We start from the raw sequence: 144,179 nt of genomic DNA on the forward strand, positions 1-144,179 counted from the left end.
GTCCATGCTGATCATTGCTGAGAAAAGTACCATGTATCACGTGACAACCCCACAGATTACTGCAGAAGCGGTCTCATAATTTACACTTGGAAAAGTGGAACCCTAACCATACATTACAACATAATTCACATAGTTAAACACACGAGCTCTAAGCCACGCATGTTTTATCTAAATCCAGTTTTAATGCTAATTATCTCCTTTATCTTCCGCTCGCCTAGTAATCGTTTATTCTTCAGTCGACGTGGCCGGTGTTTGTACCCACCGGTGAGCCGCTCGAACCGCACTGCTTCCATGACCAATCCTACTACGGCGGGGGATACAGCTCATGAATATTAATCAGGCAGCGCGCGTTCAGGAAGCGGACGTCATGGATATTCATGAGCGCGCTCTTGGCCGTAGTAGGATTCGTAATCTCGCCGAGTGAAGATGGCGGCGTGTGGACGTGTGCAGCGCCTGCTGCTGTTGATCCTCTTCTCCTGCTGGATCTCTTCCTCTCGCGGACTCAAATCGGTGATCGTGGGCACCGAGAATGCGGCGGAGAACGGGGAGCGGGCCAAGAATGCGGTGGCGCTGGACGGGGCGTCGGTGCGGCGCAGCGGCGGCTGGAAGCTCGCGGAGGAGGCGGCCTGTCGGGAGGACGTGAGCCGGATCTGCCCCAAACACTCCTGGAACAACAACCTGGCCGTGCTCGAGTGCCTGCAGGACCGCAAAGACGTGAGAAAACCCGGCCGAGTGTGTGTCTGAGGAGAGCTCTCTCTCTCTCTCTCTCTCTCTCTCTCTCTCTCTCTCTCTCTCTCTCTCTCTCTCTCTGTGTGAGTGAGAAACACAGAAGCGTCACACTGATGATGATGATGATGATGATTACAGTAATACAGTAACACACAGCTGTAGCTGCAGCCTCTTGTGTTAACACTAATAACACCGATAGCGAGAGCAGAAGACGTTGAGTGTGCCGTTAGCAGGCCTCTGAATGACGCATTCGTGACGTTTCTCTGGTTCGAGGTGCTAAAATGGAGTTATCACGACTAATGGAGGGGCTGGAAGTGTGTTTGCTGTTTCTGGCCGTGTTTCAAATTCTAAAGCTGCCTACTTAGAACGCACTGATACGCCCAAGTGCGCGGAGTGAGTCAGCTGAGTTCCTCGTGACGTCACGCGCGGCCCCGTTCGTTTAAAGTCCGTCTGAAATCACAATGTAGTGTTTGATTGGCCAGAGCACATTGGTTATTCCGATTAATCAGTGCGAGGTAACCCACGGGGGACACTATTGCTTCAGTCTGAGCTTCTGCGTTTGAGTGGCTCCTTCTCTGTTTACCCTTCAGAAGTGATATTATTAGCCACGCCCCCTCTTACCGGTAGTTTGCTATGAGGGAATGATGCGCTAAAAGAAAACCCCGCCCCCTGCTCAATATCCTGCTTTATTTGTGAGTACGTCAACATACTGAAGTAAAAGCTTCAGCAACTTGACTTTTAAGTCCCCCTGAAATCCAAATGAAGGGATTTTGAAGTTAGCATCAGTATGAGCTACCCTGCTCCTCCAAGAGTTTGTTGTTGCACTACAGGGTTGTGGACTCAGATTATTTCTCATCACATCATTTGTTGTTTCTCTTTTGGTTGCCTCTAGATATTGGAAATCTGACATTGGGATATTTACTTTTCAGAAATGTATATTGAGATATAATAAGAATTTTTGGTCTCACTGTATTTTAAGGTTCAATTCTCCCTCTTAGCACACCCTTTTGACTTTTGCTTAAACTCCTAATTCGCTGCTTATTAATAGTCATAACTGTAGTTTAGCTATTGGGTAGGATTAGGGTAAGCATGTAGAATAAGATCATCCAGAACATGTGCTTTATAAGTACTAATATATTTTAATAACATGCATGCTAATAAGCAAGTAGTTAATAGTGAGAATTGGTCTCTAAAGTGTTTCCTAATGTGTTGATTTTGATTGATTAGGATGATTCTTTAGAGGAGGAAATCACACATAACATGTAATAAACAAATACAAGCATAGATCAGTGCAGCAAAGATAAAAGTGAAACAAACAGTGAGTGCATTATGCTTTTGTGTATGTAAATGTAGAAATGACACTGCGTAGTCAACTCAACACTGCAGATCTTTGCGATCTCGATGCTGAAGCTAATATTGTGCCGCCTTGATCTAGTCGGGGTTGTTTTTACCATGATATATTGGAGTGATGCTGAGGACTGACCGTGCTTTCTCCATCATTTATTTACACTGTAAGGCTGCTTATTTCCTCATTCAGTGTCCCCCGCTGTTGCGTATGAATAAAATGAGGAGTGAATGGAGAGCGTTTGTTTACCTCCATTATTCATAATCTGCCAGTGGCTAAAGTCTGAATTAAAGAGCGCAGTGTTGAGATGATGTGGAGCAGCTGATGTTCTCATATCTCAGGCTTCTCAGTGTCCTCACCGTGTTCTTTTCCCTCAGATATAAGAGATCGGATGGAGAATCAGTAGTTTAATCCTGTTAAAGAGTCCATAAACCCAGAGTTAGATTTCTCAGCTCAGACTGGACGGGGTCAGGACGGTTTACTGCGTCTTTGATTGGATTTGGCTGCTGTTTTTAGCAACGTTGTGTTACTCATCAAGGCTTTTAGTTCCTGGGACCTGTTCCATAAAGCTGGATTAGCTGGTTAGCCAGTTAAATTTGAGTTTATTTTGCACCAATCCTGGGTTTTAAGTACCATGAAGGCAGATTGGCTTTAATTGTTTTTTGTCTTTGTGGTAATTTATGGTGCACAGCTAACCTGCTGTATAGTAGACTATGTTCAGGATTATGTTGTGGTTAAGTTCTGGTTAAGGTTTGATATGTTTAGGTTTAATTCTGCATATGTTTGTGTTTAGTTCTAGTTATGTTCAAGTTTAAATCTGGTTATGTCCACATTTAGTTCTAGTTATGTTCGGGTTTACTTCTAGTTATGTTCTGGATATGTTTCGGTTTTGTTCTAGTTATGTTGGGGTTACGTTTCGATATGTTTATGTTTAATTCTGCATATGTTTGTGTTTAGTTTTAGTTTTGTTTGGGTTAAGTTCCGGATATGTTTCTGTTTTGTTCTAGTTATGTTTGAGTTTAGATCTGTTATGTCCACATTTAGTTCTAGTTATGTTAGAGTTTTAATCTGGTTATGTCCACATTTAGTTCTAGTTATGTTCGGGTTTAGTTCTAGTTATGTTCTGGATATGTTTCGGTTTTGTTCTAGTTATGTTGGGGTTACGTTTCGATATGTTTGTTTAATTCTGCATATGTTTGTGTTTAGTTTTAGTTTTGTTTGGGTTAAGTTCCGGATATGTTTCTGTTTTGTTCTAGTTATGTTTGTGTTTAGATCTGGTTATGTCCACATTTAGTTCTAGTTATGTTCTGGATATGTTCGGGTTTAGTTCTAGTTATGTTCTGGATATGTTTGGGTTTAGTTCTAGTTATGTTCTGGATATGTTCACATTTACTTCTGGTTATGTTTTGAATATGTTTCCATTTAGTTCTAGTTATGTTCGGGTTTAGATCTAAATGTGAACATATCCAGAACATAACCAGTTTTAGTTCTGTTCTAGATATGCTCAGGTTTATTTCTGGTTATGTTCTGGATATGTTTGCATTTAGGTCTAGTTATGTTCTGGATATATTCTGGTTTAGATCTGGTTATGTTTTGGATGTGTTTGGGTTTAGTCCTAGTTATGTTCTGGATATGTTTGGGTTTAGTTCTAGTTATGTTTTGGACAGGTTTGAGTTTTGTTCTGGATATGTTTGGGTTTATTTCTGGTTATGTTTTGGATATGTTTGGGTTTAGTCCTAGTTATGTTCTGGATATGTTTGCATTTAAGTCTAGGGATGTTCTAAATATATTCTGGTTTAGATCTGGTTATGTTCTGGATATGTTTGGGTTTAGTTCTGGATATGTTTGGGTTTAGTTTTGGTTGTGTTCGGTACATGTTTGGGTTATGTTTGGGTTTAGACATCATAAACCGAGATCCAACCAATCAACTGTAGGCATGTATATCTACTCAAATGTATGCGAGTGTGTATTAATGTACATAATAAATAAACACTGCACATGTATTATGTATATACAAACTTTAATTTATTTATATATATGTGTTTTAATCAGGAAATAAAAGGCTACATATGATCTTAGATTTGAGTCTGTGTATACCAGTGCACATTTTCCCTCTCCTACACTACCAGGAAGTAGATGTAAAGCTGCAGTCTGACAGGTTTTCAGTCTCTACACGTATATATGTCAGATGTTTGAGATGTTTTTCTCTAGTGTTTGTCATTATATGATCTCACTCAGAGTCACGGGACCACTGCCGAACACTGCTCTGTCTGTCTCGTCCTGAAAGCTCCACGTTTCCTTCAGTATGGTCAGATTGGGCTGTTTATTTGAGCTCAGGATCAGCGCTGTTTGCTTCTGCTTCGGCTTGTTGCTCTTTAAGGTGTGCTTTTGTTATATGAGCCTCTGTGTTTAGATCGGCGTCTCCAGCAGAATGAGAACAGACATGCAGTAATGACACTGTGTGACTAGATTCTGTTGATTAAACATCTGCATATGATGAGAACTGAGGCGCTCTTTACACCACACTGCTTCGCCATCATCACTGCAGGCGGATGGGCTTCTCATTTTACATTTTGGGGGACTTTTGTAAGCAATATCTGTTCTGCTTCTGTGTAGATTACTCACAGCGCCACCTGCGGTCCTGGCATGAGAAGTACAACACTGCTAGACACGTTCACTAATATTCTGTGCATGAAACATTTATAAAACAAGGAGGAAAATCTGTTCTATTTCTACATGCATCACCATCACAAACAAATGCCCTGAGATGTGAAAATACAGACATTATTAGCATATTAACTACTCAATGACTAAATGCTGCTGCTTAGATAACTTTCGAAATAGTCATTTACAGTCCCGTGGTGTTTCTGTGTGGAGTTTGCATGTTCTCCCCGTGTTGGTGTGGGTTTCCTCCGGGTGCTCCGGTTTCCCCCACAGTCCAAACACATGCGCTATAGGGGAATTGATCAACTAAACTGGCTGTAGTGTATGAGTGTGTGTGTGTGTGTGAATGGGTGTTTCCCAGTACTGGGTTGCAGCTGGAAGGGCATGCACTGCTTGAAACATATGCTGGATTAGTTGGCGGTTCATTCATTAACACACACAGGCAGATTTTGTAGACGTGTTCTCTCACACACACACACACACACACACACACACTATAATAACAGCTGCTATGGTGTATATTACAGTAATGTTTATGATAAGCGCTGTCTCTTTAAATGCTCGCACTCTTCTGATTGCCTGTACATCTATTACCTGTTGATCAGGAATAAGTGCGTGTGTTATTACAGTAGTCGTGCTGCTCTTGAACATCTCAGAGTCCGTTATATATAAAGTTAATGAATGTGATGGTCAGAGCGGATGTGGAGCAGGATCAGAGTCCTCATGAGCTTCTTTTATTATCTTACACACACACAAACACACACTCTCTAAGCCTAAATGTCAACAACACACACCTCAGACACACAGTGCTAGGCTAATGCGCACAGTTTGCCTACTAACTAACTACTCTTAAAGGCACAGTACACCCCAAAAAATGCATTCATTTTCCTTCAGCTTAGTCTCTTTATTCATCAGGGGTCGCCACAGCGGAATGAACCGCTAACTATTCAAGTATATGTTATACACAGTGCATGTCCTTCCAGCTGCAACTCAGTACTGGGAAACACCCATAAACACGTTCACACACACACACACACACACACACACACACACACACACACTCATACACTACAGCAAGTTTAGTGGATCAATTCCCCTATAGCGCATGTGTTTGGACTGTGGGGGAAACCGGAGCACCCGGAGGAAACCCACACCAACACGAGGAGAACATGCAAAAACAGAAACGCCTACTGAGTTGGGACTCGAACCAGCAGCCTTCTTGCTGTGAGGCCACAGTTTCGCCAATGTCATCATTATTTACAACTTTTATGAGTTTCTTTCTTCTGTTAAACACAAAGGAGATATTTTGAAGAATGATAAAAACGGTAACCATTGACTTCCATAATATTTGTTTTCCTACTATTAAAGTCAGTGGTAACCGGTATTCAGCATTCTTCAAAATATCTTCTTTTGTGTTTAACAGAAGAAAGAAACTCATAAATGTTTGTAACCATTTGAGAGAGTAATTATTATGTTTATTTCATTTGTGGGTGAACTGACCCCTCGAGACAAGTGTAAGATTAAATAAATGAGGACATGATCTATATTTATGAGTGAGCTGTGCCTTTAAGAATGCTGAAATAACCTCAACTCTTGTCTGCTTTTCTCTTCAGGAGACTGAAATCGCTGCCGACTGCAATCATGTAAGTGTTCAGACAACACTTCTGCTTTATTTCTTCATCAATGCTGATCTGATGTTAAAGTTTGCTCCAGTTTCTTTTACTGCAGACGTCACAAACTGAGTTCCATTCTAACTGAACTATAAATAATATACAAAAATCACTTATTGGCATCTGCTGTTCATTATTGATCACGTTTATTCCCAGTTTAAGTGTTGTAGAGAGCTTCTTTTTTTGCGTACATTATTAAAAAGTGTCGCGTTTTCAGATGTTTGCATTAATATTGTATTACGCTTGTATTAAATAATATTAATTATTGAATTAATGATATATTTATGCCATTGCTTTTCATTTTGGTTGATGTTTGTATTCATTTTTAGATGTGAAATTACAGATGTTTAACTTATGAACTCTTCTGGAGTCACCCTGATCTTAATTCACACTCAATCATTTGCTAGTTCTGGCCTGTAATTCTTCTATTATAGTAATTTTCTAAAGACAAAAGAGAAATGTCAGTACTTTTATTGTGGAATAAATCTTATCAGACCTTTTATAGTAATTAAATTGCTAATATTAACATTTTGCTTCAAGTGCATGCCAAATAATTCCACATGCATTTATGTTTCCTTTTTGTTTTTCAATGCTTTTTGAGTCTTTATTTGGTGTGTTTTAATAACTAGTAATCAATGATCAATAATAAACTATGAAATAATTCAGTTTAAATAATCATTTTTCTGATAATTCAATGTAAAACTACTTAAGCAATGTAAAATATTCACTCTTTAACATGATTTCGGTTATATAATTTAGATTTTTTCACTAGTGATTGAGTTATTGAAGTGTAGGTGGCAGGGTTCGACTCAAAAGTAAGACCCCTGCTCTCCATTATTGTCAGCTGCTCTGGAACTACAAGCTGAACCTGACGAAGGACCCCAAGTTTGAGTCTGTGGCTGTGGAGGTCTGCAAGTCCACCATCAGTGGGGTCAGTAAACACACACCTATATTTACTCACCGGCCACTTTATTAGGTACACCTCACTAGTACCGGGTCGGACCCCCTTATAGCCTTCAGAACTGCCTTAATCCTTGGTGTCAGAGATTCAACAAGCTACTGGAAATATTCCTCAGAGATTTTGCTCCATATTGACATGATAGCATCACACAGTTGCTGCAGATTTGTCGGCTGCACATCCATTTACGCTCACAGAACTGCCGCTCACTTTGTTGGACCATTCTCTGTAAACCCTAGAGATGGTTGTGCGTGAAAATCCCAGTAGATCAGCAGTTTCTGAAATACTCAGAGCAGCCCGTCTGGCACCAACAACCATGCCACGTTCAAAGTCACTTAAATCCCCTTTCTTCCCCATTCTGATGCTCGCTTTGACCTGCAGCAGATCGTCTTGACCATGTCTACATGCCTACATGCAGTGAGCTGCTGCCGTGTGATTGGCTGATTAGAAATGAGTGTTGACAAGCAGTTGGACAGGTGTACCTAATAAAGTGGCCGGTCAGTGTAAATCTAAACGCACACGTCTGTCATCAGCTGTGTGCATCATAGCTCCTCTGTAATGTGTCCTCAGTTGTGAAACCTGTTTGTAACTCGTGTAATAATATTTCGACTATGAAACATACTTTAATACACTTTTTTAATATGTATTGTATTAAAGAACATTTTTATTCAGGAAGGGGTCTTCTGGAGGAACTTTAAAATGTTTATCTCGATTTATTTATGCAATATTTATAATAAACTATATTTAGAATAAGTCTATATATATATATATATATTACAGTATTATATAACTATTTATAATAAGTCTTTACAAAAAACCTGAACAGTATTAAGTGTTTGACTTGTATCAGTGTTGTTATTTGTGTTGTTTTTGTATAATGCCGATTATTAACAAACCGCTATGATTGTAAATTATATATTGAAATCTTTGTACAAGTGTTGCCATGAATATAGACAATGCTGCTGATATGGCATTAAAACAAGCTAATTACAATTAAATTGAAATTAAATGGCAATTAAGTTGCAATTTAAAATACAATTAAATTATATGATAATTAAAATGCAATTAAAATACAATTAAATTAAATGACAATCATAATTAATTACAATTAAATTAAATAACTATTCAAATTAATTCAATAAAATTAAATGTGAATTAAAATAAAATGAAAAATTGCAATACATATGAAATAGCACTTAAAGTACTATTAAATTAAATGACAATTAAACTAAATACATGTGTAACGTGTGCTCAGATTAATGAGTGTGCTGCTGAAGAGCATGCGAAGGGTTATCTGGTGTCCTGTCTATAAATAACTATTAAAATTAAATAGCAATAAAGTTGCAATATAAAATACAATTAAATTATGACAATTAAAATTACATTTCCATTAAACACAATTAGTTGACATTAAATTGCAATTAAAATACAGTTAATTGTCAATATAAATTTGCTGCAATTAAAATGAAATGAGAATTCAAATAATTTCAATACAAATAAATAGCAATTAAACCTAATGCATGTGTGATGTGTGCTCAGATTAAGGAGTGCGCCGCTGAGGAGCGTGGGAAGGGTTATCTAGTGTCCTGTCTGGTGGACCACCGCAACAACATCTCGGAGTACCAGTGTAACCAGTACATCACCAAGATGACCAGCATCATCTACAGCGACTACCGGCTGATCTGCGGCTTCATCGACAAATGCAAAGACGACATCAACAAGCTGCACTGCGGGAGCGTCAACACTGGGGAGAAGGTCAGCACACACACACACACACACACACACACACACACACACACAGCTCAGGAGGAAGCACAGGGGTTATTTAAACACCAGCACTTCCTGCTGCCGCCGCTCTCTGGAAACCACAGCTGGGTTTAAGTGGGTGCACATTTGCATGAGGTTACAGTCGTATAGCTTTGGTGTGCTGTTGGGTTGTTTTCACCCACACTAGGGTCGGTTTGACTCTTAATTTGGCCTCCGCTTTCTCAGTTTCAGCAAATGGAATCATTCTTTTGCTGGCAAATCTTATTTTGACACACATTTTAGGAAAATTCATTGACATGAAAAACCCCTCATCAATACTCAGACTGACTCCTCTGCTGATAATGCTGCTGTCTTTACCTCACTGACCTCCATTATAATCACATTTATTGATTAAGCCATGACAGCAGATAATCACGCAATACTGAGTGTTGCTGCTTTAGACTGTCTGGGTCATTGTTTGTTTGTGCGTGTGTTTGTGTGTGTGTGTGTGTGTTTGTTTGTTTGTGCATACATGTTTGGCGTTTGTTTGTGCATTAGTTTGTTTGTGCATGCGTGTGTGTGTTTGTTTGTGCATTAATGTGTTTGTGCGTGTGTTTGTTTGTGTGTGTGTTTGCGTTTTTGTTTGTTTGTGTGTTTGTTTATTTGTGCATGTTTGTTTGTTTGTGTGTGAGTTTGTTGGTGTATTAATGTGCGCATGTGTTTGTTTGTGTGTTTGTTTGTTTGTTGGCATGTACTTGTTTCCTTGTGTATTTGTGTCTGTTTGTTTTTGTTTGTGTGTGTGTGTGTTTGTTTGGGCGTACGTGTGTGTGTTTTTGTTTGTTTGCACGTGTGTTTGTTTGTGCTTCTGTCTGTTTGGGCGTATGTTTGTGTGTGTGTGTGTTTGTTTGTTTGTTTGTTTGCACATGTGTTTGTGCGTCTGTCTATTTGGGCGTTTGTTTGTTTGTTTGTGTGTGTGTGTGTTTGTTTGCACGTGTGTTTGTTTGGGCGTACGTGTGTGTGTGTGTGTGTGTTTGTTTGCACGTGTGTTTTTGTTTGTTTGCACATGTGTTTGTGCTTCTGTCTGTTTGGGCGTATGTTTGTTTGTGTGTTTGTTTGTTTGCACATGTGTTTGGGCGTATGTTTGTTTGTGTGTTTGTTTGTTTGCACATGTGTTTGGGCGTATGTTTGTTTGTGTGTTTGTTTGTTTGCACATGTGTTTGGGCGTATGTTTGTTTGTGTGTTTGTTTGTTTGCACATGTGTTTGGGCGTATGTTTGTTTGTGTGTTTGTTTGTTTGCACATGTGTTTGGGCGTATGTTTGTTTGTGTGTTTGTTTGTTTGCACATGTGTTTGGGCGTATGTTTGTTTGTGTGTTTGTTTGTTTGCACATGTGTTTGGGCGTATGTTTGTTTGTGTGTTTGTTTGTTTGCACATGTGTTTGGGCGTATGTTTGTTTGTGTGTGTGTGTGTTTGTTTGTTTGCTTGCATGTGTGTTTGTTTGTGCTTCTGTCTGTTTTGGGCATATGTTTGTTTGTTTGTTTGTGTGTGTTTGTCTGCGCACCACTAGAAGGAATCCCCCGTGTCCCCCTTTGAGACCCGCTGGGCTGAATATCCTGCAGATTTCTCCACATTTGATGTTTTCAGAACATTAGAGGAATGTTGACCTGTCGCTGTAACTCTGTGTGTGTGTGTGTGTGTGTGTGTGTGTGTGTGTGCAGGACGTGCACTCTCAGGGTGAGGTGATCGCGTGTCTGGAGAAGGGTCTGGTGGCGGAGCAGGATCAGGATCCGGATCAGGGGCCGGTGGGCCGCTTCTCCATCCAGGACGCCTGCAGGAAGGCCATCATGCGTGTGGCGGAGCTCTCCTCTGATGACTTCCACCTGGACCGACATCTGTTCTTCTCCTGCAGAGACGACCGAGAGCGCTTCTGTGAACACGTCAGAGACGCACACACACACACACTCAGATACACACAACCACACTGACTCACACAGACAGACAGAAACGCAGTCACACACTGATACACACACTCAGAAACACACTGACAGATACCGATGCTCACTCACTCGGCCACACACAAACACACTCGCACAGACACACACTTAGACAGACAGAAAACTTGGACACACTCGTAGACACTCTCACATACCCACATGCAGACCCCCAGTCAGACACACACAGACGAACAGACATGCAAATACAAACAGATAATAACAGTAAACATTGAAATCATCATGGTGGATGATAACCGCTAGAATAAAGATATATACACACACACACACACACACACACACACACACACACACACACACACACACACACTCTCTCTCTCCACATTGCTGAAGGCCATTGAACTTCTCTGGTGTTTCTGAGCAGCTCTTTGTTGAACTGATGTGTATGCTGTGATTGTTGGAATAAACGTGTGTGTGTGTGTGTGTGTGTGTGTGTGTGTGTGTGTGTGTGTGTGTGTGTGTGTGTTTCTCCGCTCGTTCAGACTCCAGCTGGAGAAGGGAAAGTCTACAAGTGTCTCTTCAACCACAAGTTTGAGGAGAGCATGTCTGATAAGGTGCGTGTTTCACAGCAGCTGAAGATCAGTGTGCTTTAATTCACACTCGCAGAAATGTGCAACACACACTCTCACTGCTTTTCCTTCCTGCTGATCTTAACGGTGACCTAAACTGTGAGATGAAGCTGAAATATTAGCGTTAGATGTAAAAACCTAATGTTAAACGCGCTAATAAGTGGAGGAACATCCTTCTACTGTTAGAAAACTGAGGAAAATGACCAGATAGACAAAGCAGGCTGATTCTGACAGATGAGCGAATAATAAGTGTCAGATCAGAAAACTATGATTAAAGTGGACACGCATATAAGAAGTGTTGGCTCCTGACCTGAGTTAGGAGAAATAAGAAGTGTCAGACAAACTTAAATAATTTTAATTCTAAAAACGTGAAATATGAAAGTGTGTTTGGAAATGTATTTGTGTATGTAAGTGTTTATTATCTATTTATTAAATGTATATTATTTACTTTTATTATTTAATTGTTTATTTGTAATTATTTTATATATATATAATAATTAATTATTATTAATAATAATAATAATATTATTTTATTATTGTTATTGTTAATATTTTTATTATTATTTTTGTAATTTTTTATATACTTAAATTTTTTTCATTTATTTTGTGAAATTATTTTATTATTATTATTTCACATATATATATATATATATATATATATATATATATATATATATATATATATATATATATATATATATATATATATATATATATATAAATAAATATAATTCTTGTTTTAGTTATTAAATGTATTTATCATTTGCATTTAATTTATGCATTTAATTTAATTATTTATTTGTTGATTTAATTTTAAATAATAATAATAATAATAATAATAGTTATGAATGTTGTTGTTGTTATTTTGTATTTATATACTTTTATTTAATAAATGTATTTATCATTTACATTTATTTTATTATTTATTTGTTGATTTAATTGTAATTTAAATAATAATAATAATAATAGTTATGAATAATATTATTGTTGTTGTTGTTATTTTGTATTTGTATACTTTTATTTATATAAATGTATTTATTATTTACATTCATTTTATTATTATTTATTTTAATATTTTTTGTTAATGTTTTTATCATTTATGTTACTTAATTGTTTGTTTTATTATTATTTTATATATATATATATATATTGTGTGTGTGTGTGTGTGTGTGTGTGTGTGTGTGTGTGTGTGTGTGTGAGTAAATCAATTAAAAGTAATAATAATAAAATAATATTTATTTACATTTATTAAATGTGATTGATTTTTCTTTAAAGTATTGTTGTTTTTATTTTATCTGTATTTATTTATTTTATTTGTTTTTGTTTGTTTAATAATTACTGATATCATGTAATAGTTGGCATACATCAGTATTATGACGTGACTCCAGCAATAGTAGATGGTGCTGCTGAATCCTAACTGTCCCACATGGATTTAGATTTGATTTATATTCTGATAATGTTGCTTTTTAACTATAATAATCATGGAGCATAATGTTAATGAGACAGAATGACTGTGTGTGTGTGTGTGTGTGTGTGTGTGTGTTGGCAGTGTAAGGACGCTCTCTCCACCAGACAGAAGCTGATCGTGCAGGACTATAAGGTCAGCTACTCTCTGGCTAAAGCCTGTAAGCCGGACCTGCGTAAATACCGCTGCAACATGGACACGGCGATGCCCCGCGCTCGAGAAGCCAAACTCTCCTACCTGCTGCTGTGTCTGGAGGCGGCCGTCCACCGCGGTGGGTCATCAGAAACAGATATACACACTCCAGTGTTCACGGACAATTACATTCTGACTCAGTCACGATACATATTAACTCCGCAGCTTCACGCATGGTTGTTGCAGGTGCTGGGTAAACGTTTAATTTGCATGCTGCTATGCACTTTTAAACAACTGTTATTATTCTTCTTATTATTATTATTATTAATATCGCTGGGATTTGGATCTGATTTTAACGTCAGGAGATAAACAATAATAGACTTGTGTTTCTGTCACTCCCAGATGACAGTGGGCACACTATACTACACACACTCCTGTCCAAACAGCTCACAAAAGGAGATTCTGCATCATGGGTGCTCTTTAAGTAAAGTATAGTTGCTTAAAGGAATACTTGTGTAGTGTTTTACCCTGCTGTGTGTGTGTGTGTGTCTCAGGCCAGACGGTGAGCGGCGAGTGTCAGGGAGAGATGCTGGACTACAGGCGGATGCTGATGGAGGATTATTCTCTGAGTCCTGAGATCGTCCTGCACTGCAGAGGAGAGATCGACACACACTGCTCCGGCCTGCACCACAAGGGCCGGACACTGCACTGCCTGATGAGGGTGTCCCGCGAGAAGGGCATCCTGGAGGGACACTGCCAGAAGGCGGTCAGTTACTGGCATTTTACCACACTGATTATATCTCATTTATTAGTGATAATGGTTCATTCTTTATATAATAAGCATATCTGTAGAGCAACCCATGTTCTGTAGTCAATAATACTTTAATAATCTTTAATAGATGGAACTGTCTGACATATCAACAAAAGCAAGTGATGCAATCAAAGATTGATTAAAAAACAACTCTTGAATGGTTATAAAAATGTTTATAATCATTAAATAATTAGTTAATCTTGAATAATGTTAGTGATATGACATAGTTCCGGAAACTTCCTACTTCTCTGTTTACTCGCTCGACTTTACTGTGGGTTTCTTTTGACTGCCCCCTGTCGTATTAAAGGATATCACATCGGTGAACACGAGTATAAACGCCTCATCTGTGTTTTGAGGTGTGCGTGTAGTCAGCGGAGGTCCGCGGTGCCAGTTTAAAGTGTAAATCGGGCTTTATATTATTCACCTTATTCTCCGCGTACGTGCGGCTGCAGTCATTTGAATCTTTATGGCTGGAGATTTCCGGTCTCATTCACTTCCATTAATGTTTAGACGTTAATACAGCTGGTTTTGCTGCTTGATATTGCAAACTAATATCATCTTATTATATTAGTCTACTTTGTCTGTATAGTCATGAACACACTCGTTTGTAGAGCGAGTCGTTTGACCGTTTTCTGCCATTCAGTGTTCTGATTCAGTCGCTAATGGGAGAAATGACTAGGAAGTTCTAAAACAATCATAAAATCCAGCGCACTTCCACATTGAAGAATACGCTCAATACAGCTGAAGACAGAATTATTAGCCCCCTCTTTGATTTCTTTATTAAATATTTCCCAAATGATGTTTCTCACATTCAGGAAATGTTGACAGTATGTCTGATAATATCTTTTCTTCTAGAGAAAGTCTTATTTGTTTTATTTCGGCTAGAATAAAAGCAGTTTTTAATAGTTTAAACACCATTTTAAGGTCAATATTATTAGACCCTTTAAGCTATATTTGTTTCCGATAGTCTACGGAACAAACCATCATTATACAATAACCTGCCTAATTACCCTAACCTGCCTAGTTAACCTAATTACCCTAGTTAAGCCTTTAAATGTCACTTTAAGCTGTATAGAAGTGTCTTGAAGAATATCTAGTCTAATATTATTTACTGTCATCATGACAAGGAGAAAATAAATCAGTTATTAGAGATGAGTTATTAACACTATTATGTGCAGAAATATGATGAGAAATCTGCTCTCCGTTAAACAGAAATTGGTGAAAAAATAAACAGGGGGGTTAATAATTCGAGAGTGGTCTGCAGATCTGGTGAAGTGCAATCTGTGCTGCATCCAATGATTTTTAATGGGCTCACCTAACCCTACCCCTCACAATGACGTCACTCGCTCCACTGAGTGCATTGTTTCTGGCATCTCTGAGTGATGCAGTCTCAGCTTGCATCATAAAGGCTGCATTCAGATACTATTGAATAATTCTGACTTCAGCTGTGTGTGTGCAGTATTAATAAAGCAACAGAATCCTTCAGCATTCAAAAATAATAAATGATCCATGTATTTTAATGGAAAAACATCACGTTTACTCTGGGGGTTCATTTGAAGTATTTTATCCACACTAATGTAATGTTTTCTATATGAATTCAGAATGTTGAACTCCTGGTGCTGTTTGAGTAGTCAGAATATTGATTATTGTGATTTTAAAGACCTGTTTAATAGTGGAGATGAGGAGTGTGACGGCAGGATTAATGCTGTGTGTGTGTGTGTGATCACTGCGCTCTCTCTCTCTCTCTCTCTCTCTCTCTTTGACTGATGAACTGCATTTGTTCATCAGAGTCTTCAATAAAGTTGTGTGTGTGTGTGTGTGTACAGCTCCAGACACTGATCCAGGAGACGGACCCTGGGGCCGATTACCGCATCGATCGTGCTCTGAACGAGGCCTGCGAGTCTGTCATCCAGACTGCGTGCAAACACATCCGCAATGGAGACCCAATGTGAGTCTCACACACACACACATCCCTCATCAATCCTCACCTTTGCCCTTGATTGAGTTTAATGAGTTATTAACCTGTGTGTGTGTGTGTGTGTGTGTGTGCAGGATCCTGTCGTGTCTGATGGAGCACCTGTACACTGATAAGATGGTGGAGGACTGTGAGCAGCGGCTGCTGGAACTGCAGTATTTCATCTCCAGAGACTGGAAGTGAGTCTCAAATACACACACACACACACACACACACACACACACACACACACACACACACACACACATTAAAGCTTCATCTTTACTCGTGTTCTACCAGCCTTCAGAAAGTGTGCGTCACTAGTAAAGTAGCCGCATCTCTTTCTGTGTGTCCCCAAATGAAAGCGTGTCAGGCTCTTCAGATATATTGACGGGTTGTTTATTTTCCTCTGTTGTGTTGGGTTGTGTTTGGTCTGTGTGTGTTTGAGTTTTGTTTTTCTTGACATTTTAGTTTCTGTTTGCGTTTGGTGTGTGTTTTTCTCAAGGGTTTGGGTTTTGTTTGCTCTGGCGTTTGTGTTGGAGTTTTTAGGATTGTTAACAGTTCTGCAGGCGAGAGATCATGTTTTGACTGTGCTAGTTGCTTGTTGCATGCATGTTCATTTCTCTGTGCACAGTAAATCATGCTTTGAGCATGCAACAAGCCTCAAAACATCATCTCTCGTGCACAATTTGTTGATGTCCATGCAAGTCTAACCCCATAAACCCCAAAGCAAAACTCCAGTGTTCAGAAAACACTGCACACTGAACTGTCAAATCTGACCTCATGTCTTTTGCTTCTTTCATGGTTTGGTCCACGTTGCCATCTTTGCAGGTTTGAGTCTACATGGTTTAATTCTGCCGGCTAATAATCTGTGTTTGTTCCCTCAGACTGGACCCCATCATGTACAAGAAGTGCCAGAACGACGCGGCCCGCATCTGCCACACTCACGGCTGGAACGAGACCAGCGAGTTCCTGCCGCCCGGAGCAGTGTTCTCCTGTCTGTACCGGCACGCGTACCGCACCGAGATGCAGGGCCGGCGGGTACGCTCACACACACACACGCACATCAGTGAACATCAATACTGTCAAACACACACAGCTCACCTCAGGCTTCCCGAATGTAGGCTTCATCAGAGTCTTCTGAAAAGGGTTCTGGAGCGAGTGTAAGTATGGTCTGCTGGAGCTCTGCAGAACACAGAGCACATTTCACAGCTAAAACACTGGCAGAGGCGCTTCTTCAGCATTTAAACTGCCTTTATATTGATTAACTCTTTAATATATTTCATAATAATATCCTGTAAATTCAAAACTCTGGTCTTTTGACTGGAATGAACAATTTATCATTTAGATTAAAGTCCTGTTGTTTTTTATTATTTATTTAAATTAATTTAATTTTTATTAATTGTATATTTATTTTGATTAATTTTTATTATTATTTATTTATTAATATTTATTTTATTCATTGATGGTCTCAGTGTTGAAGCCACATTAAAATAAGCGTGTGTGTATTTGCTGTGAAATGTGATCTGTTGGTGTTCTCGTCAGGCCTCCTGATTTTCTCCTCCGGCTTTCAGTAAATGATCAGCAGCCAATCACTTTCCTCCATCACTGAGACTGAGATCATGTGTGTGTGTGTGTGTGTGTGTGTGTGTGTGTGTGTGTGTGTCCGGGGCTTTAATTGAGGAGTGATTCACTTTGATATTAATGATGGATATGATGATGATGATGATGATGATGATGATGATGATGATGATGATGATGATGTGGTTCCTGGGAGAATTTTTCCGACTGATCTAAAAGCAGGCGTTCTGGGTGTGGGTCAGTGTGTTTGCAGTGGGGGTGTGTTTGTGTTCTCTGTCTGCCATAGTGTGTTTATTTGGTACTAAGAAAGGTGTGTGTGGATGTGTGTTCAGTTGTTCTGGGATTGTGTGTTGTGTTAATTTTTGTGTGTGTGTGTGTGGTCACTGGAATGTAAGGTGGTGTGTGTTTAATATGTGTTTGTGTGTGTAGTTGTCGCGGGACTGTAAGACAGAGGTGCAGCGGATCCTTCATCAGAGAGCTCTGGATGTGAAGCTGGACCCGGAGCTCCAGCAGCGCTGCATGACTGATCTGGGGAAATGGTGCAGTGAGAAGACTGAGGCTGGACAGGTCAGCTCAGCGGAGAATAAACACCACTGTCACTGTGTTTATTAGCATTCACTAACACTGTGTGTGCGTTTCAGGAGCTGGAGTGTCTGCAGGATCATCTGGAGGATCTGGCGCCCGGCTGCAGGGATGTGGTGGGGAACCTGACGGAGCTCGAGTCTGAGGTACACAAATTGTCTTGTGTGGTGTTGTGGCCTGTACCATGAAGCTGGATTAGCTGGCTAGCTCATTAAGTTTCAGTTTAGTTTGCACCGATCTTGGGTTTTGGGTAACTTTAAGGCATGGACATTTATTTAGCAGCTGAGCTACCTTCATGTTATCTAAAACCAAGAATTGATGCAAACTAAACTGAAACTTACCTGGCTAGACAGTTAGTCCAGCTTTATGGTTCAGGACCCAGAACATAACATGAACTTAATCAGAACATATCCTGCACACAGTTTAAACATAACCAGAATGTGTCCTGAACATATTATGTGCATAGCCAGAACAGAGCCTGAAAATACCCAAAACATCGCCTGAACATACTCGTAACGTAGCCTGAACATACCCAGACCATAGCCTGAACATAACTGGAATTTAATCAGAACATAAGCTGAACATTTCTTGTGGGTAACCTTAACATAACTGGAACATTCAGGACATAACCAGAGCATATCTAGTACATGTCCTGTACATAGTCTGAACACAACCAGAATGTATCTAGAACATAACCTGAACATAACTGGAACATATTCGGAACCTATTTGGAACATAGCCTGAGCATATCCAGAACATGGCCTGAGCATATCCAGAACATGGCCTGAGCATATCCAGAACATAGCCTGAACATAGCCCGAGCATGTCCGGAACATAGCCCGAGCATGTCCGGAACATAGCCCGAGCATGTCCGGAACATAGCCCGAGCATGTCCGGAACATAGCCCGAGCATATCCAGAACATAACTCTAAAGCAGGTTATCTGTGCAGTGTAAGATACCATGACAACCAGGAGTTAATAAAGTGCTGCTGCCCTTATGGTACCAAAAACCAGGATTGGTACAAAATAAACGGAAAGTTAACCAGCTAACAAGCTTGTCCAGCTTCATGCTACAGGTGCCTAATTTTTGTGTGTTGTGTATTTGTGTGTTTCTGCTAATGAGTGTGTGTGTGTGTGTGTGTGTGTGTGTGTGTGTGCGTGTGTTTCTGTTTCTCAGGACATTCAGATTGAGGCGCTGCTGATTCGGGCCTGTGAGCCGGTGATCCAGTCCTACTGCCACGTACGTTTGTGTGTGTGTGTGTGTGTGTGTGTGTGTGTGTGTGTGTGTGTTCTCCTGCATCTCTGAGCGTCTTCTGCTGTTTGTGTTGTGCAGGAAGTGGCTGATAATCAGATCGACACCGGAGACCTGATGGAGTGCCTCGTGGCCAACAAACACCAGAAGGAGATGAACGAGAAGTGCGCCGTCGGCGTCACACACTTCCAGCTGGTGCGTCTGACGACACACACACACACACACACACACTCCCTGCTCCTCTGTTTACCGTGTTTCTCCTGCGCTTCAGATCCAGATGAAGGACTTCCGCTTCTCCTACAAGTTCAAGATGGCGTGTAAAGAAGACGTGCTGAAGCTCTGCCCCAACATCAAGAAGAAGTGAGACTTCCCCATCCTCACACTGATCTTACTCTAGTGTCTGCTCAACGCATCAATACACTGATTTTACTGCAGAATTATTGATGGACAGTAAATGATGGGAAGGTGTTGTGTGTTCAGGGTGGACGTGGTCATCTGTCTGAGCACTACGGTCAGGAACGACACCCTGCAGGAGGCCAAAGAGCAGCGAGTGTCCATGAAGTGCCGCAAGCAGCTGCGGGTGGAGGAGCTGGAGATGGTCAGTGTTTATACTCTTCATTATAACACGAAGCTTGAACTAAATTAACTTGTACTGAATATGAAGCTTTACTAGAGCGGTGTGTTTAATTCTGGGTTCACATCACATGTAGTCGTCACATGTGGTCTGTTGTGTAGCTGTGACGTGTGTTCTGTTGTGTTTGTGTTCCTGCAGTCAGAGGACATCCGTCTGGAGCCTGAGCTGTATGAGAGCTGCCGGCAGGACATCAAGCAGCACTGCCAGAATGTGGTGTTCGGGAACGCACAGGTGAGCCTCACGCTTCCACACCATATCACTGACCAACCTACTTTCTGACCACATCACTAACTGACAACAGCATTGACCTCATGACTGACTGACTTACCACATCACTGGCAGAACGACTGACTGAATGATTGACCGATCGACTGACTGACTGACTGACTGCACTATTGATTGACTGATTGACGACACCATTGACTGACTAACCATATCACTGACTGATTGATCTCATCATTGACCAACTGTTGAATCACACTACTGACTAACTTATTAAACCACTGACCAGCTGACTGATTGCGTGACTGACCAAACCGCTGCCTATTTTACTGACTGCACTACTGACCAACTGACTGAATCACTGACCAACTTACTGAACCACTTACTGACTCAACTACAGACCAACTTACTGAACTACTGACCAACTGACTGAACCCCTGACTGACTTATTGACTCCACTACAGACCAACTTACTGAACTACTGACCTACTGACTGAACTAGAGAAAACCCGAATGAAACCTTTTGACAAACTTACTGACCAACTGAATAAACCACTGACCAACTTATTGACTCTACTACTGATCAACTTACTAAACTATTAACCAACTGACCGAACCACTGAGCAGCTTACTGACTCTACTACAGACCAACTTACTGAACTACTGACCAACTGACTGACTCCACTACTGACCAACTGAATAAACCACTGATCAACTGACTGAATTACTGACCAACTTATTGACTCTACTACTGACCAACTGACTGAACCACTGACTGAACTACTGACCAACTGAATAAACCACTGACCAACTTATTGACTCCACTACTAATCAACTTATTAAACTATTAAACAACTGACCGAACCACTGAGCAGCTTACTGACTCTACTACAGACCAACTTACTGAACTACTGACCAACTGACTGACTCCACTACTGACCAACTGAATAAACCACTGATCAACTGACTGAATTACTGACCAACTTATTGACTCTACTACTGACCAACTGACTGAACCACTGACCAACTGAATAAACCACTGACCAACTTATTGACTCCACTACTAATCAACTTATTAAACTATTAAACAACTGACCGAACCACTGAGCAGCTTACTGACTCCACTACAGACCAACTTACTGAACTACTGACCAACTGACTGACTCCACTACTGACCAACTGAATAAACCACTGATCAACTGACTGAATTACTGACCAACTTATTGACTCCACTACTGACCAACTGACTGAACTACTGACCAACTGAATAAACCACTGACCAACTTATTGACTCCACTACTGATCAACTTACTAAACTATTAACCAACTGACCGAACCACTGAGCAGCTTACTGACTCCACTACAGACCAACTTACTGAACTACTGACCAACTGACTGAACCACTGACTGAACTACTGACCAACTGAATAAACCACTGACCAACTTATTGACTCCACTACTGATCAACTTACTAAACTATTAACCAACTGACCGAACCACTGAGCAGCTTACTGACTCCACTACAGACCAACTTACTGAACTACTGACCAACTGACTGAACCACTGACTGAACTACTGACCAACTGAATAAACCACTGACCAACTTATTGACTCCACTACTGATCAACTTACTAAACTATTAACCAACTGACCGAACCACTGAGCAGCTTACTGACTCCACTACAGACCAACTTACTGAACTACTGACCAACTGACTGAACCACTGACTGAACTACTGACCAACTGAATAAACCACTGACCAACTTATTGACTCCACTACTGATCAACTTACTAAACTATTAACCAACTGACCGAACCACTGAGCAGCTTACTGACTCCACTACAGACCAACTTACTGAACTACTGACCAACTGACTGAACCACTGACTGAACTACTGACCAACTGAATAAACCACTGACCAACTTATTGACTCCACTACTGATCAACTTACTAAACTATTAACCAACTGACCGAACCACTGAGCAGCTTACTGACTCCACTACAGACCAACTTACTGAACAACTGACTGACTGAACTAGAGAAAAACCGAATGAAACCTTTTGACAAACTTACTGACTCCGCTACTGACCAACTGAATAAAGCACTGACCAACTTACTGAATTACTGACCAACTTATTGACTCCACTACTGACCAACTTACTAAACTATTAACCAACTGGCTGAACCACTGAGCAGCTTACTGACTCTACTACAGACCAACTTACTGAACTACTGACCAACTGTCTGAACTACAGACCAATTTACTGACTCGACCACTGACCAACTTACTGAACCACTTACCAACTTAGACACCACTACAGACCAATTTACTGAACCACTGACTGAACTGCTGACCAACTGACTAAACCACTGACCATCTTACTCACCTACTGATCAACTGACTGAACAATTTACCAACCAACTGACTGCACCACAGAGCGATTTACCGACTGCAATACTGAATCACTGAACTTGCTGACCGCACCACTGACCAGCTGACTGACGTGTGTGTGTTTAGGTGATCGAGTGCCTGAAGGAGAATAAGAAGCACCTGACGCAGCACTGCCATCAGAAGGTGTTCCGGCTGCAGGAGACAGAGATGATGGACCCGGAGCTGGACTTCCAGCTGATGAGGGTCTGCAAGCAGATGATCCGGGTGAGGAGAGCTTTAGTAACTGCAGCATCTTCATCATCATCATCATCATCATCATTATCATTATTATTATTATTGTCCTTCCTCAGCGCTTCTGCAGCGAGACGGACGCCAAGAACCTGCTGCAGTGCCTAAAGCAGAACAAGAACAGCGAGCTCATGGACCCCAAGTGCAAACAGATGATCACCAAGAGGCAGATCACACAGAACACGGGTACTTACTTACTGAGAGCATCTGTCTGTCTGTCTGTCTACATATCTACTTACCTACCCACCCACTCTATCGATCATCCGTCTAATATTGTTTATCCATCTGTCCGTCTATCTATCTTTCTATAGTTGTTTGTAGAATGATTATATAAGAGTACTGGAGCTGATAGCTTAAAGGGTCAGTTCACACTAAATCTAAATAGTCATTTACTCCTCCTGGTGGCACTGGTTGAGTTTGACCATTGAACACGGTGAGTTGTGTGTGTGTGCTTCAGAAAGCAGGTTATGTTTTGTGCTGTTACTGCTGGTGATGAGCTTGTGTGTGTGTGTGTGTGTGTGTGGTAGATTACCGCCTGAACCCTGTGTTGAGGAAGGCCTGTAAAGCTGATATCCCCAAATTCTGCCAGAACATCCTGAACAACGCCAGAGACGACAACGAGCTGGAGGGACAGGTCATCTCCTGCCTCAAACTCAAATATGCTGACCAGGTGACAGAACACACACACTTAAACATCCTCACCCCCACACACACACTCACTCACACACACACACAAATATCTCTCACACATGCAAAAAACGCTCACGCACAGATGTACAAGTGCACACCCTCTGTCACACACACATATGCGCGCGCAGTCACTAAAACACTGTACAATATCAATGCTTGACTGACTGTGTGTATGTTTCGGTCTGTGTGTGTGTCTCCAGCGTCTCTCCTCAGACTGTGAGGCTCAGATCAGTGTGATCCTCCAGGAATCTGCTCTGGACTATCGACTCGACCCACAGCTGCAGCTCCAGTGCAGTGAAGAGGTCAACACACACACACACACACACACACACACACACACTGGACATGTTTCTGTTAACAAACACTAAATACAGATTCAATGCTCAACTTCAGAGAGGACATCATGACAAAATGAGTGTGTGTGTGTGTGTGTGTCTGTGTGTCTCCAGATCCCACGTCTGTGTGCGGAGGAGGTGGCTGCGCAGGAGCAGACAGGGCAGGTGGAGGAGTGTCTGAAGGTCAACCTGCTGAAGATCAACCATGAGGGCTGTAAGAAGGTAAAATCTGCTCCAGCGTCAGCTCTGTGTGTGTCTGCAGTGTCTATTATGATCATCTCTGAGTCTCCATCTGTGTGTGTGTGTGTGTGTGTGTGTGTGTGTGTGTGTGCAGGAGGTGCTGAACATCCTGAAGGAGAGTAAAGCTGACATCTTCGTGGACCCTGTTCTTCACACCGCCTGCGCTCTCGACATCAAACACCAGTGCGCCGCCATCCCACCGGGCAAAGGCAGACGTGAGTGTGTGTGTGTGTGTGTGTGTGTGTGTTTTGGAACCAATAGCCTAGCGGTAAATAGTGCCAACATTATAGCACTGAGGTGCTCACGGCGTCCCGAGTTCGAGTCCTGACTTGAGGTCTTTTACTGGAAGTAGCCAAGAGAAGATGGAGACACTGTGCTCATAAAGGGATGGACATGGTCAGAACAATACTCAGGTAGGCTGTGGCGTTGACACCATGCTCAATTGGTACTAATGGACCCAAAGAAAATCTCCCCCACACCATTACACCACCACCAGCAGCCTGAACCGCTGATACAAGGCAGGATGGATCCATGCTTTCATGTTGTTGAGGCCAAATTGTGAGCCGAGCATCTGAATGTGGCAGCAGAAATGGAGACTCATCAGACCAGGCAACGTTTCTCCAATCTTCTATTGTCCAGTTTTGGTGAGCCTGTGTGAATTGTAGCCTCAGTTTCCTGTTCTTAGCTGACAGGAGTGGCACCCGGTGTGGTCTTCTGCTGCTGTAGCCCATCCGCCTCAAGGTTGGACGTGTTGTGTGTTCAGAGATGCTCTTCTGCAGACCTCGGTTGTAACGAGTGCTTATTTGAGTTACTGTTGCCTTTCTATCAGCTGGAACCAGTCTGGCCATTCTCCTCTGACCTCTGACATCAACAAGGCATTTGCTCCCACAGAACTGCCGCTCACTGGATATTTCCTCTGTGTCGGACCATTCTCTGTAAACCCTAGAGATGGTTGTGTGTGAAAATCCCAGTAGATCAGCAGTTTCTGAAATACTCAGAGCAGCCCGTCTGGCAGCAACAACCATGCCACGTTCAGCGTCTCTTAAATCCCCTTTCTTCTCCATTCTGATGCTCACTTTGACCTGCAGCAGATCGTCTTGACCATGTCTACATGCCTAAATGCACTGAGCTGCTGCCATGTGATTGGCTGATTAGACATTTGCGTTGACAAGCAGTTGGACAGGTGTACCTAATAAAGTGGCCGGTGAGTGTGTATAATGTCGTAGGTGTGACTGAAGGGGAATTATGAAGCTTAACTCAGTTTTACAGTGTGTACTGTATAAAAACAATGGAACCCTGTGGACTCACAATTCACAAAAACAAACGTGTGTGTGTGTGTGTGTGTGTGTGTGTGTGTGTGCGTGTGCATGTGTGTGCGCAGAGATGTCCTGTCTAATGGAGGCTCTTCAGGACAAACGTGTCCGCCTGCAGCCCGAGTGCAAGAAGAGACTACAGGACCGCATCGACATGTGGAGTTACGCCGCCAAGGTAAACACACGTCAACAATAAATCCAATTTACACAAGTCTTGTGGAAGATTCTGCACTTGAATTGATGTGAATTTCAGTACAAATGGTTTTGTAATTTACTCTAACACACACACACACACACACTCAAACGCTGTAGACCAGGGGTCACCAACCCTGCTCCTGGAGATCTGCCTTCCTACAGAGTTCAGTTCAGCCCCATATCAAACACACCTGTCTGTGATCGCCATTCCAGTTCAGGTCCTCATGAACTGGCTGAGGTGTGTTTGATCAGGGTTGGAGCTGAACGCTGCAGGAAGGCAGATCTCCAGGAACAGGGTTGAGCAGCCGTGGTGGAGACGGTCAACTTGACTGACATTTTACATCTGATGTTGAGTTTGCTGTACATGATTAACACACATCTTACAGAAGTCTTGCTTTTTTGTGTGTGTGTGTGTGTGTGTGTGTGTGTGTGTGTGGTCAGGTGGCTCCAGCAGAAGGTTTCTCAGATCTGGCAGGTCAGGTGTTCATGTCTCCTGCTAAGAGCTACATCCTGAGCATGCTGGCGATGTGTGTGGTGCTGCTGTTCCTCATGGGTCTGCTGTGCGGGCGCATCACCAAACGCGTCACGCAGGAGCTGAAGGACAGGTAGAGCGGAGAGTGGCGCGGGGGCAGTGTGTTCGTGTGCGTGCGTGAGTGAGTGAGTGTGTGTGTAAGCGGCGCCCCCTGCAGGCCAGAACGCCACCCTCCGCCTGGAACTCTGGGGCGGCAGGGGGGTGGCAACGATAGACTCAAGCTCTCTATGAGTGTGTGTGTGTGAGAAGAGTGTGTGTGCTTTTTTGGTGGAGTCATGGATGGCCACATTGGGACCCAGTTTTAATGGCTACACACACTCTCTGTTCCCCCGACCGTGCTCGTCCAACATCATCTTCTGCTTCAAGCGGCCTGCTGCGGATCAGCTGATAACACAAAGACTTCGCTCTCCGGCTAAACCTGTTTATTTATTGTGGACGTCCCGCCGTCCGCTTTCCCAGCACAGAGTCCAGAGGAAAACGAGCCAACGAATGTGTGTGTCTGTGCCTTTCTGCCCGTCCCAGAGCCGGTGATTTCCTACGGTGTCAGTCAGTCCTGATCATGGGCTGCTGCTGCTGTCTGTTTTCTCTTGATGGGATCATTGATTCAGTAGGGGTGTACATGTATTGAATCTCTCTCTCTCTCTCTCTCTTATTGGGTTGAATTAATTTCGTTTGGGTTTCTGGATCATGAAGATCTCTCCCAATCATTGGTCCAGACTGAGCCAGAAGATGATTGCAGATGTGAATGATTGTAATATTAATGTGTTTCGTCTCAGTGGCCGCATTCAGACGTCTCGCCGTTTCTGATGATAATCTCTCGTCTGATTGGTCTGTTTTAAAGTGCCATGCTCTAACGGTTCACTTCAAACATCCGCATGAAGAGTTCTTCATCCACCCCGTTCTGAAGGCCTTCTCTGATGGGCTGTCCGGACGCCTCTCGCTCAGTTTTTTGGGAATAGTTGATTTTAAACACTCCAGTTTTTGTACACACCTCTGAGATAAGCTTGTGCACAGATGCACCAATTCTGCTGTGCTTTTACCTTTGACTTTGTGTTTTATCAAGCACCCTGCCGTCCACTTGCAGCCTTTTTTTGCTGATTTTGGGTTTGTTTCTCTTGTGAATCGATCAGAGTTGTTGTTTTTCTAGAAAACTCAACAGAAGTTGGATTGTAGCTGTAAATTCTTCTCCCCACAATGGCTTTAATGCTTATTTGTTTCCAACGTTCACATTAAATCGGACTCTTGGATCAGCGTTCACTGTAAACGGAGCCGCGGCGCTCCAGTCGCTCTGCCTTTTAAACTCATTTGGCGTTTGTATTCCTCTTATGCTTATTTTTTGTACATTAAAGTGGACTTTGGTTCTAGTGTTTGTGCTTTAATAATCGGAGTCACGATGCTGTACCGTCAGTACTGTAAATATCTGTATATGGTTTGACTGGAGGATTGTGGGTAACTCAAACTCTGCCTTAATAATGGCGTGTTTTGTTTTTGTTTCTATTCCTTGCAGAAGACTTGCTCAGCCGCCTTTAAGAAAGGACAGGAAAGGATACATCCCAATTAACTAACAAAAATACACACACGTAATCCAGCCAATGCTAATGGCTAAAATTAGCTTCTGTGTGCATTTTCCACAAGTGATTTGAGGCCAAATGTTTGCTTGTGTCCTCTTCTGTTTGAGCTGGTGTTCACGTCCCTGCTGCTTCCCGCTGGCGTTCATCACTCTAACCTTTACTTTCTGCACAGATATTTCTGTCTTTTTTTGTTTTCATTCACGGAGTCTCTCATCCAGAGGAAAACCGTCCTTCATCCGCACTGACGGAGGTCTTTAATTAATGCGCATTGATGCAAACTACTAAACCTGCTGTTTGTTTAGATGAATATATTCATTCACAGAGACTGACGAGGCTTCAGACATCAGGATTAAGATTGAGCATCTCCATTTCTGGATGCAATGCAACATGTTTCTGATTAAAGATTAAACAACATTGCTTTTTTACTCTTTGAATGCACAAAAGTCGATCAAAATTAAGCAAAAAAGTGTTCAATCTTCAGTCAGATGGTCAGAACATCAGCGGAAAATAGCTGGAGTATGACCAAATCCAGAGTTTCCCAAATTCCTGATTAATTCAAAAGCCTGATCGAGCCAGTCTACTGTTTAATCCTCTGGTGAACACAGCCTGAAGTCATCTGGATCAATAGTGATGATGATGATGATGCTGCTGTGTACTGGTTTTCTGAAGGTCTGTGTGTCCGCGAGTGTTGATGATTGGTGCAGGGTTTTTCTTTCTTTCTGCTTTTGCATTATTTTTGTAAAACATTATTTTAGCACTGGAAAATCTGTGTGTGTGTGAGAGAGTGTGTGTGTGTGTGTGAGAGATTTGCTCTTCGCCATCATCCCACAGCTCTGCTTGCTCTGTCAATCTGAATGCGGCCCAGAGCTGGCGTGTGTGTGTGACTTCTCATGGACTCTGCTGAGCGATGTTCTCCACAGGTGTATTAATAACTCAATAACTTCTGTTCTCATCTCTCCTGTTTGGTTCTGTATGTTGAATTGGGCCGTTGTTAATAAACCTGATCTGCTGGTTTGTATCCGCTGTGTGTGTTTTTGTGTGTGTGATGTTTGTCAGGCGTGTGTGAAGGTCAGCGTGGGTCAGTCTCACAGCGCCGCCACATTCTCTTCTCCACCGCAGATGTTCTCCATCTTTAGCTGAGCCTCTCCTTGTGTTTTTTCAGTGGATTAATTGATAATCTAACCATGTGCGCTAGCAAACTCAACACTCATTTTGATTTCATGCAGACTTTTGGGAAATGTGTGTATTTTAAAAAGATGTAATTATTAATAAAGCAGCAGAGTTGCACAAAAGCTTGCAGTCTGTGAAACCCAAATGTCCAATGTTTATTTTTCCTTGCGCTCATTATCATTCTTTAGCTGAACAATTAATCTGCAAAGGTTAATCCACTGATTAAACTATAGTTAATCTTCAGGCTGAGCTTCTGCGTTTGCATTGGTGCTTCTCCGCTACAATATTTTTAGCCACACCCCTTTTTACCGTTGGTTTGCTATGAGGGAATGTGCAAAAGAAAGCCCCGCCCCCTACTCAATATTCCGTCTCAGAAGTACACTATGGGCTCTATTTTAATGATCTAGGTGCAAAGTCTAAAGCTCATTGCGCAAATGCATTAAGGGCATGTCTGAATCCACTTTTGCCCTTCCAGCTGTAACCCAGTACTGGGAAACACCCATACACACACACTCATACACTACGGCCAATTTAGTTGATCAATTCCCCTATATCGCATGTGTTTGGACTGTGGGGGAAACCGGAGCACTCAGAGGAAACCCACGCCAACACAGGGAGAACATGCAAACTCCACACAGAAACACACACTGACCCAGCCGAGACTCGAACCAGCGACCTTCTTGCTGTGAGGACACAGTGCTATGTGGCATCTCTCTATTTAGAATGCTGGACCCTCCATACATGTTTCGACATCCTTTAGTGGGCTCAAGAATTAATTAGGAGGGTCAATTGACCTTCATGTAGAATTAAGAGCGAGTCAATTTTCAAGTTTAGGTGGACTGTCCCTTTAAATAAATATACATGCGAGTTTTAGATCCTCCAGTTATTGTTACATAAGTCCACATGAAATTAAAACTGACCCTCTTGATTCTGTTAGCTCTCATTGCTAGTTTTGTGGTGAATAATTTGCCCTTGTCATCTATAATTAAAGTCTGAGAAAGCACTTCCTGTTTGTTTTTGGTTAAATTCTCGGATTAGGTCTGTATGAGCTATTGGGCGTGGCTAACATACTTAACCACGCCCCTCCTACAGTCATAAATGGTGAGGAGGAGGAGCCTGTTAGGCTGTAATAACTCCACCCAAACCCTTTTCCCCATCTTTCCCCATGACACGCCTACTTTACAACATCCAATCAGCTCGCAGTAAAAAGACAAGCCACGCCCACTGTTTTCTCATTTAATATTCCGTTTCTCTAGGAACTGCGGCACAACACAAAAACAAAAGGTAGCAGCTTCCAGTTCATGCGGACTTTAATCTAGAGACTTCCTTCATGATCTCTGTACAGTGACCTCGGTGTGTGTGTGTGTGCTGATTCAGAAGTCGTACGGTGAGATGAAGAGCGTGACTCTGGTCAGATATCTCCCGATCAGCTTCCGTCTCTCCGTCTGGTCTATCTGGATGTCCACCGTCAGCTGATCCGGGCCCCGTATGGAGCGCAGCAGCACCAGCCGAGCGGTCCCGGGACCCGAGCGCTGAATGCTGACCTGCTGAACGCTGCTGTTCCCCTGCAGGCTGAAGCGCAGAGAGTCCCCCAGGAGCCGCTCCGCTGACACGCGGAAGAGGACCACGGGGACCCGCATGTTGGAGACCACCGACATGAAGTGGAACGTGACGGAGAGCGGAGCCTGCAGACACACAGAGTCCTCTTCAACACACGGGCTCCGCTCACAGCGCCTGTGGAGACACAACACTGCTCAAACACACAAGCAAACCCGTGTGTGTGTGTGTGTGTGTGTGTGTGTGTGTGGACTCACAGCGCTGATGTCTTGATGTATGTGGCGTTGTGAAACTCAGGACAGTGGATGTGTTCACAGCGATGTCCACCGTAAGTGTTCACACACACCTGCTCAGAGCTGCAGTTATGAGCCGCCTGCACACACTCGTCCACATCTACACACAACACAACACATCAACACTGCCCTCTGCTGGACACACACACACAAGTATACATGCAGACAGAGCATGAGTGCTATCTATACGTGTGTGTGTGTGTTATGCTGTTGTGTTTTCAGAAGTGGGTTTGGTACATATGCACATTGTTTGCGTGTGCATAAGTGTGTTGTGTACTGTATGTGTGTGTGTGTATGTATTCTGAGTGTGTGTATAAAGTGTTATGTGCATTGTGTGTTGCATCTTGTGGGGTTTTTTTTCGTGTTTTTTGCGTGTGTGTGTGTGTGTGTGTTTTGTGGTGTATGGTGTGTTGTTTGTTTTATTCTGTTGTGTATTTTCAGATGGTCCTGTGTGTGTGTGTGTGTGTGTGTGTGTGTGTGTGTGTGTGTGTGTGTGTGTGTACCGTGGCAGCTCCTGCTATCTCGGCTGAGCTTGTATCCGTCCGGACAGCGGCAGTAGAAGCTTCCAGCTGTATTCACACAGGTGTGCGCACACACACGGCCAGGTGGAGTGTGTCGGAACAGCTCACACTCGTCTATGTCTGAAACACACACACACACACAACTGTTCAGAAATGAATCACGTCACATGATACTGAATTCCCCTTCTGATACATGATCACACTCGATCATTCACCACGGTAAAAGTACATGCAAGAACTGTCAATGACCAGCTCTATCACTGGTGCTGTGTGTGTGTGTGTGTGTGTGTGTGTGTGTGCGTGTGTGTGTGCGTGTTTTGAGTCACCCATGCAGAGTGAGGTGTTGGAGCTGGAGATGCTGAATCCTGCATCACAGGAGCAGTGGATGGAGTCCAGAAACTCCACACAGCGAGACGTCCTGGTGTAGACTGATGATGATGATGAAGATGACGGAGGTTCAGCGGTGGGTTCGTCATCATCATTCATCGCGCTTCCCTCAGTGTCTCCAGCTGAGAGGACAGGAGATATTCGCCCTGAGGAGAGCAGTGTTGTTAATGCACATCTCTCAGGTCTGTATTGATGAACTCCTCAGCTCTAGTAAACCTGATCTCTGACGTTCTTATTGTCATGTGTCATCTAATTCAGCCGTAAACTTGCTGATGCGGAAATAAAGAAAGAAAGGCAGCAGAGGACAGGAGCGCTCTCTGGCAGATACAGCTGTGGTGAGTGTGTCGTACTCTGGCAGGACGGCTGCGTGTCGCTCCAGCTCAGAGACTGCAGACACACTCTGCTCTCGGGCCCCATCCGCTGGAACCCTGGGTCACATAGGTAGTGGATCTCATGACCCATCCTGAAGATTCGACCCAGCATACGCCCGTTCATCAGCGGTGGGGGCGGAGGACAGGCTGACCCTGCAGGACAGGGAACACACACACACACACACACACACACAAACTTCACATTGAAGATCCTGATGTTGTGCAGTTTAACACTAGCTTACAGTGTCAGAAGTAAGAATAATCATGTTCCTTAGTGCCTTATTTACCACAGCGGAATGAACCGCCAACTACTCCAGCATATGTTTTACACAGCGGATGCCTTTCCAGCTGCAACCCAGAACTGGGAAACACCCATACACACTCATACTACGGCCAGTTTAGTTGATCAGTTCCCCTATAGCGCATGTGTTTGGACTGTGGGGGAAAACGGAGCACCTGGAGGAAACCCACACCAACACGGGGAGAACATGCAAACTCCACACAGAAACACCAACTGACCCAGCTGGGGCTCGAACCAGCGACCTTCTTGCTGTGAGGCCACAGTGCTGACCACTGAGCCACCGTGCCGCAAGTATGAAGATGTTTTATGATTATAGTTGAGATGTTTGTGTATATAATGCTCTTGGTGTGTGTTTGTTTGTAGTGAGTGACTGTGTATGATCTGTGTGTGTGTGTGTGTGTGTGTGTGACCTGTGCTGTGTGTTCTGGTGCTCTGCATCTGCTTCAGTGTTTTCTGGAGGCTCCTCAGACTCATCTCGTGCGCAGAGAGAGTCTTCATCATCTGCTGGAGAGCAGAATTCACCACCTCACACTCCTGCGCAACACACACACACACACACACACACACACAGCGCATTACAGCACCATCACAATAACAGCATTATTCCACAATACAACAGTTCAGAACAGTGTTTCAGTGTCTGTTTACAGTGGAGTATCTGATGTAAAGCTGTATTTACACTCACATGATCCTGAAAACATTATAACATGATGATTTGATGATCACAGATTATTTATTTATATTAATAACATCTGCATATTATCACTTTTCAAAAGCTAAGGAGAATAAACTCTTATAAATATGTATATATATGTATATATATATATATAGTATTTTAATAACTATACACTACCTGATGAAAGTCTTGTTGATCTCAGCTCTAAGAGCAACACATAATAACTCGACTTCTAGTGTCAGATTATTCTGCTGGATCATCTGTTGATCTGCATCCCAATCATCACCAATACTGCAGAAGACCTACTGGAACCCACATGGAGTCAAGATTCTCACAGAAATCAGTCAAGTTTGGTGAAGGAGAAGTCATGGTTTGGGGTTCCATTCAGTATAGGGGTGTGCGAGAGATCTGCAGAGTGGATGATCAACATCAACAGCCTGAGGTATCAAGACATTTGTGCTGCCCATTACATTACAAACCACAGGAGAGGGCGAATTCTCCAGCAGGATAGCGCTCCTTCTCATACTTCAGCCTCCACATCAAAGCTTCTGAAAGCAGAGAAGGTCGAGATGCTGCAGGATTGGCCAGCCCAGTCTCCAGACATGAACATTATTGAGCTGATGAAGGAGGAGGTGTTGAAGATGAACACAAAGACTCTTGATGAACTCTGGGAGTCCTGCAAGAAGGCTTTCTTCACCATTCCAGATGACTTTATTAATCAGTGATTTGAGTCATGTCAGAGATGTATGGATGCAGTCCTCCAAGCTCATGATGGAGTCAGACACAATATTCATTCTGTTTCCACTGCAGCATGAACTAAATAATCTGCCAACTAGGTAAGCAAAACGGTCTTGCTTTTCCTTTTGACAGAAGCTTTTTTCTCCTTACCCCACTGGCAGATTATTTAGCTTGTTTTTAGGGAAAACTCTCTTAAATTTGGTATATTGTTTATTAAAACAGGACCACGTGTTTTGCTTGTCTAGAAAATGCTTCTTGATTTAAGATTTGTTAGATATTTGGATTAGAAACGAGACAAACTCTGAGTAAGAAAAGCTTTTTTTTGCATTGTTTCAGCCTGCAGTAGTTTTCCTTGCACTGCTGTATAGTGTGTTCTGCAGGATTGTATGGTGTCAGAGTGTGATTATGGGATGGTTTGGCTGTGTTCAGTGTTGGCCGGATCTGCTCTGTGTTTTGGACGAAGGGGCTCCTCAGAGTCTGCTGTTAAAACCAGAGCAAACACTGCAGCGGCTTCACATGTGCACAAAAACCCAGACCAGCTTTCTCAAGTCTGAAGCAGGTTAATCAAGACTGCTTAGCTGCATTTTTAACTCATTAATTAGAAATATTTTTGCTTTTACTCTCTTTTATTCGTCTATGTTAAGCTGCTTTGCACAATCTGCATTATTAAATTATGCCAACCATCGAAGACAACTCATACACTTCACCTATACATCACCTATACACTATATAACTACAGGTTAACTATGTTTATAACAACTTTAACTGTTAAAGCTCTTAGTTACCAGTTATTGAACGTTATAGTAACTAATAAAGTTATGGTATCTAATAACTTGCAATAATGTGCACCTTATTTAAAGCAGCTCTGAAACAATAAATATTGTGAAAAGTGAATAAACGTGAATTGAAATGTTAAAAGGGCTTTAGAAATAAATGCACATGCAAGAGTGTTATATATTCAGCACTATAGACTGGAATAACATGATCAGTTATTTCATTTAAAATACTATTAATCCAATATTAATCATAATGCAATATTCAATTACTTTGAAATAATTATACACCTGATTTTGTCGTGGCCATTGGACAATAAAAATAACTTATGAAAACAAATGCAAACATTTGATCAATCATTTTAGCTAGTTATATTTGGCATTGCTGTAAAGTCTCTTACTTGTGCCTGAGATGTGAAGAGTTGGCTGGAGAAAATGATCAACACACACAGCAGCAGCTTCATCGTTCTAATGTCAGACATTGAGATAAATGTTGATCTTGCAGGAGTTTGATCTGCAGTTTGAGTCTCACTGAACACTAATCTGCAGGTTTTGTCTTGTTTTGAGGAGTTTTTAACCCGCCTTAATCTACAGCGTGAACCAGGCAGAAATCGGGAACGCGCAGCTCCTCCGCACGCGAACGCGCATCAGAACAATATATGCGGGCGATTTAAATATAATAAAATCCTTATCCAAAAATAAAACTAATGAAAACATATACAAACGATTTTAAAATATCATTTGAACTATTTATTAAACAAGACATTGACTGAAAATTAAATGTTCGTGTGCATATATACCACATTCTCTTTTAAAAAAAAGCTGACGTTACATCATTTATATTGGTTATTACATCACTGCCACCGGGTGCCGCTCCTGTCAGCTAAGAACAGGAAACTGAGGCTACAATTCACACAGGCTCACCAAAACTGGACAATAGAAGATTGGAGAAACGTTGCCTGGTCTGATGAGTCTCCATTTCTGCTGCCACATTCCATTAGTACCAATTGAGCATGGTGTCAACGCCACAGCCTACCTGAGTATTGTTCTGACCATGTCCATCCCTTTATGAGCACAGTGTCTCCATCTTCTGATGGCTACTTCCAGCAGGATAACGCACCATGTCATAAAGCGCCAATCATCTCAGACTGGTTTCTTGAACATGACAATGAGTTGACTGTACTCAAATGGCCTCCACAGTCACCAGAGCTCAATCCAATAGAGCACCTTTGGGATGTGGTGGAACGGGAGATTGGCATCATGGATGTGCAGCCGACAAATCTGCAGCAACTGTGTGATGCTATCATGTCAATATGGAGCAAAATCTCTGAGGAATATTTCCAGTAGCTTGTTGAATCTCTGACACCAAGGATTAAGGCAGTTCTGAAGGCAAAAGGGGGTCCGACCCGGTACTAGTGAGGTGTACCTAATAAAGTGGCCGGTGAGTGTATAGTCACAGATATTTAGACAAATGTGAATCATTAAGGACTGATGTTTTTGTCAGAATCACAGCTCATGGCCTTTCAGATTTCAGGTGTGTGTGTGTGTGTGTGCGTGTGTGTTTAGTCTGAAGTGTGTTTTCGTCTGTCATCCTTCTCACATTAGCACATTAAGCTCGAGGGACTGAATTAAAGGCGACACCGAGTCAGTGAGCTGCAGAGTGTTCAGGAAACAGACTCTTTTATTAATGAACTTCTCGTCTCACTGATTTTCTTAATAAGGGCGCCTGGAGGAACAGAACCCACCGGTTTTATTTCTGTATGTCTCAGTGGGCCTTAAACCTGAACGCACACAGACTCATGGGGACCCCTGTGTGACTGTGGGGACTCATAAATGACACAGAATGAAGTCAAATGTAAAAGTGCAGGTTGTTTTTCTGTGAGAGTTGGGTTAAAATAATAATTGTGTGAGAGTAGAAACATCATTACAGCTATGGAGAGACCCGTGTCTGAATAGGGAGAGAATGGCTGGTGGAGAGTATGTATGCCTGTGTGTGTGTGTGTGTGTGTGTGTGTGTGTGTGTGTTTATTGTGTGTAAAGGAGTCTGTGTGTGCTTAAAGGAGTCTCTCTCTCTCTCTCTCTCTCTCTCTCTCTCTCTCTCTCTCTCTCTCTCTCTCTCTCTCTCTCTCTCTCTCTCTCTCTCTCTCTCTCTCCTCTCTCTCTCTCTCTCTCTCTCTCTCTCTCTCTCTCCTCTCTCTCTCTCTCTCCTGTTAATTTTTGGTGTGTGTGTGTGTCACTGGAATGTAAGGTGTGTGTGTTTAATATGTGTTTGTGTGTAGTTTGTCGCGGGACTGTAAGACAGAGGTGCAGCGGATCCTCCATCAGAGAGCTCTGGATGTGAAGCTGGACCCGGAGCTCCAGCAGCGCTGCATGACTGATCTGGGGAAATGGTGCAGTGAGAAGACTGAGGCTGGACAGGTCAGCTCAGCGGAGAATAAACACCACTGTCACTGTGTTTATTAGCATTCACTAACACTGTGTGTGCGTTTCAGGAGCTGGAGTGTCTGCAGGATCATCTGGAGGATCTGGCGCCCGGCTGCAGGGATGTGGTGGGAACCTGACGGAGCTCGAGTCTGAGGTACACAAATTGTCTTGTGTGGTGTTGTGGCCTGTACCATGAAGCTGGATTAGCTGGCTAGCTCATTAAGTTTCAGTTTAGTTTGCACCGATCTTGGGTTTTGGTAACTTTAGGCATGGACCATTTATTTAGCAGCTGAGCTACCTTCATTTTATCTAAAACCAAGAATTGATGCAAACTAAACTGAAACTTACCTGGCTAGACAGTTAGTCCAGCTTTATGGTTCAGGACCCAGAACTACATGAACTTAATCAGAACATATCCTGCACACAGTTTAAACATAACCAGAATGTGTCCTGAACATATTATGTGCATAGCCAGAACAGAGCCTGAAAATACCCAAAACATCACCTGAACATACCCAGACCATAGCCTGAGCATAACTGGAGTTTAATCAGAACATAAGCTGAACATTTCTTGTGTGTAACCTTAACATAACTGGAACATTCAGGACATAACCAGAGCTATCTAGTACATGTCCTGTACATAGTCTGAACACAACCAAATGTATCTAGAACATAACCTGAACATAACTGGAACATATTCGGAACCTATTTGGAACATAGCCTGAGCATATCCAGAACATGGCCTGAGCATATCCGAACATGGCCTGAGCATGTCCAGAACATAGCCTGAACATAGCCCGAGCATGTCCGGAACATAGCCCGAGCATGTCCGGAACATAGCCCGAGCATGTCCGGAACATAGCCCGAGCATGTCCGGAACATAGCCGAGCATATCCAGAACATAACTCTAAGCAGGTTATCTGTGCAGTGTAAGATACCATGACAACCAGGAGTTAATAAAGTGCTGCTGCCCTTATGGTACCAAAAACCCAGGATTGGTGCAAAATAAACGGAAAGTTAACCAGCTAACAAGCTTGTCCAGCTTCATGCTACTGGTGTCTAATATTTGTGTGTTGTGTATTTGTGTGTTTCTAATGAGTGTGTGTGTGTGTGTGTGTGTGTGTGTATGTGCGTGTGTTTCTGTTTCTCAGGACATTCAGATTGAGGCGCTGCTGATTCGGGCCTGTGAGCCGGTGATCCATCCTACTGCCACGTACGTTTGTGTGTGTGTGTGTGTGGTGTGTGTGTGTGTGTGTGTGGTGTTCTCCTGCATCTCTGAGCGTCTTCTGCTGTTTGTGTTGTGCAGGAAGTGGCTGATATCAGATCGACACCGGAGACCTGATGGAGTGCCTCGTGGCCAACAAACACCAGAAGGAGATGAACGAGAAGTGCGCCGTCGGCGTCACACACTTCCACTGGTGCGTCTGACGACACACACACCACACACACACACTCCTGCTCCTCTGTTTTACCGTGTTTCTCCTGCGCTTCAGATCCAGATGAAGGACTTCCGCTTCTCCTACAAGTTCAAGATGGCGTGTAAAGAAGACGTGCTGAAGCTCTGCCCCAACATCAAGAAGAAGTGAGACTTTCCCATCCTCACACTGATCTTACTCTAGTGTCTGCTCAACGCATCAATACACTGATTTTACTGCAGAATTATTGATGGACAGTAAATGATGGGAAGGTGTTGTGTGTTCAGGGTGGACGTGGTCATCTGTCTGAGCACTACGGTCAGGAACGACACCCTGCAGGAGGCCAAAGAGCAGCGAGTGTCCATGAAGTGCCGCAAGCAGCTGCGGGTGGAGGAGCTGGAGATGGTCAGTGTTTATACTCTCATTATAACACGAAGCTTGAACTAAATTAACTTGTACTGAATATGAAGCTTTACTAGAGCGGTGTGTTTAATTCTGGGTTCACATCACATGTAGTCGTCACATGTGGTCTGTTGTGTAGCTGTGACGTGTGTTCTGTTGTGTTTGTGTTCCTGCAGTCAGAGGACATCCGTCTGGAGCCTGAGCTGTATGGAGCTGCCGGCAGGACATCAAGCAGCACTGCCAGAATGTGGTGTTCGGGAACGCACAGGTGAGCCTCACGCTTCCACACCATATCACTGACCAACCTACTTTCTGACCACATCACTAACTGACAACAGCATTGACCTCATGACTGACTGACTTACCACATCACTGGCAGAACGACTGACTGAATGATTGACCGATCGACTGACTGACTGACTGACTGCACTATTGATTGACTGATTGACGACACCATTGACTGACTACTAACCTATCACTGACTGATTGATCTCATCATTGACCAACTGTTGAATCACACTACTGACTAACTTATTAAACCACTGACCAGCTGACTGATTGCGTGACTGACCAAACCGCTGCCTATTTTACTGACTGCACTACTGACCAACTGACTGAATCACTGACCAACTTACTGAACCACTTACTGACTCAACTACTGACCAACTTACTGAACTACTGACCAACTGACTGAACCCTGACTGACTTATTGACTCCACTACAGACCAACTTACTGAACTACTGACCTACTGACTGAACTAGAGAAACCCGAATGAAACCTTTTGACAACTTACTGACCAACTGAATAAACCACTGACCAACTTATTGACTCCACTACTGATCAACTTACTAAACTATTAACCAACTGACCGAACCACTGAGCAGCTTACTGACTCCACTACAGACCAACTTACTGAACTACTGACCAACTGACTGACTCCACTACTGACCAACTGAATAAACCACTGATCAAACTTACTGAATTACTGACCAACTTATTGACTCTACTACTGACCAACTGACTGAACCACTGACTGAACTACTGACCAACTGAATAAACCACTGACCAACTTATTGACTCCACTACTAATCAACTTATTAAACTATTAAACAACTGACCGAACCACTGAGCAGCTTACTGACTCTACTACAGACCAACTTACTGAACTACTGACCAACTGACTGACTCCACTACTGACCAACTGAATAAACCACTGATCAACTGACTGAATTACTGACCAACTTATTGACTCTACTACTGACCAACTGACTGAACCACTGACCAACTGAATAAACCACTGACCAACTTATTGACTCCACTACTAATCAACTTATTAAACTATTAAACAACTGACCGAACCACTGAGCAGCTTACTGACTCCACTACAGACCAACTTACTGAACTACTGACCAACTGACTGACTCCACTACTGACCAACTGAATAAACCACTGATCAACTGACTGAATTACTGACCAACTGATTGACTCCACTACTGACCACTGACTGAACTACTGACCAACTGAATAAACCACTGACCAACTTATTGACTCCACTACTGATCAACTTACTAAACTATTAACCAACTGACCGAACCACTGAGCAGCTTACTGACTCCACTACAGACCAACTTACTGAACTACTGACCAACTGACTGAACCACTGACTGAACTACTGACCAACTGAATAAACCACTGACCAACTTATTGACTCCACTACTGATCAACTTACTAAACTATTAACCAACTGACCGAACCACTGAGCAGCTTACTGACTCCACTACAGACCAACTTACTGAACTACTGACCAACTGACTGAACCACTGACTGAACTACTGACCAACTGAATAAACCACTGACCAACTTATTGACTCCACTACTGATCAACTTACTAAACTATTAACCAACTGACCGAACCACTGAGCAGCTTACTGACTCCACTACAGACCAACTTACTGAACTACTGACCAACTGACTGAACCACTGACTGAACTACTGACCAACTGAATAAACCACTGACCACTTATTGACTCCACTACTGATCAACTTACTAAACTATAACCAACTGACCGAACCACTGAGCAGCTTACTGACTCCACTACAGACCAACTTACTGAACTACTGACCAACTGACTGAACCACTGACTGAACTACTGACCAACTGAATAAACCACTGACCAACTTATTGACTCCACTACTGATCAACTTACTAAACTATTAACCAACTGACCGAACCACTGAGCAGCTTACTGACTCCACTACAGACCAACTTACTGAACAACTGACTGACTGAACTAGAGAAAAACCGAATGAAACCTTTTGACAAACTTACTGACTCCGCTACTGACCACTGAATAAAGCACTGACCAACTTACTGAATTACTGACCAACTTATTGACTCCACTACTGACCAACTTACTAAACTATTAACCAACTGGCTGAACCACTGAGCAGCTTACTGACTCTACTACAGACCAACTTACTGAACTACTGACCAACTGTCTGAACTACACCAATTTACTGACTCGACCACTGACCAACTTACTGAACCACTTACCAACTTAGACACCACTACAGACCAATTTACTGAACCACTGACTGAACTGCTGACCAACTGACTAAACCACTGACCATCTTACTCACCTACTGATCAACTGACTGAACAATTTACCAACCAACTGACTGCACCACAGAGCGATTTACCGACTGCAATACTGAATCACTGAACTTGCTGACCGCACCACTGACCAGCTGACTGACGTGTGTGTGTTTAGGTGATCGAGTGCCTGAAGGAGAATAAGAAGCACCTGACGCAGCACTGCCATCAGAAGGTGTTCCGGCTGCAGGAGACAGAGATGATGGACCCGGAGCTGGACTTCCAGCTGATGAGGGTCTGCAAGCAGATGATCCGGGTGAGGAGAGCTTTAGTAACTGCAGCATCTTCATCATCATCATCATCATCATCATTATCATTATTATTATTATTGTCCTTCCTCAGCGCTTCTGCAGCGAGACGGACGCCAAGAACCTGCTGCAGTGCCTAAAGCAGAACAAGAACAGCGAGCTCATGGACCCCAAGTGCAAACAGATGATCACCAAGAGGCAGATCACACAGAACACGGGTACTTACTTACTGAGAGCATCTGTCTGTCTGTCTGTCTACATATCTACTTACCTACCCACCCACTCTATCGATCATCCGTCTAATATTGTTTATCCATCTGTCCGTCTATCTATCTTTCTATAGTTGTTTGTAGAATGATTATATAAGAGTACTGGAGCTGATAGCTTAAAGGGTCAGTTCACACTAAATCTAAATAGTCATTTACTCCTCCTGGTGGCACTGGTTGAGTTTGACCATTGAACACGGTGAGTTGTGTGTGTGTGCTTCAGAAAGCAGGTTATGTTTTGTGCTGTTACTGCTGGTGATGAGCTTGTGTGTGTGTGTGTGTGTGTGTGTGGTAGATTACCGCCTGAACCCTGTGTTGAGGAAGGCCTGTAAAGCTGATATCCCCAAATTCTGCCAGAACATCCTGAACAACGCCAGAGACGACAACGAGCTGGAGGGACAGGTCATCTCCTGCCTCAAACTCAAATATGCTGACCAGGTGACAGAACACACACACTTAAACATCCTCACCCCCACACACACACTCACTCACACACACACACAAATATCTCTCACACATGCAAAAAAACGCTCACGCACAGATGTACAAGTGCACACCCTCTGTCACACACACATATGCGCGCGCAGTCACTAAAACACTGTACAATATCAATGCTTGACTGACTGTGTGTATGTTTCGGTCTGTGTGTGTGTGTCTCCAGCGTCTCTCCTCAGACTGTGAGGCTCAGATCAGTGTGATCCTCCAGGAATCTGCTCTGGACTATCGACTCGACCCACAGCTGCAGCTCCAGTGCAGTGAAGAGGTCAACACACACACACACACACACACACACACACACACACTGGACATGTTTCTGTTAACAAACACTAAATACAGATTCAATGCTCAACTTCAGAGAGGACATCATGACAAAATGAGTGTGTGTGTGTGTGTGTGTCTGTGTGTCTCCAGATCCCACGTCTGTGTGCGGAGGAGGTGGCTGCGCAGGAGCAGACAGGGCAGGTGGAGGAGTGTCTGAAGGTCAACCTGCTGAAGATCAACCATGAGGGCTGTAAGAAGGTAAAATCTGCTCCAGCGTCAGCTCTGTGTGTGTCTGCAGTGTCTATTATGATCATCTCTGAGTCTCCATCTGTGTGTGGGTGTGTGTGTGTGTGTGTGTGTGTGTGCAGGAGGTGCTGAACATCCTGAAGGAGAGTAAAGCTGACATCTTCGTGGACCCTGTTCTTCACACCCGCCTGCGCTCTCGACATCAAACACCAGTGCGCCGCCATCCCACCGGGCAAAGGCAGACGTGAGTGTGTGTGTGTGTGTGTGTGTGTGTGTTTTGGAACCAATAGCCTAGCGGTAAATAGTGCCAACATTATAGCACTGAGGTGCTCACGGCGTCCCGAGTTCGAGTCCTGACTTGAGGTCTTTTACTGGAAGTAGCCAAGAGAAGATGGAGACACTGTGCTCATAAAGGGATGGACATGGTCAGAACAATACTCAGGTAGGCTGTGGCGTTGACACCATGCTCAATTGGTACTAATGGACCCAAAGAAAATCTCCCCCACACCATTACACCACCACCAGCAGCCTGAACCGCTGATACAAGGCAGGATGGATCCATGCTTTCATGTTGTTGAGGCCAAATTGTGAGCCGAGCATCTGAATGTGGCAGCAGAAATGGAGACTCATCAGACCAGGCAACGTTTCTCCAATCTTCTATTGTCCAGTTTTGGTGAGCCTGTGTGAATTGTAGCCTCAGGTTCCTGTTCTTAGCTGACAGGAGCGGCACCCGGTGTGGTCTTCTGCTGCTGTAGCCCATCCGCCTCAAGGTTGGACGTGTTGTGTGTTCAGAGATGCTCTTCTGCAGACCTCGGTTGTAACGAGTGCTTATTTGAGTTACTGTTGCCTTTCTATCAGCTGGAACCAGTCTGGCCATTCTCCTCTGACCTCTGACATCAACAAGGCATTTGCTCCCACAGAACTGCCGCTCACTGGATATTTCCTCTGTGTCGGACCATTCTCTGTAAACCCTAGAGATGGTTGTGTGTGAAAATCCCAGTAGATCAGCAGTTTCTGAAATACTCAGAGCAGCCCGTCTGGCAGCAACAACCATGCCACGTTCAGCGTCTCTTAAATCCCCTTTCTTCTCCATTCTGATGCTCACTTTGACCTGCAGCAGATCGTCTTGACCATGTCTACATGCCTAAATGCACTGAGCTGCTGCCATGTGATTGGCTGATTAGACATTTGCGTTGACAAGCAGTTGGACAGGTGTACCTAATAAAGTGGCCGGTGAGTGTGTATAATGTCGTAGGTGTGACTGAAGGGGAATTATGAAGCTTAACTCAGTTTTACAGTGTGTACTGTATAAAAACAATGGAACCCTGTGGACTCACAATCCACCAAAACAAACGTGTGTGTGTGTGTGTGTGTGTGTGTGTGTGTGTGCGTGTGCATGTGTGTGCGCAGAGATGTCCTGTCTAATGGAGGCTCTTCAGGACAAACGTGTCCGCCTGCAGCCCGAGTGCAAGAAGAGACTACAGGACCGCATCGACATGTGGAGTTACGCCGCCAAGGTAAACACACGTCAACAATAAATCCAATTTACACAAGTCTTGTGGAAGATTCTGCACTTGAATTGATGTGAATTTCAGTACAAATGGTTTTGTAATTTACTCTAACACACACACACACACACACTCAAACGCTGTAGACCAGGGGTCACCAACCCTGCTCCTGGAGATCTGCCTTCCTACAGAGTTCAGTTCAGCCCCATATCAAACACACCTGTCTGTGATCGCCATTCCAGTTCAGGTCCTCATGAACTGGCTGAGGTGTGTTTGATCAGGGTTGGAGCTGAACGCTGCAGGAAGGCAGATCTCCAGGAACAGGGTTGAGCAGCCGTGGTGGAGACGGTCAACTTGACTGACATTTTACATCTGCTGTTGTGTTTCTGTACATGATTAACACACATCTTACAGAAGTCTTGCTTTTTTGTGTGTGTGTGTGTGTGTGTGTGTGTGTGTGTGTGTGGTCAGGTGGCTCCAGCAGAAGGTTTCTCAGATCTGGCAGGTCAGGTGTTCATGTCTCCTGCTAAGAGCTACATCCTGAGCATGCTGGCGATGTGTGTGGTGCTGCTGTTCCTCATGGGTCTGCTGTGCGGGCGCATCACCAAACGCGTCACGCAGGAGCTGAAGGACAGGTAGAGCGGAGAGTGGCGCGGGGGGCAGTGTGTTCGTGTGCGTGCGTGAGTGAGTGAGTGTGTGTGTAAGCGGCGCCCCCTGCAGGCCAGAACGCCACCCTCCGCCTGGAACTCTGGGGCGGCAGGGGGGTGGCAACGATAGACTCAAGCTCTCTATGAGTGTGTGTGTGTGAGAAGAGTGTGTGTGCTTTTTTGGTGGAGTCATGGATGGCCACATTGGGACCCAGTTTTAATGGCTACACACACTCTCTGTTCCCCCGACCGTGCTCGTCCAACATCATCTTCTGCTTCAAGCGGCCTGCTGCGGATCAGCTGATAACACAAAGACTTCGCTCTCCGGCTAAACCTGTTTATTTATTGTGGACGTCCCGCCGTCCGCTTTCCCAGCACAGAGTCCAGAGGAAAACGAGCCAACGAATGTGTGTGTCTGTGCCTTTCTGCCCGTCCCAGAGCCGGTGATTTCCTACGGTGTCAGTCAGTCCTGATCATGGGCTGCTGCTGCTGTCTGTTTTCTCTTGATGGGATCATTGATTCAGTAGGGGTGTACATGTATTGAATCTCTCTCTCTCTCTCTCTCTTATTGGGTTGAATTAATTTCGTTTGGGTTTCTGGATCATGAAGATCTCTCCCAATCATTGGTCCAGACTGAGCCAGAAGATGATTGCAGATGTGAATGATTGTAATATTAATGTGTTTCGTCTCAGTGGCCGCATTCAGACGTCTCGCCGTTTCTGATGATAATCTCTCGTCTGATTGGTCTGTTTTAAAGTGCCATGCTCTAACGGTTCACTTCAAACATCCGCATGAAGAGTTCTTCATCCACCCCGTTCTGAAGGCCTTCTCTGATGGGCTGTCCGGACGCCTCTCGCTCAGTTTTTGGGAATAGTTGATTTTAAACACTCCAGTTTTTGTACACACCTCTGAGATAAGCTTGTGCACAGATGCACCAATTCTGCTGTGCTTTACCTTTGACTTTGTGTTTTATCAAGCACCCTGCCGTCCACTTGCAGCCTTTTTTTGCTGATTTTGGGTTTGTTTCTCTTGTGAATCGATCAGAGTTGTTGTTTTTTCTAGAAAACTCAACAGAAGTTGGATTGTAGCTGTAAATTCTTCTCCCCACAATGGCTTTAATGCTTATTTGTTTCCAACGTTCACATTAAATCGGACTCTTGGATCAGCGTTCACTGTAAACGGAGCCGCGGCGCTCCAGTCGCTCTGCCTTTTAAACTCATTTGGGCGTTTGTATTCCTCTTATGCTTATTTTTTGTACATTAAAGTGGACTTTGGTTCTAGTGTTTGTGCTTTAATAATCGGAGTCACGATGCTGTACCGTCAGTACTGTAAATATCTGTATATGGTTTGACTGGAGGATTGTGGGTAACTCAAACTCTGCCTTAATAATGGCGTGTTTTGTTTTTGTTTCTATTCCTTGCAGAAGACTTGCTCAGGCCGCCTTTAAGAAAGGACAGGAAAGGATACATCCCAATTAACTAACAAAATACACACACGTAATCCAGCCAATGCTAATGGCTAAAATTAGCTTCTGTGTGCATTTTCCACAAGTGATTTGAGGCCAAATGTTTGCTTGTGTCCTCTTCTGTTTGAGCTGGTGTTCACGTCCCTGCTGCTTCCCGCTGGCGTTCATCACTCTAACCTTTACTTTCTGCACAGATATTTCTGTCTTTTTTTGTTTTCATTCACGGAGTCTCTCATCCAGAGGAAAACCGTCCTTCATCCGCACTGACGGAGGTCTTTAATTAATGCGCATTGATGCAAACTACTAAACCTGCTGTTGTTTAGATGAATATATTCATTCACAGAGACTGACGAGGCTTCAGACATCAGGATTAAGATGAGCATCTCCATTTCTGGATGCCAATGCAACATGTTTCTGATTAAAGATTAAACACAATTGCTTTTTTACTCTTTGAATGCACAAAAGTCGATCAAAATTAAGCAAAAAGTGTTCAATCTTCAGTCAGATGGTCAGAACATCAGCGGAAAATAGCTGGAGTATGACCAAATCCAGAGTTTCCCAAATTCCTGATTAATTCAAAAGCCTGATCGAGCCAGTCTACTGTTTTAATCCTCTGGTGAAAACACAGCCTGAAGTCATCTGGATCAATAGTGATGATGATGATGATGCTGCTGTGTACTGGTTTTCTGAGGTCTGTGTGTCCGCGAGTGTTGATGATTGGTGCAGTGGTTTTTCTTTCTTTCTGCTTTTGCATTATTTTTGTAAAACATTATTTTAGCACTGGAAAATCTGTGTGTGTGTGAGAGAGGTGTGTGTGTGTGTGAGAGATTTGCTCTTCGCCATCATCCCACAGCTCTGCTTGCTCTGTCAATCTGAATGCGGCCCAGAGCTGGCGTTGTGTGTGTGACTTCTCATGGACTCTGCTGAGGCGATGTTCTCCACAGGTGTATTAATAACTCAATAACTTCTGTTCTCATCTCTCCTGTTGGTTCTGTATGTTGAATTGGGCCGTTGTTAATAAACCTGATCTGCTGGTTTGTATCCGCTGTGTGGTGTTTTTGTGTGTGTGATGTTTGTCAGGCGTGTTGTGAAGGTCAGCGTGGGTCAGTCTCACAGCGCCGCCACATTCTCTTCTCCACCGCAGATGTTCTCCATCTTTAGCTGAGCCTCTCCCTTGTGTTTTTTCAGTGGATTAATTGATAATCTAACCATGTGCGCTAGCAAACTCAACACTCATTTTGATTTCATGCAGACTTTTGGGAAATGTGTGTATTTTAAAAAGATGTAATTATTAATAAAGCAGCAGAGTTGCACAAAGCTTGCAGTCTGTGAAACCCAAATGTCCAATGTTTATTTTTCCTTGCGCTCATTATCATTCTTTAGCTGAACAATTAATCTGCAAAGGTTAATCCACTGATTAAACTATAGTTAATCTTCAGGCTGAGCTTTCTGCGTTTTGCATTGGTGCTTCTCCGCTACAATATTTTTAGCCACACCCCTTTTTACCGTTGGTTTGCTATGAGGGAATGTGCAAAAGAAAGCCCCGCCCCCTACTCAATATTCCGTCTCAGAAGTACACTATGGCTCTATTTTAATGATCTAGGTGCAAAGTCTAAAGCTCATTGCGCAAATGCATTAAGGGCATGTCTGAATCCACTTTTGCCCTTCCAAGCTGTAACCCAGTACTGGGAAACAACCCATACACACCACTCATACACTACGGCCAATTTAGTTGATCAATTTCCCCTATATCGCATGTGTTTGGACTGTGGGGTGGAAACCGGAGCACTCAGAGGAAACCCACGCCAACACAGGGAGAACATGCAAACTCCACACAGAACCACACACTGACCCAGCCGAGACTCGAACCAGCGACCTTCTTGCTGTGAGGACACAGTGCTATGTGGCATCTCTCTATTTAGAATGCTGGACCCTCCATACATGTTTCGACATCCTTTAGTGGGCTCAAGAATTAATTAGGAGGGTCAATTGCCTTCATGTAGAATTAAGAGCGAGTCAATTTTCAAGTTTAGGTGGACTGTCCCTTTAAATAAATATACATGCGAGTTTTAGATCCTCCAGTTATTGTTACATAAGTCCACATGAAATTAAAACTGACCCTCTTGATTCTGTTAGCTCTCATTGCTAGTTTTGTGGTGAATAATTTGCCCTTGTCATCTATAATTAAAGTCTGAGAAAGCACTTCCTGTTTGTTTTTGGTTAAATTCTCGGATTAGGTCTGTATGAGCTATTGGGCGTGGCTAACATACTTAACCACGCCCCTCCTACAGTCATAAATGGTGAGGAGGAGGAGCCTGTTAGGCTGTAATAACTCCACCCAAACCCTTTTCCCCATCTTCCCCATGACACGCCTACTTTACAACATCCAATCAGCTCGCAGTAAAAAGACAAGCCACGCCCACTGTTTTCTCATTTAATATTCCGTTTCTCTAGGAACTGCGGCACAACACAAAAACAAAAGGTAGCAGCTTCCAGTTCATGCGGACTTTAATCTAGAGACTTCCTTCATGATCTCTGTACAGTGACCTCGGTGTGTGTGTGTGTGCTGATTCAGAAGTCGTACGGTGAGATGAAAGAGCGTGACTCTGGTCAGATATCTCCCGATCAGCTTCCGTTCTCTCCGTCTGGTCTATCTGGATGTCCACCGTCAGCTTGATCCGGGCCCCGTATGGAGCGCAGCAGCACCAGCCGAGCGGTCCCGGGACCCGAGCGGCTGAATGCTGACCTGCTGAACGCTGCTGTTCCCCTGCAGGCTGAAGCGCAGAGAGTCCCCCAGGAGCCGCTCCGCTGACACGCGGAAGAGGACCACGGGGACCCGCATGTTGGAGACCACCGACATGAAGTGGAACGTGACGGAGAGCGGAGCCTGCAGACACACAGAGTCCTCTTCAACACACGGGCTCCGCTCACAGCGCCTGTGGAGACACAACACTGCTCAAACACACAAGCAAACCCGTGTGTGTGTGTGTGTGTGTGTGTGTGTGTGTGTGTGTGGACTCACAGCGCTGATGTCTTGATGTATGTGGCGTTGTGAAACTCAGGACAGTGGATGTGTTCACAGCGATGTCCACCGTAAGTGTTCACACACACCTGCTCAGAGCTGCAGTTATGAGCCGCCTGCACACACTCGTCCACATCTACACACAACACAACACATCAACACTGCCCTCTGCTGGACACACACACACAAGTATACATGCAGACAGAGCATGAGTGCTATCTATACGTGTGTGTGTGTGTTATGCTGTTGTGTTTTCAGAAGTGGGTTTGGTACATATGCACATTGTTTGCGTGTGCATAAGTGTGTTGTGTACTGTATGTGTGTGTGTGTATGTATTCTGAGTGTGTGTATAAAGTGTTATGTGCATTGTGTGTTGCATCTTGTGGGGTTTTTTTTCGTGTTTTTTGCGTGTGTGTGTGTGTGTGTGTTTTGTGGTGTATGGTGTGTTGTTTGTTTTATTCTGTTGTGTATTTTCAGATGGTCCTGTGTGTGTGTGTGTGTGTGTGTGTGTGTGTGTGTGTGTACCGTGGCAGCTCCTGCTATCTCGGCTGAGCTTGTATCCGTCCGGACAGCGGCAGTAGAAGCTTCCAGCTGTATTCACACAGGTGTGCGCACACACACGGCCAGGTGGAGTGTGTCGGAACAGCTCACACTCGTCTATGTCTGAAACACACACACACACACAACTGTTCAGAAATGAATCACGTCACATGATACTGAATTCCCCTTCTGATACATGATCACACTCGATCATTCACCACGGTAAAAGTACATGCAAGAACTGTCAATGACCAGCTCTATCACTGGTGCTGTGTGTGTGTGTGTGTGTGTGTGTGTGTGTGTGTGCGTGTGTGTGTGCGTGTTTTGAGTCACCCATGCAGTGTGAGGTGTTGGAGCTGGAGATGCTGAATCCTGCATCACAGGAGCAGTGGATGGAGTCCAGAAACTCCACACAGCGAGACGTCCTGGTGTAGACTGATGATGATGAAGATGACGGAGGTTCAGCGGTGGGTTCGTCATCATCATTCATCGCGCTTCCCTCAGTGTCTCCAGCTGAGAGGACAGGAGATATTCGCCCTGAGGAGAGCAGTGTTGTTAATGCACATCTCTCAGGTCTGTATTGATGAACTCCTCAGCTCTAGTAAACCTGATCTCTGACGTTCTTATTGTCATGTGTCATCTAATTCAGCCGTAAACTTGCTGATGCGGAAATAAAGAAAGAAAGGCAGCAGAGGACAGGAGCGCTCTCTGGCAGATACAGCTGTGGTGAGTGTGTCGTACTCTGGCAGGACGGCTGCGTGTCGCTCCAGCTCAGAGACTGCAGACACACTCTGCTCTCGGGCCCCATCCGCTGGAACCCTGGGTCACATAGGTAGTGGATCTCATGACCCATCCTGAAGATTCGACCCAGCATACGCCCGTTCATCAGTGGTGGGGGCGGAGGACAGGCTGACCCTGCAGGACAGGGAACACACACACACACACACACACACACAAACTTCACATTGAAGATCCTGATGTTGTGCAGTTTAACACTAGCTTACAGTGTCAGAAGTAAGAATAATCATGTTCCTTAGTGCCTTATTTACCACAGCGGAATGAACCGCCAACTACTCCAGCATATGTTTTACACAGCGGATGCCTTTCCAGCTGCAACCCAGAACTGGGAAACACCCATACACACTCATACTACGGCCAGTTTAGTTGATCAGTTCCCCTATAGCGCATGTGTTTGGACTGTGGGGGAAAACGGAGCACCTGGAGGAAACCCACACCAACACGGGGAGAACATGCAAACTCCACACAGAAACACCAACTGACCCAGCTGGGGCTCGAACCAGCGACCTTCTTGCTGTGAGGCCACAGTGCTGACCACTGAGCCACCGTGCCGCAAGTATGAAGATGTTTTATGATTATAGTTGAGATGTTTGTGTATATAATGCTCTTGGTGTGTGTTTGTTTGTAGTGAGTGACTGTGTATGATCTGTGTGTGTGTGTGTGTGTGTGTGTGACCTGTGCTGTGTGTTCTGGTGCTCTGCATCTGCTTCAGTGTTTTCTGGAGGCTCCTCAGACTCATCTCGTGCGCAGAGAGAGTCTTCATCATCTGCTGGAGAGCAGAATTCACCACCTCACACTCCTGCGCAACACACACACACACACACACACACACACAGCGCATTACAGCACCATCACAATAACAGCATTATTCCACAATACAACAGTTCAGAACAGTGTTTCAGTGTCTGTTTACAGTGGAGTATCTGATGTAAAGCTGTATTTACACTCACATGATCCTGAAAACATTATAACATGATGATTTGATGATCACAGATTATTTATTTATATTAATAACATCTGCATATTATCACTTTTCAAAAGCTAAGGAGAATAAACTCTTATAAATATGTATATATATGTATATATATATATATAGTATTTTAATAACTATACACTACCTGATGAAAGTCTTGTTGATCTCAGCTCTAAGAGCAACACATAATAACTCGACTTCTAGTGTCAGATTATTCTGCTGGATCATCTGTTGATCTGCATCCCAATCATCACCAATACTGCAGAAGACCTACTGGAACCCACATGGAGTCAAGATTCTCACAGAAATCAGTCAAGTTTGGTGAAGGAGAAGTCATGGTTTGGGGTTCCATTCAGTATAGGGGTGTGCGAGAGATCTGCAGAGTGGATGATCAACATCAACAGCCTGAGGTATCAAGACATTTGTGCTGCCCATTACATTACAAACCACAGGAGAGGGCGAATTCTCCAGCAGGATAGCGCTCCTTCTCATACTTCAGCCTCCACATCAAAGCTTCTGAAAGCAGAGAAGGTCGAGATGCTGCAGGATTGGCCAGCCCAGTCTCCAGACATGAACATTATTGAGCTGATGAAGGAGGAGGTGTTGAAGATGAACACAAAGACTCTTGATGAACTCTGGGAGTCCTGCAAGAAGGCTTTCTTCACCATTCCAGATGACTTTATTAATCAGTGATTTGAGTCATGTCAGAGATGTATGGATGCAGTCCTCCAAGCTCATGATGGAGTCAGACACAATATTCATTCTGTTTCCACTGCAGCATGAACTAAATAATCTGCCAACTAGGTAAGCAAAACGGTCTTGCTTTTCCTTTTGACAGAAGCTTTTTTCTCCTTACCCCACTGGCAGATTATTTAGCTTGTTTTTAGGGAAAACTCTCTTAATTTGGTATATTGTTTATTAAAACAGGACCACGTGTTTTGCTTGTCTAGAAAATGCTTCTTGATTTAAGATTTGTTAGATATTTGGATTAGAAACGAGACAAAACTCTGAGTAAGAAAAGCTTTTTTTTGCATTGTTTCAGCCTGCAGTAGTTTTCCTTGCACTGCTGTATAGTGTGTTCTGCAGGATTGTATGGTGTCAGAGTGTGATTATGGGATGGTTTGGCTGTGTTCAGTGTTGGCCGGATCTGCTCTGTGTTTTGGACGAAGGGGCTCCTCAGAGTCTGCTGTTAAAACCAGAGCAAACACTGCAGCGGCTTCACATGTGCACAAAAACCCAGACCAGCTTTCTCAAGTCTGAAGCAGGTTAATCAAGACTGCTTAGCTGCATTTTTAACTCATTAATTAGAAATATTTTTGCTTTTACTCTCTTTTATTCGTCTATGTTAAGCTGCTTTGCACAATCTGCATTATTAAATTATGCCAACCATCGAAGACAACTCATACACTTCACCTATACATCACCTATACACTATATAACTACAGGTTAACTATGTTTATAACAACTTTAACTGTTAAAAGCTCTTAGTTACCAGTTATTGAACGTTATAGTAACTAATAAAGTTATGGTATCTAATAACTTGCAATAATGTGCACCTTATTTAAAGCAGCTCTGAAACAATAAATATTGTGAAAAGTGAATAAACGTGAATTGAAATGTTAAAAGGGCTTTAGAAATAAATGCACATGCAAGAGTGTTATATATTCAGCACTATAGACTGGAATAACATGATCAGTTATTTCATTTAAAATACTATTAATCCAATATTAATCATAATGCAATATTCAATTACTTTGAAATAATTATACACCTGATTTTGTCGTGGCCATTGGACAATAAAAATAACTTATGAAAACAAATGCAAACATTTGATCAATCATTTTAGCTAGTTATATTTGGCATTGCTGTAAAGTCTCTTACTTGTGCCTGAGATGTGAAGAGTTGGCTGGAGAAAATGATCAACACACACAGCAGCAGCTTCATCGTTCTAATGTCAGACATTGAGATAAATGTTGATCTTGCAGGAGTTTGATCTGCAGTTTGAGTCTCACTGAACACTAATCTGCAGGTTTTGTCTTGTTTTGAGGAGTTTTTAACCCGCCTTAATCTACAGCGTGAACCAGGCAGAAATCGGGAACGCGCAGCTCCTCCGCACGCGAACGCGCATCAGAACAATATATGCGGGCGATTTAAATATAATAAAATCCTTATCCAAAAAATAAAACTAATGAAAACATATACAACGATTTTAAAATATCATTTGAACTATTTATTAAACAAGACATTGACTGAAAATTAAATGTTCGTGTGCATATATACCACATTCTCTTTTAAAAAAAAGCTGACGTTACATCATTTATATTGGTTATTACATCACTGCCACCGGGTGCCGCTCCTGTCAGCTAAGAACAGGAAACTGAGGCTACAATTCACACAGGCTCACCAAAACTGGACAATAGAAGATTGGAGAAACGTTGCCTGGTCTGATGAGTCTCCATTTCTGCTGCCACATTCCATTAGTACCAATTGAGCATGGTGTCAACGCCACAGCCTACCTGAGTATTGTTCTGACCATGTCCATCCCTTTATGAGCACAGTGTCTCCATCTTCTGATGGCTACTTCCAGCAGGATAACGCACCATGTCATAAAGCGCCAATCATCTCAGACTGGTTTCTTGAACATGACAATGAGTTGACTGTACTCAAATGGCCTCCACAGTCACCAGAGCTCAATCCAATAGAGCACCTTTGGGATGTGGTGGAACGGGAGATTGGCATCATGGATGTGCAGCCGACAAATCTGCAGCAACTGTGTGATGCTATCATGTCAATATGGAGCAAAATCTCTGAGGAATATTTCCAGTAGCTTGTTGAATCTCTGACACCAAGGATTAAGGCAGTTCTGAAGGCAAAAGGGGGTCCGACCCGGTACTAGTGAGGTGTACCTAATAAAGTGGCCGGTGAGTGTATAGTCACAGATATTTAGACAAATGTGAATCATTAAGGACTGATGTTTTTGTCAGAATCACAGCTCATGGCCTTTCAGATTTCAGGTGTGTGTGTGTGTGTGTGCGTGTGTGTTTAGTCTGAAGTGTGTTTTCGTCTGTCATCCTTCTCACATTAGCACATTAAGCTCGAGGGACTGAATTAAAGGCGACACCGAGTCAGTGAGCTGCAGAGTGTTCAGGAAACAGACTCTTTTATTAATGAACTTCTCGTCTCACTGATTTTCTTAATAAGGGCGCCTGGAGGAACAGAACCCACCGGTTTTATTTCTGTATGTCTCAGTGGGCCTTAAACCTGAACGCACACAGACTCATGGGGACCCCTGTGTGACTGTGGGGACTCATAAATGACACAGAATTGAAGTCAAATGTAAAAGTGCAGGTTGTTTTTCTGTGAGAGTTGGGTTAAAATAATAATTGTGTGAGAGTAGAAACATCATTACAGCTATGGAGAGACCCGTGTCTGAATAGGGAGAGAATGGCTGGTGGAGAGTATGTATGCCTGTGTGTGTGTGTGTGTGTGTGTGTGTGTGTGTGTTTATTGTGTGTAAAGGAGTCTGTGTGTGCTTAAAGGAGTCTCTCTCTCCTCTCTCTCTCTCTCCTCTTCTCTCATCCTCTCCTTCGTCTCTCTCCTCTCTCTCCTCTCTCCTCTCATCTCTCTCTCTCTCCTCTCTCGCTCTCTCTACTCCTCTCTCTCTCTCTCTCTCTCCTCTCTCATCTCCCTCTCTCTCTCTCTCTCTCTCTCTCTCTCTCTCTCTCTCTCTCTCTCTCTCTCTCTCTCTCTGTGTGTGTGACAGTGATGAACGAGCTGTCGTCTGGTTTCTGCTCTACAGTTGAATCTGCTCCTCCTGTTCTGCAGGAATGGTTCAGTCCATCTCAGCTCTCCCCCTGTGATGGCGATGGTTTGATCCGCTGTAGAAGAGAGCCGTTCAGCCTGTAGTGAAGCTCAGATTCAGATGATGGAGGAGCTGCAGATGAAGATGATGATGAAGCTCTCTCTGTAGACTGTGTCTCTCCGCTGCTTCACTGTAAGTCTGATCTTCATCCTCTTCTGCTCTTTAATGTCAGATGTGTTTATATGCAGGAGGAATCACTTGTACATCAAACACACGCACAGCTGTAGAGAATATCTAAGAGAGGATAGTCAGATTCTCTAGATTCAGGATTTATAGTTGTGTGTTTGAGTAAGACAGAAGTGTTGTATTATACTGTAAAGGGACTTATTTTAGTTTTAGTTTTGCATGAAGTGATCTGGCAGTTTCCATAGCTCCAGATTATCACACATTGACTAAATAATATTAATAATGATAATAATAATAGTATTAAAATCATTCCTTTTCTTATTTTTGTTTCTTTAATAAAATCCACTTGATATACACTCGTTTTAGTCATATCTTAGCTCTAAATTGCATTATAAATGAAACTTTTGGGTGTCACGGTGGCGCAGTGGGTAGCACGATCGCCTCACAGCAAGAAGGTTGCTGGTTCATGCCTCGGCTGAGCCAGTGATCATTTCTGTGTGGAGTTTGCATGTTCTCCCCGTGTTGGTGTGGGTTTCCTCTGGGTGCTCCGGTTTCCCCCACAAGTCCAAACACATACGGTACAGGTAAATTGGGTAAGCTAAATTATCCGTAGTGTACGTCTGTGAATGAGCGTGTATGGGTGTTTCCCAGTACTGGGTTGCAGCTGGAAGGGAATCCGCTGTGTAAAACATATACTGGAATTGTTGGCGGTTCATTCCACTGTGGCGACCCCTGATGAATAAAGGGACTAAACTGAAGGAAAATGAATAAATAATACTAAGGTTGGTGATTATGAATGTGATATTCAGTGAGGACAGCAACAGTGATATCATAAATTATCAAGGTAATCATAATTATAACAATGCAATTATTATAATGATGAACCCAACATGTTTATAAACCCAATGTTGAGTATTTTTAATATTTAAAGCGGTGCCTTTTAGTATAAAACTGTAACAAAAATATGCGTAAATTTGCAGTTTTCCATATATTGTGATTCATGCTTGACATTTTCCCCATTTGTTTATGCTTTTGTATTGCATTATGGGAACGTTTTACAACTTGTAACCTTGAAAAGTGTAAAAACGTGGCTTTTGCTGTCATTTCTAATAGTGTGCAGTGCTATATTGTGTGTGTGTTGGTGTTGTATATTACGCTACAGGAACCTTGTAATAAACTACAGCACATTTACTGTTATTTTACACACTTGTATATTATTTATCATACATTAAATTATCTTAAATGACTAAAATGTCAATAAAAGTCACTTTATTAAACTGTAGAGTTGAATTGTCAACATCAGAAGTGGACAAGAGCAGAGATCAACATCCCATAATGCAATTCACCCCCGTAAATAAACCCAAAATACGGAAACATGTTCATTGATATATGATATTTAGTGTACAGTACATATCTGTTCCCCCTTTTACACTGTAATAATAATAATAACGAGTGTTTCTGCAGTGATCCGCTGATTAATTCTGCTGCTGTCAAAACAAATCCTGCTTATAAAAACTGAGCGTAATAAAGTGGATCTGCGCAGAGACGCACGCTGCAGGTGTTTTATTATCATCATTACTGGGTAAATGGTGTATATCAGCAGGACGACGATGCATCTGTGGTGTAAGTGCACTCAGTAGTGCTCACTGTGTGACAGAGATATTAATCTGCAGCACAGATGATTAACCCGGGCCAGCAGCAGATGTGGAGGAGATCTGCTGGACTCCTGGAGTTGTGCTCTGTCTGATGCGCTGAGTCTGTGTGTGTGTGTGTGTGTGTGTTATCTGAGTGTGATTGTGTTATTGTGTTATTCAGATATTGTTTAGGATCCAGAGGATTATTGTGGAGTTTACAGCAGCAACATGACCGGGGTTCTGAGAGAGTCCAAACAGAGACTGATGAAGAGCCCTCGACACCAGCCCTACAGGTACATCACACACACACACCAAGACTTACTCATGCACACAGATATATTGACAGACTCACACAGACATAGAGACTCACACACACACACACATATTCACAGACTCAGGACACACGCACACACATACACACACATATATACAGACAGAGAGAGACTTGGGCACACACATATGCACAAACACGCACACACAGAGAGACTTATACACACACACTTTGATATACACACACATATAGTATATGTGTGTGTGCGTTTACTTTTTTCCTTCCCTTTTCCTTGCTTTTTTCCTCTGGATTCCTATTTTATATCTTCAGAATTCTTATTTTATGTCCTGCAGTGTGTTTTTTTCTCCAAGTTTTTGGGGGTGTAAATAATTTAAAGAGCACCTATGATGAAAATCATCTTCTGTGAGCTGTTTGGACAGAGCTGTGTGTAGTATAGTGTGTCTACAGTCATATTGGGGTGATAGAAACACATTAAGTCTCTTTTTTTAATTGCCTGACGTTAAAATAGGATCCAAATCCCTCCCATTTTGAGGCCGACCGCAACGTGACGTAGGAGTGCGGTTTCCCCACCCACCGAATTGATTGACAGCCGCATATTAACATGTCACCATAGTAATGTGCATAATCATATCAGCAAGGCAGGATGTACGCAAAGCATTCGGGATTAAAGGATCTGTTCAGCGCTCTGTGATCATCAATCATCATCAGATGTGGTCACGAGTGAGTTTTACAAGTTTAAAACAGTGAATCTGAGCATGTGTGTAATGAATTATAGTGATTTTACCGTCTTTATCAGCACAGCCGTGTGTCAGTATAATTATAAAAGCAGACAGTGGGAACAGTGGGTAGGCTCAGGACACAAAAACAGCAGCAAGATGCTCAGAGCTGAAAATGACAAACTTCTGATGGGTGTTTTGAGCTGAAACTTCACACACACATTCTGGAGACACCAAAGACTCATCTTAAATCTTGAAAAAGGGGGAAAATAGGTGCCCTTTAAGGTAAATTAAAGTACATTTCAAGAAATCGTGTGATGCTAGTATGTTGCTGTGGAGCTGTGCTGTAACGCTGACATCATGACATGTACAAGCGTTTATGATGAGAACTGCAGACGGAACTCAATGTCCTTCCCATAATGCACTTTAAGAAGTACAAGGTCTGTAATGCAGTTTCACACTCCATTTAATCTCATTTACCTTCCTGAGCATCCCAGCAGCAGTTACACACACACACACACACGCACGCACACACACGCACACACACACACATTATGAATTGTCTGTGATCTGCATAATGCTGTATTGTGTTTGCATCGGCGTCTCCTCTGTGTGTGTGTGTGTGTGTGTGTGTGTGTGTGTCTCAGCTGGGTTATTTGCCTCTTGTTAAGTGTTTTCACACATCAGGGGTTTCTCCTGCATGTGGATGATCAGAAGAGCTGACGTCTCATTGGTTCTGGCCTGCGGTCAGATTGAGCTGCTGTAACTGCATTAGTGCTCTGAGATTCAACACATTCCATCTGCATTTTAAACGCCTCCTGTAGAGCTGGAAACACACACACACACACACACACTCTCGCAGCCTGTATTATTATTGTGTGTGTGTGTATCTGCGCTGTTTCTGCTGTTACTAAGTTTTCGGGAGATTTTGAATGGTTGCCAGGCTGTTTCCATGCGGCTTTTAATGCACTTTAAGTGATTTAAGGTGTTGCTGAATGGTTTCCAGGACATTATGAGTGGTTGCCGGGGTGTTATTTAACTACGGTTGTGTTCCAAGTGATTTAGGATGTTGCTGAATGGTTTCCAGGTCATTGAGAATGGTGTTGCTATGCAGCTGCTGTTGTGTTCCAAGTGTTTTAAGTTGTTGCTAAATGATTTCCAGGACAATGTGAATGCTTGTCGGGGTGTTGCCATGCAGCTGCTGTTGCATTCTTAGTGTTTAAGGGTGTTGTTGAAGAATTTACAGAACATTGTGAATGGTTGCCGGGGTGTTGCTATGCAGCTTTTGTTGTGTCACAAGTCTTTTAGGGTGTTGCTAAATGATTTCCAGGACAATGTGAATGGTTGCCGGGGTGTTGCTATGCAGTTGCTGTTGCGTAAAAAAGTGTGTTAGGGTGTTGCTGAATGGTTTCCAGGACAATGTGAATGGTTGCCGGGGTGTTGCTATGCAGTTGCTGTTGCGTAAAAAAGTGTGTTAGGGTGTTGCTGAATGGTTTCCAGGACAATGTGAATGGTTGTCGGGGTGTTGCTATGCAGTTGCTGTTGTGTTCCAAGTGTTTTAGGATGTTTTTGAATAGTTTCTGGAACAATGTAAATGGTTGTCGGGGTGTTGCTATGCAGTTGCTGTTGCGTAACAAGTGTGTTAGGGTGTTGCTGAATGGTTTCCAGGACATTGTGAATGGTTGCTGGAGTGTTGCTATGCAGCTTTTGAGGCGTTACAAGTGTTTTAGGGTGTTGCTGAATGGTTTCCAGGACATTGTGGATGGTCGTCGGGGTGTTGCTATGCAGTTGCTGTTGCGTAACAAGTGTGTTAAGGTGTTGCTGAATGGTTTACAGGACATTGTGAATGGTTGCTAGGGTGTTGCTATGCAGCTTTTGTTGTGTCACAAGTGTTTTGGGGTGTTGCTGAATGGTTTCTGGGACAATGTGAATGGTTGCCGGGGTGTTGCTATGCAGCTGCTGTTGTGTTTTAAGGTCTTGCTGAATGGTTTCTAGGTCTTTGTGAATGGTTGTTGGGGTGTTGCTATGCAGTTGGGTAACAAGTGTGTTAGAGTGTTGCTGAATGGTTTCCAGGACATTGTGAATGGTTGCTGGGGTGTTGCTATGCAGCTTCTGTAGCATTGTAAGTTGTTTTAAAGATGTTTCTGAATAGTTTCCTGGGCATTGGGAATGTTACCAGGGTGTTGCCATGCAGCTGCTGTTGCATTCCAGGTGTTGCTAGGATGTTGCTATGCATCTGAGGTTGTGTATCAATCGTTTTACCATGTTGTAAATGTGAAATTGTTTTATGTTAGGGTTTAGTATTAGTGTTTGAGCCCAACATTATGTCTTTATCATTTTTATTTTCTATAAGGGAAACAGATCAGTCTGACTGTTAATATAGGTAACAGCACACCTGCATCATCCACAAGTATAGTGCAGCACAGACAGTGTGGGTCCAGTTAAACAATGTAGTTTAATGCTTGGGTTTATTTCTGATCTCTCACCTCAAACATGAGCAACAGTAATAGTGACGCTGGCCTTTACAAACAGCACTAATAAAGCTGTTCAGGCACTCTGGAACTGAACAGTGTTCGTGGCTCAGATGTGCAGCTGAGAGCAGGTTATTTTAAGAGCTGGATGTCAGTACGGAAAGACTCTTTTATCCCACAGTTTAGAGCAGCAGTCTGACCCGCTCTGATCCTATTGCAGACTAATGTACATCTCCCTCAATCACAGCTGTGCTCCGAGGCAAAGTCATTTACAGCTCCCTATCTGAGGATCAGAGGCTCTATCGGGACTGTGTGGAATCCAGAGAAAACTGAGAGAGGGAGATAAAGCAGTGGAAACGGCCCAGATATGTTATTTGAGCAGCACATTAAACCTCAGAGTAAAGGAAAAACACACAGGTGATCATCACTCGACAAAATAATCACTGCTGCTAACATATGTAAAGCTGCACAAGTGGACATCAATATGGTCTTCATTTATGCATTCATTCATTTTCTTTTCGGCTTAGCACTTTTATTAATCAGGGGTCGCCACAGCGGAATGAACCGCCAACTTATCCAGCATGTTTTACACAGCAGAGGCCCTTCCAGCTGCAACCCATCACTAGGAAACACCCATACACACTCATTCACACTCATACACTACGGACAATTTAGCTTACCCACCTGTACCGCATATCTTAGGACTTTTGGGGGATAATGAATCCATCAGTCAATTATTCATCGACTATTCAACTAACCAATCCACACAACCAATAAACCAATTGGTCAGTGAGTCTACCAATTAACATTTTAATCTACAATTAATCAACTGACTGCTCTATAAACCAAATAACTAGCCAAATATCTAGTAGTAAATTGGTCATTCTATCAATTGACCAGTCAACTGACAAGTTAACAAACTCCCCTGAGACCAATTAAGCATCTAATTAGTTCATTAGGCTACCATTTAATCTACCAAACCAAATCTACAAGCAACCAGCTAATCAATCAATCAATTAACCAGCCAACCAATATATATACTGCCTGCTCAATAAACCAAAAAACTAGCCATCCAGTCAATCTAATAGTCAATCAGTCAGTCTACCAATTGACCTGTTGACCTGTCAACTGGTAAGCTAGCAAACTAGCCGTAGACCAATTAACCATCCAATTAGTCTTCATTAGTCTACCAATTAATTTACCAGCCAATTCTACTAACCAACCAATCAACCCATCCATCCATCTGCCCATCCATCCACCCATTCATCCATCTGCCAATCAATCAATGCACCAGCCAAGCAATCTGTATACTGGCTGCTCTATAAACCAAATAACTAGTCATCCAGTCAATCTAGTAGTCAATTAGTCAGTCTACCAATTGACCTGTCAGCTGGTAAGCTAACAAACTAGCCGGAGACCAATTAACCATCTAATTAGTCTCAAAATAGTCCTCATTAGTCTACCAATTATTCTACCAAACAAATCTACTCACCAACCAATCTATCCATCCATCCATCCAGCTGCCCGGCCATCCATCTGCCAATTAATCAACCAACCAACCAATCAATCAACCAATCAACCAATTAACCAACCAGCCAGTGAATACACATTTTATTTTTGTAGTCTATAGGAAGGACACTATAACCCTACTGAAAATACCAGCTTAAACCAGCCTAGGCTGGTTGGCTGGTTTTAGCTGGTCGACCAGCCTAGTTTTAGAGGGGTTTTGGCCATTTCCAGGCTGGTTTGCAGTCATTACCAGCCTGGTTTTAGCTGGTCAGGCTGGGAGATGACCAGCTAAAACCAGCTTGACCAGCCTAGGCAGGCTGGGTGCCCAGCCAAAACCAGCTATGTCCAGCTTAAACCAGGCTGGTCAGGCTGGTATTAGCTGGATTTAGCGGGTCATTTTCCAGCCTGACAAGCTAAGACCAGGCTGGAAATAGTTGAAAACCAGCCTGGAAATGGCCAAAACCCCTCTAAAACCAGGCTGGTCAACAAGCTAAAACCAGCCAACCAGCCTAGGCTGGTTTAAGCTGGATTTTTCAGCAGGGAAGTTTGGTTTTATTTTAGCAAGTTGTTTATGACTTGCATTAGCTCTACTGTGAACATATTGTGAAGTTTCTTCCAGTCTTCTTTGTTTAGCTCAGTGTTTTTTCTCCGCACACAGGTGCAGTCACATTAACCAAACTCAGCAGTTTGAGTCTGCCATATTAATATAAACCATTATTGTACTGTGGATTTGCTCATGCATCAAGAACCTCTGCATTTCCTTTCGTGTAGACGCAGCGTTTATTGGCTCCTCGTTATTTCCCTGTTCATCTCAAATGGTCATGTTTTGATTTTTAACTGTGCTGAAATGGCAAAACATTTCCTGCCGCTCCATTAACCTCCAATCCAGCTGCCATGATCCCAGTTCATTTTCACTCAGTCTGAATCAGTCAATCTGAATTACCTCGGGGGGACACTGATCATGTCAAACTGGTGAAGGTTTCTCATTTACAGCAGTGTGTCGTTTACCACCGTCTGTCCTGCAAAACAGATGCGCTAATGATGCAGCAGATGAAGAGCTACAGTCATACATCAGAAAAATCCTGTATTTCTCCATCAAGCTGAGCCCGGTGATGTCTTTATTGCTCCTGCTGTTCCAAACATCCAGCCAATGCATCTTTATGGAGATATGCTGATATTCAATAATTCTGTATATCATGATGACGAGCATGCACAATGTTTATACTGTCATTTAAACTTTTAGAGGATTGCAGTGGTGTTCATAACAGCAAATACATTGGGTAATTATCTTAATAGTGCACACATTACGGGTGAGGGACATACTGAAATATTGAATCAATATGTGGACTATTTATAAGGCTATGGTATGTTAACGGGCGATACAGTGGCTCAGTGGTTAGCACTGTGGCCTCACAGGATGAAGGTCGCTGGTTTGAGCCTTAGCTGGGTCAGTTGGTGTTTCTGTGTGGAGTCTGCATGTTCTCCCCGTGTTGGTGTGGGTTTCCTCCGGGGGCTCCTGTTTCCCCCACAGTCCAGACACATGCGCTATAGGGGAATTGATCAACTAAATTGGGCGTAGTGTATGAGTGTGTGTGTGTGTGTGTGTGAATGAGTGTGTATGGGTGTTTCCCAGTACTGGGTTGTGTAAAACATAAGCTGGATAAGTTGGTGGTTCATTTCGCTGTGGCGACCCCTGATAAATAAAGGGACTAAGCTGAAGTGGAAAGAATGAATGAATGAATTTATTGTAAAGTGTTGCCTAGTGTACTTTACAAAATGCAATATACATATGCAGTGTACAATAAAACAATACACCAAGTATTATTAAAAATATTGGTTATTATATGGTATTATTGCGATAATGCCATGTATCACGATAAAAACTTCAGCAATTGTTCGCAACAAGAACATTCGATACCTTGATGAGGCTATATCTTTGCAATAAAATGAAAGCATGTGTGTGTGTGTGTGTGTGTGTGTCCCGATGTGCATGAATGAGTGTTGATAAAGTGCGTACGGCGTATAGAGCGTTTGATTCAGACGTGTTTCCCCTCTGTGCGCCGTCACACAGAGACTGAACTCTGGATAATGAAGCTTGTCTGAGAGATCAGCCTGTCACTTTGGAAGAAAATCTCATTAGTTTTTGGAGACCTCTCTGTGAGACGCCTGAACCCATTTCCTTTACTGAGAGAGCCTGAACAGAGAACGTGTTAGCGCTGTAGCTGTGCTGTTGTGTGGTTTAGCGCACATGCTACAGACACGTCATACATCATGCAGTTACATGTTATACGTTACAATTTGAAACATGCGGTTTTGGAACATTTTCTTGTAAAACACACATGATCACATTTACACAGACGTGTTCACGTGTAGACTCTGGGGTTTCACTTGAGAATGTTCCAGAGTCACACTTTTCACATTTCACACGTTTCACATTTTAATATGTTTGCATGTTTATTGCGGTCCACAAGTGTTTCACTTATATCACATAATATATGTGTTTCATAAATGTTGTTCGTAATTCACATTTTACATGTTCCACAAGTGTTCCATGTGTGTTTTGTGTTCCACAAGTGTTCCATGTGTGTTTTTGAGTTCCACAAGTGTTCCACAGATTTGACGAATTCCATAATTTTTCCACAAGTGTTCCACATATTTGACATTTTATGTTCCACAAGTGTTCCACGCATTTGATGTGTTCCACAAGTGTTCTAAGCATTCCACATATTTAACGTTCCACAAGTGTTCCACATATTTTACATATTTCATTAGTTTTCCACAAGTGTTCCACATAATTGACATTTTATGTTTCACAAGTGTTCCACATTTGGCATTTTACATGTTCCACAAGTGTTCCACATATTTGATGTATTCCAGAAGTTTTCCAAAAGTGTTCCACATATTTGACGTTTTACGTGTTCCACATTTGGCATTTTATGTGTTCCACATATTTGACATATTCCATAAGTTATCCAAAAGTGTTCCACAATTTTGACGTTTTACGTGTTCCACATTTGGCATTTTACGTGTTCCAAAAGTATTCCACATATTTGACGTTTTACGTGTTCCTCAAGTGTTCCGCATATTTAACGTGTTCCACAAGTGTTCTAAGCATTCCAAAAATGTAACTTTCCACAAGTGTTCCACATATTTGAAATTTACATGTTACAAAAAAGTTTCACAAATTTGACATTTTACATGTTCCACAAGATTTCCGTATATTTGATATTTTACATGTTCCACAAGTGTTCCACATATTTGATGTGTTCCACAAGTGTTCTAAGCTTTCCACATATTTAACGTTCCACAAGTGTTCCACATATTTGAGGTGTTCCGCATATTTTACATGTTCCACAAGTGTTCCACATATTTGAAATTTACATGTTACAAAAAAGTTTCACAAATTTGACATTTTACATGTTCCAAAAGTGTTCCACATATTTGATATTTTACATGTTCCACAAGTGTTCCACATATTTGATGTGTTCCACAAGTGTTCTAAGCTTTCCACATATTTAACGTTCCACAAGTGTTCCACATATTTGAGGTGTTCCGCATATTTTACATGTTCCACAAGTGTTCCGCGTATTTGAAATTTACATGTTACAAAAAAGGTTCACAAATTTGACGTTTTACATGTTCCACAAGTGTTCCACATATTTGACATGTTTAACAAGTTCCGCACATTGGAGAAGACTCTCTCTATAATAACCTTCGCTGTGTGTTTCAGTTCACTGATCTGTTGTTCATTTCCAGGGTTTTCGATTATCAACATGTTCCAAGTGTGGCGTGTGATTTCACATCTTTACGGCGGTGTTCGTCTCCATCTTCATCCTCCAAAACCCTGCGGCCCAGAAGAGAGAGACCGCAGAGCAGACACTCGTCCAGGAGTTCTGGATCACAGCGTAAGAGGAGCTTACACACACACACACACACATTGTGTCGCCCCCTTGAGTCCTGGAGTTTGTCTCAGTAATGTGAGTTATGCATTGTCCATTGTTTATGCTGCTGTTATTTCAGCATGTCTCCTGTATGCAGTGTTTCATACCGCAGGATTGTGTTTGGTTGTGTTTATAATAGTGTTTTTGTGAGCGTGTATAAGTTTGTGCGCCTCTGCTGTGGAACTCCAGATGGTTTCTTCATTAAAATCCTCCCTCCGCTACAGGACAAATCCCTCAGTAATCAAACCTAGCCTATCACCAAAAGCAATTATAGCAAATTAATAGTGCATAACCAATAAGAAGTGTTTATAGTGCTTTATTACAAGCCCTAATAGTTTTTACTGCCGGCAGATCACAGTAGAATGAGTTTGCCTTTGTCGCTGCGAGGTCAAAGCGCTCTTTAATGGCCGCCGCTGAGCTGGAATGGCTTTTTTTAATCCAGCTGGGATTGGAGGGCTGTTTGGGCTGTGTTTTCACGCTGTGGGAAACAAAAAGTAGTCCAATCTAACTTTCCTTCATTAGTGACACCAGACGAGTCGCTGATATCAGGGCATGAAGGCACAATTAATTTAGGGACGTTTTAGTGTGTTGTTGTTATGTTGAACAGTACACTGTGAACAACCACATGATCAAAAAGTCATAACAATATATGCGGCTTTACCATATTTTAATATGTAAATCTGGTCTCAGCTTTATATTTTAAGTTTACCGTGATGTTTGAAGCTATTTATTTGATGTAAGTTGAAGTGACTAAAGTTACTTTGATTCAACTTAATTTAAGGCAGGAACACTGGATTATTACAGTGTGAGCACTCAAATAGAGGCTCAGCCAATGGTGTTATGGGGCGGGGCTATATCTTTGTCTAACCAATGATGTGTGGGGGCGGTGCATAAGAGGAGTGTTGTTTGTTGTGTTGTGATGCTGTGTGTTGTGATGTTGTGTGTGTGTTGTTCTCTCTGCAGTGTGTCTGGAGGAGCTGATGTGCATTAGGAAAGAGCTGACGGTCATTAAGTCTCAGATCGACGAGCTGCTGGAGAGTCTGGAGCGGATGGAGAGTCAGGAGCAGCAGACCTGCGGTAAACACACTCTTCATCATCATCATCATCATCACCTCTGTGTTTGTGTGTGTACATCACTGATACTGTGTGTGTGTGTGTGTGTGTGTGTGTTTGTGAAGATTAAAGACGTATAGACACCACTGCTTGATGATTGGCGTTACTGTCATTTACCACTTGTGTGTGTGTGTGTGTGTGTGTGTGTGTGTGTGTGTGTGTTTCTCTCTGTGTCTCCGGTATGTGTATTGTCTGTGAGTGTGTGTGTTGTTTGTGTGTGCATTTCTCTTTGTGTGTCTATGTGTGTTTGTCTCTCGCTCTCTCTTTTGTGTATGTTTTGTGTGTGTGTGTGTGTGTGTTCCTCAGAGGACGGTGTGGTGTTTTCTCCTGCTGCTCTTCATGGTTCTGTCAGCAGTGTTGACTCGCCTGGGTCTTCTTCTCCCTTGAGGACAGACACAGAATCTCAGAGAACACACACAGAAGAAGAAGACAGACCACATGTAAACACACACACACACACACAAACACACACACAACCGACAGAAACAAAGAGAAAAAACATACACACATTTATAAGAGACAGAAAATCACATACACATAACTCACACACACACACACACACACACACACACACAGACAAACAAATACACAGAGACACATGAAAAGCACACATAACATACATGCTGATAGAGGAAAACACATACACACACACACATACATAACAGACTAAAATAACCCCTCAACACACATATATATAATAGACAGAAAAACATACACATAAAACACACACACACAACACACTAGCAGACAGACACATGCGTACAACAGACCGAGATAGAGGAAAACACTCACACACACATATGAGTCCCAGATAGAGAAAAAAACACACACACAACACACACAGACAGAAATAAAGAGAAAACACACACACACACACACACACACACACACATATATATATATATATGTATATATATATAACAGACAGAGAAACATACACACAAAACACACACACATTACAGTCAGACAGACAGAACCCCCGACACACACACATAACAGATGCAGATAGAGGAAAACACACACACACACACACACACACACACACACACACACACAGAGGAACACAGTGATTTAATCAATGGAATACAAAATCAATCAGTCACAATTTGACCGAAATTGTCATCTAAAAATGCTTCCCGTTTGGGCCATTGCGCCTCGGGTGTGTGTGTGTGTGTGTGTGTGTGTGTGTTATTCTCTTATAATTCAACAGCCCAGAGTGCATTACACTGATTATACATTATACAAAATACACACAGCTTCATCAGCGAATCACAATCAAGCATTCAACAACACTGTAGTGCAAACACAAATGATCATGATTGTGTGTGTGTGTGTGTGTGTGTGTGTGTGTTTACCAGGTTATTGAATATGAATCAGATGTGTTCTACATGTAATGTGTTTTCAGGTACGTCTGAATGAGTAACTTTTAATAATAATTAATGTGTGTGTTTATTCTGAGTATTTAGATTTTCTTTGGTTTCAGGAATGGTGTGTTTTGGGAAAAGCTGACGGTGTTGATCTGCTGGAAGATGAATGATGATGATGATGATTTGAGCTGTTCTGTGATGGACTGATGGCGTCACACTCATTCAGATCATCAGTTTCTGCTTTGACTTCAGTTCTGAAGCGTCTGATGTTGCTGATTGATGTGTTTTTATGGTTAGTGCTCGACTGATATGGGTTATTAAACACCGGCTGCCAATAACGCTATCTAAATATAACTTCATCACCCTGATTTATTAAAAATGACACCTGCATCAGATTTATGACCCTCACAGTGCTTATTTAACCCAAATGTAATTAGAACTGATAGTTTCGACACAACCTCTATAGCCTACCTCTGTTTGTAACTGGATATTGTTTTTTTGTTGTGAAAGCAAGTCGTGTATATAGTGACATATCTGTCATTATTCATCTGTTTTGCCATTTTAGTTTTGTTTTTTAGGTGAAAATGTGGTTCCAAAAGCTTTTCTTTGGAGTTCTGGTTAAACTAGTAGCACGTTAGTTCGATTTAACAGCGATGAGCCCTTGTGTGAATTAGTTTTTTTTTTTTTCATTTATTTATTTCCCAAGTGACGTTTAACAGATTTTTAAAATGCATTTTTAAACATAATAGTTTAATTATCTAAGTTCTTTTATCTTTGCCATGATGACAGTACATAATATTTTACAAGATACTAGTATTCAGCTTAAAGTGACATTTGGCTTAACTTGGTTAATTAGGTTAACAAGGCAAGTCATTGGACAACTGTGCTTTTTCTGTATGGGGACAAATTATATTGATAATAATATCATTTTACTTATACTATATATACCCCAGCCAATCTACTTTCTCCAGATGAAAAAATTTAATGGAAAATACTGTGAAACGTGTCCTTGCTCTTGGGAAATATCTAAAAAAGAACTACAAATTTCACAGGAGAGAGAATAATTTTGTCTTCAACTGTGTGTAAAATACAATTGATTAATTACATTTCTGTATGTGTTCATCAACAGAAATAAACATTAATGTATCGTGTGTTTTCTATCTAAATGCGATGACAGCCTTCATGTTTTGTACAAGGCATTATCTATAATCATTATGGTTTTTGGCGCTCATTTTAACCATTAACTACCTGTTCATTTTTAACTCATGATCTGTTCTGCTTATCCTTCAATTCAGCTGCTAAATCCACCGTTGAGTTGTTTGAGACATTATTTGTCAGGTTTTTGTCCTGAATCTGCTCCTATGTTTTGCACTAGTTTCTTCAACATCTCCTCCAAAACCTTCTGTTGTGTTCTGATGTGATTTTTGATTGTTGTAGCCATTTAATAGAGGTTTACTCTGCGATGATCTAAACAGCCCCAATAAGCAAACAATTCGGGTGACCGGATTAAGATGGCGGCGCCAGTGACGTACCATCCAGTGGATTAGCGGTTAATTTAAAATTGACTTTCAGCCAATCAGAAGTATTCAACGGCTTCGTAGGGTAGGATAATGTTAGCGAATGTTCGTAATGGACGAGTTAATGACTTTTGTAGGAATCTGGAAGTCTGTAAAGCTCATTCTGACCGAGTTTCATGTGTTTTCCAATAAAATGGAGGCTGAAGTCCGTCTGTGCTCGAGCTGGATTTGTTTACTCTCAGTTTTTCCACCTCTGTGTATAATCCTCAGAGCTGATTCTGGTCTCTGACTCTGAATTTCTGTCGTGTTAAAGATTAACTTGTGGTTTGTTTTGTTGATGAACTCATTGAAACTGATCAAACAGTGCTGATCCTCATAAACAGCAGGAGCATACACACATTTCCACACAACACTGACTACTCATGACAGGTAAGAGCGAATATCTTCATTAATTCAGAACTGTGTTACTTTCAATTATGTTTAAAAGCTACATTAACTTTCTGGGCTCTAATATTACACCAAGTTTCTTATTGTAAACATGACTGCATTTTAAACAGACCTAAAACATGGACTAAAATAACTCGTTTTAAAATGTTTTAATCAAGAAGTGCCCTCAATAGATTGTATTTGATTCATTTTACTGCTTGTTTAGTTTAATTAAATACAAATTAACCCAGCAAATTGTTAATCTAGTTTATCTTTCCTACATGAATGATTTTAAATGTTTATAAAGCTCAGAAAAGTGCCTTGAAGTTAAGTAAATGACATGCGTGATTTAAAATATATATTTGATTTACATGTCTAAGTTACAGTGGGTTTACTCACATTATTTGTAAAGTATTTAATAGTTTTTAATGTGTATTTTGTTTTAAGGACAACACGTTCAGTTGCTTTTATTAAAACCAACAACAATTAAACAAAAACTGTATTGGACTGCCCTCTAAGATGATATCGATGCTATTTTTTGCTACTAAAACTGCTGGGTAATGTTTTTAGGATCAGATTTAACCCAACATTTGAGTTTGTCCATATTTTACCTAATTTGTGCTGAAATTAAATCATTTTTAAGAATGTGTCGATATAGAAATACTATATAGTGTGCTACTACCTATATGAAAATTAGCCATGGTTTTACTATAGATAATAATAATAATAATAATAAAACATGCTTATTGCTGTTAAACCACGATAACCACAAATTCATAAAGGTTTTGCTTCACAAACCAAAGTTTAACTGTGGTATAAATGGAAATCAAACTCATCAGGGGGGAAAGGAAACACTGTTACTACACTTTTACTATAGTAAAAGCATTATTAATTTTGATAAGAGATGAGAAGGGTCTGAATCACAGCTGTTGACTTCATTAGACCAAACAGAACAAACCTAATCCAGTCCCAGACATTTTTTTGCTGCCTAAAATATAATGGAGGCTTTTGATATCAAGAACCATTGGAAAATATTCACAAATTACAACAAATATTTTTAAGTGAATGTAAAAAAAAATTCTTCATATGTGTGTGTGTGTGTAGCGATGTCTTCAGCGTCAGACATCAGTCCTCTGAGCACACACGTGTTGAACACCGGTGATGGGCTTCCGGCTCAGAGGATGACCCTCAGTCTGCACCGTCTGGAGCCCCGCATCACCGTCTGGAGCCTCGTCACTGTCGGGTCTGTACACACACACACACACACACTGCCAAAGTCTTTTTTTTTTTATTATCACTAAATATGCTGTATACACTCATCCAGTTTTGATAACTTTTTTTCAGATGAAATGTTTTGAGGATATGTTGGTTGAGCCTGTTTACAGTGTTTAAACTGTTAGAGTATTGAAAGAGTCAGAAATGTGTGTGTGTGTGTGTGCAGGAGCACGAATGAAGATGGCCGGTGTCCAGGTCTGATCAGCAGAGACGCCTTCACTCCAGGAATGTACAAGATGCGCTTCGAGACGCAGCAGTACTGGGAGAGTCTGGGCCAGTCCAGCTTCTACCCTTACGTGGAGGTCTGTAGAGCAGATCGGGGCTTCATTACTGCAGTGGCACATTACTTTACAAATCCAATTTACAAATTTTCCTTTTTCCCGCTTTTGTAATGTACATCTAATTGAAATGGTCCATAAATGAGAGTAAAATGTAGGGCGGTGCATGATTTCATCCTTTAGAAATCAAATGGATCATTGGAAGAACAAACTGAAGAAAGATTGATGAATGGATGAAAGCAGGGCAGAAACAAGACATGCACTTATAGCCCGCCCTACCGGACAGATAGCCCCACCCTAAAGGGCCAATAGTCTCCCGCAAAAACACTGATAGCACTGATAGGGTAATAGACCTATTGTCTTGCCCTAGTGCACCGATAGCCCCACCCTAAAGGAATAATAGCCACACCCTTAAGGTCTGATACCCCTCCCATAACGCCCTGCCCATAAAGGACTAATAGACCAAAGCTAAAGGACTGATAGCTCCGCCGTAAAGGACTGATAGTCACACCCTAATGCACTGATAGCCCAGCCATAAAGGACTGATAGCCACGCCCTAATTGACTGATAGCTCCACCCAAAAGGACTAATAGCTCCAGCCTAAATGACGAATAGCCCTGCCCTAAAGTATTGATAGCCCTGCCCCTAAATGACTAATAGTGTAATGTAATGATATCCCCAGCCCTAAAGCACAGATAGCCCCGCCCTAAAGGACTGATAGCTCCACCCTAAATGACACATAGCCCCTCCCTAATGTATTGATAGCGCCACCTCTAAATGACTAATTGTCCATCCTACAGGAACTATAATCCCGCCATAAAGGACTAATAGCCATGCCCTAATGCACTGATAGCCCCGCCCCAATGGAATAGTCAAACCCGAATGGACTGACCCCACCTTAAATGACGAATAGTCCTGCCCTAAAGTTTTGATAGCCCCGCCCCTAAATGACTAATAGCGCACCCTAGAGGACCGATAGCCCCGACATAAAGGACTGATGATAGCCCCACCCTAATCGACTGTTATCCCTACCCCAAAAGCAGTATCCATAAAGAAGTATATACTAATAAGAAGAGGACATTTTGATTTCATGGCGACTTTAAACAAGTAATGTGCTCTTGTACTGCATTACCCCAAACATCCTCTACAGTCACAGAGGAACATCACTCTTCTTCTTCTTCTGCTTTCAGATCATCTTCACAATATCAGACGTGGATCAGAAGCTCCATGTGCCGCTGCTGATCAGCAGATTCTCCTACAGCACATACAGAGGCAGCTGAGATGACAGACGCAGGGCCCGTATTCACGAAACACTGCATGACACCAGTAAAAGTTCTCCTAAATCTCTGTTCAGTTTTTAACTCGGAGTTCTCTTATTAAACCTGTTCAGAAGCTGCTGAGAGTGAGGATGTGTTGACCACTTTACTGTGAGTGATGTCATAATCCTCATTAACTATGCACACAGTGATTGGCCGAGGGGGAGGAGCCTATGTCAGAGATTTGATTCATTGAAATAACACAGAACTCAAGTTTATGTGTCCATATTTACATAAATGATTCAAAATCCAAATATTGCTGTGTTTAAATAAAGATTTTAAATGCAGATTAAGTGTAAAAGTATGTTTACTGCTTTTAATGTTTTGGACATTAAATCAAGATTTTCTTTCAGTGTTTTCTTAGGAAATAATTCATATTTTTTATCTATAATTTCATTTATTCTGTATCCTCTGTATAATTTAGGAGCTACTTTTATCCTTAAGATGTTTTGTGAGAACGAGCTCAGTCTATTACACACCACAGCATTACTTTCTGAATGTACATTTGAATGTAATATTTGGATTTATTATTATTATTTCATTCTTTGAAAAATAAAACTGTATTAACATAATTTTGTGTTTGTTCTTTAGACTGGTCTTTATTATTGTTTCATATAACAAATGTCAAATCAGTTTCTAAATGACTTATTAAATGAATTACATGCACACATTTTAATATATTTAATGCAGATATTCTCAATGCATGCATAAATTAGCTAAAATGATTATTTGTGAATATTTGTTAATATTCATGTGGACTTTAATCTTACTGTCCGTCCAGATCAATATGTAATTAGCTTTATAAGCAATTGTGTACAATGTTTGGTGATTACATGAATATTTAAACATTGTTAATGATGACTTGATGATACCTGCACTAAATATGTTTAGTTATATATAATGTTCAATTGTGTTTTCAAAGGTGTTCTGTGCTGTTCAAAGAGACTGAGGTGTTTTACATTAATGAATGAAAATGTCGCAGGAATTCTCAGAGGGACGAGGCTGAAATGTTTGTGAAATTTTAATTAGAATCTCAAAGTTCAAGAGTATTTGTTCATTACATGACATTTTTGAGGAGAAAAGTCACACCCAGGCAAAACTGGAGATGCTTTCTGCAAATCTGGTGTGTTCATTTAACATTAATTTAGTCAGAATCAAAGGAAAATCAAGAAGGGCATACATTAAATTATATTTAGTTCTATTTGTTTTAAGGTGTTTTTAGTTAGTTTATTTAAATGTTATTCTTCTGATGCTAAATAAGACCACACTCGACACAGTGATTAATAAAGAACTAGTTTGTAATATGTTTAGGCATGTTAACATGTCTGTTTATAAATGTCTGTACTACATGTAAATGTATGTAAACCTGTAGTCTATGTAAATGTCTGTACGATCAGACTATACGAGTTTTTTTTTTTTTGAATAATAAAATAAATAATATCTGAAAGTTACCAAATGACACTCATTTTTAAAACACTAATCAACTTTTCTGTATATTTGAGTCGAGTTTTAAAGCAGATTTGTGTGTTTTACTAAACATATACATATTTTTTATCTTCTTTGTTTCACAAAATACACAACAATTAAATTAAAACGAGAGAAAGTACGGTAACCAGGTGTAAAAAAACAGATAAAAATTATAATAATGTGTGATTTGTTATATTATCTGCATCAGGTGAATCAATCTGTCACGTGACGTCATCATCGGCGCGAACGAGCAGCTCTTCTCCAACCAGGCGGACGCGCGCGCGGTAAGTCTTTGTCGAATTTAACGCATAAACGAAGATTTTTTTTTTGCACTTTGCACGTTTATTAACACGATGTATCTCCAGTATGACGATTTATATCTCTACCTGTCGTTAAAAGTGGTAAAGTTGACGTCTATCTATCGCGTTAAATATCTACTGCGCATGTGCTGCTTTTGATAAAGCGCGAATCTTCCGTAATTATACATGGAAAACTATATTCATGATTATACTGAAGTCATCAGACTGATTAAGCACTAGTTCTACTTTTCAAGCTGATATTACGTCGTTTTTTTTAGTATCGAAAGACATCGAAAATTAATTCAACCGATTCGTTCAAATAACTGAACGAGTCATTGAATCATTCGTTCAACCGATTTGTTCAAAAAAAGAATCACTCTAGATTGAGGAGCGAAGTTGGTGCGTCGTCGGTCCTGCTGTGGGTTTTTCTGCACGACAGACACACCAACTGGATATAATAGTCATTAAAATGTAAGTAACTAAATCTTAACTTGGTTTATTGGCGGTTAAATGTTGTTTATCATGTCACTCCATGACTTTCTCAGGAACTACCCCGTCTGCTAACGTCAACATTACGATTAACGTTAGATTTTTTTAATAAGAATTTATCATAATTACTCCTCTTTAGATGGTTTTATTTCTTTAACAATCAACTGGATTCCTTTAAAGTTCTCTAATCTGTTGTTTAGCATATAAACAGTTGCTTCTTAAACTACAGTAAGCTAAGTTAGCTGAGTTAATCGTAGTAAGTACTGAAGAAAACTAACTTACTGCAGTCGATTAAACGTGTTGTCTAAATTCAGAACAATCCAGAAAGTATTCAGAAAAGTTTCTGACCCATAAGCTATTGATAAAGAGAAATGTTAAATCTTTTAATAATGAATACGGCTGGCTGCCATTATACTTCTGTTTATTTCTTGTAAAGTAAAGCTTTATAATGCGTTTAATCGTCTGATTTTTCACTCTTTTGCAGATTTAGGAGATTTTGGAAATTGGAGATGCTGGAAATACAAATAATCAAGGTAGAACACAACATAATGCATGGGGTTCCTACAGTTATTGTAATGTATAGTGTTTGTTTATATGGTGAACAATTTTTATATTACGTTTAAATTTCTTTATAGCAGTTTTTATATACTTTTGCATAATTATTTTATATAATATACATGCATAAATGAATATATTTTTATTTTATATATGTTTTAATTGTGTATATACACACTATTTATAGACAGTGAGTATACCATGTAATAAATTATTATTTTAGATGCTGTTAATTATTTGACAGCACTAGTAATAAGTAATAATCCGTTAGAGGTTTCAGTAGGATCGTGGATATGGCGCTGGCATTTTTTTTTTGACAGATGAAATGAATGTTTTCCATGTTTCAGGTCGAGAACCCGGGATGTCTGTGGGCTCGAGTTCTGAAGGGTCCAGGCCTGCAGCCGGACAGTCCAGAGGAATACGAGAACCTGAGGGTCCGAATGAACCTCTTCTACCACGAGGTTGACCTGGATGTTCAGAAACTGAAACCTTCGGAGCTGAAAGAGGGGCTGGTACGTCATATGTTAGCATATTCTTACATTCATGCAGTGTGTAATGCAGCGGGTTGTGAAAGCAATATTACATTATACAACATAAAAAATAGTTGTCTGCTAAAACGAATCAAATTATGCACTTGACAAGACATTTATTACTGAATTACTTATGCGCTTTCTTTAATAAAGTTAATTAAATGCATGACAAACCCCTGTAAATACATCTGATATATGGAAAATCATATATTTTACAAGATCTTTCATGTTTGGGTTTCACAAATAATTAAACAAATGTCATGCATGTAAATATCTTCAACATATTTCATAATATTTCACAATATGGCTTGGCTGTCTAAATATTAATTTTCACCTATTAGAATAACAAATATTTTCATATGTGTTAAAATATATTAACCATACATTTATTTGCAGTATATGCTTTTATTTGTGCAAATATTACATTTCTGTATTGGCACCAAAACAAACAATTAATCACATAATTGCAATTATTTCTTAAATAATCATCAGCTATACATCATAATTGTGACAGTCCTACTTTCATTGATTTTTATTTTTTATAAAATAGCTGCTTGATGTTGCAAGCTGCTATTTTTTGCCATAATATTTAATATAATGTCATAAACACACTGGTTTAGCAGTGCAAGTAGTTTTCTGCCCTTTGTTATTCCTAGTCCCAACAAATAAACGTTTAGTTCTGCATTAGGACTGCAGAGTGTGTTGAAAAATGATTGTTATTGCAATAATAGTGTATGCAATATGTGTATAGTGCAATAAATTAAATTAATTAATGTGGCAAGCGTGTGTATCTAAATTTGGTGTCCTTACTATATACCTGCTTCAGTTGGTGCTGTTACGCTATTGTGTTGTCTAAATGATTGCACCTTGACAGATTTTAGTTGGTGTGAATTAGATTTAATTAGATCAGAAACTAAATAACTTGCTTAAATGATTGTTATTAAATGTATAAAGAAAAATAGCACTTCTCCAGGGATATGTTATATTAGACCAAATATCATTATTGCAGTTCTCAGCCACAATATTGCTTGTTTTACCAGTATCGTGCTACTTTCAAATTGCAGTATTCTGCAATGTGTGTGTGTCTGCGCGTGTGTGTGTGTGCGTGTGTTCTGCAGGTGTGTGTGGCGTTCAGCGTGGCTCTGAAGAGCTGGTGTCGAGCTGTGGTTGAGTCCGTCCTGCAGGGGGCGCTGGACACTCAGGCCTGGTGTCTGTTAGTGGACCACGGAGACCGCATCATCGTCAGGGAGGACGAGTATGTTTCCAAACTAACTTGAAATTTCACTCACATAATTACTTATGCTTTTACACAAGGTTAAAGATAACAATCATAAATAAATATTTCTAAATCAGTGTTAAAAATGTGGAATTTTATGTAATATATATTCATTCATTCATTTTTCCATCAGCTTAGTGCCTTATTTATCAGTGGTTGCCACAGTATAATGAACCGTCAACTATTCCAGCATATGTTTTACACGTTGGATGCCCTTTCAGCTGCAACCCCATGCTGGGAAACACCCTTACACACTCATTCACATACACTCCGGTCAATTTAGTTCATCGATTCCCCTAAAGCACATGTGTTTGGATTGTGGGGGAAACCAGAGCACCCAGAGGAAACCCACACCAACACTGGGAGAACATGCAAACTCCACACAGAAACATCAACTGACCCAGCTGAGGCTCGAACCAGAGACCTTCTTGCTGTGAGGCCACAGTGCGGACCAGCAGTAATCGCAATACTGTGGTACCACAAATCCCTGATACTTTTTACCTAAGGTGGTTCTGTCAGAATCGTATTCCGGCCCATGCCTTGTTGTGAGTGCTACACTCGCGTCATTACATCACAGATATCGCGATATGATTTTTTTTTAGCATGTATACCAGTATTATTGTGGATGATATGATCTGGCACACCCCTACTCCTCATCCTTGTGTGTGTTTTGTCAGTGTCAGGACTCCGCTGGAGAAGTTCCTGCTGCTTCCCTTCCGTGTGCGGCGCTTCAGGCTGGCTGCTGTTCATCCCATGACACTGCAGGTGCCGCTCTCTGAGGACACGGCTGAGTTGGTGTACGTCACAAACTGCAGAAACACTTTCTCTGTTCCTCTGATGCTTTCTGAAGCTCTGTTCATCTGAATATCTGTTCATCTGAAGCTCTGTCTCTGTCCGTCACAGGCCGTCTGCATCATGGGACAGCTCCGCCACTAAATACCTGCTCAACCTGCTGCAAGGTAAACACCTGCTCACGTATTAAGGTGGCGTTTAGTAAGGCTAATGGACGGCTGCTTCTCACTCAGGGCTGCTGTTTATGCTAACGAGGGAGAGATGGGCACTAGTGGGCGGGGCTTTCCCTCTCTGATGACACGTACAAAGGGAGAATGTCAATCAAAGTGTTTCTGCAGGCTGTTTCGATCAAGCCTGATTATAACAAATGCATTTAATTAATGTTTACCATTAGAGGCTGGAGATATTCACACACTGCTGACACACAACTGGGTTTACACTCTTTATAAAAGTCATTTTTGCATGATAGGTGCTCTTTAAATAACGTTTTAAACCAAGTCGGCCTATTAATGAGTCTAAAGTCTTGCTATTGGTTAGCATAACATCACATTCCTAAATCTGTCATGATATTGGGAATATTTTTGCTAATATTTAAATGCATTTACCTTGGTGTGTGTGTGTGTGTGTTTCAGTGTCGACTCTGGTTGAAGCCGTTCTCTGTGAAACACATGACGACTGCTCCGCCATCGAGCTCTACCTGACCATCAATAATACCAAGGTAAAACACCATGTTCAAGCCCAGAGCGCAGGTTTTTGGAGGAATCCCATCTAAGAGCCGATCTGCTGGGGTTTTGCAGATCTGCGTGAACCATGATCTGGTGGCCAAGAAGTTTGCGTGCTTCATGAGCGATGCGGATGGCAGCAGAAGTACAGATCGAGCTCCGGTCAGTCTGGCGTGGGACATCTACTCCAGTCCTCATCAGCTGCTGGAGATGAAAGGCTGCTGTCCACTCAGAGCTCCGCCCCCAGACACGCCCACCAGGAAGCAGCGCACAGACCACACACACACAGGTCAAGCTAGATGTCAAGAGCTCACTAGCAACACTTTTATTTAACATGTTTATACCTTTTGTTTTTAGTGCAGAGCAAAGGCAATGCTCACTTAGCAGAATAGCACTGAGACCGCACGTCCCTCTCTGCCTGTTGACAGACAGTTTGGGTGACCTATCGTAATTATCAGCCCCAAATTTTGGGATTTGTTAATCATTTATTTGTCATATGCTATACCCAGAATATAAAAATGCATGTAAATACATTTAGATCATTTACATTCAACATTACTATCTACCATCTTCAGAAACGTTTTTTTCTCTTAAACAATCATCTTTTACATCCAAGATAAACATTTGTTTTGACATAATGTAAGTGTGCGTACTGTGTATGTTTAATATGTGTATATATAAATACACACTGGCTTGCATATATTTGAGAAGGTTTATTTATATTTAAAAAATATAAGATATATGTGTATATGATGCAAATTATATATATGCATTTAAAAATCTCCAGTAGTGGCTCACACTTTACAGTAAGATTTCATTAATGTTAAAGTATTTACTAACATGAGCTAAATATGAACAATACGTGTACAGCATTTATTAATCACACAATCGTGCTTGTTAACATTAGTATTGCACCATGAACTAACAATGAACAACTATTTTTTTCATTAACTAATGATACCTAACATGAACAAGTGCTGTAGTAAGTGTATTGTTCATTGTTTGTACATGTTAGTAAGGCATTGACTAACATTAAGACCATTTTGTTTTGTATATTTTTGTTTCTATGTATGTGTATGTATCGCATGTACATAATAAATACATAACACACATACACAGACATTATGTCAACACAAAGGTTTATTTTGGATGTGATCAACCTTTGTCCAGCACTAAAATTTTGGTAAATTATTTTGTGTGTGTGTGTGTGTGTGTGTGCATTGATATGTATAAAGATGCAGTTATGCTTTGTCAAATGTACTTAATTTAATATGCAAAATCCTTGCAAAATGTTTTATACATTTTTTATCAGGTTTATTTTGTGTGTGGTTATTGAAGAATTAATTTGCAGTTAAAAAACTTGAGTTATATTTTGGTAAATTTACTCAAGTTCATTTGCAAAAACTTAAAACTAAATAAAAAAAAAATATATATATATATATATATATATATGTATGTATATTTTTATTTATAAATCATGTTTTTATTGTGTATTGAAGAGTTAATTTGCATTAAAAACATGATTTATAAAAATGAATAAAGATGGTGTTGTTTGGCAAATGAACTAGTTTATCAAAACATAACTTTTTTTAATGTTTTTATAAATAAAATTAAAAGAAAATCATGTTTCTTTTTAAATTGTGCATTAAAAAGCGTATTTGCATTAAAACCTGATTTATTAAAAATAAATGGTTATGTTTTGGCAAATTAGCCTGAGGTCATTTACCAAAACATAACCCTTATTATTGTTCATTTTCATAAACAGCATTTTTATTATGCACTGAAGAGATAATTAGCTTTATAAAAAAGATTATTCATAAAAATAATAAAGATGAACTTATGTTTTTGTACATTTTGAAGGTTTTATTTTCAGAAATCATGTTTTTTTATACACTGAAGAGTAAATTTGCATTAAAAATATTTATTAAACAAAATGGATTTATGAACTCTTCATGTGTAAATGGGAGTAGCTCAATTATTATATAAATATATGCAAAACATTAAACAATTCAAATGCGCTAGGTAAAATGAGCCGAATCACTAAATGATACAGATAAATAGCAAGACTATATGTGATTTACTTGGGATAATATTAACAATATTTGAGTGCCATTTTTAATAAGTAATAATGTCAATAAATGCCCATGTTTGATGATAGCATATATGATTTATTGCCAAAAAGAAAGATTGGTAATAATAGACAATCACATACAAAATGTTTTGTTTGTCTTTCAGAAGCAGAGCAGCAGAAAGCAGAAGCAGCAGAGGAAAAACACACACCATCTGTGGGGAATCCTCCAGTGCAGAAACTGCGCCGTAACCCTGGAACATACACTGTACGTGTGTGTGTACTGTCTCTCAGTGTTTATAGTGTTTCTGTGTGTGTTTATATACTGTATGTGTTTGTATATTGTGTCTGTATGGTTCTCTTTATATACTCTCTCTGCATGTGTGTGTGTAGCTGTGTCTATATATTATATGTGGGTGCGTTTATATAACCTGTCTGTGTTTATATACTGTCTCTGTGTGTGTTTGTGTCTGTGCGTGTTTATATACTTGGTGTGTTTATAAATTGTGGACATGTTTATATACTGTGGCTTTGTGTGTGTTTATATACATTGTGTGTGTGTTTGGGTTTATATAATGTGGCTCTGTGTGTGTCTTTATATACTGTGTCTTTAAATACCGTTTCTGTGTGTGTTTATATACTGTCTGTGTGTGTGTGGCTATGTGTTTATATACTTTGTGTGTGTTTATATACTTTGTCTTTATATATAGCGAACGTGTTTATATACTGCGGCCGTCTTTGTGTTTTTATTTATTGTGTGTGTTCGTAATGTTCTGGTCTGTGGTTTTCCTCAGATCGGCAGAGGATGGAGGATCCGAGCTGAAGCCACTGACCTCTTCACGACTCAGATTCACCACAGTAAATCACAGTAAGATCTCATCACTGGTCTGCCCTTCATTCCAATGCCAGTTTCAGTTTCCTTCACATTTGTTTATTGAATATTATTTGATAATGATTTGTTTAACTGGCCAACAGCATGTTTCATAGTAAAGAGCAATATATTCGGTTTAGTAAATTGTTTTTCCTTTAACAGGTACATGAAGTTTACCACACTTTTACAGCCAAAGCCGATTCCTGAAGTAAGCTGAGATTTTGGTTTTATTAATAAAGGATTTTATGAGTAAAAATAATCAGGAAGAACACAATAACTGTAGTATTGACCACATTAATGCACTATTGATATAAATGTTAGAATTCATAACATTGCACAATTTCTGCTTATTATTATCATTAGGAGTAGAAGTCTGGAGGACAATAAGAAGGTTATTTCATAAGACAGTGCTGCAGTTTTATCATCAATCTCTTTAATTGCTTAAGCTCAATTAAGCAGGATTAATTCTGATTGGCTGTTGTTGTTTTTAACATGCATCAGCTGGAAACAATATTTTGAAGGTGATTTTAGTTATTTATTTTGTGTGAAAAAGTGGTTTTGTCTCTTGGAAATACTAACAAATTATAATCCAAATATAATTTGTCCGCAGTACCAAACATGACCACTAGGTGACAGTTTCTATTGGTCACCACACAGAAATTCTAAACTAGTATGGCAAGATTGTTGGTATTTTCCTTGATTTGATTTTAGCCTTTAAAAACATCTAAATAATCTTTTTATGTGGATTGCTGTAGCAAAGTAATGTTTACGACTCTGAGTATACTTGTATACTAAATGAATAAACAGCTGTTGCTCAGTAATATCTGTCAAAAATCTGTCCCCGATATGAAAAATAGACTTTTTATGCTATCAAATGATCAATAGTTTGTCATGATTGCTTTTATTTTGACTACAGTATTAGGATTTTAAAATGTAATGCTCCCACAGGTCTCACACACTCCCACAGTCTTTCTGCGTAATGATAAACAGTGGTGAAATATGTATTCAGAACTTGTCATGATTAGATTAAGATTTAAGCGCAAAAAAATGATGGAAACTTGCAATTGTAATATTTTCTATAATATTCAGTCTGTTAAAGAGAAGCAGTGCAGTCCTGATCAACCTGACGACAGCAGCGTGGCTTCACGGTGAGACTGAACACACCCTGTTTATTTTGAAAATATAATTGTGTCTGTGTGTGTGTGTGTGTGTGTGTGTGTGTGTGTGTGTGTGTGTGTGTGTGTGTGTGTGTGTTCACAACAAGGTTATAATAGTTGCGCTTTTTAAATTAGTTTTTATTTCAGTGCTATTTTCAAATTTGCTTAACATTTCAGTTTAGCTTAAGCTTGTTTTATTAATTTCAGCAAAAGCACTGTAAGTTTTAGTTTATCTTTATTTTGAGTACACATTTTTATATACTTCGTTTTTGTTTTTTAGCACAGCTTACTGTACATTTACGCTTGTGCAAAGCTCTTTGTGATAATAGTTTTAACTGACACTGAATGAGAAACCATACAAATGCAAAAATAAATGTCTAAAAGTAAGAATGATGAAGAATTCAGACAAACTTCATATTAAAGATCAGATACAGTTAAACACATCTAGTTGACTTTTTTGGCAGATGGAGAAAAGATTGTATTGAAGCGTGTTTTGAAAAGCAATTTGTGTGTGAAATTCAGAAATTGATGATTATTTAATTTAATTTTAAATTTTTATTTAAGTTACCTAAATTAATTTTTGTCCAGTAGTTTTAATCTTAGTGTTGTTTTTAATATGGTTTACAGTGCGGTCGACTCTGAGGAGCTGAAAGAGGCAGATCTCCTGCAAGAGCCCAGTCTTGATGATCAGCTGGCCTGTGCACGGTGGGTTCAATTTACAGACTTTACCCATTAAAACATGTCTAAAGTGAGTTTTTATTAAATATTTCTGTTCATCTTTTATTTAATTGTGAACAGACTTATGCAGTTTCTGAACCCGGATCCACTCAATCCAGACCAGGAAACTCTTGATGCTAAAGTAAGAGCCCTCATTGCTTGTTATTATTATTCATTCATTCATTCATTTTCCTTCGGTTTAGTCCCTTATTTATCAGGGGTCGTCACAGCGGATTGGATACCCACTATTCCAAAATTTTACACAGCGGATGCCCTTCCAGCCGCAACCCAGTACTGGGAAACACCCATACACACTCATACACTACGGCCAATTTAGTTCACTAATTCCCCTATAGCGCATGTGTTTGGACTGTGGGGGAAACCGGAGCACCCGGAGGAAACCCACACCAACACAAGGAGAACATGCAAACTCCACACAGAAACACCAACTGACCCTAACCACCGAGCCACCATGTCGCTGTTATTATTATTATTATTATTATTATTATTATTATTATTATTATTATTATTATTATTATTATTATTATTATTATTTTCCTTCCAGAATCGTCACAAATGACTTTCATTATGTATGTAAGTATTAATGAAAATACTTGCATATCCATGTGTATGTATACAAGTCAGCTTATATTATACTCAAATATTTATCCATCTATTGACCTTATTCAATTAATTTATAGCACCAAAATCAGGCCTTCTCTCTAAAACATATGCAACCCATTTTCCCAGAAACAAACGCTCCTTTAAATTAAACATTAAATAAATAAATTAAATATATATATATATATATATTTCTATTGATGAATGTTTAAAGTGCATATACTGCTATAAGAATATTGAATATTCTTGTTTTGTTGTGTTTTCCAGGTTGCACGCTGTGATCCGGGTCACTTGGGTGTTTTGGTTCACTCCGCCATTCGCATTGAACCCTGCAGTAACCTGACGCGCGCACCAATCACAGAGCAGTTCAGAAAGGTCCATCAGTGTGTGTTAACAATAGTGTGATATACATGTGTGCTGTGCATATTTATTGTGTGTGTGAATAAATAAATACATAAACATGTGTGTGTAAAATCAATGATCATATTGAAAGATCTTCTGTGACTTTCTGTCAGTGTTGTATAGTGCATGATTACTAAGACAGTTATGATTGTAAATTATAAATTAAATACGTAGTACAAGTTTTGCCATGTACATAACCAATGCAGCTGATATGGCATCAAATATAATAAATATTTACATAGATATTTAAGATATATATATATATATATATATATATATACACTTTATGTGTATGCATACAAGTCAGCATATGTTACATACATATATTTATCCAGCTTTTGAGCTCTTTAAAACAGTGCACACACATTTATATAATAAAAAATACAATACAAACTTATATTAAATAATTTCCCAGCACTAGTTTATAATGTTTGTATTGAAAACAGTTGTGCATTTTTATTTCAGCTGTATTTCAGAATGTAAAAGTGTCTGCTTAACACTTTGTTTGATGTAAATATGTTTATGTGTTTCAGTTCCTGTTGTGGCGGAAGTACAGTGGGCCGAATGTGGCGGAGAGCTACTGTTGGCCTGCTGTGGCTCGGGGTTTCGACACGGTGCTGGTGTCTCACAGCAGGGACAATCCTCTGTCCTATATTCCTCCTCTGCTGATGATCTTACAGACGGTTTCTGTGGTCTCCAGCCTCACCGCTCGCTCAGGGGTGAGACTCACACTAATCCAAACAGTTTACAGGTGAAACATACTGGATATAACAATCCATTCCTCTATGATCACATCAGTCAGTCAACATGGCAGTGTTAAAATGTTAATAGTACTGTCACTTTTGGATGATCCAATCACATGTGGACACTGCACAGATGGTATGTGGGCCTCATGGTGCAGCTTTGCTTCTGGGTTCACTGGGCCCTGTGGTGCAGCTCTGTGTCTGGACTCAGTGGGCCTCATGGTGCAGCTGTGGTTCCGCGTTCACTGATCCCCGTGGTGCAGCTCTGTGTCTGGACTCAGTGGGCCTCATGGTGGAGCTGTGGTTCTGGGTTCACTGGTCCGTGTGGTGCAGCTCTGTTTCTGCACTCGGTGGGCCTCATGGTGCAGCTCTAATTCTGTGTTCACTAGTCCCTGTGGTGCAGATCTATATCTGCGCTCAGTTAGCCTCATGGTACAGCTCTGCTTTTAGGTTCACTGGTTCCTGTGGTGCAGCTCCGTGTCTGGACTCATATCAGTTGAACATTGCTTTGCATGCTAAGTTGGAAGAAGCATTGTGTGATTCAGTCTCTTAAATCTCTTTCAGAGTTTGTCATAACTGTTTAATTGCAAAACCTGTTGTATAGATTAAGTGATAAGGTTTAGTATCATTGGAAAAGCTCATGCATATATACAACAGTTCATTGCATGGTACAGCCTCTTATTTGGGTGCTGTTGACCTATGATGCAGCTTTGCGTGTGGGCTCCATCTTCACTCAAGGCCATCTTATTTGTTTATTTATTTATTTATTTATTTATTTATTTATTTATTTATTTATTTATGTGTATTCTTTTTTACCTTAAATGGCTTATGAAAATATGTTTGGTGTAGTTTGAAAAAAACAACAACTCACATTTACAAGATTTCTGGTATGATTCAGTTACAACTCGAAGTGCACTGGTCCCTGTGGTGCAGCTCCATGTCTGGGCTCAGTGGGCTGTTTAGTGCAGCTCCAGCTTGGGACTCATTTAGTGCTTTTTTTTATTCATCATGTATTTTAAAATCCAAAAATCAAGTGATCCAGAGATTAGTTTTTATTTCTACAGTTTTAACAGCCTCTCTCAGGATCTCTGGTCTCAGTTTGTGTGTTTGTCTGTGTGTGTGTCTGCAGCCGGTAGCCGTGATCCTCTGTCCGGGGTGGGAGAAGGTTCAGACGGTGCTGGAGCTCCTGGAGGACAGTAAAGCCACACAAGGCCTCCATCCCACCAGTGTGCTGCTGGGAGTGGACCAAGATGAGCCCAAAAAGTTCAAGATCCAGAAGAACTGTGAGTGTGTGGTAGACATTGACATCCATGGTATTTTATTTTCTTCCTACTATGGAAGTCAGTAGCTGTGTCCATCCAAAGATGCTGATTAAACTTTTAAAACTAGAACATCTCATAAAACATTAGCTTTATAAAGTGCTTTATTCGCAATTATTTGAGGATATATTACAGTTTTACGCATAAATCTGATTTGCATCTTTGCATGGAAGCACAGTCAGTGAAGTGTATGTGTGTGTGTGTGTGTGTGTGTGTGTGTGTGTGTGTGCTGCAGGTCAGCTGCTGGTTACGACCCCATTCTCTCTGCTGCGGCTGCTGGATGCTCAGTGTTTCCTCTTCCTGCGTCTCTGTCATCTGGTTCTGGACGAGGCGGATCTGCTGTACTCTCAGGCTCCGGATCAGATCTCTGCCATCCTAAAACACTTCCAGCAGCTGGTGTGTGCGGAGGAGCGGGTGGCGTGCCCGCGGCAGATCATCGCTGTGGGCGGACGGTGGAGCGCAGGAATTGACGGGCTGGTGAGGGAACACATGATCCACCCGACAGTCATCATCACCGTCATGGAGGAGGCAGCACTGTACGGCAGAGTTCACCAGGTCAGTCTATACACACACACACACACACTCACTCCACCTGTCCATCATCATCACTGTCATGGAGGAGGCAGCACTGTACGGTAGAGTTCACCAAAGTTGAACTTAGCTGTCAATCAAGTGGCCACACCCTTAATTATGCAGAATTTTAAGGCTTAATTTAAATGCAGCTAATGAGTTATAAAATAATTTACCCCCTCACAGCTCTCTAGAAGGGTAATATTAGCTAAATACACCGAAATCATTTTTTTTCTAGGCTGTAAACACCTTTTTTTGTGCTGTAAAGCTGGCCATTTTAACATTGGAGTCAATAATAATGTGCTCTGTTTTGGAGCAGCCCCCAGTGGCCAGTCGATGAACTGCAGTTTCAGTTACTTCTGTATTAGTTTCATGATTAATAGCAGGACATTGCCGCTTGGGACACACGCTCACGTGTCTCTGTTCTCCTCCAGAGGGTGCAGTTATGTCTGGACTGTGACAAAGTCTCGGTTCTTCTCTCGTCGCTGGATTTCCAGCCGCCGAAACCACAGAAAACTCTGATCATCACCAACTCTGCAGAGGAGACGGAGCATGTTTATAAGGTAGAGGATTCCACCAATCACAGCACAGGATTAGCAGCGATCCACCAATCAGATGATCTTTTGTGTTAAGATAATACCTGAATACACTTAATTTATTAGTCATTTTTGGGAGGATTTTGTTTTGAGTGATTTTGCATAGGAAAAAACTGCTTTGACCAATTCAACAGGACTCTAAAATGATTTTCTCTGGGATTATTCTTAATTAAACAATTAAGTATTTATTGTAAAATACTTTTGTACTGTAAAATAAAGCTTCTGGTCAGATCTGTTTTTGAATAAGTTAATAAATAAAATAGTAATGGATTATAATACTGTTGAACTGTAAATAGTTGTAATATACTAATTACATAATTCTAATATCAGTTCCTGTAATGATTTTGTGATTTATTCTTAGATATTAAACATTGCATCATGAAATTTGACCAGTTGCATATGATTATATAATAACTTTAATATATTTAAAATTAAACACAAAAATAGATTAAATTATTGATTAAGACTAATATTATTTTATATTATTAATTTAATTTATTTTTTGTAATTGTCAATATTATTAGTATATTATTATTATTAATATTAAATGTTGTAATACTGTTTAATGTAATGCATATTATATTTAATACAGTTTTGCTTTCATAGCTAGTTGTGCATTTATTAAAGTTTTTATTTCCATGCTATTTTTTAAAAAATGTAGTCGCATGCTAATTTTATTAAATTTATTTCTTCTGGTTTCTTATTTTGAAAGTTGTAAAATATACAAACAAGATCTTTATTCATAGATAAATGTGTTGAGTTATTTTAAACGGGAGTCCAAATTTTCTATTAAGTTTATTACCCGTCTAATGTTTACTATTTCTCGTTCTTATAAACCTTACAAAGGGGTGGTCAGGTAAAATTTCAGTCAGTATTTAGTAAATGTACTGCAAGTTATCAAACTGTTATCAAAACTGGCAATGAGGTCTTAAAATGTATTGAAAGAGTCTTAACAACATCTTAATAAGTATTTAACTCTGATTCCTGTATATACGCTGTACTGAAATAACCGTGTTGGCTCCTGCATCCTCTTTATTTCCCACAATGCTTTGTGTTTGTTTGAGGCGGTGGTCAACACTGCGGTCTTCACACTCAAAGCTCACGAGGACACGACGGATCAGTTCGACTTCATCATTGATCAGTGGAGGAAAGACATCGGCCAGGGAACGCAAGTCATTCTGGGTCAGCATCTGAACTGAATATGAACATCTCAGTAGCTGCATTTCCACTGTCGGGCCAGTGCGGGCCAGGGCTTTTATCGGGCCGGGCCGGGCCGTGACAATCGACTGGGAGCTTAAGCAATGCTTGCAGAGTGGCACGCAAACCCCGCCCCAGAACGTCCCCCGAATCACACGTCACACAACTCGCCCAGTTCAGCGGGAATCATGCAGATAAAGCACACCATCACATCATCACGAAACCATTAAAGTAAAGACAACCGACACGTTACTGTACAACATTACATGTCTACAGGCACAGACCTGTGTATTTTCATTCATTATATTCGTTTACTCGCCGACCACCTGTTTGCATCGTACATCGAGTGGTCTCGCCACTAACGGAGGGATGACCCAACGCACCATCCATAATATAAAACCACAGAAGTTTTCCGGTAATAATAAATGTATATCGCCATCTTTACCAGACTTGGGAAAACTCTGCCTCTCCTTTTACTCCGCCCCGAAGCCCCAGCTGGCCCTCTTTGGCCCAAGATATTCGGCGGGCCGAAAAGTGCTGGCTGCTGGCCCCAAGGAAGCCCTACTTTGGCCCAATCAGTCCCTGGAAGTGATAGTAGATACACGATTGACCCTGGCCCGCTCGCTTTAGGTGCGATAGTGGAAACGCAGCTTGTGTGTCTCAGTGGTCCATCAGTGTTGTTATTCCTCCTCCAGTGACCACCAATGACTGCCTGAAGGCCCTCGGGATCCGGGACGCCACCTGTGTGGTGCATTATGGGTTTCCCAGCACCCCGAAGCTGTTCGGCAGTCGACTCTTCTGCATGTCAGAGAATTTCAGGAAGCTGTCAGACGTGGTACCTGCTCTGTTTAACTCTGTCTTTAACTCTTGTGTGCTCTTGGGCCGTTTTCGTCCACTCTGGGCTGATTTTGAGTCTTAATTTGGCCACAACTCTCTCTGTGCTTCAGCAAACGGAAATTAATTTTGCTGACAAATCTTATTTTGACACATATTTTGGGAAAATGCTTTGAAAGGCCTGTGCAAAAAATGTGATCATAATGGGACAAAAACAGCCCCGAACATAACAAAAGGGTAGTAAATTTAACAATACACAAGGGTTAACTCACCCAGCACTGTTTCTGAGTGTTCTGAGTGTGCGTGTGTGCAGGATCACAGTGAGGACTGGACTCCCGGAGCTCAGTCTGTGCTGCTGCTGTCAGAGCAGAATGTCCGTCATGTGTGCGGTGTCCTGCGGTACCTGCGGAGAACCGGCGCTCTGCTGCCTCCGGAGCTGCTGCAGTTCGCTCTGGGCGTCCAGCAGGCCAAAGAGGAGCAGAAGACGCACCGGCCCCTGTGCTGCTCGCTTAAAAGCTTCGGCTTCTGCAGGTCTCACTGACACACACAGACAGATGATGTGGTTTATGAGTTCAGTGGGTGCACTAGGATAAGTTCCCATGCTTTTATGTTTTGGTATATTTTTTTTGCTATATATATATATATGCATATATTAATATTTATGCATATATATATATATATATATATATATATATATATATATATATATATATATATATATATATATTGCGTCAAAGTCCTCCTTTTCAGTTCTCGTTAGTTCAATCCTGATTCAGTTTAGAGTGTGTGTATGTGTGTGTGTGTGTGTGTGTTTGCAGAGACAGCACACTTTGTCCAGACAGACACACGGTCAACACGTCTCTGGATCAGACGCAACTCCCTGACTCCGGGATGGTCATGGTGAGCTGCTGGACAATAACACAAATCACAAACCACACACAGATACCAAGAATACAGACACGATCGCTGAGTTCAGTCGTTTATGTCGAATGCATTGACTAATGATCAAAAAGAAGTATTGGTGCACAAATATTCAGTATGAATTGTCTATAGCTGCGTTTCCATCCACCTGTTATTATGCGCATTTAGGATATATGTGCATTAAAAATCGGTTGATGGAAACGTGAAAATGTGCATAAATTTTGAATTAAAAACAGATGAACACAACTGAGTAGGGTAAACTTTTTATTCGATAAGAAAAGATGCGCATAAACTACGATGGAAACACTTTTACCGAACAAATTCCAGCATGCTCATTAAAAAAGTCATGTGATATTGTTATAAGAGATCACGTGATGATAAAATGTGTGTGAATCTGGACAAACCCGCAGGCTGAGCACATTGTAAAACATCTGAAATGTTGTTTAGGTCATTCTATTATTCTAGTGTTGTTATATTATTGATGACCTCAAGAATCCAAAGCGTCTGTGCTCAGCATCTCACGGCTTCAAACACCACCGCGCGTTCACTGCGTGTCAGCATTGCCTTCTGAGGCGCAAGTCATTTATTAAATGAAGAAAGGATTCACGCAGCTTCTCCTACCGCAGCAAATTACGTCTTTACTGTTGATATTTGGCGGCAGATAATCAGGAAGTGGCGATTTTATTCTCCTTGACTCATTGGATGGAATCGCTGCTTTATTCGCACGTCTTTTAAGCGATAGTCCAGTTTTGCGCAGATTTTAGATCATTTCAAGGGTGTTTTTTTGATTGCAGTTAATTTGCACTTGTAATGATCAGATTTCGCATGTTTGTGTTGTAGAATATAAGGGAAAATTCTGAAAGTTTTGGTTTCATTTCATCTTAAAACACTGTGAATGAGTGAAAACAGGATATGCAGATATTGAGTCTGATTGGCTGTTGTCATTTTCCTCTCTCGTCTCGACTCCGCCCACTAGTGTTTATTTTCAGGTTTGGGTTCAACTTTGGGCTCCATTCGATAGCAGAGCTGCACCCACTGGTGGGCGGGGCTAAACATAGTAAAAACCCACCTGATTGGTCCAATTTATATAAACGACCAATGCATAAAGTCAGTGTAATTTATCACATGACTGCGATACATAAATTGCGTATATTATTGTGATAATCATAATTTTGCAATATTTTCTGCAGCCCAATTTGACATTGAGCAGATGTAATATAATTCATTCATTCATTCATTCTCCTTCAGCTTAGTCCCTTTATTCATCAGGGGTCTCCACAGCGGAATGAACTGCCAACTATTCCAGCATATGTTTTATACAGCAGATGCCCTTCCAGCTGCAACCCAGCACTGGGAAACACCCATACACACTCATTCACACACACACTCATACACTATGGCCAATTTAGTTCATTAATCCCCCTATAGCGCCTGGAGGAAACCCACACCAACACAGGGAGAACATGCAAACTCCACACAGAAACACCAACTGACCAAGCCGAGGCTCGAACCAGCGACCTTCTTGCTGTGAGGCCACAGTGCTGACCACTGAACCACCGTGTTGCCATTCTTATTTCAGTTCTTTATAATTACTCTGCTGATTTAGTTTGATTTATGCGGATACATCGTGTTTGACTGCAGTGTTTTGTTCTTCAGGTTCTGCCGCTGTTCATCAAGACGGCAAGTGTGTATGGCGGGCGTATCGTCAGACAGAAGGAGGATTGTTACGAGGATCTGGCAACCCATATGAAGATTCATTACGCCAGTGAGAGACGCTGTGCTGTGGAGGTGCTGAAGGGGGCACTGTACGCCGTCCAGGAGGAGAACTGCTACCACCGGTACTGCTGGACACACACACACACACACACACACACACACACACACACACACACACACAAGCAAAATAATCTAGATTTCACTTTGAAATATGATCCATTTTTGTACCCCATTGACAGATTATTTAGCTTGTATTAAGGAAAAACTGACTGAATTTTGACTCATTATTTCTGAAAACAAGACAACTTTTGTTGTTAGTCTAGAAACTGCTTCTTAATTTAAGAATTGTTAGATATTTGGTCTAGAAACAAGACAAAAACTCAGAGTAAGGGAAGCTTTTTTAGTGTATTTTTATTATTTAGATAATAATTCAGATTTCAGACTTCAGTAGCTGCATCTACATCAATAATAAGCCTATTTATTTAGCTTTTAGAAAAAGCTTAAGTCTCAGTTTTCAATAATACACACTTTTGTGATTCAGGATGACATTGAATTTTTGTATCGTCTCTAATTTTAATATATGAAGTTATCATTATTATCATTATTATTATTATTATTATTATTATTATTATTATTATTATTATGTAAAATATTGTTAGCTGTATTGATGTATCCATGAATTAGCCATAAATAAACAAACACATAAAATATAAAACAGAGCTGTTACAGTACAATAATGAAGCTGATAGTAATTCGGCTTTATGTCACAGCTCTACTTTGCTATATATTCACATAGGGAAAAATATTTTTGTATTGTATTTCTCATTTCCAGTGTTTGGGAAAGTAGGAACGAAATGCATCACAATACTGACTTACTCCTCCAAAAATCAACTAGTTGTGTTACTTGATTGATATAGTAATGCGTTATGTCTTCTCACCTTTGCGGAGGCTTGATCTCTTTCAGAACTTGCAGTTTTTATTCTTCTTTTTTAGATAGAGGAGCTCTGCAATGAACAACACACTGTATACCCACCATTTACCTTTAAATAAACACATCGGTCAATAATAATGTAGGATAATGTTATCTTCTAAGACCTTCTCTACATGCAGAGCTCTATATAGAGCTCCACATGCCGTATATGCAGATTAATGACAGTTTAAAGCAGTGTTTGCCAGGTGGCCAGGACACCGGGGTTACACCACTACTCTTAACCAGAAGTGCCCTGGGATTATTAATGAGCACAGAGAGTCAGGACCTCGGTTTAACTTCTCATCCGAAAGACAGCGTTCACTGACAGTATAGAGTCCCCTTCACTATACTGGGGCGTTAGGACTCACACAGACCACAGGTTAAGCGCCCCCTGCTGGCCTCTCTAACACCACTTCCAACAGCAACCCAGTTTTCCCATGTAGTCTCCCATCCAGGTACTGACCAGGCTCAGCCCTGCTCAGCTTCAGTGAGTAACCTCTCTTGGGCTGCAGGGTGATATGGCTGTGGAAAGGTAATATTATTATGTAACTCGGGTCACTTGTGATGCATTACCCCCAACAGAAACATTAAACCTGATCACACCGCTGAGTGTAAGTGTTCAGATCGTGCGTGATAATAAGTGTTCGTGTTTGTAGTGTGCGTGTGCTGGAGGTGCCGGAGAAAAGAGAGCAGCTGTTCAGCAGCGTCACCGCCTGCTTCATAGATGAGGGCCGCACACAGGAAGTGAAGTCACACCAGCTGCTCCAACTTCCTGCTCAGTTCCAGGATCTGCCCGGCCAGGCGGTGGAGATCGTCCTGTGCAGAGTTCAGCCTGTGGACGGAGAGGTGGACTGGAACCCGAAGGTGTGTATCGACGCTTCAGCCAAACACACACACCTCAGCATTCATTCATTTACCTTCAGCTTAGTCCCTTCATTCATCAGAGGTCACCACAGCGGAATGAACCGCCAACTTATGCAGAATATGTTTTACACAGCGGATGCCCTTCCAGCTGCAACCCAGTACTGAGAAACACCCATACACACTAATACACTACGGCCAGTTTAGTTCATCAATTCCCCTATGGCGCATGTGTTTGGACTGTGGAGGAAACAGGAGCACCTGGAGGAAACCCACACCAACAAGGGGAGAACATGCAAACTCCACACAGAAACACCAACTGACCCAGCCGGGACTCGAACCAGCGACCTTCTTGCTGTGAGGCCACAGTGCTAACCACTGAGCCACTGTGTCGCCCACACCTCACCAATGTTTTGAAGTTGAACTGCAATACCTAGTTCAGCCACCAGGTGTCAATCCTACATATTGTGTGCGTGTGCGTGTGCGTGTGTGTGTGTGTGTGTCTTCAGGTGACCAGAGCCGTCAGTCTGAGAATCCGAGGGAAGCTTCATCAGGCCCGTGTGGTGATGAGTTTGGGAAACACCGTCTGGGTCGACCCCATGGTGCGTCTTCGTCATCACAGCGCCACCAACAGGCCGAGGTTTGCCGGTTTTGTGAGGTTTCTGTTCTGTTTGTGGTCTTCAGGTGCGAATGGTGCGAGTGCCGGGACTGAAGACCTTCATCAACGAGTATAACGTCCACACGGAGATCCTGGCCTCGGGCTACGGCGTCAGCAATCCTCAACATGTGGATCTACTGAAGACGGTTTTCCAGAGAGACCAGAACCACAACATGCTGGATCAGCAGCTCGCAGACCACAGGCTAGTCGATACGCTTCATACCTATAATGAGGGATGTGGGATGCAGCATCGATATCACGATGCATGCATCTGCTCTGATCACATCACGAAGATCTGTCAGGATTATAGTTGACCAGCAGCCACAGATTCCAATCCAGATCACCAATTTCAATGCACTTCTGGGCTAATTGACAGTTTTTAGCCACATGACCTTTGCAGAGACCTGGCAGGCAAAAAACATTGAGCCATAATGGCGGCTACACTGAAATCTCCATAGAAATGCAACACAATCTGCTCATAATTCACTCTGTTTCAAGCTATGAATATTTAAATCACACATCAACAGGATATAATATGATCACAAACCATAAATTGTTGACTCTTGTGAACCATATTCTGCTGTTTCAGTCATATAAAACCCTCGTGTTCCTGTCAGAGCCACAATTCAGAGATGTTTACCTTTATCTTGTGGATATTCCTCAAGAGACTTAGTCATTAGTTATAGATTGTAAGTGTCTGCTTTTATATTTGCTGCCGGTTTGTTTTGCTTAGATTAATATTTACTTTAAGGGAAAATCTATTTGTTCACTTCTGCTGTTTAAACTTTGCATTTAAACTATTTACTAATGCATTTAACCTGCAAATTAGACTAGAAACTGGACACAGACGGGTTATGTTAAGGGTCAGTGATGCTAACATTCGACACAACTGATCTTTCTGTGAGGGAGTTCTGCAGAAGCACAGCACAGGCGTGTCTCTCGTCTGTTAGTAACACCATATATTATTGCACAACGATTATCCGTCTGGCTAAAAAAGAGAAACACTCAGCCTGTGACTAGTCATTCAACAGGAGTCCACCAGGGGGCATTCCTCTAATACTATAGAGTTATTTTATTTCTTTGTTCCAGCTTCAAGTGACCTATAGCCTACATTAGTCGTGAATAAATAATGTTAAAGCATGTATAAATGACTCAGTCTTGATAAAAGCTGTGTGTGGGTGCACATATTTGATTAATGTGGGGTTGAAAACAGGATCAGGCTTTTAAAGAGCTGTCAGTCATAACTTTTAAGGCCCGATTACAGCTTTAACTGAGAATATTTTTATATTTTATAGCGTTAAGGGTGACAGATGAGACTGGGCTGGGGATTTCTTTATTTTTTAAATTATTTTCTGCTTGTGAAACATTAAAAACTTTTAAAAATGCAGTAAATTTTGTTTAAAGAAGTACAATTCATTGCATGCGATATCACCGTGGTGTGTATAATAACTGTACTGTTAGTGTCTTATGTTATAAACACATATTCCCATTACTTAATATACAGTTTTATGGTTAGTTTATAGTGTTTACATATGTATGAAGTGTATTTTGTGTTGTATGCACAGGTTTGAGAGCGCTTTACTGTCGTCCCAGCAGAGGATGGAGGTCAGCGAAGACTTTCTGAGCAGTAGGATGAAGGATTTAGTGAGAGGCCATTATGCAGGGTTCATCCAGAATAACACTGCAGTGGTGTGTAACGGAGACATGAAGAGCAGAGAAGATGCAGAGCCGTCAGAGAGGAGCGCTGGGTTAGTGACTTGTTCATTATGGGTTATTCTCACTCACCACAGACTGTCTGTGAAGCAGCCGCTGAGTTCCCACCGGTCATGGAGTTTCTGGAAAAACATGTAAATATTGAAAGGTCTACCACAGATATTGAAAGTCAGGGAATTTTGAATATTTTTGTCACAGTCACATTGTGTCCTAAAGCAATGCAACACAACAGAAACATTTAAATTCCATTAGGCCTGTCACAATAATCAATATATGGACAACACATAGACATGAGCTCAATCATTTTTGATGATGGAATATATATCACCCATACACACTTTAGCTGATTGTGCAGCATCTCTATCTCTATTGAAGCTGTCAATATAGTCAATAAAGCACTGTAGTATTTACTTTAAATTACTATGGTATTTTTCATGTGGGTGTCTGACAACTCAAAATAGATCTGGCAGCAGATATCACAGCCTCTGTTACTCTTTACCTTTGTTAACATTTATTATTGTTTATTTAGGATGTGTGTTTTCACATTCTGACTCCATTATTAAACTGCTAAAATGACTATAATTAAATTAAATATGCCTAATAATGAAATATTATGTGTTCTTTGAAAGAGTGTACATGCATTGTGATGATATTATGTTGTCCTTCTGGCATTATATGATGAGTGGCATAAAATTAAATATTGTTATATAAATATATTTTGGTGCGATATCTTCTTATACGACAAAAAATGGATATTGTGACAAGCCTAAATAACAGCCACATCATCATTACTCTGACATTTAATGTAAGTATTATATATATATATATATATATATATATATATATATATATATATATATATATATATATATATATATATATATATATATATATATATATGCTGAGGGTGTGAATTATAAAGGTGCTTGATTTAAAATTAGTAGTGATTTAAAAGTCCTTATGAAAGAGTGGGGATGCTGTATTAATATCACAATAGGATCCTGTTTTTCTGTCCATTAGATGTCATGTAAATTCACATTTTCATTCAATGTGAGGACATTTAATATTTGACATGTGAACTGCCACTGTTTTATATTCACAGCCATGATAATGTTTATAATAACACTCTTTTTTTAATGTTTTAGGTCTGATCTGAATGGTTTCTCCTCTCTGATACACACCAGACTATCCTGCTCTGAATCAGGCATGTTTAATAATACAATAATATTACATTTTATTTATGGGGTGCTACAAAGAAGATCAAATGAGACAATAAAAATACAATATATAATAATAAAATATAACAACAACATAATCAAAAACATTAATCAGTAATATGTTCATGGTAAGCAGTGTTGAAGAGGTGGGTTTTATTCAGATGTAACTTGTTGATTTCTTTTCATATACTGTGTGTTCTCAGAAAAACTTATTTTTAAAGATGCCGTTGTCTTAAAATTTACATCTGATGTTGGTAACAACTAAAGAAATTCATATATACAAAGAAAACTTAACTAATTAGTTTACAAATGAAGTTCTGTGTGATAAAATAAAATGGCGCAGAGAAAAAGTACGGAACAGAAAGAAAGATCAGCAGTGAAAGCCCAGACAGCAGCTGAAATCTCTCAGTAGTTCTTCAGCAACCCTCTGCTATTCCTCAGTGTAGATGAATATCAGCTGCTTCAGTCCAACATCTACAATAGCAGGAGGATGAAGATCAAACCATTTCAGCAAGACAATGACCTAAATCACAGCCGAGGAGACTCTCAGATGCTTTCAGAAAAATAAAAATTAAGCTGTAGAATGGCCCAGCCAATCACCTGATACGAATCCAATAGAAAATACAGAATGAAGCTCAGATTATATAGATGAGACCCACAGAACCATCCAGATTTTGACACTCTGTTGAAGTCTGCGAGAAACTCACATCTGAGCAATGCATGAGGCTTTATTCTCCATATGAGAGACGTCTATAAGCTGCAGCACCAAAACAGCCTTTAATATAAATTATTAAATACATTTCAGTAGTTCAGTGCTTTCTCCTTCTGTCGTTCAATCCTTATTACACACAACTAATAATTATTTTCTTTTTTTTTATGTTTTTGTTTGTGTTGTTTGGGTTTTTACCAAAATCTGCTTCAATTCCATGTCAACAGCTCCTTTACAAATATTATTCCCAGGAAAAAACATGACTTTTAATACTTATTACCCCCGCTGTATAACCTCTTAATTTCTTTTCATTTCCACTCTCAGTAACATCTGATTTGTTCTTCTCTCTCTATTGGTTATATAGAGAGTGAAGAAGCTGTGGACGCCGATCAGTTACAAACGCTTAATAACAACAGTAATAAGAAACCACAGGCTTTGCATAACTCGACGCTTTTCTCATTCCAGCCGACCAGGTGAGTTATAAACATCACTATATTCTGTTGTCCATATGTGTGAGTTATATCCTCGGTTTTCTGCACAGTTTCCACCCACAGATCAAGTGGTTTCAGAGAGGAGAGTCGGTCACCGTCTGCATAAAGCTCATCAATCCGGTGATGCAGAAATGTGAATTCAGCTGCGAGGCTGTCGTCTACAGGTCAGGTTTAGCTAACGTTTCAGTTAGCATATTTAATGTTACTGTTCTTTAGGAGGCATATAAGGGTTCACTCAACTCACAATTCAATGCAATTCTTGATTATGTATTGTGCAAAATGTATTGAATTTAATTTTATTTGACGAACTACTAAATAAGCATCCCACACACCTTAAAGTGAATCTGTCGGGGATACAACACAATAAATAAACCCCTTGGTTTTTTTCCATCATGGTCCTTACTGTTAAAGGAGACCTATTACCCTTTTTACAAGATGTAAATGCGTCTCTGCTGTCTGTAGAGTCTGGTGTTTGAGTGTGAGCTGAGAGTAGCACACAGATAATGTTCTCCAGCTCTCTGAACCTGACCCTTTCAGGCGTTGATCCTAATTGTGGTGTTTTGGTGACCGTCGCTTTAAATGCAAATGAGATGGTGCCCTTTTCAGAAGGGGGCGGAGCTGCAGACGCCTGTACATGTCTATAAAGACAGCTTGAAAACAGGACTAACATAATGCATGCAGACGTGTCTCAGAAGAAGGCAGTGGATCTTGTAAACAGGGGAATAATAGGTGTCCTTTAATGAAAGGCATCTTGAACTACCCAGATGATGTGCTTTGTGTTATATGTAAAGTTATTGATGTGTTTTACTCTCAGTGGGTACGTGAATGACCGTCACTACTATGTGAAGCTGGATCTGTTCGGTGACATCATCGCTGAGGAGTGCTCATGGGAAATGAAGTGCAATGAGCCAGTGATGAAGCTGATGAAGAAGGACAAACGCGACTGGACGACCCTGCTCAAACACAAGGCACCTTATTATATTTAGTTATGCTTTTCTGACTGCTGGTTCATGTGTAGACTGTGAATGTCTACTGTCTGCATTGATCAATGGTAGAGGGAGTTATTGTCACCCAAAAAGAAAGAATCTACTGTGTTTCATTGGCAGAGCTTCAGAACTTGTGAAATTCAGATTAAATTGATTTGATCTGCTGTTTACATCTGTATCTGAAAACAGTGACAGCAGACGAGTCCACCTGACCAATCAAAGCAAAGCAGGACCGTGTGACCAATCAGAGTAGAGTCATCTGACCATTTAGGGAGTAGTTGGCCTGTCTGACCAATCAGAGGAGAGTAGTGGCACGTGACCAATCAGAAGAGTCATCTGACCAATTGGGGCGTAGGTGGCATCTCTAACCAATTAGATTAGAGTCATCTGACCAATTGGGGCACTGTTGGCCCATCTGACCAATCAGAGCAGAGTAGGGCCGCATGATCAATCAGAGAAGAGTCATCTGACCAATCGGGGTGTAGTTGGCCCATCTGACCAATCAGAGCAGAGACATGACCAATCAGATTAGAGTAGGGCCATCTGACCAATTAGAGCAGAGGAGGACCATGTGACCAATTAGAGGAGAGCCATCTGACCGATTCGGGTGTACTTGGGGTGACCAATTGGAGAGGAGTAGAGCCACATGACCAATCAGAAAGGAGAGCCTTTTCTGACCGATCAGAGGAGAGTAGGGCCATGTGACCAATCAGAGAAGAGTCATCTGACCGATTGGCGTGTAGTTGGTCTGTCTGACCAATTAGAGGAAAGTATGGCCATCTGACCAATCAGAGCAGAGTAGAGATATAACCAATCTAAGTAGGGCCATCTGACCAATTAGTGCATAGTAGGGCCACGTGACCAATCAGAGAAGAGTCATCTGACCAATTAGCACGTAGTTGGCCTGTCTGACCAATTAGAGCAGAGTAGGGCCATGTGACCAATCAAAGGAGAGTCATCTGACCGATTGGGGCATACTTGCCCCATCTGACCAATCGGAGGGTAGTAGAGCCACATGACCAATTAGAAAAGAGCCATCTGACCAATCGAGCGTAGTAGAGACATAACCAATCTGATTAGAGGAGGGGCCATCTGACCAATTGGGGTTTTTTGGGCCATCTGACCAATCAAAGCAGAGTAGGGCCACATGACCAATCAGAGAAGAGTCATCTGACAAATTGAAGCAATGTAGGATGTTATTAAGGGGGGTTGCGAGGGTTGGGGGTGGATGTAGGCATGCTGTAGAGACCAACAATGATGAAGGGGCGAAAGATCAGCTGATTTTCAGAAAACCTCATGTGTTATTTAGAATCAGACCTGTGGTTAATATAGATGATCTGGACCTTTCTCTGTTTCAGAGTGCGTTCGTCAGCTATGAGTTCGACCGCATCGAGGAGGCCTGTGTTACAGTAAACGGTGAGCAGCAATGCACCTCTAAAGTGCTCATTATAGTACAATAATCATGTTATCGACAGTCTTGAATTGTCCAGTCTGAATATGCAGAAAGTGAGAATGAGGAGCTCTGATTAAATCCCAGTTTCTCTACATCAGGACACTCGTTCCTGGCCGAGGTCGGAGAAGACGGATGTTACGTCAGCTCAGAGAGCGACAGCGACAGCGACTGAACAAACCACACATTAAACACACGCTTCACCCAAAAATGAACATTCTGTCATCATTTACTCTCCCTTAATCAAACCCTGAACACAAGGATAGATATTTGCATAACCACAGACTTCCATTTATAACCACAGACTTTTCCATTTTATAACGATTGACCTCCATTATATTGGTTTCTCCTATTATGGAAGTCAATGGTTACAGGTTTTCAGCATTCTTCAAAATATCTTCTTTAGTGTTCAGCAGAAAAAAGAAACTCATAACTGTTTAAAACCACCTGAGGGTGAGTAAATAGTGAGTACATTTTCATTTTGGGGTGAACTGAGCAGTTACGACATTAACTACATGGCTTTTGAGGAAAATACATCTATTTGACTGTCATTGAGGAAGAATAATAATAATAATAATAATAATAATAATTTTTTTGCGCAGCATCAGTGTTGTTGCGCAGCCGTGCCTTTAAAGGCCTTTGAGTTACTCTAGTTGGGTTAAATAACTCATTTAAGTTGACTTAGTGCAGATTGTTTGTTTGAGTTCTGTCTTATGAATATTTATGTTTGTGTATTTCATAAATTGACACATTATGTGACTAAAATGCAGTTTAATGTGTTCTTTACATCCCAATAAAGTGATAGTGAGTGAAGTTATATATAATAAGGTGATTTTTTTTATTTCATGCTGGGTTTTAGTGGCAGAGAGTTTGACTATTCATTTAAAATAAAGTGTTTTATTTGATAGAAATATAGCGGTTCGTGTTTGGTGTGTCAGCCTCAAAGCTGGCTCTGATTGGTTAGAATGACTGCAGTTCTGTTACATATTTCAGCGCTTTCGATGACTGACCAATCACCTTTGATTCGCCGTCTATTATTGAAGAATGGTTGAGTTATTTGAGGCGAACTCGATGTATCTCCTGTTGTCTCTAGGAATGTTATACTTGTGAATGTTCAGTTTGTGTAATGAGGTTAAACGCGTCCTGTTTTCTCAGTGTTTGAGTGTCTCTCAATGGAGAATGTGTTTTAAAGGACCGCCGAGCGCCACCTGGAGGGGCTGAAGAGACTGCATGCGATTGATCGACCAATCAGAGCTTGAGAATCTGGCGCGGGGTGGAGCTTACGCTTGAAAATAATGAGGCTGTTGCTAGAAGATATACAGCTGCGGACGGGAGTTAACAAGAATTATTTAATTACCCATTAATTGTATTTTATTAACGTCTACCCCAACCCTCAGAGTAACAGTAGTATTATATTATTTAATTAAATTGTATCTTATTAACTTCTACCCTCAGTGATGTAAAATTCAGTGGCACAAAATGATGCCGTATTGATGTGCGTATCCGCAGCTGTATCCCTTCTAGACTTTACGAAATATTTATGACGCAACAAACACGCAGCACTGCAATTAAGGACCCAACGTCGCCTTACACTGCCTGTTCTAAATTTTGGCTTGAAATAAATGATCTCAATGGATATAAATTTCTACGAATAGTTATAACATCTAAAATACATCTATTGTGTAAAGTAACGCAATTCTCTTAGTACACGAGCTGTGTTTTATCATGTCGAGCGTGTTTGTTCGTGTCAGGCGCTTCGCGGAGGCCCGTCTCCCGCTCGCTCCTGCTGCTGGAAGTGTCATTCAGACAGCGGTTACAGCAGTGACTCTGTGCGGCTTCATCCGTCGCTTGTGCCGGCCTGAAGAGCTCTGATGGCGGCTCTGCTGTCCGTTTCTCTCCGCGGCGCCGCGCGGGCTGTACTGCGCTTCCAGACCGCGAGGATCCGGAGCTGCGCCGCTTATCCGCCGGTCAGAACAATACACACTTAGATCATACACACTGACTGACACACACGTGACATAACACACACACTAACATTTTACACACGCTCATGTGTCATAACACACAGACACACACGCTACACAGGTTTATGCATCAACACACACACTAGGTTAGACACACATATTCATGTGTCATAACACACACACTCGAAAGACACACATTCATGTTTTATAACACATACAGACATTGAGTACACAGGTTTATGTGTCTAAACACACACACACATGGTTACACACACTGATTACACTGGAGACAACACACACACTGAACACACACACGTTTCACAACACAAACTGGACATGAACAGACATGCATGTTTATGTTTCACACACACACACACACACACTCATTACAGCACAGGTTTACAGTGAACAGAAGTGTGACGTCATGATGATTCGGCTTGTTTTTCGTTACGTCACCTATTTTTATTTGTATGAGGTATTCTTGTCTGTTGCTATTCACGTTTTTAGTATTTTCCACATATTAAAATACGCTATATTAATAAATGAAGATGTTTTCAAATGCTTTCATTCATAAATATTGAACTGAAGAAGGTTTAAGTCAATAATGAGTGTTTTAAAGTGGATCTCCAACACTGTCAGACACACAAAGCTAAGCAAACAAAGCCGTTTCTGTGGCTCAATACTGATACTAGAACGGTTGCCGAATGCCAAGCAACAGTCACGTGTGTGTGTGTGTGTGTGTGTGTGTTTGTAGAGTATTTTACAACACAGATCAGCCAATCAGAATCGAGGACCAGTTCTTGAGCGGTCATCAGTCAGCCATGTTGGAGAGCAGAACGTAAACAAAGCCACTGAACAGCACGCAGAGATTTAGCTGATCATTCCTGACGAAATCAGCTGTTATTGTCAAGAGTTGAGCTGTGCTGATCAGAAATCAAACATTTTATTATAAATTATTATATACACGATTATTATAGACGCACAGAAGTTAAATAAATTCATCTATTATCATTATATCAGTTCATTCATTCATTTTCCTTCAGCTTAGTCCTCTTTATTCATCAGGGGTCACCACAGCGGAATGAACCACCAACTTATCCATGATTTGTTTTACACGACGGATGCCCTTCCAGCTACAACCCAGTACTGGGAAACACCCATACACACCCATTCACACACACACACTCATACACTACAGCCATTTTAGTTGATGAATCCCCCTATAGCGCATGTGTTTGGACTGTGGGGGAAACCGGAGCACCCGGAGGAAACCCACACCAACACGGGGAGAACATGCAAACTCCACACAGAAACACACACTGACCCAGCTGAGACACAAACCAGCGACCTTCTTGCTGTGAGGCAACAGCACTACCCACTGCGCCACCAGTATATTAATATATATTTTTAAAAACGATTGTTTGGATTTACAGGAATCTGACTATACTGTGATGTCTATAGTTTCAGCATATGAGATGGCGTCTGGAGACGGGAGATTTTAGGCTTCTTGGTTTTATGACAAATGAAAAGTTTTTAGTTTAAGTTACCTTGCAAAAAAGCTTTCCAAACGTCGTCTTTGTGAGTTTGTGTCGTGTTTCTAGTCCAAATATATAAAGTCTTCAATCAGAAAGCATTTCTAGACATGCAAATAATCGAGTCTTGCTTTCAGAAATAACGAGTCAAAGAGAAGTGAGCTTTTCCTTAAAACGTTATTTTACTTACACCATATTGTAGTGTATAATAAGCCATACGTGTGTGTGTGTGTGTGTGTGTGTGTGTGTGTGTCTCTTGATCTGTCAGTTTTCAGGTCTGAATGGTGTTTCTCCACTCCGCTCTGCAGGAAAGCGCTTCACGTTCCCTCTGTCCTGTTACTCCACAGACGCCCCGAAAGGTGACCATCCAGCAGTGTGTGTGTGTGTGTGTGTGTGTGTGTGTGTGTGTGTGTGTGTTTTTTATTTGTGTGGACCAAAAGTCCCAACAAGTAGGGCTGCGTAATATTGGAATAATCTGACATTGCGATGTTTTGTATTTCAGCGATATACATTGCATCATGAATACAGCCTAATTTGTAAAGAATTCTTCATTTTAGATTGATTTGGGGTGATTTTGTAATTAATTATACTGTAACTAATATATAACAAATAAATTACAAGCATTGACAAATATAATACTGCAAAGATAAAGTCAATTCTTGTTTTGTGCAGTTTTCTAAAAGTGTTCAGGCTCAGATATTGAATAATCAACCCTGCATAGTCTTCCTTGTATATGATGTAATCTTTAATAAAGTTATGAGCATGATAATTTCTAGTAGTCAGATGTTCACACAGTCACAGGCCTTAAAGGGATAGTTACTCACTATTACTCACTATTTACTCACCCTTCACTTGACTGAGTATACAGTCTCTACAGGACAAACATCACTACAGCTGTGTGTGTGTGTGTTCTCCAGATGCTCCGCCCCCTGGAGGAGGAGGACGGAGAGGCGGGAGGAAGAGCTGGCCTGCTCGATTAGCACAGGTGAGCCTGCAGGAGCGCTCGTGTTTAAGAGCTCCTTTATAATCCCTCATCTCTTCTGTCTTTGCCGTGTGTCTATGTTGTCTGTGTGTTTAGGGTGATGATGATGATGTGTGTATATTGTGTGTGTGTTCAGGGTGATTTCCCGTGGGATGATCGTGATTTCCGGCATCTTCTTCTGGCTGCCAGCGGTGTGGCGGCGCTGCTGCTGTATCTGCTCTTCAGAGACCCGGGGAAGGAGATCACCTGGAAGGACTTCGTGCACCGCTATCTGGACAGAGGCCTGGTGTGTGTCTGTGTGTGTGTGTGCCTGATGTATGTGTGTGTGTGTGTGTCTGATGTGTGAGTGTGTTTGGTCTGTGCAGGTGGAGCGGCTCGAGGTGGTCAATAAGCAGTTTGTGAGGGTGATTCTGGAGCGTGACGCCGACGCTAATGAAGGAGTGAGTTCTGGATGATCAGCAGTAAAGCTGGAGTTTACCATAGCAGACACGATACCATAGCAGACACCATAGCAGACTGCTAGGGTGACCACATTTCCACAACAAAACCAGCCCAAATGACCAATCAAATCTAGCCCAAAACCAGCCCAATGGCCAATCAAATCTAGCCCAAAACCAGCCCAATGGCCAATCAAATCTAGCCCAAAACCAGCCCAATGGCCAATCAAATCTAGCCCAAAACCAGCCCAATGCCCAATCAAATCTAGCCCAAAACCAGCCCAAAAGCCCAATGGCCAATCAAATCTAGCCCAAAACCAGCCCAGTGGCCAATCAAATATAGTTCAATGACCAATTAAGACTAATTCAAAAGTAGCCCAATGGAAAATCAAAACTAACCCAACATTAGTCCACTGGCCAATTAAAACCAGCTCAAAACTAGCTCAATACCCAATCAAAGTAACCCAATACTTGCCCAAAGGTTAATCAAAACTAGTCCAATATTAGCCCAAAGGTTAATCAAAACTAGTCCAATATCAGCCCGAAGGTTACTCAAAACTAGTCCAATATTAGCCCAAAGGTTAATCAAAACTAGTCCAATATCAGCCCGAAGGTTACTCAAAACTAGTCCAATATTAGCCCAAAGGTTACTCAAAACTAGTCCAATATTAGCCCAAAGGTTACTCAAAACTAGTCCAATATTAGCCCGAAGGTTACTCAAAACTAGTCCAATATTAGCCCAAAGGTTACTCAAAACTAGTCCAATATTAGCCCGAAGGTTACTCAAAACTAGTCCAATATTAGCCCAAAGGTTAATCAAAACTAGTCCAATATCAGCCCAAAGATTAATCAAAACTAGTCCAATATTAGCCCAAAGATTAATCAAAATTAGTCCAATATTAGCCCTAAGATTAATCAAGACTAGTCCAATATCAGCCCAAAGATTAATCAAAACTAGTCCAATATCAGCCCAAAGATTAATCAAAACTAGTCCAATATTAGCCCAAAGATTAATCAAAACTAGTCCAATATTAGCCCAAAGATTAATCAAAACTAGTCCAATATCAGCCCAAAGATTAATCAAAACTAGTCCAATATTAGCCCAAAGATTAATCAAAACTAGTCCAATATTAGCCCAAAGATTAATCAAAACTAGTCCAATATCAGCCCAAAGATTAATCAAAACTAGTCCAATATCAGCCCAAAGATTAATCAAAACTAGTCCAATATTAGCCCAAAGGTTAATCAAAACTAGTCCAATATAAGCCCGAAGGTTACTCAAAACTAGTCCAATATTAGCCCAAAGGTTACTCAAAACTAGTCCAATATTAGCCCGAAGGTTACTCAAAACTAGTCCAATATTAGCCCAAAGGTTAATCAAAACTAGTCCAATATCAGCCCAAAGATTAATCAAAACTAGTCCAATATTAGCCCAAAGATTAATCAAAATTAGTCCAATATTAGCCCTAAGATTAATCAAGACTAGTCCAATATCAGCCCAAAGATTAATCAAAACTAGTCCAATATCAGCCCAAAGATTAATCAAAACTAGTCCAATATTAGCCCAAAGATTAATCAAAACTAGTCCAATATTAGCCCAAAGATTAATCAAAACTAGTCCAATATCAGCCCAAAGATTAATCAAAACTAGTCCAATATTAGCCCAAAGATTAATCAAAACTAGTCCAATATTAGCCCAAAGATTAATCAAAACTAGTCCAATATCAGCCCAAAGATTAATCAAAACTAGTCCAATATCAGCCCAAAGATTAATCAAAACTAGTCCAATATTAGCCCAAAGGTTAATCAAAACTAGTCCAATATAAGCCCGAAGGTTACTCAAAACTAGTCCAATATTAGCCCAAAGATTAATCAAAACTATTCCAATATTAGCCTAAAGGTTAATCAAAACTAGTCCAATATTAGCCTAAAGGTTAATCAAAACTAGTCCAATATTAGCCCAAAGATTAATCAAAACTAGTCCAATATTAGCCCTAAGGTTAATCAAAACTAGTCCAATATCAGCCCAAAGATTAATCAAAACTAGTCCAATATTAGCCCAAAGATTAATCAAAACTAGTCCAATATCAGCCCAAAGATTAATCAAAACTAGTCCAATATCAGCCCAAAGATTAATCAAAACTAGTCCAATATTAGCCCAAAGATTAATCAAAACTAGTCCAATATCAGCCCAAAGATTAATCAAAACTAGTCCAATATCAGCCCAAAGATTAATCAAAACTAGTCCAATATCAGCCCAAAGATTAATCAAAACTAGTCCAATATCAGCCCAAAGATTAATCAAAACTAGTCCAATATCAGCCCAAAGATTAATCAAAACTAGTCCAATATAAGCCCGAAGGTTACTCAAAACTAGTCCAATATCAGCCCAAAGATTAATCAAAACTATTCCAATATTAGCCTAAAGGTTAATCAAAACTAGCCCAAAGTTAGCCCAAAGGTCAATTTAAAAGTCATTCAAAACTAGCCCAATGGCCAATCAAAACTAGTGATTGTTGATCCCACGGTATGAGCAAACGCACTACAGAAGTCAATGGCTGTTTCTCCAGCATTCTTCAGGACATTGGGAGGAATATGGGAGTAAACGATGACAGAATGTTCATTTTGGGATGAATTTGGCTCAGTAATGTCACTATTTCCCAATTGTGTTGTTGTAAGCTCAGGACTGTACTAATGGTGATGTTTTATTGTGTTTGTGTCAGAGTTACGTGTGGTTCAACATCGGCAGCGTGGACACGTTCGAGAGGAATCTGGAAGCTGCACACTATGAGCTGGGCCTGGAGCCGTCACACAGAGCAGCGGTGGTGTACACGTCTGAGAGCGACGGGTCAGACGCTCTAACACTATTATTATATATTCAGTCAATATTCAACTGCTTCCTGTGTCAAATATTTATTATTTATCAGATATAAATACACATCATGGTATGTGGACAGCTCATTAGTGAGCTACTGTATGTAATAGGAAGGAAATGGGTTTAATCTGAACTAATCCATGTATCTGTGTGTGTCCAGGTCTTTTCTGATGAGCTTCATACCCACGCTGCTGCTGATTGGCTTCCTGCTGTTCACTCTGCGGCGTGGACCAATGGGAGGAGGGATGGGCGGCCGTAGGGGCGGGCTCTTCGGCATGAGCGAATCAACCGCCAAGATGATGAAGGACAGCATCGAGGTGAAGTTTAAAGACGTGGCGGGATGTGAAGAAGCCAAAGTGGAGATCATGGAGTTCGTCAACTTCCTGAAGAACCCGCAGCAGTACCAGGACCTGGGAGCCAAGATCCCCAAGGTCTGAGCACAGTCACATCACAGCACCGTCTGCTGTTATAAACTAGCCCAGAGTATGCTTGTATTCTTGATAACTGTTCTCTGGCTAGTCTGCGGATCAGATTGAAATGTGTGGATGAGCTGATCTGAGATCTGCGTGTGTTGTGACACAGAAGGCTTACATTTCTTTCTCTCCAGCTGATGAATGTTGATGTGTGTTTGCAGGGTGCAGTTCTCTCCGGGCCTCCAGGAACAGGGAAGACGCTGCTCGCTAAAGCCACGGCGGGAGAAGCAAACGTTCCCTTCATCACCGTCAACGGCTCCGAGTTCCTGGAGATGTTTGTGGGAGTCGGTCCAGCCAGAGTCAGTGTCGCATCTTTAAATCACTATACAAGTCTCCATACACACACTCTCACATGCACAGTTTAGAAATATATATAAATAAATATAAAATAGAAATGCCAAGATACACAGAAAAATAAAAGCTTGTCAAATGCATGATGATGACTGGTTAATGTTTAACCCTTTAACTACCCCATCAAGAAAATAATCTTTGGATTGCTTTTCCTATCTCCTTATGTCGCTAGTTAACACACTCAATGCATTTTCACACTCAACACATCCCATAATTTCTAAAATATCAACCTCTACCAGGGTTGATATGTCGGTTTATGGTAAAAGTACCGGAATTAATACATAAACTAATGAAAAATCTGAAAATATGAAGCCAGCAGACCAATTTATTTAAGAAAATATTCCAAATAAAACATATTTGAACACTAAATCATCTTTATTTTTTGCAGTAGGCCCTAAAAATAATTTAGATTCTCATTTCACATGTTTTCTTGTATTTTTTTAATTATTATTATTTTTATTTTATTTTTTTAATAAAACCAAAATCAACTGTAGTAGTGCAACAGGATTATATTTGTTTGATTTTTATTTTTGTTTATTTTATTATTATTATTATTATTTATTTTTTTTGCTAACCAACAATGCGGTGTGTGTAAACCATTATTCTTTAAATGACTTAAACCGTCATTATTTAAAACAGTCTACACATGTCCGCCATTAGTAGAGCGGGCAGTCGAAGGGTTAATGTCATTTACTATGGAGGATAAACTTAAGTGCTTTCTCAGCTTGCACTAATGATCATTTTTATTATGCAACAATCGTTATTATTATGATTTATTATTATAACTGATATTATTATTTGTAAAGGGTCTATTCCACACATTGAACATCAGGGGATGTTATATATTTTGGTATATTTAGTATATCAGGGATTTTTGTTTCTCATTTTTACTTCTCATTTATCTGAATAGATGCATTTATTTCATTTTCCTTCGGTTTAGTCCCTTTATTCATCAGGGGTCGCCACTGCGGAATGAACCGCCAACTATTTCAGCATATGTTTTACACAGCGAATGCCCTTCCAGCCGCAACCCAGTACTAGGAAACACCCATACACACTCATTCATTCACACACACTCATACACTACGGCCAGTTTAGTTGATCAGTTCCCCTATAGCGCATGTGTTTGGACTGTGGGGGAAACCGGAGCACTCGGAGGAAACCCACACCAACACGGGGAGAACATGCAAACTCCACACAGAAACACTAACTGACCCAGCTGAGGCTCGAACCAGCGACCTTCTTGCATGTATTGCTATGGTTAGGCTATTTTCACTGCCATCTTGAGGTTTTTCCACTTATCTGCGGTAATCAAATGAGATCTCCAGGCTGGAGTTGTTATAAACCTGCCTGTATTTTAACCCGTGGATTTTTCTGGAAAATGTCTAATTATTGCAGCCTGAAGTGACTTATTTTGCCTTGATCTTTCCTAAAATTAGTGTCAATATTTCTGGCATTTCCTGTGTTGTTTTGCTGTGGACATATACACAGATTTACACTTTAATTCAGCTTTACCTTTTGCACCTCAAGAAACATTCATTTACACAAAGAGGAACACAGAGAGAAAGTGTTTACCTCTCATCCATATAAAACAAACCACATTACATTTGGTTAATAACTCTAAATGATCAAAATCGACAAATCTGTGAACAGTAGCATTAGAATAATCATGATAAAACGCTCCAATTTAGCGACTGACGCAGCATATTGTGTATATATTGTAAATATGTGAACATTTTAGTTTAAAAGACAATTCACAGCGTTTACTGCTGGCTCATCACCTGCATATTATTAGCATTTATAAAGTGTGATCATATTCTACATCCCTGATCAATGCCAAAACCCAACCACTACTTTAATAACTGTATATATAAGCTGCTAATTAATAGTTTAATGAGCTAAAGGTCGTAGTGAATGGTTTGTTAATGGTGTGAATTGAACATAATAATAAAGTGTGAGCAATATAATGAATATTATAGTTTGTTTTGTTAAAGAATGTCAGGAAATTTGACTTTAGGCTTACATTGGGAACCCTGATTGAAATATTGCCCCAGTTTTACCAGGAATTGATGCTTTCATTTGCTTGAACGCAGTAAATTGCCAGCTCTGTATGTAAACCGCTGCTGTGTTTTCCTGTAGGTTAGAGACATGTTTGCGCTGGCGAGGAAGAACGCGCCCTGTATCCTCTTCATCGACGAGATCGACGCCGTGGGCAAGAAGAGAGGAGGAGGAAACTTCGGTGGAAACAGTGAACAGGAGAACACACTCAATCAGCTGCTGGTGGAGATGGACGGTCAGCCTTTATTTCCTGCTGCTGAGATCCTTTTTAACATGAACATGTTGTCTAACTCTCTGAAACGGGCTTTGATCCAATTAGGTGACTGTCGCTTTAAATGCAAATGAGATTGCGCTCTTTTTCAGAAGAGGGCGGAGCTATAGACGGCTGTGCATCAGCTTAGGGACAGATGTAAAACAGCAGTGTGTGTGTGTGTGTGTGTTGTGAGTGTTGGTCAGGTGTGAGTGTGCTTCATGTCGCTCCTGTCTCTGTTGATCTAAAACTCCACATCTATAATCCTCTTAGTCTATGCTGACATTATCTTCAGCAGCTCAAACACTCTAATGGCTAATGGACAGACGGCTGCTTCTCACTCAGGGCTGCTGTTTATGCTAATGAGATGGAGATTAGTGGGCGGGGCTTTCCTCCTCTGATGACACATATGAAGAGAGAATGTGAATCAAAGTGTTTCTGCAGACTGTTGTGATCAGGTCTGATTATAAAACATATATCATTCATTATTATGTGTGGACAGGTTTCAACTCGAGCACTAATGTAGTGGTTCTGGCTGGAACAAACAGACCTGATGTGCTGGATCCGGCACTGATGAGACCCGGCAGGTTCGACAGGCAGATTTACCTGGGTAAGAGTTTTACCCACTACACTAAATATTACAGCTCCTCCAAGATTTTGCAGGGGCTTTTTTATACTTGCAGCCAAACAACTGATTTTGTGACAGCTTTTCTTATGACATGGTATGCTTCAGTTGTGTTCTGCTAGGAAAATACATTAAATATTGTAAAATTCTTCATCTTGTTTTAAATCAAGAGTCATTAGCAGTCCACTGATATATCGGCATGGTCAGAATTTACCATTTATATACAAGATTATGCACTTTTCTATATGGCTCATAAGTGTTGGACTTTTAATTTGACAGAGCCAGGACTTTTATTTGACACTGCCTTAAATATTGTGCTGGTTTTTTTCTAATTTCTGGCTGATCCGTTATTAATGAATGTAATGACATTTTTAAACTATGTAAACATGTATTTATGCATTTATAACAAGTCTTTGATTGACTAAAGATCCAGCTGTCGGATTTGCAATTCCCAGTGTTTTTTAACTTAAACTTTAAACGAACTTTAAATAATAAAAACAAAAATAATAATTAAAAAGCTATATATGTGAATGTGTGTGTGTGTGTGTGTGTGTGTGTGTGTGAATGTGTGTGTGTGTGTGTTAGGGCCGGATTAACCAATCGGCCTTATGGGCACAGGCCCAGGGGCGCGTGCGCACTTGGGGCCCCTGCGAGGGGGCCAATTTCGGAGTGTCTTTTTAGGCTAAGTGCAAATAGCGCACCTAGCTGGATTAGTAAAGAGTGCGGTAAACGACAGCGTGAGTGGCGTACCTCGTAAAGCACACGGCAACATCTTTTGACTCGATCATTAACAGTGTTCGAATCTACCGTCTGCTGAACTCCTGCTACTTTTTCTCTCCCCGTTACATATCAGATTGGAAATATATTTATTTTTAATACGAAGGAAACATGATATAAAGTCGCAATTGCCTCATGGATATGTATAAATATATATGTATATTCACTAGTTTTATTTGTATATTTTTTTTCAATGCTTTAAAAATAAGTAAAATCTTTGAAGACTATAATATATGTACTATATATCATTTATTTGAATTATAGATTCGTTTTATTAAAAAGTTAAATTTTAATTAAAAAATATGCGGCCGGGTAGGGGGCCTTACAAGATAATATGCCCAGGGGCCCCTGAATTCTTAATCCGGGCCTTGTGTGTGTGTGTGTGTGTGTGTGTGTGTGTGTGTGTGTGTGTGTGTGTGTGTGTGTGTGTGTATGTGTGAGTGTATATTCATGCTTTAAACTAGTTTTTAAAATGTTAAACAAATTTTATTCATGCTTTAAACTAATTTTTACCTTGTATAATATTACATTTTTAATATATATAATATTTAAGGATCATAGAAACAAGAAGATGCTATCTAAAGTATAAATCAGTTTATTTTACAGGCTAATTTTCTTTGTTGTGTTTATTTTCCCCCATGTTAATCCATTTTAAATCAATTAAAGTGTAACATTAACATAACGTTTAACATAAAAACACCTTTTCCCTCATCAAGAATGCATTTAATTGTGCTGTTTTAAATATGCAATATTAGTATTTTCATCATGGTTTTATTTCAAACAAACAAAACAACCATAATGGCCAACATTCATATTAATATACAGTGGGCTTGGAACACTTAAACATCTAAGATTTGTGTTTATCATCCGTTCAGGGCCTCCTGATATTAAGGGCCGAGCCTCCATTTTCAGAGTGCATCTGCGGCCCCTCAAACTGGACCCCAGTGTGGACCGGGATGCCATAGCCAGAAAAATGGCAGCTGCTACACCGGGCTTCACCGGTGAGCGAGAGGAAAATCACATGCTGTGTGCTAATTATATAATTAGAGTTTACGATTGAGAGTAGGCTGATATGATAATCTTCTCCATCATTTTGCTGTGTAAAGAGATTATACTTGCTCTCTTCCAGGTGCTGATATTGCGAATGTCTGTAATGAAGCGGCTCTCATTGCTGCACGATATCTGAATGAGTCCGTCACTCTTAAACACTTCGAGCAGGCCATCGACAGAGTCATCGGAGGTAAAACCAAGAGCTAAAAACAACACAACGTCTCACAAACATGTTCATGAGCTTAGATAACAGTGAGCTAGAAGATTATTGGGAGGATCTGTCTTTAAATCATTCTCAACTTATGCTGTCATGTTGTATAATTACTATGGTGTACCACAGGGTTCAGTCCTGGGTCCTATTCTTTTTTTGCATACGTGCTTTATTCCAGTCAGATAATGCAAAGGTGGAAATTAAAACTCTTTTCTTCTCTTTAGTGGTGACATATGCGTCTTAATTATCTGAAGTTCGTCATTTTGTGTCGTCTTCTTTCAGGTCTGGAGAAGAAGACTCAAGTATTACAGCCCACTGAGAAAAAGACGGTAGCCTATCATGAAGCAGGACATGCTGTTGTGGGCTGGTTTCTGCAACACGCTGACCCATTACTAAAGGTAACGATGTGTTAGAGCCCTGTCACAACTGAAATGTGATGTTTAGCTTGTGCAAAGTGCAGACCCAACCCTAAGCTTGACAAATGGAGACAAAAAATGACTCCAATCTAGGTTAATAATTTGGTTTAAGTTTAGTTAATCATTTGTAAATAGCTTTAATTAAGGGATAATGTTCATCATGTACAATACTAGTTCATTAACAGCTGTTGTAAAAAACTGAAGGGTTTATTTTGCAATAACAATCGGCTTGATGTACATTATCCTGCATTTAACACGATTACTTGCTGCAAAGCTAAACTATTAGACACAACATATTACTAACCTTAAGACTAACATGTTGATAGTATAAGAACTTCAGTTTTGATTTCATGGGCACTTGCAGAAATAAAATATCTGGATGCAGTCTAACTTACTCATATTATTATACAGTCACTAGATGGCGCCAAACAGTCTAAAACTTCAGTGCAAAAGTAAATATATATATATAGATTTGAACATACTGACTGTCGGTCAAGTTGATTTGATGTACCCAGATTAATAACATACCTTTGAATGACACGACTGACCAATCAGAAACAAGTTTTCCAGATATTTGTGTAATATGTTAGGGATAAAGTACATCTAGGAGGTGGTTATCATGGAATAAAGACGGTTTATCGACAGCCCGATGCAAAGCGGAGCACTGTTTTATAAGACATAAGAGTTTATTCTGAGAAAACAACCATTCTGATATACATGATCCTGCTTATTAAATGGTTACCTGACGCAAAACGTTGTCTTATCGAGTCATAATAGTAGTTTATTAACTCTTTTATTAACGCTAAGCTAAATGAAAACAGCTGATGGTGTATACACTAACCTGTGCGGTTTTCTGACACTAGATGGCGCCAAACAGTCAAAAGTGGCTGTGTTCTTCAGCAGTTGTTATTTGAGTATAACATACCATTAAATGTTGCGACTGACCAATCAGAATCAAGTATTCCAGACAGCTGTGTAAGAAGTATATTTCTCAAATTTATTCACCGACTACTATCCTCTGGTTGTGTTTTGCAGGTGTCCATTATTCCTCGAGGGAAAGGCCTGGGCTATGCGCAGTATCTGCCCAAAGAGCAGTATTTATACACGCGAGAGCAACTGTTTGACCGCATGTGTATGATGTTAGGAGGACGAGTGGCAGAGCAGGTGTTCTTCAACAGGATCACCACTGGAGCTCACGACGACCTGAAGAAGGTCACGCAGTCGGCATATGCTCAGGTGCACACATCCGGGCCCAGAAACTCAATCTATGGCAGTGTTTCTCAATCCTGGTGCCCACTGCTCTGTATGTTTCTTATAAAGCTGAATCATAGGGAATGAGAACTATAAGACTGAAGGGTTTATTCAGAGAAAACAAGCATCCTAATGTACTTTATCCTGCTTATTACATGGCTATTTGCCACAAAATGGAGGATGGAGACAAACAGTCAAAAACACAAAGCAGACAGAAACAGCTGATGGAGTATACACTAACCTGCGCATTATTCAGACACAAGATGGAGACAAACAGTAAAAATCAGCTAAATGGAGTATACACTAACCTGCGCATTATTCAGACACTAGATGGAGCTAAAACAGTCATAAAACAAAGCTGACAGAAACAGAAACAACTGATGGAGTATACACTAACCTGTGCATTTTTCAGACACTAGATGTGTCTGCTATAATATATTTACAGTGTCTGCTATAATGTTAATGTAGTTTTCGTGTGTTTACATTGATGAATATGGCCGCTGTGTAAACTCACAGTACAGTTACAGTCTTATTGCCACATTATATTGTTATAATAACATGATATCGCTGCCTTCAGTGATTTTTCTGACGGTAAATACCCAAAAAATAACCCAACTGGAATAACTACAGCAGTCGCCATCATCAATCTCATATGAAGCACGAGATCGTGATGACGTGTGATGACGTGTGCAGGGGTTTTAGTGCTGTCCCATTTTATAGAGGTGTAATTTGAAGCCCTTCCCCTTCACACTCAAGGGCCAAGGGGAAGGAGTGCAAAAATAGAGTTGGGATTGGGCTTTAATATAAAGTGGGACCAAACGTTGAATTAACAGTACTTTTTTTTTTCTAGTCAATATATTATCTCACTGTCTTTATTAATCCTGTGTTGTTTACACTGTAGATCGTGCAGTTCGGCATGAGCGAGCGGGTGGGTCAGGTGTCCTTCGATCTTCCCAGGCAGGGCGAGACAGTCCTGGAGAAGCCCTATAGCGAGGCCACGGCGGAGCTCATCGATGAGGAGGTGCGGGATCTGGTGGATCGGGCCTATAGGAGGACACTGGAGCTCGTCACTGAGAAGAGGGAGCAGGTGGAGATGGTGAGGACCACTAAAAAAAACAATCTAGAAACTAAATGAAAAAAATCCACTGTGATGCGTGTTAAGGGCATGCCGAACCAACAGGGGGCAATAAAAGACTTTAATAGACTCACTCCTTAAAAGACTTTAAAAGACTTAACAGACTTACTCCTGTTGGTCCTCAATCTGGCAACCTGTGCCTGCTCTGATTTGATCCTGGAGTGCAATACCTAGTTCAACCACTGGGTGTCAGACTTACATACTGCACCTTTAAAACAAGCTGCATAATATGCCAATAAAGTAATAAATAAATAAATGTCATGACATCACTTGGGAAGTGTTCAAAAAGCAAATTCAGGAGGCCAGTTTAAAGATTCAGTTCATGAAGAGTATTAATGTCTGATTTAAAATAGATGTGAATATGCACGCTGTGTGTTTGGTGCAGGTTGGAAAGCGTTTGCTGGAGAAAGAGGTTCTAGACAAAGCTGATATGCTGGAGCTGCTGGGAGCGAGACCCTTCGAGGAGAAATCCACCTATGAGGAGTTTGTGGAGGGAACGGGCAGCTTCGAGGAGGACACCAGCCTGCCCGAGGGCCTGAAGGACTGGAACCAGGAGCGCAGAGGGGAACCTGAGGAACCTACAGACTCACAGGAGCAAAGAGCAGCTTAAACAAACACCTCCTCAAAGCTGGAGACCGCCTTAAAGAGGAGGAGTCTATAGAAACGAGGAGGAGTCTTTATTAGAGGAAGGGAAGTCTTCATAAAAATAGGAGGAGTCTACATACGAGGAGGAGTCTTTGTGAAAGGGAGTCTTCTTAAAATAGGTGGAGTCTACATAATAGAGGAGGGGTCTTCATAATATGGGAGGAGTCTACGCAATAGAGGAGGAGTTTTCATAATAGACGAGGAGTCTTCATTATAAATAGGCGGAGTCTTCATAAAAGATGAGGGGTCTACATAATAGAGGTGGAGTCTTTATAAAAATTGGGAGGAGTCTTCATAAAAGAGGAGGAGTCTACATAATAGAGGTGGAGTGTTTATAAAAGAGGAGTCTACATATGAGGAGTCTTTGTAAAAGGGGAGTCGTCTTCATAAAATAGGTGGAGTCTACATAAAAAAGGAGGGTTCTTCATATCTGTAATGAAGACTCCTCCTCTATTATGTAGACTAGGCGGAGTCTGCATAAAAAAGGAGTCTTCACAATAGAGGAGTCTTCATAAGAAGAGGTGGAGTGTTTATAAAAATTTGGAGGAGTCTTCATAAGAGAAGAGGAGTCTGCATGATAGAGGTGGAGTCTAGATAAAAGAGGAGGAGTCTTCATAAGAGGAGGAGTGGACATTTTGTTGGCATTTGCATTTCGCTTCCCTTGTTGATTCAAACAGGGGACTTTTACTGAGTTTGAAATGCCTTAATACTGTATGTGCGTTATATATTGGCATATTTGATGCCAGATATGAACTTTTGACGCTCAACACCGTGAACTCTTTATGCAAGATCTTATTAGTTATTTTTTATCCTTTGATTTCTGCTGTTAAATCCTTTTTATCTACTCTTACCTTCCTCTTAAAGCGACAGTTCACCCAGAATGAATAATTCTGTCATTTACTCACACAAACCTTTATAGGAGCTTCTTTCTTCTGTTGAACACTAAAGGAGATATTTTGAAGAATGTTGGAAACCTGTAACCATTGACTTCCATTGTATTTCCTACTATAAAACAAGTTAATGGTTACCAGTTTCTAACATTCTTCAAAACATCTTCTTTAGCGTTCAACAGAAGTGGTTGAGTACGTTTTCATTTTTGCGTGAACTATAAGTGGAGGAATCTGTATATTTGTACAATTTTCATTTGTGTGCTTTAAGAAGAAGAAAATGTTTTGAAAAAAGAAACTTGTGATTATTTAATTGAATTAAAGGAGTTTTGTATAGTTTGTTTTTTCCTCATTGGTGTCCACTTATAATGAAGCTTTCTTATTTGAAGTGCCCTTAATATGTACATTCATTTAAATAAATGATTTGGTACAGTGCACTTATTATGCACATACATGTTTTTACATTATTTTTAATCATGTATATTAATTAAATCATTAATAGTTTAAAAATGATGTTATTAATTTCTCTTATTACCTTTAAAATGACCCCTTAAACCTACCCATATCATTAAACCAGACCCGTTTAGCACCGTAATACAATATGAACAAAATAAGTACATAGCACTTAGCTTTTAACTGCTAGTTCCCCTTTATTCCCTTTGAGTTCTAGTAGGACATTGTTGTGTCATTCTTCTTTTGTTTATGATTGTGTGTTTATATTCACAGCATCCGCTCTGCTCTTTAACGGTGTTGTTTTACTGTATTTGTAGGCTCCACTCAGTCTACAGCAGAAGTAGGGCATGGCGGATGATTTATCACACGTCCCCTTCCAAGTGCACTTCATCAGGGACTCCGGTTTTAGATGAGTGAGATTCAGTATCTAGAATAACTCCTGTTGAAGATATAATGCACTGAGCTTCTGTGCATTGAAAACTGTGATGGTTGGGTTGAGGGTTTGGGGAAGGTGTGGATGTTAATAACGATGATGGTTGGGTTTAGGGTTGTGGTAGGTACTGTATAACCCAGAGGTCCCCAAAGTAGGGCCCACGGGTTAAAGTTGGCCCATGGTAACCTTTGGTTTGGCCAACCATTGCATCTGAAATAAGAGAGGGAGAATGCGTTTAACAGATATCTTCATTTTAAAATTAACGTAACCTTTAGTTTCTTCGTTTAGTTGAGGAGTTGAGGTTTCAATTAAATGTAAATGACTCAGACTTTAAATCAGAATGTGAATACTGTGAGTTGACAGACAGTGCACAAGACATTGATGAGCAAATCAAGGTGAAGGCAGGAGCAGCTCGACTAGTGTATTCAGCACTGAACTCCACTGTGTTATAATTGGAATTAAGTTTTTACTATAATGAGTTAATTATAAAACATTAAAAATGATACTGCGTCATTAATTAATGTTTTAAAGCAATGTTTTCCAGCTATTTTTAAATATTAGCAAATAAATGTGAAAATAACCTACGAAAAACTTCATGTAACGTGGTTATAATGTGATACGGTTTATTTAACTGACCCACAGCTCTCAATCAAGTTTGGTTTTTGGCCCTTTATAATAAAAAGTGACGATGCAGTGACACCATAGGTAGTGCTGTCGCCTCACAGCAAGAAGGTCGCTGGTTCGAGCCTCGGCTGGGTCAGTTGGTGTTTCTGTGTGGAGTTTGCATGTTCTCCCCGTGTTCGCGTGAGTTTCCCCCGGGTCTTCCGGTTTCCCCCACAGTCCAAACACGTGGTTCAGGTGAATTGGGAAGGCTAAAATTGTCCGTAGTGTATAAGTGTGTATGGATGTTTCCCAGAGATGGGTTGCAGCTGGAAGGGCATCCGCTGCGTAAAACGTGCTGGATAAATTGGCGGTTCATTCTGCTGTGGCGGCCCCAGATTAATAGAGGGACTAAGCTGAAAAGAAAATGAATGAATAATAAAAAGTTCGGGCACCCCTGGTATAGACGTTAATAACTGATGGTTGGGTTTAGGTGTGGAGTAGGTGTAATAACTGATGTACAGCGCCATCTTGCCGATAACATAGTTTTGACACGTGGGTCTCCATAACTTCAAGTTCCGCCTCTAACGTGCTACAAGTTACGCCCCTTCATGTTACGCCCCTGTCTTGCTGTCGTCAGACAGATCCTACTCACGATATCAACAACCTTTTCAGTGTATGTGGACCCAAGAAATGGAGGAAAAACTAGTAGAAATGTGGCAGGAGAGTGCCCGTGACTGTTTGACGTGTCATCTGAACAATACCACAACTCGGTCGACAAAGAAAAAAGTTAAAGAGAAATTGGTAATTCCCTTCAAAACCCAGATAAGCAAAATAAATACATTTTCTACCACACAAGGCTTCTTTCGCATTACGTAATTAATAACAGAAGATATACTACATGACCTCACTGTGTTTCCATGTCACTTGGTCACTTCTCGCGTGTGTTTGGTTGAGTAAGCCACGCCCACTTATTTACATGTCGCTGTGCTGTATACACTGAATAAAGATATTGGTTACACTTTAACTTTAGGTCACGCAGTTACACATGATTCACGCACTTACTATATTAATAACAACGCATAATTACATGAAACTAACCCCAACCACATAGTTAATACATGTCATTAATTAATATTGCTGTAACTACTAATTAATAAAGCGTAATCAAAAAAAATCTTATGTTTGATAATTAACTGAGCTGTTATATATGTAATATATAATATGGTAATATATACGCTCATACAGAGACAGCAGGATATATTGAGGAAAGAATAAAAGCAGAGAAGCGGCCTGATGTCAGACATGTTTCACATTTATTCCGGTTAGATTTGAATCCTCCTGTTAATGATTCTGGTGGTTTGTACATTTCCTCTCCTTTGTGACCCTGTGTGTGGACCCTGTATTAACCCTGGTGAAGTACAGTACAGAATTGGATACAGGACAATATTATAAAAGGTATTTGCATAATACCGTTAACTCTCTCTCTCTCTCTCTAGAATTATATGTGGTTCAGGTACATGTTCAGACCCCTTTTTCCTGCAGTGCACTGAAGATTGATCACAACTGAGGCGTTTGATATGTTGATGTGGAATTATTAATGATGTTTAATGATGCAGAGCAGTTAAAAACTATTGCTGATTATTATTATTATCCCTTTCATTCATTCAGATTCACCTGTGATTGCAGTACTAGTTAAAGGGTTAGTTCACGCAAAAATGACACCATAAGGCATCTATCTTTTCAGATGCAGTCATAGTTATTTCATAAAGTGTTTTCAGCTCTATAATAGCAGCAGGTGTGTGTTTCTATTCAGTTGAAAAAAAGTCCAATAAAGTGCATCAGTATAATAAAAATGCCTAAAATACAGAGGTTAATGAACGTCTCTTGTGTAAACACGTTTGTGTAACTTCTGCTATATGTAATACATGTGTTTGTAATGATTTTTATTGGGCACGTTTTGTAAAAACGTCAACCTGCTGCCATTAAAACATTAAAAATGATCGTATTTGACCTCATCAAGATGGCGCCGCGGATGGCCGCCTCGGTGTGCGGCTCTCCAGTGTTTACTAACCGCATCTGTTTAATGTTCATCATTTTTATTTTTATTTTATTTTTTTCATATTTATTTTGTGTTGTCACTTGCCACTTTATGTACACTGGAAGCTTCTGTAGCCAAAACAAATTCCTTGTGTGTGTGAAGCACACTTGGCAATAAAACTGATTCTGATTCTGAAATTAAACAGTCATATACATCTATGCCTCAAGGCTTGAGGAAAGCATTGGCTAATTGTCATCGTTTGAGTGAAGCAATCCTTTAATTTAAGCCAAAATGATTAAAAACATGTATGCAGACATGTGCTCAACCCTTGCTGAAACAGAACTCAGTGTCTCCCATTTAACTAAATGTAAAAGTTAAAGTAATATTCCACAAGACTCCTGCAGGAACTGTTGTTAATCAACCTTAAAGGGATAGTTCAGCTAAAAATGGAAGAGTACTCATTATTTACGCTCCCTCAAGTGGTTATAAACCATTTTGAGTTTCTTTCTTCTGTTTAACACAAAAGAAGATAGTTTGAAGAATGCTGGAAACCTGTAACCATTGACTTATATAGTAGGAGAAAAAGAGATACTGTTGAGATCAATGGTTACAGGTTTACCGCTTTCTTCAGAATATAAGAAATGTAAAATAAGTGAAGGGGAGGAAATGATGACAGAATTTTCATTTTACAATGAACTGTCTCTTTAAGAGGGGCAATCTTGAAACTTCTGCATTCTGAGGTATTATTTACCGTGTTAAAAAGTAGGAATCTCATGCACATCATTGATCAACTAAATGATTTGCATGTATGATAGTATTGCTTTGAAAAATCATTGGAATCACTGATCTTGATGACCTCACAAGGGTGGAGGAACTCCTTACATGGACATTTCAGATCACTATATCTGAAGAGAATCATAAAGCAGAAATCTTTCTCATTATTATTATTATTATGAATAAAAACTGTTCAGATAACAGATGGCTGCAGCAGCACTCTATAGAGACTCCAGATTATTAATATGAGATCACCCCCAATCACCAATTCCCCAATCACCCCCATATTTAAAGGCACAGTTCAACCAAAATTGCCCTAAAAACCTCTGACTTATTCCTAACCAGTTTCTTTATTCTGTAAAACACAAAAGAAGATATTCTGAAGAATGTATTAACCTGTAACCATTGACTTCAATAGTAGGAATAGTCTCGTTTCTAGTCCAAAATCTACAATCAAGAAGCGTTTTGTAGACAGGCAAAAAGAAGTGTTCATTCATTCAGTCATTCATCTTCAGCTTAGTTCCTGATTTATCAGCAGTCACCACAGCGGAATGAACCACCAACTATTCCAGCATCCATTTAATGCAGCAGATGCCCTTCCAGCCACAAAAAATATATATTGTCTTGTTTTTAGAAAGTTTTTAGTTTTTCCTTAAAACAAGTGTAATAATCAGCCAATAGGCTAAGCTAATTAATCTTATTTTAAAGCACTAAACTAAACTAATTTTGCTCCCCCCACTGGCAGATTATTTTAGTCTTAATTAACTTTATTTTGACTCATTCTTTCTGAAAACAAGACAATCATTGGTACTTAGATAATGCTTCTTGATTTAAGACTTTTGAGTTTTGTGTTTGGACTCGGAGTAAGACAAAACTCTTTATAAAAACTCATTTCTTGCACTAAAGAAACTCAATAGGTTCAACATTTTGGTGAACTGTGCCTTATAAAACCTCCAGGTCGACAATGCATCTGAAAGCACTCAAAAAGCACCACTTGTTTATGCTAAAACCCTCCAATAATGCGAATCCAACACATTATTGTGCTGCAAGATGATTTCAAGAGTTCACACTTAGACATTGCTTGATACTAATAGCAGGTTTGGCATGCTGGCCCAGGAGAGAAGCCTGAGCTCCCATCTGGTCAGTTAGCATGTATAGGGGTCCGAGATCATGTAAAGGAGGAAAAGGGGGAGATGGGGTGGACGGGGGGATCCTTTAAAAACAAAGATATGGGGAGTAACTTGAAATGGGCTATTTATTGTAGGTTTGGATTCATCTGACTGGTTTATCGGTGATTGCAGATGAGAGACCAGCCACGATCAATCAAATCACGTGCTCCTCTGGAAATTAGCTTATCAAACGTCACTTAGAAACGTTAAAACCCAATGAAGAATGAAAACAGGGAACCGTCAGTGTTCATGAGTGTGTTTTAGGCCTTGACTTTCTGCTTGTCCACGCAGAATCTCCTCAAAGGACACTTTTTTGGGCGGTGGGGGGTGGGGGTAGGGGGGTTGACACATTGCTGTAATTACCCTTACACAGTTCCTCAGATGACAGTGAAATCCTCTTTAGTTCAGCCGCTGTGGTTTGTAATGCTACATCATGCTCACATCCCCCTTAATGCAGGAGGCACATGGAGAAGACTCGGGCTGCGTTCCAATCCACTTACAGACACACACACTCGTGAACTTTCCTTCTCTTTTTCCCTCAAGGTACTCCCCAACGCCATTTTCAAGCGCGTTCCACTTCATCAAGTGAACGAGAGATGTTTACATACCCTTGATCCCTTGATAGCCAATAGTGGACACTTGTGTAATAAAATCAGTGATGTACATCCGAGGGAATGAGACGGAGGAAATTTAGTGAGCGAAGGGAATAAAGAATTGGACTGGAATGCAGTCGTAGTTCCCAAGGGTTCAAGAGTTTATTTAAACTTATTGAGACACTCCCCCAGTAGTGGACACTTGCGTAATGTAATCAATGACATGCATTCAAGAGAATGAGATATAGGGAAGGTAACGAATGAAGGGTGTAATAATTGGAATGCAAGGGTTCAAGGGTATAGGGCGTTCCACTGAGACCCATTCAGATGCTCCGCCAGTAGTGAACACTAGTGTGATAATCAATGATGTACATTTGAGGGAATGAGACGAAGGGAAGTTAGTGAGTGAAGGGAATAAAAAATGAGACTGGAACCTTTTAAACTAATTGAGACGCTTCCCCAATAGTGGACACTTGCCTAACGTAATCAATGATGTCCAATCGAGAGAATGAGATGGAGTGAATAATATGGACTGGAATGCAGCCTCACACTGGTTTCCATTGGGAAGGGCTCATCCCTACGCCCTAATCCCTACTGAGGGTCCCTCTGAAGGGGTTAGAGCTTCGGGACCTGAATTAAGTGCACTGTGTGACACCAAACAACTTTCCTGCTTAAAAGATCATAGCATGAAGTGTTCATCAGCTGTATTTCCCCCTTCATTCCTAAGGACCCTTCAAAGTGGTCAGTTTTGAGCACTTCAGTTTGGAACGTCACTTCAATATGGCGGCCAGTATTTATTTATTTCCTCCAAAGTGCCCTTCAGAGGGCGATATATCCATTTGGAACGTCACCGTGTCCCAAAATCCATCATCTTGAGAAAGAGTGCACTTTCGGCCCATATTAAATAAAGGGATTGCATCATCTTCATGTGGGATCTCCATGTGTGTGTGTGTGTGTGTGTGTGTGTGTGTGTGTGTGGATCCCGAAGGTTCATTTTTTTGAAGAGGATCCTCTAATCTCCGCACAACGGCTGTGTTTGTTACCCATAAGCCCCTGCTGTGTCGCTCTCAGGGCTGCTGGGATTGCGAGCGCTCTATCTTCAGCATGGGCTCAGTGTTTTCCGAGTCGCTGTGGTGTTTTCGGTCCCTCGTCTGCTGCTCTGCTTTTCCTCCGCGGGTCCATGATGGCGAGCGCACGTATCCGCTGTGAGGGAATCTGGGTAACGGCGGATGCTGGCGGTCTGTGGGGTCAACTTACACAAAGCAGCCAATCAAAAACGAGATCACACACAGCAGTCAACAATATTAACTGAAGAGATATATGATTCTCCTTTATGTCATGTTCATCTTCATCCACTCATTGTGGACTATTGCATAAAACTGCTAAATGGAAACTCCTAAATGAGCATAAATAAACGAAAGCTTGAGCTCAACTGAGCAGGAGTTTCTTATATATATTTGATGAGGAAACGTATGCATAAACTGTGATAGAAACACATTTTCTGTGGTGGGGGGATTGGAGCGTGAGGGAGTGTATATAATAACAGAACTCTTGAGTGAACTAACCCTTTAATATGAAATCACAGCTGATTTCACCCTGTAGGACATGTTCCTGGATTAGCATCTATGAGGATCCTGGAGCAACATTCCAATCAGCCAATCTGAATTAAGGGACGCGCTTACCGGTTATGGTACCGGTTAATTTACAGTTATGGTTGGGTTTAGGAGTAGGGAATAGGTATGGATTACATTCTACAACATAGATGTTAATCCAGGAACGCATCGTACTTTACATCGTACAGTTAACCAGCAGGTTTTTACCAAATGCTTATCTACATCTCTCAGAAGGAAGAACACAGATGTCATCGCCTCACATGTTCAATATTTAATATGTACACTATTGTGCACTTCAGCGGCTCAGAACGTCATCAAATAATAATAATATGATCACTGTGGAGTTCCATAGAAACACTGAGCTATGTCCAACACTGCTCTGTTGAACACAAGACCAGCTATTCTGAAGAACTGGAGAAGAAGAGGAACATATTGACTATGGAAGCAGATCAGTAGCAATGTTTATAGAGAAATGTAGTAATCAAAACGGCAATGCGCTACGTAAAATACAATCGCAATGTTTTTATTCATTTAAATTAGCATTCAGGTGACACATTGGCTCAGTGGTTTGCAGCATAAAGAAGGTCGTTGGTTCAAGTCCTGGCTGGTTCAGTTGATGTTTGCATGTTCTCCCCGTGTTGGTGTGGGTTTCCTCCGGGTGCTCCGGTTTCCCCCACAGTCCAAACACATGCGCTATAGGGGAACTGATCAACTAAACTGTCTGTAGTGTATGAGTGTGTGTATGGGAGTGTATGGGTGTTTCCCAGTACTGGGTTGCAGCTGGAAGGGCATCCGCTATGTGTAAAACATATGTTGGAATAGTTGGCGGTTCATTCCGCTGTGGCGACCCCTGATGATATGATAGCAAAATGATCGTTTAAATGTTTTGTCTCAAATTACATTCAGGCTCAGGGTTAGGAAAAACAGGATTGAGTAAAATTATAGCAACTAAAGGGACAGCAAAGGGGAGAGTAACGTTTATTTTTAATGCATTTATTTTTTACTCACATTTAAGCGTTTTAGAAAGGCATTTTCAATTAATAAATCACAACAAAGTGGTTTTGAAGATGCACTGAAGGAATTGTTTGACTAGTTTTACCACAGATCTGCTTCCATCATTAACATCCATAGTAGGAATAAAAATAGTGTGGAAGTCAATGTCAGTTTTTCCCATCATTCTTCAGTGTATCTTCCATTATGTTCAACAGAAGAAAGAAAGGAACAAGTGGAGGAAATGAGGACAGAACTGAACTCACTGATCCAATCACAAGTGATCACCCGAGACGCATTACTGTTCCATGTGCCATTAATGTGGTAAATGTGGTCTTGTGATCACTTGTTTTTGGATTTAGATGTTGAGATCCAGGCGGCACAGTGGCTCAGTGGTAGCACAGTCCTAACACATGCGCTATAGGGGAATTGATGAACTAAATTGGCAGTAGTGTGTGAGTGTGTGTGTGAATGAGAGTGTATGGGTGTTTCCCAGTGAGTACATTTAAATTTTTGTGTGAACTGACCCTTTAACTCAACATTTTCCCTTCTTTGGAAGTCAATGGTAACAGGTTTTCAACATTCTACAAAATATCTTCTTTTGTGTTCAACAGAACAAAGAAAATATGATTTATAACCACTTAAAGGGGAAAGTTCAACCAAAAAACAATTCTGTCATCATTTACTCACCCTTGTTTAAAACCTTTATGAGTTTCAATCTTCTGTTAAACACAAAGGAAGATATTTTGAAGAATGCAGGAAACCGGTAACCATTGACTTCCATAGTATTTGTGTTACCTATTATGAAAATCAGTGGGTTTCAGCATTCTTCAAAATATCTGAAAACCAACAGAATAAAGAAACTCATAAAGGTTTTTAACTGCTACACTGAAAAACAAAAGATTCGTTGGATTTACTAAATGCTTTAAGGTGCAAACAATTTCTATTGGCTGAATTGAAATAAACAATTTAAGTTGAACATTACTCAATTTCATTTGTTTGCTTAAATTCAGCCCATATAAACTGAGGTAAAAATGTAGTAAATCCAGTAAATCATTTCTGTCAGTGTAGAGGGAGAATAAACAGTGAGGGAATTAAAATTTTGCGTGAACTAACCCTTCAATGCTTTTCTGTTGATCCTACTGCACTGATTTATTAACGACATGTGCTGTATTTTTGTAAATCAGACTCACTTGCTGGGGATTCTGTGCGGTTTTCCTCATCTGAATCGGCGAACACTTCACCCAGCTCCTGGTCCGACATGTCTGTGAGCTCCGTCAGATCCAGCAGATCAAAGTGAACCTCCAGAGAAGACACACTGCTGAGCGGCTCTGAGACACACACACACACACACACACACACACACACACACACACACACCAGTCAAAATACACCCATAGCGATGACCTGAACACAGTTTCTTCATTCATCACTATATTGTGCACCAATACACTGTGTAACAATATCTGTTAATGAACAGTTTCCATATTGTGTGTTTGGGTTAATGTCGTGACTTGCATTATGGGATGTTGATCTCTGCTCTGTCCTCTTTTGGTGTTGAAAATTCAATATGTACTCAGCCGTGTAAATAAACAGATGTAATATCTTATTTTGGGTGAGATATGAGCCAGGTGTGATGCTGCCAGGTCAGCGTTTGACTCACGTCGCTTCTCTGTGATCAGCACCTGGCTGCCGTGATGTGCCGGAGTACCGACATGCTCTCCAGAGGCATTATGGGACGCCTCGCTGGTGAGACTGGCAGAGCTGGAGGACTTCAGAAGCTTCTGGAACTCTCTGTCTCTAAGAGGCTCTGCGGAAAAACATAATACAATGCATTCGCTGAGAAGAACACTGTACACTCCCAGAATTAGCGGAACAAAAGCCGTCGCTGTCACTTTTTAAAGGTATACATTTGTGCCTGAACAGAACCGGTACCTCGAAACCTGTTGCTCTCTCTTGAATCAATTCTGAACAAAACAGCAATGTGTTTAACAGCAGATGGCGCTCTAGGCTAGTGTTTAACAGCAGATGGCGCTCTAGGCTAGTGTTTAACAGCAGATGGCGCTCTAGGATAGTGTTTAACACCAGATGGCGCTCTAGGCTCGTGTTTAAAAGCAGATGGCGCTCTAGAATAGTGTTTAACAGCAGATGGCGCTCTAGGCTAGTGTTTAACAGCAGATGGCGCTCTAGGATAGTGTTTAACACCAGATGGCGCTCTAGGCTAGTGTTTAAAAGCAGATGGCGCTCTAGGCTAGTGTTTAACAGCAGTCAGGGCTCTAGACGGCGCTGTTGGCCAGTGTTTAACACCAGATGGCGCTCTAGGCTGGTGTTTAACACCAGATGGCGCTCTAGGATAGTGTTTAACACCAGATGGCACTCTAGGCTAGTGTTTAACAGCAGATGGCGCTCTAGGCAAGTGTTTAACAGCAGATGGCGCTCTAGGCAAGTGTTTAACAGCAGATGGCGCTCTAGGCTAGTGTTTAACAGCAGTCGGCGCTCTAGACGGCGATGTAGGCCAGTGTTTAACATCAGATGGCGCTCTAGGCTAGTGTTTAACACCAGATGGCGCTCTAGGATAGTGTTTAGCAGCAGATGGCGCTCTAGGTTCATGTTTAACAGCAGATGGCGCTCTAGGCTAGTGTTCAACAGCAGACGGTGCTCTAGGCTAGTGTTTAACACCAGATGGCGCTCTAGGATAGTGTTTAACAGCAGATGGCGCTCTAGGCTAGTGTTTAACAGTAGACGGCGCTCTAGGATAGTGTTTAACAGCAGACGGCGCTCTAGGCTAGTGTTTAACACCAGATGGCGCTCTAGGATAGTGTTTAACAGCAGATGGCGCTCTAGGCTAGTGTTTAACAGCAGACGGTGCTCTAGGCTAGTGTTTAACAGCAGATGGCGCTCTAGGCTAGTGTTTAACAGCAGATGGCGCTCTAGGCCAGTGTTTAACACCAGATGGCGCTCTTGGCTAGTGTTTAACAGCAGATGGCGCTCTAGGCTAGTGTTTAACAGCAGATGGCGCTCTAGGCTAGTGTTCAACAGCAGACGGTGCTCTAGACTAGTGTTTAACAGCAGATGGCGCTCTAGGCTAGTGTTACTCTGCTTCATACTACCCTGATAATAAGTCTTGAATGCTTTAGCTCATCCATCAACACAATTTCTACAGGAGTCCCATAGGATGAAGAACACACGCTGAATCCACACTCAGTCACAGCATCATCAGCATCATAATTCACCTTTGTTTGTTGTGAATACACGCCCTCTAGTGGACAAAATGACATACTGTGCCTTTAAAGTGCTTTGAAACATTTGAGCATTTTCATTTGATGTTTCAATTGAAGCACGAAGACAGGAAAGAGCATAGAGTAGATCCTCCTCTTTTCAAAACCGGCCAATAGCATTTTGTTTATATCACAGCTCTGCCTTGGTTTGTTGTGAACACACTCCCTCTAGTGGCCAAAATAACGTACTGTGCCTTTAAGATGCGTTGTGAATACGGGCCTTAATGGTTGTTAGTGCACTTCTACAGTGTGCTGTAGCGAGGGTGATGTGGACAGCTGTTAGTGCACTGCTATGCAGTTTCTATGCTGTTGTGAGTGTTTGTTTCGGCTGTGGAGCTGCTGGTGGTTTCTGGTCAGTTTAGCTGCTAGTAAACAGGTATTTGAGTGTGTGTTCGGCTTTTGTGGTGGCCTGTGGGGTTTCTGGGGTTTTCTCAGTCACAGTTCAGCTCTCCATCTCTCATGTGTGCTTCTCTAATGGGTTTGTCAGCGGTTGAAACAGAAGACGCTCGTGTTTAAAGAGCTTCCAGACATCTATTGATTTTTTTGCGGCAGTAGTCAAAGCAGATGAACGCTTTCTATCGTTGAGGGCAGTTCAATTACACACATGGGACATGAAAACAAGTGCACGACTGGATCTGTATTTCTGGAAACATTTCCCTGTATGTGGGAAAATGTCCTGCAGTTTTAAACCTCATTATTTTAATAGCAACACTGAATTTTATTTGCTCCAAAAATATTTAAATTGATTTTTATTTTAATTTTTTATTCCCCAAAATTGCACCTCATAATGTAGACAAAATATTTGGTTACACTTTAATGTACAATTCACATTATTAACAAACTATTATATATGACTTTAGCTCAATAAACTTCTAATTTGCTGTTAATTAATAGTTAGTAAGGTATTAGTTGGGTCAGGTATTGAATAGGGACGTCAGATAAGATCTAACTTTATAAATACTAATAAACCTTTAATAATAGCCAGGTAATAAATAGTGAGAACTGTTACTTAAATTAAAGTGTTTACCAAGCATTTACAATAAACACAAGCATTAATATTTATCTTGAAAAGAGAATGAAGCCATTATCCTCTGGTACCAGTAGGGGCTGTGCTGAGTGTGAATGGACTCTTAATTAATTACTCTGAATTAATTATTTTACGTACTTTTTTTCCCCTTATCTGTCCCCATATTAACATTTTCCAGTATGCTTTTTCTCTAAACCTGAACTTTTCTTCACAAACTATGAATAATATCCATATATCCCCTATAATTTGATGTGCATTTAAAGTGTAAAAATAATAATACTAATAATAATTACACCAACATTCAACTGACAGACCTCACACTTTTGCAAGTAGATTGAACTCAATTAAACTCATCCAATTTCTGAACTTTATATCAGCAGGATGGTCAGTGCCACATTTGGTGATGTGATGATCCAGAGTTTTCCCGTTCTCCGCAGTCTGCGGGTCATCCCTCCCCACCGCACGCCTCTCATTAGCCCACACACAGCAGATTCCTCAGCCTGCTGCTCTTTTTGTGCGTGCCGCTCATGCAGATATTGCTGCGTGCATTGCAATATGCTTATTCCAAAAGGCTCTCAATGCAACCCATGCACGCCAAGATGCACTATATTTTTAGCATCACCCAGTGGTACCCAACTCCCATTGTCCCAAAGCAGCCGCTGCAAAAGATGCAACTCAATGTCAAATCTGGAAAAAGGGTCACATCCCAAACCGTCACCTTTCAGCTACATTAACGCACAAAGCAATAGTTTCTGTGGCGTTTCCCATGTGCATCAATGCAAGCTGATCACCGCCAAGCACTACCGGCTTCCTCTGACTGCCTGCTTTGTCTGTGCGTTCAAGAAAAACAGGGCACGGTGGCAGCGGCACAACAACAGGCTATTGAATGCATGCGTTTAAATGCATGGCAGCGCGTCCGGCTGAAGAAGTGTTTGCTCTTACCTGCAGCACTGGAGTCTGCCTGAGCCTCCATTAAGTCTATTGCAGTGCTGGTTGGCGTCGCAGCCGGGATTAGAGGGAGCGCCTCCTGCCTCGTGCACGCTCTCTATCTCTCTATCTCTCTCTTTTCCCCACCCCTACATGCACAGTCACACACTCACTGCCATTGTCACTGCAGCACACACACACACAACAGAGACACATAAAGAGTCCCACTAGAGAGAACTCACACACTGCATGACACACCAAAACAGGGGATGAGAGAGAGAGAGAGGGAGAGAGAGAGAGAGGGTGGTGCCCATAGGCAATAAAGAGGATTTATATACAGGAGGAGGAGGACTGTTCAGAAGAAGTGTACAGGGAGCAATGAGTTTAGATTGAAAACATTATATGAATTATGTTTTTGGATCAAGCCAATTGGTTATTTGGTGTAGCCAAAGGTCAGAAAAATAGGATGAATAGGGATGTTCAGCTGATATATTGTTTTCAGGCTTTGACATTGAAGTTTACTCTGGCAGTAACAACTCCAGTGCTCAAGGGGGCGATAGAGTTGTGCGTGAAATAGATGTGCTATGTAAGTTTGCGTTAATTAAACATTTCAGTTTGTTGATGTACTTGAAACGAAATATTGAGTAGGGGCGGGGCTTTCTATTTGTGCATGATTCCCTCATAGCAAACTGATGGTAAAAGGGGCGTGGTTAAAATATTGTGGTTGAAGCGTCAAATTGACGTTATCAGAGAAGAAGCCAGTCTAAATGCAGAAGCAGATGGTCACACGTTGAAGATATGTATATAAACTATCTGGCCACTTTATTAGGTACACCTTACTAGTACCGGGTCGGACCCCCTTTTGCCTTCAGAACTGCTTTAATCCTTGGTGTCAGAGATTCAACAAGCTACTGGAAATATTGCTCAGAGATTTTGCTCCATATTGACATGATAGCATCACACAGTTGCTGCAGATTTGTCGGCTGCACATCCATGATGCCAATCTCCCGTTCCACCACATCCCAAAGGTGCTCTATTGGATTGAGCTCTGGTGACTGTGGAGGCCATTTCAGTACATTGTACGTTTTGATTTCAGACTGACTTTTTACCAAATTACTTTGTGGTATCAGACAGCAATTGGCTATTTGTTATAGTCGACGTTCTGAAAAATAGGATGAATACTGATGGTTAGACAATAAATTGTTTGTATGCTTTTACTTTGAAGTTCCTTCTGGCAGTAACAACTCCAGTGCTCAAGGGGGCGATAGAGTTGCTTTCAGATGTCCTAAAATCTGTGTTAAATGGAAGTTGCTGCCTTTTATTTCAGTATGGTGATGTACATATTGAGTAGAGGGCAGGGCTTTCTGTTTACGCATCATTCCCTTGTAGCAAATTAACGGTAAGAGGGGCGTGGTTAAAAATATCAGCGTCGAACTGACTTCAAACACAGAAGCTGATACTCAGACTTTGAAGATTGCCAAAACTAAATATTTCAGCAGATACATATGCACGGATTAATCGTTTACCCAAAGAATAATAATGTGCGCAAGCAAAATAAACTGTATGTTTTGATAACAGACAGAGTTAATAATTTAGAGGGATATTTTTGGATTAGGTAGGAAAAATAGGATGACCATTGTTTATATAGTTTAACTTTGAAATTCACTCTGGCAGTAACTACTGCAGTGCTCAAGGGGGCGATAGAGATGCTTTCAGATATCCTATTAATAATGTTTCTCAGTGTTGCCGAATTAGCAGTTTTGTTGCTATATATGTTGTCACTTTCACAAATGTGTTAATTTCACAAGTTAAACAGAGTAAGTACACAAACTATGATTGTTTAAAAGAGTGTAACTGTTCATTATCAGTGTTATATTTAAAAATAAACAATTCTGATCAAAAAGTGTTTGTATTACTTTTACAAATAGTCAACTCTATTTTTCATACAAATCTAAATGGTCATATTTCATATAATGTTTTTGCAGAGATGGCCAGTCAATAAGAGAAAACATTCATTATTTTGTATACTACATATGTAGTTTTGAGTTGCGATTACGCAATGACATCATCACACAAAGTCATGTGTTAATAAGAACCTTTTTAGTGTGCATCTGGATGTAATGTTTTAATTTAACATAATACACGGCGCTTAAGAGAGTAGAGACATGATAGGCTTACACTTGTCAGTTATTACGTGATGACATCACTGGTATGCAAATTAGTGTGTGATGTCATCTGCCAACATTTAGCTACTTTTCATTGGTAATAGTTGGCAACACTGATGTTTCTTGCACACAGTTGAGCATGCAGAAGTGTCAGTGTGTTGGCTGAGAGTGTGCATAGATGAAGACCTTTCTGATCCCAATAGCTCTTATACCAATAGCTCAAACTATTCGCACAATATTATTCGCACAAAATAACATAGCGAATCATAGAAAATGAAGATACTTTAATCAAAATTATAACTTGATATAAATATTTGACAATTATAAAAAACAAAAAAAAAATCTTATAATTTTGAACTAAAACACTCTTTAAGATATCTTTTTTTTTCTCTATTTAATATTTAATGGTTTGTTTGTTTGTTTTTTGGAGGGGGGGAGGGGTCAACCTGTCAATCACATGAAATCCACCAATAGCAAACCACAGCCGTCCAATCAATTCCCAATGGACAGATATCAAGCTCCGCCCCAAACTTGTTCATTGCACTTGGCGAAACCTTAATGAATCCTGTTGAACCCTAAAGAAGATCTTTTGAAGAGCGCTGAAAACAATTGACTTCCATAATAGAAAGAACAAGTACTATGGAAGTCAATAGTTACAGGCCAAACAGGTGTTTATAATCAACATACAAACACTGCTATATGGAAATAAAACATTATAAATTCATTCATTCATTTTCTTTTCAGCTTAATCCCGTTATTAATCTGGGGTCACCACAGCGGAATGAACTGCAAATTTATCCAGGATATGTTTTACGCAGCGGATGCCCTTCCAGCCGCAACCCAGTACTGGGAAAACATAATAAATTGTATATTTGGTTTATACACACTTATAAACTCTTCTACTTTCTCATATTTCTGGTCGTTGCTGTTGAAACGGCACGTGCTCCCCCATAGCAGCTTGTTATTTTACAGCTTTTAAGTTTTCTGAAAGACCTTCTCATGATTTATTCTCAAACTGTGGGCGAGATTTTGTTTCTCATTGTGGGAGTTTTGCTGAGAAATTCAAAAGATTCTTCTAGCGTTTGATCTTCTGTTTTGGCACTCGATTACAGCGGCGGACAGGAATGACAGAAGATATAAAGCTTCATTTCTGCGTCACACAGAGAGAGAGAGAGAGAGAGAGAGAGAGAGAGATTTCAGCAGGAGAAGAGCTGAAAACCCCATTCGTCTCTTCAGCTCAGTCTCATTTACATGAGCTACACTGTTTATTTATGTTGGTGAATTACATTATGGGATGTTGATCTCGGCTCTGTCCACTTCTGATGTTGAAAATTCAACTCTACAGTTTAACAAAGTGACTTTTACTGACATTTTAGCAGTTTGAGATAATATAATGTATGATAAATAATATATAAGTGTGTAAAATAGCAAAAAATGTGCTGGCAGTTTATTACATGGTTTTTGTAGTGTAATATACAACACCAACCCAGACAATAGAGCACTGCACACTATTACAAAACACAATTGTTCATAAAAGTCACTTTTTAAAAACTTTTTATGGTTAAAAGTTATTGGAAGAAAGATCAAGATGCCATAATGCAATTCAAAAATAAAATAAAATAAAATAAAAGGGGACAAATGACATGAAACACACATTTTTACAGTATAATGTTGTCTTTTGATACAATACCTTGAAAAATATTGATATTCAATACTATTTTCGATACCGTAGGGAACAAATTTAGCAACTTTAAAAGTATTCAAATCAAGTAAAAAGGGAAATAATAACCACAAAACTACAAATAAAACCTAAATGAGTACAATCATCTTATTTTCTGATTAAAACAAAAGCATAAAAATCCTAATATTATTTATTATTATTATTTATTAATTATTAATCTCCCTGCTGGTGAAAAGAGAGAGTGCGAGAGATCAGAACCAGTATGAATACTAACCAAAAGCAAGACTGTCTCATTTGAAATATTTCAGTATCAATATTTATCAATACATCAATATTTTTGACAACACCAATAAGAGTCATCCAGAAAACACTTATTTGGTTATTTTTGGGAACAAGCTGGAAACATTATAAAAACATACTAAGAATATACTTGAATTCAACCATTTCCAATTCAACCAAGAACCAAAAATTAGCTGGCGTACTCAAACATTTATTTGCAATATTAAAGTGCATTTATTGTATTAATAACATACAGCATGAAAGAAACACTTCACTTTAAATGCACTTAAACAGGCTCATTTTATATAGTTAAACAGTTGAGTTTTACCATTTTTTTTACCTATTCAGCAGATCTCTGTGTCTGGCAGGAGCATTTTTAGCTTAGCTTAGCATAAATCATTGAATCGGATTAGACCGTTAGCATTTCACTCAAAAAAAAAGAAAAAAGAGTTTTGATATATTTCCGGTTTAAAGCCGAACTGTTCTGTAGTTACATTTGTTTACTAAGACCGACTGAAATAGGGAAATGATCAAAACTCTTTTTTTGCAATTGTTTTGAACGAAATGCTAATGGTCTAATCCAATTCAACCATTTATGCTAAGCTAAGCTAAGAGTGCTCACGCGAGAGCTGAAGACTGGCTAAATAGATTAAAGTTGACTTGTAAAATGAACATGAATTTTAAAAAAGTGGACTGTTCCTTTAATTATACAATTTTTTAAATTTTTTAAATTTTTTTAATTATACAATTAAACTAGTAAAGAATATATACAAATGTGCCAGGAACTTTCATTAGTTATAAGTTATGTAAGGTATATAAGAAAAGCAAGCACTATCACAGCTAATAATCATAATCATATGTGAACAGTCGAACAATAATAATCTGTCAGATCCAGTGGAGCGGCGGTCGTGCGCATGCGCAGGAAGGGGGAGGAGTCGCTGAAAAAAAGGTGAATGGCTGTTGTGGCTGCTAAGCTGATCAGATGGAGAAAAAGCACACGAAAAGCTTCCCGACTGTGAAGTTGACCACACTACACGTGCTGTAAAGCCTCGATGAGGATTTTACGACAGAGTTCATCTCTCTTTCTGTGCGCTCTGCTGTTTAAGCCGAGGGTGAGAGAGTCGCTTCCTCTGAGCTCATGAGGCTTTAGCATGCTAGCATGCCCTCTGATTTTATATCTCTCCTGAGCGCCGATATCGACCCCAGTTCTCCCAAATCTCTCTATTCCAAAGGTAAGAGCTCCTCATTACAATGCAGCCTCCTTCTCGTTTTATTCATTTACACTAGCGCGCGCGCGTGTGTGTGGAGGTGTTTGGCTGTGCATGAGTGTGAATAATCGCTAACGTCACTTAGCGCGAGAAGAGAAGAGCACGCGCCGCCGCTCTGTGTGTGTGCGCGCGTGTGTATTTATAAACTTGTGTATGTGTGTGTGAGTTGGTGTGTGTGAGTGAACACGAGTGTATATCTATACATGTGTGTGAATGTGTGCGTGTGTATGAGCGAGAGAGAGAGTGGGTGTGTGCTTGTTTACATTTACACACAATGTAAGTGACTCGTGGCTCCGAGACAACCGATCTCTCTCTCAATTCAGTTCAATAGTTGCTTTATTGGCTTGACAAATGTTACAAAAGCAGTTCTAAAGTTTACTTAAAAAGTAAAATAAAAGTATACATGTATTTATATATATATAATAATTAAATAATATCAACAATACTTCATATTATTCAATATATTACATTAATATTCAATATATCATATTATTATTCAACATATCATATTATTCATACAAATCAATACAAAAATAATAATATTTTAGAATAAACTGTGCATTTAACAATCAACATATTAGGATAAAACGGCAATAAAAACAATAATAATCAGTATATTTACAATGATTAAATTATAATAAACTAAATGTGTGTGTGTGTGTGTTTTTGCAGGCGCATCACTGATGTTTATATATATATATATATATATATATATATAGCACCGCTAGAAGGACACAGTCAGTTTTTCCCCTAGTAAATATTGCAGTTGTGTTTTATTGTCTAACTCTGTGAATTGTGGGTAAGTGCTCTGGAGTTTGGGGTGGATGTTTCTCTGATGTGCTGATGTTTGTGCAGTGGGTGAGGAAGTGTTCCTCCGTCTCCACCTTTGCCTGGGCACAGTGTGGGCAGATGCTGCTCTCTCTGCGTTGCCAGTTCTGTCTGTATCGGCCCGTCTCTACAGTCAGACTGTGAGCACTCAGCCTGTATTTGGTCATTGTTGTTTAGAGATTTTACTGCAAATGTCACATCCATAATGCTGGAATCGCTCTAATGTTGTTTTGAAGTCATAATTACATACATTTAAGACCCAATATTTAAAGTAGAGTGAATGAACGAATGTGCAAAATCAACTTTACCCCAATCTGTCTTTGAGGCTGTGGCACATCCACATCTTTCTCTTTATTGTACAGTATTGCCAAATCATTTCATCCATGTATAAAATAAGGAATGTACAACTTCTTACACTAGCAAATTAATAAAAAATGTGTGTTATAAAAGAAGAAAATGACTGAAAAGGCGAACAAAACCAGTCAATACCTTATCATAATTGCAGTTTTAAACTGTGTAGATTATTTAAATCAGGCAAATTAATTGAATTGATTAATAATTTCCTCTGGTGTGGCTTGTGTACACATATTTTGCAGCTATTTTAGCTTCCATGTTATCCTTTCTGTGTATATAGTGAAGTTTCTCTCTCACACACACATACATACACTCTTTTCTTTCTCTCTCTCTCTCATACACACACACACACACACACGCTGTTTCACACATACTGAATGGCATATGCAGAAAGAGATCCTCACCTATCATAATGAATATTTCATCTGCAGCATGTAATCTAGCTGGCAGTGTTGGCCTGGTTTATTCAAAGCTAAGCAGCTCACAGATCTGGCTCGTGTCTGATGTTCATATTCTGATCATGTGTGAATTCTCTGACAGTGAGTGTACAGTATTTCGGATGACAGATACAGTTGTGGTCAGTCGTGGGGAAGTTAACATCTCTGTTTACATGCAGATTAATGCTGCAGATTTGAATGTAATGGAGATTTTTGTGTTAATTAAGAACTGTCAGATTAATTTGTAGAGCTCACTATTATGCACTCATCACCTTTATTGCTTGCACTGCTGGCATGAATGACATAAATCCTGGCACTTGTTCAGAAGATCTGCACTTCTCTTACGTTTTTAAAGCAATAATTATGCTTAAATTAGAGCTGATATCTATAATAATAATATTCCTATTAGCATGCACAATAGCATGGTGTATTATAAAGGATGGAGTATATACTGTGGGGTTTACCTGTATGTTATGGTATGCAAAATAGAGTAATATAATTTTGGTTGAAATATAGATGCTGTCATACAGTATTGCCATTTAAACAACATTTTCAACATTCTTCAAAGGATCTTCTTTTGTGTTTAACAGCAAATCAAATCTCAAACAGTGGACAATGATGACAGAGCTTTCATTTGCGAGTGAACTGTCCCTTTAAATCATGCCATGAATGGAGTAGCAGAGCCCTAAACACAACCCACCACACATTAGCATCATGTTGGCCAGCTTTGTATCCGCAAACAGCACACTTTCTTTCTGAAAATGGCATATTTATAGTTCACAAACTCTTTGACCTGGGTCACGGGGTCATGCTTTTGTGTTTCAATCACTTCAGACAACTTTGTAGTGCAGACGTGTTTAATAGTTCCTCCTAGGAAGTGCTCTGCTGGTAATTGTCTCCATTATTTGTGTGCCTCCTGCGTTTCACAAAGCCAGTGATCGCAGACATGAAGCGTGTAATTATTGTGACACTTTAGCCTCATTTCCAGCTTCAGGGGCAGTTTTTCTGTCCTTTCAGATTCTTTTGCACTGCTTTAATCCAAGGTTAGTGCAGTTTAAGCTCAGTTTTATTTAAAAATTTGCTGTAAAGTTCATTAATAATTTAGTTTTTGTTTTGTGAATATTTGTGCTTAGGTATTTATTCAGTGCTTGGCATAAATGAGTACATCTCCTTTTGAAAATCAATATTTTTAGTAATTTCTTAGTGAATATAGCCAATACATTTTCACAAATCGGTTTTATTAAACAGTTATTTTTATTACAATAAGAGTTTGTGCACTGAACATTTTTAGGAATTGAAACAATATTTTTTTAATATCAACAGTGGCTCAGTGGTTAGCACTGTGGCTTCACATCCAAGGTTGCTGGTTTGAGTCCCGGCTGGGTCAGTTTCTGGGTGTTTCTGTGTGGAGTTTGCATATTCTCCCCGTGTTGGCGTGGGTTTTCTCCGGGTGCTCCAGGTTTCCCCCACAGTCCAAACCAGGCATGGGCAAACTCGATCCTCGAGGGCTGGTGTCCCTGTAGAGTTTTGCTCCAACACTAATCAAACACACCTGAACACCCTAATTAGTGTCTTCAAGATCCCCAGAAAGCTACAAGCAGGTGTGTTTGATTAGGGTTGGTGCAAAACTATGCAGGGACACCGGCCCTCCAGGATCGAGTTTGCCCATCCCTGGTCCAAACACATGCGCTATAGGGGAATTGATCGACTAAATTAGCCGTAGTGTACGAGTGTGTGTGAATGGGTGTTTCCCAGTACTGGGTTGTGGCTGGAAGGGCATCTGCTGTGTAAAACATATACTGGAATAGTTGGTGGTTCATTCCGCTGTGGAGACCCCTGATGAATAAAGGGACTAAGCCGAAGGAAAATGAATGAAATTAATAATTAGAGTTTATCAGAGTTAACAGAACATGTTTAGTGCTTTCACATCTTAGATTAACAAACTTCTTTTGTTATATAAATATATTTGCAAAATAAATTAAATAGTTGTTTGAACAAACACTGAATTCAAAACCATGCAACAGCTTAAATTAATGAAAGCAAAATGGCCACACTTTACAATAGTTTCATTAATGTATTTACTGACATGAAGTAATTATGAGCAATTCTTTTATAGCATTAATTAATTGTAGTTCAACGTTTACTAATGCATTATTACAATACAAATTCATGCTTGTTAACATTAGTTATTGCTCTGCGAGTTAACGAATTAACGATGAATAAGTCTTTTTTCATTAACTGAGGTGAACAAATACTGTAATAAATGTATTGCTCATTGTTTGTTCATGTTATTAGATGCATTAACTAATACAGCATTATTGTAAAGTATGACCGTTAAAATGATGAAGAATTCAGACGAACTTCTTCATATTAAGAAGTCATGTATGTAATTAAACATGTCTAGATCACATGTTTTTGACAGTAGATAAAAGATAGAGCATGTTTTGATATATATAAAATATGTTTTTGTGTTTGACTGATGTGTTTGGTTATAAAAGCGTCATCTACATATACGGTACTTCTATAAACAGCCTCAGGTCAAATTAAGTGC

At 40.6% G+C, this 144,179-nt stretch overlaps 8 protein-coding genes and 2 pseudogenes across 12 annotated transcripts in view; 7 read left to right on the forward strand and 3 right to left on the reverse strand.

Annotated features, from left to right (window-relative positions):
* Window positions 1-398: 398 nt before the first annotated feature.
* glg1a (golgi glycoprotein 1a) lies at window positions 399-28,900 on the forward strand. 3 transcript variants are annotated; one of them, XM_056451806.1, is made up of 28 exons: window positions 399-714; window positions 6,352-6,381; window positions 7,253-7,339; window positions 8,906-9,121; window positions 10,830-11,048; window positions 11,606-11,677; window positions 13,242-13,428; window positions 13,844-14,055; window positions 15,927-16,048; window positions 16,153-16,254; window positions 16,942-17,095; window positions 17,179-17,217; window positions 18,065-18,202; window positions 18,277-18,363; window positions 19,395-19,457; window positions 19,551-19,664; window positions 19,741-19,829; window positions 19,950-20,067; window positions 20,242-20,334; window positions 22,845-22,982; window positions 23,069-23,192; window positions 23,534-23,676; window positions 23,897-23,998; window positions 24,146-24,253; window positions 24,366-24,486; window positions 25,653-25,759; window positions 26,221-26,384; window positions 27,819-28,900. In XM_056451806.1, exons 1-28 carry the CDS (start codon window positions 427-429, stop codon window positions 27,874-27,876), a joined length of 3,495 nt encoding a protein of 1,164 aa, XP_056307781.1. In that variant the 5' UTR covers window positions 399-426; the 3' UTR covers window positions 27,877-28,900. The 3 variants fall into 3 exon arrangements, with proteins under 3 accessions (XP_056307781.1, XP_056307783.1, XP_056307784.1); XM_056451808.1 differs by lacking the exon at window positions 17,179-17,217 and having other exon boundaries at window positions 400-714; XM_056451809.1 differs by lacking the exon at window positions 17,179-17,217 and having other exon boundaries at window positions 400-714; window positions 26,221-28,900.
* A 1,374-nt stretch (window positions 28,901-30,274) lies between these two features.
* On the reverse strand, window positions 30,275-35,252 carry LOC130219404 (fibulin-7-like). Its single transcript, XM_056451810.1, has 7 exons — window positions 35,071-35,252; window positions 32,893-33,016; window positions 32,161-32,334; window positions 31,750-31,956; window positions 31,406-31,543; window positions 30,867-31,002; window positions 30,275-30,786 (listed from the first exon to the last, which is right to left on the reverse strand). Exons 1-7 carry the CDS (start codon window positions 35,149-35,151, stop codon window positions 30,426-30,428), a joined length of 1,221 nt encoding a protein of 406 aa, XP_056307785.1. The 5' UTR covers window positions 35,152-35,252; the 3' UTR covers window positions 30,275-30,425.
* Window positions 35,253-36,632: 1,380 nt separating this feature from the next.
* On the forward strand, window positions 36,633-46,122 carry LOC130218975 (Golgi apparatus protein 1-like; annotated as a pseudogene).
* Window positions 46,123-49,126: 3,004 nt separating this feature from the next.
* Window positions 49,127-54,122, reverse strand: LOC130219573 (fibulin-7-like; annotated as a pseudogene).
* A 1,833-nt stretch (window positions 54,123-55,955) lies between these two features.
* On the forward strand, window positions 55,956-70,837 carry si:dkey-234i14.2 (heterogeneous nuclear ribonucleoproteins C1/C2). 2 transcript variants are annotated; one of them, XM_056451978.1, is made up of 7 exons: window positions 55,956-56,033; window positions 57,843-57,954; window positions 66,406-66,554; window positions 67,554-67,667; window positions 68,010-68,143; window positions 69,062-69,108; window positions 69,187-70,837. In XM_056451978.1, exons 2-6 carry the CDS (start codon window positions 57,890-57,892, stop codon window positions 69,095-69,097), a joined length of 498 nt encoding a protein of 165 aa, XP_056307953.1. In that variant the 5' UTR covers window positions 55,956-56,033; window positions 57,843-57,889; the 3' UTR covers window positions 69,098-69,108; window positions 69,187-70,837. The 2 variants fall into 2 exon arrangements, with proteins under 2 accessions (XP_056307953.1, XP_056307952.1); XM_056451977.1 differs by lacking the exon at window positions 69,062-69,108.
* Window positions 70,838-70,952: 115 nt separating this feature from the next.
* urahb (urate (5-hydroxyiso-) hydrolase b) lies at window positions 70,953-74,415 on the forward strand. The gene is made up of 4 exons (XM_056452070.1): window positions 70,953-71,016; window positions 72,118-72,256; window positions 72,455-72,590; window positions 73,757-74,415. The coding sequence occupies exons 1-4, from the start codon at window positions 71,010-71,012 to the stop codon at window positions 73,844-73,846; spliced, it is 372 nt and encodes a 123-aa protein (XP_056308045.1). The 5' UTR covers window positions 70,953-71,009; the 3' UTR covers window positions 73,847-74,415.
* A 2,231-nt stretch (window positions 74,416-76,646) lies between these two features.
* tdrd12 (tudor domain containing 12) lies at window positions 76,647-103,035 on the forward strand. The gene is made up of 33 exons (XM_056451767.1): window positions 76,647-76,670; window positions 77,040-77,204; window positions 78,341-78,477; window positions 79,176-79,295; window positions 79,402-79,457; window positions 79,923-80,008; window positions 80,088-80,301; window positions 82,248-82,348; window positions 82,875-82,948; window positions 83,114-83,159; window positions 84,041-84,099; window positions 84,712-84,813; window positions 84,907-84,967; window positions 85,714-85,821; window positions 86,382-86,567; window positions 87,721-87,874; window positions 88,146-88,465; window positions 88,915-89,043; window positions 90,141-90,258; window positions 90,969-91,108; window positions 91,421-91,638; window positions 91,926-92,007; window positions 93,685-93,866; window positions 95,371-95,578; window positions 96,085-96,177; window positions 96,260-96,435; window positions 97,799-97,981; window positions 99,092-99,150; window positions 100,237-100,345; window positions 100,414-100,527; window positions 101,178-101,331; window positions 102,708-102,765; window positions 102,901-103,035. The coding sequence occupies exons 1-33, from the start codon at window positions 76,647-76,649 to the stop codon at window positions 102,972-102,974; spliced, it is 4,110 nt and encodes a 1,369-aa protein (XP_056307742.1). The 3' UTR covers window positions 102,975-103,035.
* Window positions 103,036-104,596: 1,561 nt separating this feature from the next.
* On the forward strand, window positions 104,597-121,054 carry afg3l1 (AFG3-like AAA ATPase 1). Its single transcript, XM_056451768.1, has 16 exons — window positions 104,597-104,766; window positions 106,564-106,654; window positions 107,213-107,280; window positions 107,414-107,563; window positions 107,643-107,717; window positions 110,438-110,562; window positions 110,750-111,020; window positions 111,224-111,361; window positions 113,553-113,706; window positions 114,224-114,331; window positions 115,999-116,124; window positions 116,253-116,363; window positions 116,667-116,782; window positions 117,836-118,036; window positions 118,953-119,147; window positions 119,572-121,054. The coding sequence occupies exons 1-16, from the start codon at window positions 104,671-104,673 to the stop codon at window positions 119,794-119,796; spliced, it is 2,250 nt and encodes a 749-aa protein (XP_056307743.1). The 5' UTR covers window positions 104,597-104,670; the 3' UTR covers window positions 119,797-121,054.
* A 4,705-nt stretch (window positions 121,055-125,759) lies between these two features.
* dbndd1 (dysbindin domain containing 1) lies at window positions 125,760-134,795 on the reverse strand. 2 transcript variants are annotated; one of them, XM_056451939.1, is made up of 4 exons: window positions 134,632-134,795; window positions 131,048-131,194; window positions 130,578-130,715; window positions 125,760-128,021 (listed from the first exon to the last, which is right to left on the reverse strand). In XM_056451939.1, exons 1-4 carry the CDS (start codon window positions 134,660-134,662, stop codon window positions 127,849-127,851), a joined length of 489 nt encoding a protein of 162 aa, XP_056307914.1. In that variant the 5' UTR covers window positions 134,663-134,795; the 3' UTR covers window positions 125,760-127,848. The 2 variants fall into 2 exon arrangements, with proteins under 2 accessions (XP_056307914.1, XP_056307913.1); XM_056451938.1 differs by having other exon boundaries at window positions 125,760-128,033; window positions 134,632-134,792.
* Window positions 134,796-139,660: 4,865 nt separating this feature from the next.
* nfat5a (nuclear factor of activated T cells 5a) overlaps window positions 139,661-144,179 on the forward strand; it is a 28,587-nt gene continuing 24,068 nt past the window's right edge. The window contains exon 1 of the mRNA XM_056452223.1: window positions 139,661-139,973. Within this exon, the coding sequence (XP_056308198.1) occupies window positions 139,901-139,973 (73 nt within the window). The 5' untranslated portion in view covers window positions 139,661-139,900. The remainder of the gene's footprint in view (window positions 139,974-144,179) is intronic.

Source organism: Danio aesculapii, chromosome 25 (assembly GCF_903798145.1).
Source record: "Danio aesculapii chromosome 25, fDanAes4.1, whole genome shotgun sequence".
NCBI classification, from domain to species: Eukaryota; Metazoa; Chordata; class Actinopteri; order Cypriniformes; family Danionidae; genus Danio; species Danio aesculapii.

Coding starts and splice junctions, on each gene's coding strand:
- glg1a (XM_056451806.1), top strand. CDS start 427: ATGGCGGCGTGTGGACGTGTGCAGCGCCTGCTGCTGTTGATCCTCTTC. Junction 14,056..15,926: donor AGGGACACTGCCAGAAGGCG/GTCAGTTACTGG, acceptor GTGTGTGTACAG/CTCCAGACACTGATCCAGGA. Junction 17,096..17,178: donor CCGAGATGCAGGGCCGGCGG/GTACGCTCACAC, acceptor TCCCGAATGTAG/GCTTCATCAGAGTCTTCTGA.
- LOC130219404 (XM_056451810.1), bottom strand. CDS start 35,151: ATGTCTGACATTAGAACGATGAAGCTGCTGCTGTGTGTGTTGATCATT. Junction 33,017..35,070: donor TCTTCACATCTCAGGCACAA/GTAAGAGACTTT, acceptor TGTGTTGCGCAG/GAGTGTGAGGTGGTGAATTC. Junction 32,335..32,892: donor CACCAGAACACACAGCACAG/GTCACACACACA, acceptor CCTGTCCTGCAG/GGTCAGCCTGTCCTCCGCCC.
- si:dkey-234i14.2 (XM_056451977.1), top strand. CDS start 57,890: ATGACCGGGGTTCTGAGAGAGTCCAAACAGAGACTGATGAAGAGCCCT. Junction 66,555..67,553: donor CAGGAGTTCTGGATCACAGC/GTAAGAGGAGCT, acceptor TTCTCTCTGCAG/TGTGTCTGGAGGAGCTGATG. Junction 67,668..68,009: donor TCAGGAGCAGCAGACCTGCG/GTAAACACACTC, acceptor TGTGTTCCTCAG/AGGACGGTGTGGTGTTTTCT.
- urahb (XM_056452070.1), top strand. Junction 72,257..72,454: donor TGGAGCCTCGTCACTGTCGG/GTCTGTACACAC, acceptor GTGTGTGTGCAG/GAGCACGAATGAAGATGGCC. Junction 72,591..73,756: donor GCTTCTACCCTTACGTGGAG/GTCTGTAGAGCA, acceptor TTCTGCTTTCAG/ATCATCTTCACAATATCAGA.
- tdrd12 (XM_056451767.1), top strand. CDS start 76,647: ATGCTGGAAATACAAATAATCAAG. Junction 82,349..82,874: donor GTAACCCTGGAACATACACT/GTACGTGTGTGT, acceptor GGTTTTCCTCAG/ATCGGCAGAGGATGGAGGAT. Junction 83,160..84,040: donor AGCCAAAGCCGATTCCTGAA/GTAAGCTGAGAT, acceptor TATAATATTCAG/TCTGTTAAAGAGAAGCAGTG.
- afg3l1 (XM_056451768.1), top strand. CDS start 104,671: ATGGCGGCTCTGCTGTCCGTTTCTCTCCGCGGCGCCGCGCGGGCTGTA. Junction 107,564..107,642: donor GCTATCTGGACAGAGGCCTG/GTGTGTGTCTGT, acceptor TGGTCTGTGCAG/GTGGAGCGGCTCGAGGTGGT. Junction 111,362..113,552: donor TGGGAGTCGGTCCAGCCAGA/GTCAGTGTCGCA, acceptor GTTTTCCTGTAG/GTTAGAGACATGTTTGCGCT.
- dbndd1 (XM_056451938.1), bottom strand. CDS start 134,662: ATGGAGGCTCAGGCAGACTCCAGTGCTGCAG. Junction 131,195..134,631: donor GGCAGACTCCAGTGCTGCAG/GTAAGAGCAAAC, acceptor GTTTTTCCGCAG/AGCCTCTTAGAGACAGAGAG. Junction 130,716..131,047: donor GCTGATCACAGAGAAGCGAC/GTGAGTCAAACG, acceptor TGTGTGTCTCAG/AGCCGCTCAGCAGTGTGTCT.